This window comes from Zootoca vivipara, chromosome 7 (assembly GCF_965207765.1).
Source record: "Zootoca vivipara chromosome 7, rZooViv2.hap1.1, whole genome shotgun sequence".
NCBI lineage: Eukaryota > Metazoa > Chordata > Lepidosauria > Squamata > Lacertidae > Zootoca > Zootoca vivipara.
This window is the reverse complement of record NC_142590.1, coordinates 81,749,404-81,892,918: the sequence shown is the minus strand read 5'-3', so window position 1 is coordinate 81,892,918 and position 143,515 is coordinate 81,749,404. Positions and strand designations below refer to the sequence as shown.

The 143,515-nt window shown below is 46.0% G+C and overlaps 3 protein-coding genes and 2 long non-coding RNA genes across 5 annotated transcripts; 1 reads left to right on the top strand and 4 right to left on the bottom strand.

The window, feature by feature from the left end:
* Positions 1–6,133: 6,133 nt before the first annotated feature.
* Positions 6,134–29,026, top strand: CTCFL (CCCTC-binding factor like). Its single transcript, XM_035122082.3, has 11 exons — positions 6,134–6,246; positions 9,080–9,638; positions 10,516–10,750; positions 12,258–12,425; positions 12,689–12,822; positions 13,802–13,922; positions 14,907–15,056; positions 20,020–20,180; positions 23,627–23,809; positions 26,214–26,331; positions 27,203–29,026. Exons 2-11 carry the CDS (start codon positions 9,102–9,104, stop codon positions 27,334–27,336), a joined length of 1,941 nt encoding a protein of 646 aa, XP_034977973.3. The 5' UTR covers positions 6,134–6,246; positions 9,080–9,101; the 3' UTR covers positions 27,337–29,026.
* A 382-nt stretch (positions 29,027–29,408) lies between these two features.
* Positions 29,409–63,920, bottom strand: LOC148685164 (uncharacterized). Its single transcript, XR_015951184.1, has 3 exons — positions 63,831–63,920; positions 62,667–62,934; positions 29,409–39,535 (listed from the first exon to the last, which is right to left on the bottom strand). It is a non-coding gene; the product is annotated as an uncharacterized LOC148685164 (long non-coding RNA).
* Positions 63,921–70,913: 6,993 nt separating this feature from the next.
* LOC148685163 (uncharacterized) lies at positions 70,914–84,929 on the bottom strand. The gene is made up of 2 exons (XR_015951183.1): positions 82,564–84,929; positions 70,914–71,173 (listed from the first exon to the last, which is right to left on the bottom strand). It is a non-coding gene; the product is annotated as an uncharacterized LOC148685163 (long non-coding RNA).
* Positions 84,930–98,496: 13,567 nt separating this feature from the next.
* On the bottom strand, positions 98,497–129,154 carry RBM38 (RNA binding motif protein 38). Its single transcript, XM_035123258.3, has 4 exons — positions 128,532–129,154; positions 123,933–124,056; positions 120,155–120,209; positions 98,497–100,014 (listed from the first exon to the last, which is right to left on the bottom strand). The coding sequence occupies exons 1-4, from the start codon at positions 128,697–128,699 to the stop codon at positions 99,708–99,710; spliced, it is 654 nt and encodes a 217-aa protein (XP_034979149.1). The 5' UTR covers positions 128,700–129,154; the 3' UTR covers positions 98,497–99,707.
* An 8,511-nt stretch (positions 129,155–137,665) lies between these two features.
* Positions 137,666–141,984, bottom strand: LOC118088185 (uncharacterized). The gene is made up of 3 exons (XM_088674679.1): positions 141,690–141,984; positions 141,477–141,534; positions 137,666–138,947 (listed from the first exon to the last, which is right to left on the bottom strand). The coding sequence occupies exons 1-3, from the start codon at positions 141,846–141,848 to the stop codon at positions 137,776–137,778; spliced, it is 1,389 nt and encodes a 462-aa protein (XP_088530805.1). The 5' UTR covers positions 141,849–141,984; the 3' UTR covers positions 137,666–137,775.
* Positions 141,985–143,515: the final 1,531 nt, after the last annotated feature.

Below are 143,515 nucleotides of genomic sequence, written 5' to 3'. Positions count from 1 at the left end.
CAGATTGCACAGTAATCCCCAAAATTAACTACGGAGCCAGCAGGGCGAATGCCATGCTGCAAGCCTTGTAAGAAACTGCCATGACCTCCTGGATGGCATTGTTTGCTACTTTCCAGCTAATAAACTAGCTGGGAAGTAGTACACACAGATCAAAAGGAAGTCCTGATCTCTTTGGCCAAGAGAGAGAGAGAGAAAAAGGAAGTCCTGATCTCTTTGGCCAAGAGAGAGAGAGAGAAAACAGAGAGTTTGCTGAGTGCAAAGAAACAGAATCTCAAAGTGCTTGTGCAATAGCACCTCATTTGCTTGTGGTGAAAAGAGCATTTGACGTTTTTTACCAAAGTAAGTCTCCCCTCCTTGGGCTCTTCCCAAGAAATAACACTAGGAATTACTGACAACAGGCTTGATGAGAGTTGTTTGGTGCTGAATTTCAACAATGCTGAACATACACGTGAATTTGTTCTACACATTATGCATGCATGTGAATACATATATGAAGCTGTCTTATATTGAGACCACTGGTCCACCCAGCTCTATACTGTCTGCTCTGCAACATCTCAGATGAGACTACAGATAAAAAATTGGTCTGGTAGGACACAGTTGCTGAACTACAACTCCCATCATCCCTGGCCATTGGTCATGCTTGCTGGGGCTGATGGGAATTGTAGTTCAGCAATGTCTGGAGGGTCAAAGGTTCCTCATGGCCGGCTCACTGTTACATGGAAATGTGGTCACTGCAGCTCACCAAAGCGGCAATAAACTGGGTGGGGTGTAGGGCAAATGTAACTATAGGGAACACCTATACAGCTTCTCAGATCAGTACTCTGATTATGTGAGAAAATGTAGATCATCCCTTTATGTGAGCCCCAAGTTCCATCCCTCCCAATCTTTGTAGAAGTGTTTAAAATTTGGGTTCTTTGGTATTGCAAACATTGAGTGACAGTTAACCACATCTTATTCATGAACGGATGCACTGAAATCAATGAAGATCAATCACTAAGTTAAGCAAATCCATTTCAATAGGTCGAATCTGAGTAAAATTTAGCTGAAAACAACCCGTAATTTCCACTTTTGGTTCCCTTCCTGTGTGCGTTGTTTCAATGGTACTGTATATTGAATTTCTGGCAGATGACTTAAACCTGGCAGATGACATCCTTCTTAGCATCAGCAGAAGATGGGGCAATATTAAGCAAGATGGATCATTGGTTTGACTCAATATAAGGCAGCTTCCTATGTTCTCCACATTTCTAGAGGGGAGGAGACGCTCAAGAGAGTTTTCAATTCAAAAGCATTTTCACTGCAAATTTATTCCTGGTTCTAAACTTCTGGGGCGCTAATGGGATTATAATGCATTACATTTAACAGCTAAATGCAAATCCTGATTTTTAATATTTTTTTAGTATTTAGTGCTCATCTACTCTATCTTTCTTTTTTGACACTTGAATGCGATGCTCATCAATGTCTTCTTGGAAGCTGTCAAATTATTTAAATGAGCGTGAATCTGACATTTCTCTCTCCCCTCCCAATCTCTCTCTGCACCAGATAAGAGCGTTCCAAAAGCACCTTAAAAGGAAGGTTTTCAGGGTTCCCACTTGTGATGGACACCATTCAAGCTTTTCAAAATAAAGGTTTTGAGCTCTTCAATTTAGGAGCTGATTTGCCGCAGCTCAATCCTGGGGAGAGGAGAGTGCAGATGTGCTCTGTTGCTGGGGAGGGGGGAGGAAAGGAGCTGTCAAAGAAGATGGAGAAAAAACTTTTAGACTTCATTACTGCAGGAATGAGTAGAACAAAGCATCTCACGGCATTTGAAAGTCACTGATGGTGGATAATGACTTCTTTCTAACAGACTGTTCTCCATTGTTCTTTGCAGATCTAAATGTTCCAGGCGTCGTCTTCTGAAACAAAACAGTGAATTTTGTGACACTGCTTGTTTTGTTTCCAGGAAAAAAGACTTTTTTAAAAATTAAAAGAATCGAGCTGTAACTACGCAATTCTTTCCATGATGTTATTTTGTTGTTATTTGTCATTAGGGCACTTGATGGCCCACTAACTTGCCATCCTAACAAACAGGGTGGCCACTTTGAGAAAAGAAGACAAAGATTTGAGGAAGGAAGGAAGGAAGGAAGGAAGGAAGGAAGGAAGGAAGGAAGGAAGGAAGGAAGGAAGGAAGGAAGGAAGGAAGGAAGGAAGGAAGGAAGAACATGCTAATGTATATATGCATAGATGTTAAAAATATTGGAATTATTAGTATAACTTAAATAGAAACCATGGCGATAAGATTGCAACCAGGTAGCCTCTGTTCCTTTAACGCAGAGGTGGAGCCCGAGGGCCACATTCCATTCTTTGCAACCTTTTGAGGGCCGCATGGGCAGAGCTAGAGGCAAAAAGTAGATGGGAAAACGAATGCAATTTTAATCTTTGTACTGTACAGTGGACTAGTTTTGACACACACATGAACATCTTTCTCTATCCACCATCCAGACAACCAAGGGGCATTATCAAAGTTCATGTACAGCCAGGCTAAAACACTCGTGGTGTAAAACAAAGCCAGCAAAGGGCCAAATTCGTCTCCCTGTTTCAAGGTTCTACCACACCTGCAGTAGAATGTGACCAAGGAATCTGGAAACTGACTTCGCACATGCCAGCTTTAGTTGTCGTTTAGTGCAAATTTTAAAATCTTTTTTAAAAAATTATTGCCTGGTGTTTGCAGTTGTTCCCAGTAAGTATGTAAAGCACATCTGGAGCGTCCAAAACAAACAGCAGCAACAAACACTTGAGTTCCTTTTGGCAGGTAGGGAGGAGAAGCTGGCCAAACGAAAATAGAAGCAAAGCAAATCTATAAAAGGGAAGGCAAATACTTTTGCGGAGAAGCCTCTCTGCCTCTGAGTGTTTGCACCTGACTGAGCAAGGCCAGAATTAGCTTGGCAACCCAATGTCTATTTGTTGAAACACTGACCCTGTGCGTGCGCCAGCCGCTTCAAACGCACCCGCAACAAGGAGTGCTGTTGTGATACAGGACGGCACCAGCGGCTTTCGTGAGATAATGTGAACCCCCAGGTCAAGGATGTATAGGATTAAAGGCTTATAAAGCAATCCTACACAAGTCTATTCAGAAGTCAGACCCTTACTGAGTTCATTGGGACTGACACTCAGGTAAGTAATGTACAGGAGTGCAACCTGATTTTCCTGTTTACTATTGCAGGAACAAAGGAGGATGCTTTATGGCAGGGGTCCCCAGACTTACCGGGCTTTGGGCCGGTTCCCACCGCGCCGATCGCGCGGCGGGCCGGCGGGCGTGGGATTCCGCGCCCGTGCGCATGAGCACGGACGCTTACTGGCGCGGTGGCGCGCTTCCAGGTCGGAAAAAGCGCCGAAAATCATTTGTGCGCATGCGTATGGGCCTCCCCGACCCGGAAGTGCACCAGAAATGACCTCTTCTGGGTCGGGAGAGGCCCATACGCATGCGCACAAAGGATTTTCAGCGCTTTTTTCCGACCTGGAAGAGCGCCGCCGCGCTGCGCGCCGTAAGAGCGGGCGGCGGGGGTCGTCGCGGGCCGAATTGGGAGGCCAATTGGGCCGCATCCGGCCCCCGGGCCGTAGTTTGGGAACCCCTGCTTTATGGTTAGCCAGGCCTTTGTCCCATTTAGCGCAGTACTTTTCCGCTTTGGCAGTGGCTCTCCAAGAATTAAAAAAAGGGATCTCTTCCCAGCCATACCTGGAGATGCTTGGTCCTTTTGCTTACAAAGTAGATGCTCAAGCGCTGAACTATGTGTCCCTTCCTCTTTCCTCGTTTTCTTACTAATCGCACTTGTATGCAACACCTTTAACCTGGCTCCCAGTGGCTCCGTCACATTTGAACCAATGTTTGGGGAAAGTATTTGCCTGCTCTTCACTGACTTCCAAGGAATAGGCATGCTAATGGGAGCTGTGCTCTAGTCCACGGAACAGGTCTCCCAAGGCTTTATTGTACGCTTGCATCCAACCTGAAGTTTCCTTGCCACCAAATAAATTGTTTCATCAGCTGAGATCTGAGTGCAGGGTGGGGACCACCCACCCCATACACCATACAGAAGAGTGGGGAGGACTGTTGAACTTGAGTCCTGTTTCTCGGCTTCATCTGGTTTGCCACTGCAAGTACAGGATACTCGGTTAGGAAAGATAAAGGACCCCTGGACAGTTAAGTCCAGTCACAGGTGACTATGGGGTTGCGGCACTCATCTCGCTTTCAGGCCGATGGAGCCGCTGTTTGTCCACAGACAGCTTTCCGGGTCATGTGGCCAGCATGACTAAACCGCTTCTGGAGCAACGGGACACCGTGACAGAAACCAGAGTGCACGGAAACGCCGTTTACCTTCCCACCGCAGTGGTGCCTATTTATCTGCTCGCACTGGTGTGCTATTGAACTGCTAGGTTGGCAGAGCAACAGGAGCTCACCATGTTGTGGGGATTCGAACCAGAGCTGTAGCTAGGTGATCTTGTGCCCCTGGCAGAACCATCCAGATTGCGCCCCCTAACCACAGACAAATTAGCTCTTCTTTCCGCCTCTCTTCCAACCCCCTCCCCCCATTCAATTCACCCTCTATTTAAAACCTTTTCTTATGAGGCAATAATCTATTTTTTTTATTTATAGATGTATTTTAGCTGATTTTGCGCCCCCCCCCTTGCCTGCGCCCCTGACGGGGGCCCACCTCACCACCCCCAGCTACAGCCCTGATTCAAACCGCCGACCTTCTGATTGGCAAGCCCAAGAGGCTCAGTGGTTTAGACCACAGCGTCACCTGCATCCCTCAAGGATGCTGGACTAGATGGTCCTTTGGTCTGATCTTACACACCTCTTCTTCTGTTCTTTTCACATGTGCTCTGAGGCTCCTTGCTTCTCCTATCTGCATGCAGGGTATCATAAACAGATACGGCAACTAGGACTGGTGAGGCCACCAACCACTGAGAACAGGACCAATTACGTGCTGGATTGATCCATCCACCATTTTGAGTTGCATTAGGCAACCTCCTAGAATACAGAGCAATGCAACTATAAAAACCAGCAGCTAGTGAGTGATAAGGCTTGGAGAGGATTGGCCAGTTAAATTTTGTCTTTTAAAACTCTCTCTCTCTCTCTCTCTCTCTGGGGATATCTTCCAAGAGGCCATTTCAACACAAACCGGCAGAAGTGATTTCAAATGAAAACACTTAGAAAAGGCGAAGGTCAAGAAAATTGTGACATGTTAGTTATTGCTGCCTCCAAAACACGGACTAATGGGGACTAATTTCACAAATAACAGGAAAGAGGCTAGGCAGCTCTTTGCTTGGGAATGCCGCTGAAAGAGAACAAGTGGGTCTTGCAATAATGTTGCTGTGCAGAAGGCTCATTGCTCAGGGTTCTAGCCAAGGATAAACTCCCTGATCACACTGGCAGGGGCTGGTGGAAGCAACATTTGGGCTCCCTGCACTTAAAATGAGAAATGGTTTGCTTCTGCAACTCCTATCAGGCAGTCCGAAACATATGGAGAATGCCAGACTGGTGGAGGCTGTTCCAATTCCTCCCCGCCTCTCACCCGGCATGCAAACAGAGTTTTCTCAGTTGTCTCTCAGGGTTCTGTGCGCCCCTTGCAAAAACTTTGGAGAGTGGTAGGCCCTTGATACACTTGCAGAAGCCTTTGCAGCGGCTGACGGGAGGCTGTGGCTTGCAGCTGTTGTACTCCTCCTCCTCCTCAGCACGGCCCATTCTGGGATGGTGGCAGTTTAGTAACATCTGGGTTCCCCCATCCCAGGCTTCCTTGGAGGGCGCAATCCCATTGATGCGGGATTTAAAGCACGCACAGGGGTCCTCCCCCCAGCAAACCCGTTTACACCGCATACCACTTTACTCCTAGTTAACTGCGGGTGCAACCTTGCACTCCAACCCTGCGCAAGCCCCACTGAGTTTAAACGGCGTCCCCGTGCGCAAGTGAGGCTGCAGGCGGGTAACCGCGATCCTAGGCATAGGATAGTGCTTCTTTCGCATCAACGACGAGCCGTGTGCCTGGATCTGCAGCGGTGCAGCTGGACCTGTGCAAACTGCCCTCGGATGTCTGAAGATCATGCCTTGCAGAGTTTACTTGGCGCGCGCCTTGGCATTGCATCCCCGGGCTCGCTGGCTGTTGCAACGTTTGCTTGCGCCAGGCAGCCGGGAGAGACCAGCCAGATCCCCGCGGATTGCGCGCACGGCCGCCCTGCTGGATGAACGCGGGGGTGTCTGGCGCTTCTTGGGGGGTGAGGACGGAGGGGGAGGCCCCCTGCAGGCCAGGGGGGGGATCCAGGGAGGGAATGAGGGATGAGATGCCGGGTATGGGTGATAATTGCAAAGTGAGGCTGCGGTGAACTAGAGACAAATGGAGAGAGTTGGAAGGAATGGCGATATTTGGGGGGGGGATTTTTCGAGGGAATCGGGGTGATCTCGTCATCCCAGATGAAGAATGGGACGGGAGCAGGCTAGAAAGATGCAGGGTGGGGCCCCGATCATATGCATGCTTACTTGGAAGTAAGTCCAGCTGCTTTCACCCTAAGTAAGTGGAAGGAAAGGATTTCGGTGGAATTTACTTCCGAGTAAATCTGCATGGGGCTCAAGCACTCAGGTTTCAATCCTGTGGGCACTTACCGTGATGCCGGTGAATCGGACCGAAAAATATTGTAATCTCAAATGCGTGTTTGCTCAAGAGTAAGTCCCACCGAATTCAATTGGGCTTGCTCCTGTTGTGTAAAGCGTGCATGGGTTTGCAGCCTGTACAGCCTTTGGAGCATGTTCTACTGATTTCAAGAGGAATGGTTTTGAGCAGAGCAACCTCACATTTTTAAAGATCCGGTGTGATGCATTGATCCAAGGCTGCTTTTGTACAAAGAGCAAGGCAATCGCGTGCACGGATTGATGTGAAGTCAGGTGCAGATCGTGATTTGAAGTCGCAATGTGCTAGCTTATGTGCACAGTCTGAGCAAAAAAGCATGCATGTATGTACAGTTGGCACACATTATTATTTATTAAATTTGTATCTACTCTTTGTCAGTAGATTGCAGGGCTGTTCATAACAAAAAAGCACCAGATAAAAACAAAAAATACACAATCAAAACAAAAACCACATAAGCCACACTGTTGTGGTTTTCTTATCATTTCTGCAGTAGACCCAGAGAACATGTTGATGGGAGAACTAAACCAGTTGAGTAAAGGAATAAATAAGTGAGTTAGGGTTAGGGCCGAGTGCGGTTGTTGTGATCATGTCCTCCTTTGCGGGCTTCCCACAAACCATTTTGTTTACTGCTCTGAGCTCTGGATTCTGGACTAGGTGGGCCACTGGCCCGATTCTTTAGGCTTGTCTTATGTTCTTAAAAGGTGTCCTGGGGGCTGGGAAGCAATATTTCAGGATGGGATTGGGATTAGAAAGGTTTAGGGTTTGAGATAATATGGGAACAGCAAGTAAAGTAGAGGAATTACCGTGGGGGAGTGCTGTATTTGAGTTTAGGGGGGGAAAGGGAGCAAAATATGGGATGGAGCATATGCAAAATGTGGTACTACTGTATTGAGCATTGAAGGGGTTGCTATCAGTATTAAACTCTTGGTCATAGCTGTCAAGTTCTCCTTTTTTTTTTAAGGGAAATTCCCTTATGCTGAATAGGCTTCCTTGTGAGAAAAGGGAAAACTTGACAGCTATGCTCTTGGTAGGCAGTGTCGTTAGAAGGATAGTCTGGGCTGGGGCTCCTCCAGCCGAGGAGATAAATTATTAAAGTGAGATGTTTAGGTTTGGATTACGAGACTAGAGCTACCTTCCAAAAATGCACACAAGCCTCCGTAGATTTTTGGTAGTGTTTTTAACAATTCCTGTCTGTTCATTTGCGGGATTTTTTTTTAACTTAGTTCAGGCAACTGAACAAACTCAGAAAGTGGAGCCTGAATTAGAAATTACCTTGTAGTTGAGGAAAAAGGGGTTGTGTGAGTTGGCAGAAGAGCTTCAGGGTCGTAGCACAGTACAGATGGTTTAGGGATAGCTTGGAGCTGAATAAAAGGGTGCGTGATCCCTGGCATTTGATCAGGATTACTAGTTGGAATTTTCAGCTCTCATTTGGTATTAAAAGCATTTTGGGTGAATCCAACAGAGAAGGGAAATGGGTAGAGGACAGAAGGCAGAGGAAATTAGGCTGTGGGGCATTTGAAAAAACAGTACCAGCTTTTCTGTCTTACTTTCAGACTGTATGTGCATGTACTAAATGATGCTATGGATTATGGGTCCAATGCGAGTACAGGATGGTTGGACAAACCTTTTCACATTTCTGTGTTTATTTGGGAAGGGGTCTGTCACATACCTGCATGTTGTTTACAGTTGATTGGATGGTGCCATGCCTGTGTTTTCGCACTGGATGCTAACAAAACAAAACAAAGCAAAAGCTCCACCAAAAAACCCTTGCATGCATTAGAAGCAACAATTCCACAACAAACACCAGTCTGGAGTTTAGGCTGTGTACACACTCCCATTGACTCTGCACCCTGTGTGTTCCCATGGCTGGTTTAGGAAGCGGTGTGGACCCATTAGCCACAATTTATACCCTGCATCTGTCCCATCATTTCTTATGAAACACTGCACTTTGATGCGTTTCCCCCCAAACTAGCTTCAATCCAGATTTAATGAGAAAAAGAATGATTTAGCCGCGTTTCAAGCCAGTCCTGTGCACATAAAGTCTTAAAATGTGGTACAGAAAGCAGGAAAACATCCTTTTGGAATGAGATCGGCATTCAAGTTTTTAGGTTTTATTTTTGAAAGTAAAAGATGCAGAAAACACAGGGAAATGGCCTAAACATGGGGGAGGGGGATATGGCCTAAATCCCAACTCAGCACCCTCCCCTTTTTTGAGCAAAGTTCTGTTTTGGGGGAGGGGGGGAAATAGAGGGCTGGAGAGCCCCTTCCCCCATTTGCAAGCAGCCTGCCAGCCGGTCCTGTTAAGCATTCCCTCCAAACACCCCTCTTACCTCTGGGGTCGGTCGCGGCGGAGGACGGACTGCTTTGGCCCCGTGACCTTCCTTGGCCCTTCTCTAACCTGGAGAAACTTTGTTCCCTGGTAGCTTTCGCCTGCTGAGCCCAGCAATGGGGGACGCAGAACTCGGTCAGCAGTTCACTAAAATCAAAGATTCCGAAAGGGTCCGGAAGACTGGCAGAGAAGAAGGCAGCCTGTCTTGGGAGAAAATGGGTAGTTGCAGTGATGGCAAAGGTGAGGTTGATGCCCTGCCTCCCATCCCATTTGATAGACAGCTGGAAGAGGGGTCAGATACGCAGCTTCCCCCGTCTTCAGGACTGGGAGGGAAAAGCCTCATTCTGCTGAAGACGGTACATTTGAAGGAAGGTGAGGATGATTTCGAGGGGGCTCCTCCTGCCCATCAGCAGGACAGCCTGCACACCTTGACGCAGCGAGAGGCAAGCATCCTGCATCCTTTGGAGGTGGTCCCACAGAGCGAAGCTGCAGGAGAGGAAAGCCTGGTGATAAGTTTGCCGGAGGTTTTCTATGCAATCCCTGAAATGGAAGGGGTGCACACCCACAGCCTGAAAGAAGTGCAGGTGTTAAATCATGGGAGTGAAAGGTCGGCGGAGAAGACCCCGGACGCCCTTCGGTTTCATGTGCAGTTGGTAAGAACTTGGCTATAAATATGCTTCAGACCTTTTGGAAGCAAATGGGATTGCACTGGCTTTCTTTTCAGGGCGGGTTGATTTAAATCAAGCAAAACTGAAACCAATAGTAGGTGTGAGAAGTGAGGTTACAGGGAACCAGGCAGAGGGCCTTCTCGGCAGTGGCACCCACCCTGTGGAACGCCCTCCCATCAGATATCAAGGAAATAAACATCTATCTGACTTTTAGAAGACATCTGAAGGCAGCCCTGTTTAGGGAAGCTTTTAATGTTTGATGTTTTATCGCTTTTCATTATTATTAATAATATTTTGTTGGAAGCCACCCAGAGTCGCTGGAGAAACCCAGCCAGATGGGCTGGGTATTATTATTATTATTATTATTACTTGGGAGGGAGGTGGTTTAAATAAAGTTCCTCTAGAATATTTCCTAAAATTATTTCCTTTTAAAAATGGGGCAACGCTGAGCTATGTTGATTGGCAACCTTTAGGTACACTTAGTCTTGCTACTGTGCTTTGCATCCAGCCTAAAACCCATTGGATCTCAAGTTGTCCCCACTGCTGTCATGTGCTGGTGCAGCAATCTGCCTGCCTGCCTGCTGCCCTGGTCGGCATGCCCAGCAGCAGCTGCAAGTGTAACAGAAGCTCCACTGCTGTATTAAGCCTTGCCAGGCAGTGCTCAGAGTTAGGAGTTGTGACTTAAGAAGAGTTCCAACGCTATCCGCAAATTTTTGCCTGGGCTGGAATCATCAGTCTGCACACTATGCTTGATCTTGGCCAAAAGGCCGAGAAGCGAATCATCCGTCTGGAGCTGTGTGCTGTGTGCCTACGATTCGTCACATTTTGGAATTAATGCTCTTTCTCCATTCTGTCTTAAAAGCAGATGGATAGAAGTAAATATACAATTGCAGCTGGTGGTAAGGACCAGCAGGTCTTTGTAGCCGAGGAAGACAGAATCGGCCGTTCCCTTGCGATGGAGGAGGCGAAACCTCTGAGCGGCAGAAGGAAAGCAGGTGCCTCCCTGTGCCACAGCTCTGAAAACAAGGACCGGAACAAGGAACAGCGTCCTGTTGTGACCATGAAAGCCCACGACAACCGAGTCCACGGGGAAGAAGGTAAGGAGTCGCGGAGTCGCCTGCGCTGCAGTGTATATTGTACTTCCTGTGTAAATACAGATTGTTGTAAGGACTTCTGGTTCTTTGATGGTGCCTGCTGTTTGGACGACTTGTTAGGAACTTGGGGTAGGTGGACATTTGTTCAGATCCAGTTGGACAGGTACTTGGGCACCTTTGGGGGGATGTCGTTAGTTTGGTGTTCATTCTTTACTTATGCATAGTTATTCATTCATGCCTAGTACCTCAGCCCCTCCAAGTGTCCCTGTTTTCCAAGGACAGTCCCAGATTTACAGAAGCCGTCCGGTTCCTGATTTGATCCCAGGGTGTCCTGCTTTCCCTTAGGACATCCCTATTTTCATAGAAGAGATGTTGGAGGGCATGGGCTTATGCAAACCCCGAGCCAAGGAGATAAGTAACTAGACAGCCTTTAGCTGACTTCTGAAGGCAGCCCTGTACAGGGAAGCTTTTTTCATGTTTGGTTTTCCATTTATATACGTCGGAAGCCGCCCAGAGTGGCTGGTGTTAGTCAAGACAACAGGTCAGTGGGACTCCAGCTGGGGGGAGGGGGGTTTCATATTAGCTGCAGAACCAGAGGGAGCACCTGTTTGAATGCCAGTCCCTGGTGAGTAACAGTGCCCTGACTGTGGGCTTCTCAGAGACATCTGGTTCTCCAAATAATAATAATAATAATAATAATAATAATAATAATAATAATAATAAATTATTATTTATACCCCGCCCATCTGGCTGGGTTTCCCCAGCCACTCTGGGCAGCTTCCAACAGAAAAATGAAATAAACTAATCAATTAAACATTAAAAGCCTCCCTAAAGAGGGCTGCCTTCAGATGTCCATAGCTGCCAAGTTATCCCTTATTTTAAGGGTTTTTCTCTTATGCTGAATAGGCTTCCTCGCGAGAAAAGGGAAAACTTGGCAGCTATGGATGTCTTCTAAAAATCTGGTAGCTGTTTTTCTCTTTGACATCTGATGGGATGTCCAAAGAGGAGGCTGGAACTGAATAGACCTTTAGGCTGATCTACCAGGGCTGTTCTCATGGTAAGGGGAATGCAGGATTCACACGGAGGGGAGGGTGGCCGTATTAAAAGTGCCTGCCAACCTGCTTTCTCAGTTCATAACATGTGCCCTCAGCGGTTTGTTGTTTCCATAGTGCTTGTTATTAAGGCAAAAAGAAGTTAACGGTGGAGGAAGGGGAAAGTTCACTACTTTTATCCTGTTTGGGCTTACCTTTTGTGCATGCAAGCAGAGGGAACGTCCTTGGTAAACTCGGAGCTAGTGAAAGATTGTTTGTGTGGGGCATGAATCACGGGTGAAGAGGACAAATTTGCTCAGCTCATCCAGGCCACCAGGAAATATTTGCAGGCTGACTCACGGAAAGGCCGCCCCAGAAAGAGGCAACGGCCTTTGCGGATTGAGTCGTGATGGGGGGGAAAGATGGTTTTAACTTCTGCCTGTGGCTTCTTTGACCTGAAACCAGCTGCGTTCTCCTAGGGGATGCGCTGCACCGTTGCAGTTTCTGCACGTTTGCCTGTTTCAGCACGTCAGGCCTCCATCGCCACGTGAAAAAGCACTCCGAGGAAAAGCCCCACCTCTGCCACTTGTGCCTTAAGGCTTTCCGGACCGTCTCCCTCTTGCGCAACCACGTGAACACGCACACAGGTACGGATTGGCACGCGTGGCTTCTGACAAATTGGGAGCCAAACTGGGAGCCAACATAGATCTTTCAGGACTGGTGCGATACGGTTCTGGGCAGCTGCTCCTGGTCACCAGTCTAGCTGCCACATTCGGGATTAGTAGTTGCGGTTTCCGAGCCGCCTTCAAATGTTAGCCCCGCGTAGAGAGTGCATTGCAGTAGGCCAGTAGCCACCTCGGCTAGCAGCCACCCATAGCGCCCCCTCCTCACGTCTGGTTTCTCCCAACAGGGACTAAGCCATACAAGTGCAGCGAATGCGACATGGCCTTCGTGACCAGTGGCGAGCTTTCGCGGCACAGGCGGTACAAGCACACCCTCGAGAAGCCCTTCAAGTGCTCGTTCTGCAACTATTGTAGTGTGGAGGTAAGTGCGGCGCTTGCAGTAGAATCGCTTCGAGTGCCGTACTTGGCGCATGGCTGGGTAAAGAGGACGGGTTTCTGTTTTGCTTTTCAGAGGGAAGGACGCTCTCTGAGAGAAGCACCTGCCACTTGCAATGTGCGCGCTCACTTTTATTCCTTCGTCTGCGACGTTTGCTATTCGTTTGCAGCATTTACTTGGCTACGCTTCCGCTGAAGCTTTGTGGGCCGGTGGGAACAGCCAACAAGGCAACGCAAAATAAGAATGCAATAGGAACAGAGGGTGCTGATTCATAGGGAGTCGGTCGTTGGTTCATCTATGCGTATACAGTCGTACCTCGGCTCCCAAACGCCTTGGCAGTCAAACGTTCCAGCTCCCAAACAGTCGAAAACCGGAAGTGAGTGTTCGGGTTTTCGAATGTTCTTTTGGAAGCTGAACGTCCGACGGGGCTTCCACGGCTTCCGATGGGCTGCAGGAGCTTCCTGCAGCCAATCAGAAGCCGCGCTTTGGAACTCGGACGTTCCAGAACGGATTCTGTTCGACTTCCGAGGTACGACTGTACCAAAAAACGTATGGATTTTACTTCCCCTTGGCCCCAGCCAGCATAGGCAGCGATCAGGGACGATGGGAGGTCCAGCAAGATTTGAAAGGCCACAGATTCCCCAGAACTATCTGGAGAAATAACTTAATTCAATTCATTTGGCAATAACATGCAGTCATAAAAACAGATACAAAACCAGCCGGGTTATCATTCTGTAGTGTGAAGTGGTGAGTTCCACCAGTTTACTCTCAGCTCGGGAAAATGAAACCTAATGGGTTTTTTTAAAAAAGTTTGGAATTTCCAACCATTTGTCATGATGGCGTTCACTGACATTTATAACACTTGTAGTAGCAAACTTAATTTTTTTTTTTGAAGTGATGAGTTATTTTGGCAGGGTGCCAGGCACTATCGTGCTTTTTAATTTCTTTCCATCCGTAACCACAGGCCAGCAAGTTGAAGCGTCACATTCGCTCGCATACAGGAGAGCGCCCGTACAACTGCACCCTCTGCACCTATGCAAGCAGGGACACTTACAAGCTGAAGAGGCATATGGTCACTCACTCCGGTAAGAATTAGGAATGCGACAGTTGTCATGGAAATATTTCACTGAAGGAGGGGAGCGATGCCTATGAGCTTAGAGTCTTAGACAGTGTTGGGCCGTAGAAGGAGGGCAGGGCAAGAAACTCCCTGGGGAACAGTTGGAGGGGAAGTATACAGAACTGTCTTCGTTCCCGCTGATAGCAAACTCAGGTGCTCGGTGCCAACAGGATAGACGTCAACTCAGGGCCAATGAAAAACAAGACGGAGTTATCAGCGTAGCTGGTGGAACACTAAGGCTTAACTTCAGACCCTACCAACATGTCCTGTTTATTTCCTAGATATGTGTTGGCTCCAAATCACACTCAACTGCAGGTGAAGTCTGCAGGTATGAGTTAGCTGGGTGACATCCACAATCTGCACAGAAACCGTTGTTTTCTCTTCAACATTAAGTTGAGGAAGGGTTCTGCGTGACCTAGAAGCTTGCATCCTGAATTTAAAACTCTCGTTGGGTAAATTCATTCCAATGGGTGGCATTTAGCTAAGTTTTACTTACTTACTTAATTAATTAATTAATTGATGAAACTTATATACCACTTATTATGTTGGATAGCTTGGTTGCTGGAGCATGAGACTCTTAATCACAGAGTCATGGGTTCGAGCCCCTTGTTGGGCAAAAGACTCCTGCATTGCAGGGTGTTGGATTAAATGACCCTTGTGGCCCCTTCCAACTCTGATTCTGTGACGTGTTGCGAGTATTATGTGGCACATGTTCCCCTTCTGTGCGATTAGCGTGGGATGAATCAAGCAGAGAAACCAGAAACCTTGAAATCCCAATGGAATTAATACATGTTAAAGATGCTATAGAGGAGAAATACACACCTGACATTTACAACAGCAGTAAAATTAGGAGTAAAACAAAAAAGAAGAATTGTTTGTGTAAAACATCACCGCAGTTTTCAGCTGTGACATTCTGCTTGCTAATTCACATCTTCCATCTTTTTCCTCCCAGGTGAAAAACCCTTTGAGTGTCAGATTTGCAAGGCCAGGTTCACTCAGGCTGGAACTCTGAAGTTCCACATGTTGCACAAACACGAGGAAAATGTGCCAAAATACCAGTGTCCGCACTGTAACACGTCTGTGGCCAGAAAGGGTGATTTAAGTAAGTCCCATTACCTCTTAAAAAAAAAAGTTCTTTGAAATCAACGGAGAATTAGGCTTGGCATCGTTTTCACTTAAGAAACTGCTGCCCCAAATATATTGTTAATCTGGCTCATTGGTTCCAAATGAATACCTAGCTTGAAATCTTTGCAGCGGGCAAACCATGATTTCTCAAACGAGAGCAGCAAGAAGGCTTTTTGAAGAGGCCAGCAAGCATTATTCCTATGCATGTACAAATCAGTTGAGTCCAAGATGCTTATGAAATTCTCCCATCAAAATTTCTCTTTTTTTTTTGTTTTTGTTTCCAGCTCTAGGGTTGAAAATGCTCACTGAAGAGCAGGATTTAAACAAATAAATTGCTTTGCAGAAATGTGTGTGCTAGGCACAGCTGCATACACAAATTGTATATGGGGGGGGGGGGAATTGCACTGAAAAGCTGGTGAACTTCCAGGAGAACTTCTTACTTTCTTTCCCAAATGCAAATAGATGTAGTAGTCCAGTCTATTCATCGGTAGATCAGCTGCTTTGCATGCAGAAGTCCCAGGTTCGATCTCGGGCAGCTGCAGGTATCACTAGTAGAGAAGTCTGTCTGAAATCCCAGAGAGCCATTGATGGCAAATGTAGACTAAACTAGTCTGACCCAGCCTTGTTACGGAAGTGGCGTCCCTCCCCCAATCTTCGCCAAGTGGGAGCAAGATTCCAGGGCATCCCCTGGGTTGTGTTTCCATTGGGAAATCAAGGCACAGCGGAGACTAGTGTCTTTTAAGAAGTAGGGTTTATTGCACACATATTTGCACCTGGGTCACCTTTGGAGAGAGTTCAGGGCGTGGCATCTCAAGAGGGGCTTGTTTGCCACAGCGGTGCAACGCTGGGAGTCGAAGGCATCCTACATGCTCTCTCTGTGTCCCAGCCTGCCAAGGTGGTTCCACCTGGGGGCTCCTGGCTCCACCTTCCTCCTTCCCAAGGATGCTTGCTGCAAGCCACTCCTTCCCACCTGTCTCCTCTCCCCTCTGTTTTTCAAAGAGGGCACATTTTCCCTGTGTGACCTCTCTCCCCCAGCTGCCGTTTCTTCTGTTGACTAACAGGCAGCAGCACCTGCCTGGTAAATTGTTCTTTAACGGCCCCGGTACTTAGTTCTCCTCCTGTTCTTAATGGCATTGCTATCACTGATCTCCCAAACAGCAGAATTGGCTCAGCCTCTGTTTTAAATCTGAGGTCTGCCGTCTTCCTTTCAATACTCTGAATATTATCTCAATTCTACCATTTATTAATTCCTGGCATACTCCACCAGTTATTGGGTGCCCTTGCATCCCCAAGCTCTGCTACCCCAGATCTTTAGCTGTATAATAAGGCAGCTTCCTATGTCCCACTGGAATAGATGCTCTAGTTTTACCGCATGAGACAAATTCTTAAAAGGCATCGTGAGCAGCTCCCCATGAAGCACTGAGGTGGGGTAGCTTTTCCGATTATTCCAAGGGAGGTTTTTTATGCAGGAGCAATACAAGGCCCGAGAATAGGCAACTTTTCCCAATTTCTGTTTGTAGCAAAGAGAGCGGGCACCACCTTGTGGCGGTTCTGAATTTCATGAACATTTGTGGCTGCGTGCTAATGCCCAGAGTCAATGAAAGCGTGTCTTTACCGTGGGTCCTGGGCAATGTTGCTAGTCTGAAATGCGAAAGAAAGAAAAAACCCGTAAAGCTAAGTTGAGGTTTCCTTGAAATTCATTAAAAGTGGAGGAGCATCTTAAGACAGCTTTTTCTTAATGCTAGCCAAACTAGCATTATGGGGGCGGAAAACGTGTGTGTGTGTGTGTGTGTATTTGTTTACAGTATTTATCTTCTGGGAATAGTTTCTAATCTGACGGGTTGGTGAGTGTTCCATGAAACCACTTAAACCTTGGTTTTGAGTGTACGTCCCGTCCTGTCCCCCCGGAATTATAAAACGCTATGAATAGAAATGGCAGAAAATAACATATGGCTATTGTGGGCCCACTGGATCACAATATGAGTAGTCCTAGATATCAACTCTTGGCTTGCACCCAGTTTCGGAAAAGCATAACAGACATGTGCGCAGGAAGGAGGGAAGACTCACCCCCTGGATAACTGGGGGTTGATTTGAGTCCCCCAACTGTCATTGCAAGAAATGGAAGGTGGCACTATAAGGGCATTGGGCAGAACTAACATAATATAGAAGAGGTGAGCCCTGAAGCAAAGATCCCACCTGCACAGCACATTCAAAGCAGTATCATACTGCTTAAAACAATTCTGGGAGCTATAGTTTGTTAAGGATGCTTGGAGAGCAGAGTATACGTGATTATTCTATTGAAAAACAGAATTAAGGCATGCCTTTTCAATTTGCGGAAAAGTCTGAATAGCTCAGCTGCAGATCATAGAAACATTGGCTTCCCAACTTCTGTATTTTCCTGGAATCTTTTTTTTGGGGGGGGGGGTGGAGGTAATTTTATTAATTCCTATTTTTGCTTCACTTAGCACAAGTCCAGGGAGAGTTGAAGGAGGACGTGGAATGGCAATGAAAATCAATTCAGGGAATGCTTCCTTTGAAGTTGCTTGGGAGTCTCTTCTGTGGGCTTTTATTGTCTCATGGGTCTGGCCCAGAGCGCCCATTAACATCTGAACTCTTATATCTGCATAGCAAACACTAATTGATTATATGAGTCTTGGAAGCCCTGGCTCCTTTTAAATTTTATTAAGCCAGTGTAGCAGAATTATTAATTTTGAATCCAAGAGAATCATAGCGCACGTTACAGCAAAGGGATCTTATTGCAATGACCGAGTTTGCTCTGGGGCTGGGGTGGAAGTCAAAGCACAGTATATCAGACCCTTTTCCATTTGAAGGTGAAAAAAGCCCCTCACGTTGCAGGGATTTATCCCCCCCCCCCCCCCGGTAATCTGGTAACTAGGAGCTTTTCAAGTACAGTCATAATAATAATAATAATAATAATAATAATAATAATAATAATAATTTATTATTTATACCCCGCCCATCTGGCTGGGTTTCCCCAGCCACTCTGGGCGGCCTCCAACAGAAAAATGAAATAAAATAATCCATTAAACATTAAAAGCCTCCCTAAACAGGGCTGCCTTCAGGTGTCTTCTAAGAATCTGGTAGCTGTTTTCCTTTTTGACATCTGATGGGAGGGCGTTCCACAGGGCGGGCGCCACCACCGAGAAGGCCCTCTGCCTGGTTCCCTGCAACTTGGTTTCTCGCAATGAGGGAACCGCCAGAAGGCCCTCAGTACTGGACCTCAGTGTCCGTGCAGAACGATGGGGGGGTGGAGACGCTCCTTCAGGTATACTGGAGGTTTAAGTACGCCTTGGTTTGAGTACTTTCAGTTTAAGTACTCCGCGGACCCGTCTGGAACGGATTAATCCACTTTCCATTACTTTCAGTGGGAAAGTTCACTTCAGGTTAAGTACGCTTCAGGTTAAGTACGGACTTCCAGAACCAATTACACTCATACTTCGGGTTAAGTACGCTTCAGGTTGAGTACTCCGCGGACCCATCTGGAACGGATTAGTCCACTTTCCATTACTTTCAATGGGAACGTTCACTTCAGGTTGAGTACGCTTCAGGTTAAGTACAGACTTTCGGAACCAGTTGTATACTTAAACCGAAGTACCACTGTACTGTACATTTGGAATTGCCGCTATAGAATTTAAATGTTATAAGACTGTACAATCGGGTACCGTTAAGGATGCACTCAACCCAAAATGGCTGGAGCTTTTGCGATTGCTTGGTTTGAGCGCTTGCAAAAGACATTTCAGAGGTTTCCACTGCCTCTGCTGTTGGTGCCTACCCTCCACAGGCCCAGGGCAAGGAGAGACAATGGTGGAATGGCAGAAGGATGCTGTACTAGCGACGTGGAGTACCTGCCCCAGGTAGCTATTCTGGGCTCTTGGGACTCGGCAGCAGGGTAAGGAAGAAGCAGTTCTCAGCATCATGGAGAGCCCAGCCCGGCTTAGTATGAAGCTGAGCAAAGCTTGGTCCTCCTAGTTCCTGCTTGCAAGCATCTGATCACAGGCTCTCCCTTTTTAAAAAAGCTCTGTGAATATTTGCAACACCCCTGGTAGTTATTTGTCATAGCTGCGGCTTTATACCCTGAGATGCGAGCTAAAAGAGTATTGCATGGCATATAGACCACTGTTCCTAGAGGGCCGTTGTGCCAGCATAGGTAAAGGGACCCCTGACCATTAGGTCCAGTCGTGACCGACTCTGGGGTTGCGCGCTCATCTCGCATTATTGGCCAAGGGAGCCGGCGTATAGCTTCCAGGTCATGTGGCCAGCATGACAAAGCCGCTTCTGGCAAACCAGAGCAGCACATGGAAACACCGTTTACCTTCCCGCTGTAGCGGTTCCTATTTATCTACTTGCACTTTGAGGTGCTTTCGAACTGCTAGGTTGGCAGGAGCTGGGACCAAGCAACGGGAGCTCACCCCGTCACAGGGATTCGAACCGCCGACCTTCTGATCAGCAAGCCCTAGGCTCAGTGGTTTAACCACAGCGCCACCTGGGGTAAAAATAGCTCTATGGGGGAACTTTTAGGGGCAGAGAATGAGTGACAACCTACTAAAGAGGTAAGGCTTCTTTCACATGCTGCATTTTTATGTGCAAACCTTTAGAAAGCTAGAGTGGAACTAACAGGTATGCCATGCAGGTGCGCTCACCGTGGAGGTATGATTTGCTACACGTCTCTGTTGAGTTGTACACCCAGTGGTAAATCTGGATTTGCCACTGAGAATTGTGATCTCGTAGCTTCTGCATCTGTCTCTATCTGAGGCTGGGTTTTTGAAGCCCATAGTTCTTCAACTCTGCTGGATCAATGTTCAAGGAGACTCTGTATGTAACCTCCCTGGGGAAATAATCCGCAGAAATACTTTTCAAAAAACGAAGAAGTTCCCCACCATCTTTCGAAAGGATCATTGAGATGGTGCTGTTTTCCTTAGGAATCCACTTGCGAAACCTTCATTCCTATATCGAAGTGCCGCTGAAGTGCAGTTACTGCGAAAACGTCTTCCACGAGCGCTATGCTTTCAGACAGCACAAGAAGACCCACACAAATGAGAAGAGATTCAGATGTGATGTGTGCAGTTACGCATGCAAGCAGGTATTTAAGATAGTCGGGGTCTGAATGTGGGTTTGATGGGATTAGTTTGCTGTGGGTAGGAGGAGATGCATTTTCTTTGATCACCATGCAAATATTTGTCGCCGCAGTCTGACGCTAAAATCCTATACTTTTGCAAACATTTTTTTAAAAAAAATGTCAAGATTTTCTGGTACAAGAAGCAGGGGATATTTATACTAAGTGTTCTAGTTTTTGATGTGCTTCTAAGAGCAGCGATACTCGCCGTCGCCATGATCAGAGGAGAAATTCTGTATCTGAAGCCGCTTCTCTCTGCCATGTGCCAGAAACAATATTTGAATTGCGAGAATGAAAATGGACAAAATTATATTGGCATGTGATCAAGTGGTAATTAATTGATTCCTGCTTTTAAAGGAGCTGGAAATACATTAAAAGCTGGTTTGCTTCAGAAGGAGCTGTAACTTAGTGGTAGGACAAAAGATTTGCCATATGCAAATTTTTATAATTGCTTTGGGGTAAGGCTGTGAAAGCGCTAGAGCACCCAGTCACTGAGAGCCAGCTTTGAGGGCCTTCTGGAGGTTCCCTGACTGCGAGAATTGAGGTTCCAGGGAACCAGGCAGAGGGCCTTCTCAGTGGTGGCACCCGCCCTGTGGAACGCCTTCCCATCAGCATTGGATACAACCCTTATACTGAAGGGAAAGCAGTGAGTAGCCTCACAAACACATTCTGGATTGGATTTCTGTGGTTGCTTTGTTTTCAGAATAAAAACTTCCCATTTAAGCAAGTCCCCCCCCCCCCAATATGCGAAAAACTTTGTATGTTATTTGGCTCACATACATTTGCCCCGACTACGTTCTCTGATGGTATCTCGCATCAACCTCATTCCCATCCCTTTTTTAAAAAGCAGGGTACATACTTTCCTCATTTCTTAGCTTACGCATATGTAGAAATGAACGAATTACGCATGCTGCATCCTCTTTGCCTGACTTTGGGAGAGAGTTTGGAATTAAAATGCATAAATTCAGTAGAGCCAGTTCTCCATGGTGCATTTATTTGTTTGTTTTGTTGCATTACCAATTTTAACACAACTCGGGTTTTTTTTTTTACTTCTGTTTGAACTGGTCCTGGCATTCTGAATACAATGAGATTAGTGTACATGTGTGTGTTTTCAAGGGATTAATTTATTTTTTGAAACAAACTTGGGACTAAAGCAAGATTTTTCCAGTCGTGCTCTTTCTACTCTTGAGTAGTCGAAAACGGGCATTAAAATAGGGCCACGTTACATATGCCAGCCGTTTTTCATCCCTCCTACTTCCCCAACTTTGTATCCTTGCTCCTAAAGACGCTTCCTTGGGTCAGGGCCACAGCTCGGTGACCAGAACATCTGCTTTGCATGCAGAAGGTCCCAGGTTCTAGCATCTCCAGGCAGGGCTGGGAAAAACTCCCTGCCTGGAATCCTGGAGTGCTGCTGCCAGTCAGTGTAGACAATACTGAACTAGGTGGGCCAATGGCCTGAATCTGCATCCTTTGGATTTAACATTGCACCTCAGCCACTTTCTGTGTTTTGGCATAGGCAAAGGCTCTTCAGCTTTCTTCTCCCCACAGAAAACAGCGACGGAGGCTAAATTCGCTTCTGGTCCTCACCTTATGCACTTCAGCTGCTCCCTCTTACATATACATGAAGCAGGACACGGGCAAATGGCAGCGAGGACCAAAGGATGCAACGGGAGAATTTGCCCATGCCTGCCTGCAATGCTGTTTGTGTAGGAGTTGGAAGGGGTAAAGTCCCCTTTGCCTTCATCCGGGTCCATGCAGGGAGAAATCCAGGGTTGCTAGTCCTTCAAAATGTGGTCCTTGTTGGCAGCTAGTTGCTCATCTGGGCTTTTCAGATTATTTTTCAACAAATGCCCTATCAGTTTTCCAAGTTTCTCAGAAGGGCCCATCACAAACTTGACCTCCCTGCTGGGCCCCCAGACTCCTCTTTTAGGCAGGCAGCTCCCATCCGCCATCTGTACCTGCCCAGAATGCATTGCCCCAGCCTATAGATCTATAACATCTGTAAAGCCCAGCCTAGAGATCTATAGGCTGGGGGGATTGCATGCTGGTTAAATTTAAGATGGTGGCTGGCCACACCAGATGGGAGCTGAGCTCGGCTCCCATTCAAAAGCGAAACCACTGCCTACCCACCACTAAAATGCCATCCAAGGGAGGCTGGTGGGTGCTGCTGCTGTTGCCCCTGAAGCAGAGGGGTGGGGCAGCGTGCACAGTTCTGTCCACATGGCGGGGGAATGTGCCATCAGATGCACCATGGCAAGTGTGGGATGGAGCACTGGGGCAGACAAGTCACAACAGTTCCTAGAGTGTCCACTAAGAGGAACTCGCCTGGAGGGACACCTGACTAAGTTCAGCTTCCTGTTCCTCCAGATATGCAGATGAGATGGATTAGCTGGCAGACAAAAGCCCCTAGCCAGCAGCCATTCTCTCTCTTAGCCATTTCTTCTTCAATGGGAACACATCTCCAGAGAATCTACAGTTAGGATGGTTCTCCCTCTCGGCCTGCTGCCAAGAGAGAGACCAGATGGAGCCCCACTTTACTAAGTGGACTCCAGATGTACATATTTGTAACTTTCCTACGTAAGCCTGCCTTTCTGAGATTATGCTGTTAACTCAGGATGTCATGTGAGTAAACTCTATCTTATTTTAATAACTATTGTGTCGTGTATTTCTTTTAAGAGGGAAAAAGGGGGTTTGCCAGGAAGTATAATATTGTTGTAGAGGTTCTAGCAAACCTAACGCTCACGTTTTGCTGCGCACAAAAGGGGAATGTCACTGCTGATATTGGAAGCTTGCTAACACGAGCTTGGATAGGATCTATCTAATAATATATCCTAATCCACATCCCTAACATTCCCACAGCAAGGACCTCCTGAAGTGTGGCTCCAGTTCTGTTCCCCATTCAGTCCTCTTGCCGAAAACGAGTGACCTTCATGGGGTGGGGTCAGCAGACACACATGGGTTGGAGCAGGTAGGGCCAGTGGCGTTCAAGGAATGCATGCAGGAAGCCCTCATGAGACTGGGGAGTTTGCTCAACTCTGTAACACAAGGGGCATGTAACTCTGTAGGTGTCAGGAATGAGCTGGCAGGAAATCACAGCGTGCAAGTTGGAGTTAACTCTTGATTAGCAAGAACACGATCTGCACAGACTTGGCGGCCTAATGAGCGTAGCATCCCTGGTAGGTCTTGTCCCGTGGATCAGTTGCCGTGACTGAAAGTCCCCACCTCCCCACAGCGGTCCTAAGTACCGTCCTCTCCTGGGTTCTTCCCAAGCAGTCGGAGATTGCGCCTGCGTGACACCAACCTCCCCTCTGCTCTTTTCATCACTCTTCTGGTTCTGTATATTTCCCAGGCTTGGCTGTTGAAACGCTTGGCTTTCCTTCTAGTCAGTTCTCCTCCTTTTCCTTCCCCACCAGCAACGCCATATGGTTATTCACAAACGGACACATACAGGCGAGAAGCCCTTCGTTTGCATCTCTTGCAGCAAACGCTTTCGACAGAAACAGCTCATGATGGTCCATTTCAAGAAGTACCACGACTCCAGTTTTCAGCCAAGAGTGTACAAATGCCCGAAATGTGACAAAGGCTATTCTCGCTGGGTGAGTTGACTTTGTTTGTAAAGGAGATGTCTCTCTTGTCAAACAGTTCCAGAACTGTGTGTGCTCTGTGGGTTACAAACAAGCACAATAGCAATAAAATAAAATAAAAAAATCTGGTCTTGGTTGCAAAATTCAGCCATGTGGAAGTTTCAGCTGCTGTTGTGCTTTTTGTTTGGCATGGGGGGGGGCATCAAGACCCCGATAGAAGCACTGCCAGTCGAAGCAGACAGTGTTATCATTAATCAGGAGTTGTCAACCTTTGTAGTCCCCTGGACACATTTGGATCAGAGAGAGAAAGAGAGTGTGTGTATACGTGCACACTTTGCTTTTCCAAGGAATCCAGTAAAAGTCAGATCCAGCAGAATTAAATAGAGAAAAACACAGAAAAACCATAAGAAATCTGTATCATTGCATTATAACCAAAAATGCAAAAGAAATGCATCTGTTAAGAACCAAGGAATCAGTCAGTAAAAGAGAGCAGTTTGGTGAATCCTATGTTTATGTTGGGACCCAGGTGGCGCTGTGGTTAAACCACTGAGCCTAGGGCTTGCTGATCAGAAGGTCAGCGGTTCGAATCCTTGTGACGGGGTGAGCTCCCGTTGCTTGGTCCCAGCTCCTGCCAACCTAGCAGTTCGAAAGCACGTCAAAATGCAAGTAGATAAATAGGAACCGCTACAGCGGGAAGGTAAACGGCATTTCCGTGTGCTGCTCTGGTTCTCCAGAAGCGGCTTCGTCATGCTGGCCACATGACCTGGAAGCTATACGCCGGCTCCCTCGGCCAATAACGCGAGATGAGCGCGCAACCCCAGAGTCGGTCACGACTGGACCTAATGGTCAGGGGTCCTTTACCTTTACCTATGTTTATGTTATCAGGAATGAATATGTATTACTACATGTGTATATGTATATATACTTGTGAAAAGGATCTAGGAGTCTTGGTAGACCACAAACTTGACATGAGTCAACAGTGTGGTGCAGCAGCTAAAAAAGCCAGTGCAATTCTGGGCTGCATCAATAGGAGTACAGCATCTAGATCAAGGGAAGTAATAGTACCACTGTATTCTGCTCTGGTCAGACCTCACCTGGAGTACTGTGTCCAGTTCTGGGCACCACAGTTCAAGAAGGATACTGAGAAGCTGGAACGTGTCCAGAAGAGGGCAACCAAAATGTTCAAAGGCTTGGAAACAATGCCTTATGAGGAACGGCTTAGGGAGCTGGGTATGTTTAGCCTGGAGAAGAGAAGGTTAAGGGTTGATATGATAGCCATGTTCAAATATATAAAAGGATGTCATATAGAGGAGGGAGAAAGGTTGTTCTGCTGCTCCAGAGAAGCGGACATGGAGCAATGGATTCAAACTGCAAGAAAGAAGATTCCTCCTAAATATTAGGAAGAACTTCCTGACAGTAAGAGCTGTTCGACAGTGGAATTTGCTGCCAAGGAGTGTGGTGGAGTCTCCTTCTTTGGAGGTCTTTATGCAGAGGCTTGACAGCCATATGTCAGGAATGCTTTGATGGTGTTTCCTGCCTGGCAGGGGGTTGGACTGGATGGCCCTTGTGGTCTCTTCCAACTCTATGATTCTATGATTCTATTATTTATATTTCAAAAATATAGCACACTAGTATAAAAGAACAAGGACCCAGGTGGTGCTGTGGGTTAAACCACTGAGCCTAGGGCTTGCTGATCAGAAGGTCAGCGGTTCGAATCCCTGTGACGGGGTGAGCTCCCGTTGCTCGGTCCCAGCTCCTGCCAACCTAGCAGTTCGAAAGCACGTCAAAATGCAAGTAGATAAATAGGAACCGCTACAGCGGGAAGGTAAACAGCGTTTCTGTGTGCTGCTCTGGTTCGCCAGAAGTGGCTTTGTCATGCTGGCCACATGACCTGGAAGCTATACGCCGGCTCCCTCGGCCGATAACGCGAGATGAGTGCGCAACCCCAGAGTCGGTCACGACTGGACCTAATGGCCAGGGGTCCCTTTACCTATAAAAGAACAGGGGGGGTGGAACAAATCTATGTCAAATCCCACAAAGTCAGTTGAAGGGGCACTTGATACCTAGTTACACATGACCTTTCAGAAACAAATTTAATATTCCCATTTGTATATTCCCACCGTGAGCCTAAATCATAGATCTGCAGAGTTGGAAGGGGAGCCAAGGATCATCTAGTCCAGCCCCTACAATGCAGAAATCAGGGTCAAATGTTGATCCTAAGTTATATAATTCATTGAATTATATAATGCATTGAATTATATTGATCCTAATTGACGTTGATCCCAATACAATTCATTGAATCAGTGACTATAAGCCCTAACTCTCAACAGGCAGGCAGGCAGGCAGATGGATATTGTGCATAATATACTAGATAGGTGAATCTTGTTTGTTTGTTTTTCTCCCTTATTCCGAGCAGAATAATATGCGCAAGCATGCTGAAAAGTGTGGCGAGTTAAGGACTGTTCAACCTAGCAAAGGGAACAAGAATAAAAAGAAAGAAAACAAGGGCTCCAGCCGTGACACTAAAGAAGGAGGTAATCTTTGAGGTGACTTCAGGTGAAAGGGGAGATTGTTCACATGCTGCGATCGCGCTGAGTTGCTGCTTGCGAGCATGCAGCTTTTTGCTCACACAGCCGCACACAACATGTGTTTATTATTTTGGCAAGGGAGACAGGAGAGTTGGCATTGGCCTAGGGCTAAAAGGTCTCATCGTATACCAGCATGTATATTAGCATAACTATATACAATATATTGCATATATTACTATTTGACAGGGCTATGTGCGTGCAGCTCCAGTTGAAGTTGTGCATGCACAGATCAGGGCCCTCTGTCAGGGATCCTATAACTGTGATTCCTGCATTGCATTGGGGTTGGACTAGGTGACGCCAGGGGTCCTTTCCAACTCTACTGTCAGGGAGGAAGAGGAAGACAGTAAATATTTACAACAGGGCTTTGAGGGAGGTCGCAGCTCAGAGGCAGATGAGGGGGAAAGCTGGGAAATTGTGGGAAAGCTGGAACAACACCCAGCTGACACGTTGTCATTCGAAAGCGTTCCAGACCTTCCATCTCCCAGAACCCGGCGAGCCTTAAAAGTAGGAGAGCAAAGAGCTCAAAGACAGAGGGCAACATAGCAGCACCCGTAGAAGTGATGAATGAGGAAGTGGGAGAGATGGGGGGGGGTGATTCACTTGGGCCACGCCATTATCCAAGAGGCAGGGTCCTATAGCTTCTCTCTGCAAAGATTGAAATAAAAAAGGTCGGTAAGAAACTTTCCCTTGTCTTTAGACTTCCCTGGGCAACCAGCCGGGAGCCGCTAACAGCATCCTGACATTTACAGTTCTCTGTTTCTGTGTTCTCCACAAATGTTCTTCTTTCTCCCCCCACCCCACCCCCACCCTCCGCCAGGGGCTCCTTGTGTTAACTCTCAATTCTACGCCCCTCGTATCCCTGTCGGAACGTGGGAGAAAGAGGAACTTGTTTTGGATGACAAGAAAACAGGGGTGACTTGTGAGATGATCTTCAACTCGATGGACAAATGATGCGGTTAAACACCTGTTCTGTCTGCTTGCAAATACAACCGCCTCCGAGGCATTAAGCTTGATTGGCAGATCTGTAGAGCATTATTACCTGAAGGTTGCTGAAACTGCCCATGTTTTCCATTGTTCTATTAATGGCATGCAAAAAGTCAAGAGTAGGTTCGTGGAGGTAAAATGCCTCAGTGAAATCGTTCCAAATAACTATGGCTGTCTCGCCAAGGGAGTATGAATAAATTGTTGGATTTCAAATAGCTTCCATTCAGCGTTACAAGTTTAGTTATAAAGAGCTGGAGTTATAGTACAATTTGAATGGATTCCTTTATGGCATGGATCCCAGATCTCTAGCAAATGTGGCAGGAGTTAATGATGATTTTTTTAAAAAGAGAGTTTATAGTGGTACCGTAACAGATGCACTCATCCCGTTATCCCCTCTAAACTAAACAGTGTTTCAGAAACTTGCTTGACCCACAAGAAGGAGTGCCTCTATCATAACACCTCCAGCGCTCTTTAGAACAAGCAAACTGTCAGTAGCTGCGCCGCTTAAATTCTGTAAGTCTATAAACAGACTGAAAAGAGGAAGAAAGTTTATTTAATGTTGCAGTGCGTTCTGAGCAATTAATCTCCAGCCATTTTAGACCCTGTTGCTAATCACCCATTTTACCTTTAAAGTGTATTGAAAAAGAAAAGAAAACACACAGAACGATTGTGATTGTAAACAAGTCTGAATATCGTGTATTTCCGTTTAACTTGTTCGCACAAATAATTACGGAGAGAGGCGTTTTCTTCTCTTGTGGAAAACATATTCACAGCCATTTTGACAGTGGCAGCTGTCTTCAAGTTTGCATTGTGACCAGGTCCAATAACCCTCTGTCTCTTATTGACTTGATTGAATAGTAAGCTGCTATTTCAATTGCCCTCAGGTTGTAGAAAGAAATAAGTAAGTTTTCTACATATTTTACCCTAGGTTTTTGGCTATGTTGACGCTTGTTGTATTATGTCTATTGACATAGGAATCAGAAATAAAACTTATTTTGCCCACCCTGCCCATCCCTCCCCTTGTCACACACAATTCACACACAAACAGTTAGAAATGCTTTCATCCTTCAGTATCACAGAGGTTTGCTGGCATGAGTTTCACTTTAAATGAATTAATTTTGCTATGTCACCATTTCCCAGGAATTCTTTCCCAGTTGCCTTCTTCTCAGTAGTTCTCATGCAATGGATTTTGCCATCCAGTTTTATAGAGCCGCTTAATTGAATACGGGAGGCGGGAGAGACTAATTCTCAGCACCCATCCCACCTCCGTAAATACCGACCAGATCAGACAACCTTAATGGTTAGCTAAGCAGCAGAGATCCTTGGGTGCAAGCGCTGCGCAAGGAAAACAGTGCTCAAGTCTGTTAATGTTTTTACCTTGGAAATTGCTGTCCTCTGCAGCATCACTGAGATGTTACCAGAATGAATCTGAATTGTTCATACTGCCTATTTTATTTCATTGCAATAAGGTGTGGTAACAGTATGCTTTGCGGTTCCTCTCCTTTTAACGTTTACTCGTTTTTAAAGACAAGATGCAGATGCAATGAATGCTGATGTCTTGGTTTTAAAATAGTGCAACTATTTTAAGGCAAACATTAGTGTTTGCTCTGGGAGGAAATGGGCTTTTCATGTTCAATAAAGATTTTTCTGAACATCATCTTTCAGCTGGCCTCTTTAATCATGCCTTACCTTCAGAAACTAGATTCTCTGATGTGAAATCCAAAGCAAAGGATCCAGAGTCATGGCAAATCTGTGTAAACCTTGGGCTGGACATGCCAAGGCCCAAGATCAGCAGAGGGGACTTGGCTGGTGGCCCTACGAATAAGTGGTGCTCTCTGTGTGGGGACCTGGAGATGGGTCTTCTCTGTAGCAGTGCCTAACCTATGGAACTCCTTCCCCTTGGACGTATGAATGGCCCCAACATTAATGGGTGCTTGCCATTTGGGGGGGGCATTGGTTTTCTGAAGCTTTCAGGTGATACGGAGTTTCTAATATATCTTCACCTGGGTGTCCTATATTTGGCATTAAATGGAATAAAATTGCATCAAATCAAAAATTTTATTAAACGGTCACAGACCAAAACAACTCATACAACTGATCAAAGAAGGATCAAAGAGGACAATTTCAATACAAATTAGGCCATGACAACACTGTAAAGGACATAAATAAAACTAAATATTCGCATTCGCCTGCGAATTGACATTGGAAAGCTCTTGTTTCCTGCGTCTAATAGCAGCTACGCACAATTTGGCAACATTGATTGTAATTTCAAGGACCTTATCTTCTACCAAGGCTCTCAAACGTTGGGATTCTGGTTCATTTTTGAGCTTTTGTAAGGCTGGGGCGATAAAGGTCCAGCGTAGATCCTCGTAGAGACTGCAGTGCAGCAATACATGCAAATTTGTTTCCACTTCCGATGAGCCACATGGGCAAACACGTGACTCATACGGTTTACCCTCGTATCTACCTAGCAACAGTGCAGAGGGCAACACATTAAATCTGGCCAAGGTAAAAGAATGTCTATACTTGGGTATTTGCAATTTTGCCAGGTAATTTGCGAATGAGAACCCTCTCCCAAAATCTCTTATTGTGGCGTATTTTTCCATCTTGCCCATATGGCACTGCAGCTCCACGTCCCTTATACGTTGGAGCACTTGACTTCTGGCTCTCTCGTATCCTGCCGCTATCAAAATCTGCGGAGAAAATCCCAAGCTTCTTATCTTTTCGAACAGGGAGGCTTTCCAGTTAGAATGATAGGTGTCCAACAGTGTTAAATGGTTAAATAGTAAAATTGTATATTACTATGGATGCTTTTAATACTTCATGATGCTTTGTTTTAGGATTCTTACAGATTTTATATTCAAACCCCCTTTTTCCATTTCAGTTGCATTTCTATGCCGCTTTTCACTCACATGAGTCGCAAAGCGGCTAACTTAAAATACATGTGGAACTCTAAAAATCAGAATACCGTCGAAAAGTGCATTTATTTCAGTAACCCAACTTAAAAGGTGAAACCAATATATGGGATAGATGCATGAAATGCAAAGCAAGATATGTCAAGCCTTTATTTGTTGTAATTATTTGTCATGAGGTGGGTCAATTATAAATGGAATGTAATTAATGACATGTAATAGCGATGTTTATTTTTGTTTATTTTTGTTTTATTGTAACTATTTGCTTTATTACTGTGGAATTTCCAAAAGAATGCATTTGTAAAAATAAAAATAAAAATTTGCATTACTGAAATAAATGCACTTTTCGACGATATTCTAATTTTCCGAGTTTCACCTGTAAATAATAACATCGGAGGACATCACTACTGCAACATAAGCCATATGAAATAATAACAAATCATCAGGAAAACAACCACCTTCTATGAAACACTTAACATAGAAACTTCAAAAATAGGCTCAAACACAAGAAAAGTTATAAAGTTCACAAAGCGTTGCAGCGCTCATAATTCACAAGACAATATTAGCAACGTTAACAAGCTTAACAACTGAAAACAAACGAAGGTTGTGGGTTTGAGCCCCACGTTGGGCAAATGATCCCTGCATTGCAGGGGGTTGGACTAGATCAGGCTTCCTCAAACTCGGCCCTCCAGATGTTTTGAGACTATAATTCCCATCATCCCTGACCACTTGTCCTGCTAGCTAGGGATCATGGGTGTTGTAGGCCAAAAACATCTGGAGAGCCAAGTTTGAGGAAGCCTGGACTAGATGAACCTTGGAGTCCCTTCCAACTCTACAAGTCTTTGAGAAGTGAATAGAGCAGAAATGCTGAAGCTTCAAACACAGCAGGGTCTTATGGAGCAGGGAAAGTCTGGGCAGTTATGATTTATATACTACCCTTCATCATAAGATCTCGAGGGGATTCACAGAATAAAATACAGGATAAAAACAGGTAATATGCTGCTCCTTGGCACTTATGACAGCTCCACGCATTTGGGGACATCTCTATACGCTAAGCCCGGGTAAAAATAGTACTTAGTTTGTGGACAAGCGTATGCAGAAAATTCAGAAATAAGGACACCGCACAAACCAGGCCTTCTGGATCAACCTGACCAATGAATAACCTTTTTTTATCAATTCAGTAATGATGTTAGGGTGCAATGCTGAAAGCTTGCCTCAAGGTGGTGATCTAATTTCACTTGTGTGTTCAGCGAGGAGGTTTGGGAGCAGGGAATATTGCCTTGTTGATCCTAGGAAACAGGAGGCGAAGCCATCCAGCAAATGGCCAATGTGGATTCTCTTCTGCAACATATAGCTGTGGGTTATAGCTGTGAGTCTTGAAAGTGTTCCAGCTCATTCTCCCCGTTCGTGCAGGAGAATGGCCAACTAGCATGCTTGTCCATTGCCCTATGACTGTGAACCGAGTGTGCAGGTAGGACCTGCAAGTTTCGGTGGCAGACAAGCAGACAAAGAACCGGTTCCCTTAAAGCAGGCATGGAGGGGCCTTGTTCGACCCGAGGGCCACATTCTCTTCTGGGCAACGTTTTGAGGGTCACAACCAAGGGAAAACGCAAAACTCAGCACAGCAACTAATATAAAGTTTGCTTTTGTACAATATAAGTTCCCTTTCTAAATGCATGCCTTTCTCTGTCCTCCATTCAGGCAAGCAAGGGGGAATGTCAGAGTTCAAGGGCAGATTCCAGTCAGGCCAAAACACTTGGTGGGTGGCCGAGAGAGTGTGCTGAGGGCCAGATGAAGGAGGGCCACATTCCACTGCTGGGCCTGAAGTTCCCCGTGCCCGCCTTGGAGATAGAAAACTCAAAAACCCACCATTCTAAACATTACATTCACATGGATGGTGATACCCATCCTAAATTCCATGCTTGCAGAGCTACAGCCAAGAATCTTTTTTATTATTTCCTTCCCTCCTCCTCCTCCTCCTCCTCCTCCTCCTCCTCCTCCTCCTCCTCCATTTTTCAAATTTTACATGTCAAATCAAGCATCTTTTATTATACCATACATTCACTGACTTCCCTCCCTCCCCTTCCAAGGTTCATTTAACTTACCCACCATCCCTGCATATTTTAATACATCCATCTAATTTAATTTTCCTTTCGTACATCAGTTCAAAATACGTTATACTGTTGAATTGCTTTAATACTGCCATAGTTTTTAACTGCACATTTTCAATATACTTGACAAAAAAGCCACTATTTAAATACCTGTTCTTGTTCTCTTATTCTACTTATTGGCCTGCTAATTCTGCATATTCTATCATCTTAAGTTGCCAGTCTTCCTTACCAGGGATTTCTCTCACTTTCCATTTTTGGGCTAACAGGACCCAAGCCGCTGTTGTTCCATACATGAATGACTTCTGACTCCTGGGAACCTCTTTTTGAACAATTCCTAACAGTAATGTCTCTGGATTTTTTTGAGAAAGTTGTTTTAAACATCTTTTTCATCTCGTTGTATATCATTTCCCAATATACCGTACTTTAACTTTTTTGCATGTCCTTCTACGTACTTCTTTGCATTTCCAACATTAGTCCGATTCCACCTTATACATCTTAGCCAATCTACTTTGAGTTAAATACAATCTATGGATCATTTTCATATAATTCTCCTTCAGTGCATAGCATTGCAGTAAATTTCAGATCGTGCTTCCAAAGTTTCTCCCAGAGGTTTAAGTCTATTTTATATCCTATAGCCATCACCCAGTTACACCCAGGAATCTTGGCACAGAAGGTAAGTTCATGGCAAGCTCTGTGATAGATTACGCTTTTAAACGGCTGCCATGGTCAGGGCAATACAACCCCCTCACAGCGTTCTTTGTTTGAATTGTGTAACATCTTGTGGGAGGCATTGCTGTTTTGTACAGGGCAAGCACACCAACCCTAGAAAACTCTTAAACAAGGCAGCAACTCCCAGCAAATAGCACCAGTCCCCTCTGTTTTCTTTTGGGGAGCTTTTAAATAGTTGCATTATTGTTTGCGGTCAGCCGCTGGAACGAGTGGACTATGTCTAGCTGTGGGTTGCATATCTATCATTAAACAGTATAGAACACTAACCATTTCTGGTCCAATATTTTCAACAGGGCATTTTAACAGGTTGCATGGCATTTTGAGCCGGCCTTTAATTGTGAAACAGTTTTTCCTCCTTTCAAACTTCTAGCGTTCTCCAAGGGTCATGCTCTGCCTTTCTCTTTTTTGTGCCATTTGGGTTGCAAGCACAGCACAGCCTTCCTTGATATTTTGAAGGGCTGGCTCTGATACACTGCTGGACCTGTCTTCCACAACCTGGTGCTCTCCAGATATTTTAGACTTCAACTCCCATCTTCGGCTGTGCTGACTGGGACACGAAGTCCAAAACATCTTTGAGGCCCTGAATTGGAGAAGCCTGTATGAAGCCATAGTTTTTCAGTGGTTTGGTTTAATATGGTGTTCAATGATATCCAAACATAGACCAAAACCCATTCCTTGATCCTTGTATGAATGAGATTTGATAGTAAACCACAAGCCACTTTTTGTCTCTGAGGAGAGACAGGTAAACTAATTTCCCTTCAAAGAACATGCCTTGGAGGCCCCAAAAGCACTCTGAGCTGGGATTAGAAACAGCATAAGAGATGTGGTAGTCCTGGAAAGAAGGGAATAAAAGCTTCTTTACCCCCCTTCCCATTCTCTCCAACAGGGGCGTCACAATGGGGGGTAATGGGGGCGGTTTGCCCTGGGTTCCACTCTGGGGGTACCACTTGGTGCCCCCACCCCCGCGACTCCCAAGCTGAGCCTCCAGCCTCCCGGTAAGGTTCGGCTTGGGAATCGTGGGGGTGGGGCGCCAAGTGTCACCCCCCACCACCACGCTGAGCGGGCTTTCTACCTGGAGTTTGTAGCTGGAGGCGCACGGCTTTGGAGTCGCCGGGGGGCAGCGATACCAAGCCACATAGCGACGCATGCATCATTACGTAGCGACACCACGCCTCCCCCCCAGGTGCATGGCAATTTGCCGTCCCGGGTGTCGTGGCGGCTCGCTACGCCCCTGCCCTCCAACATGATGCGACCCAAATCCGAAACACCATCTTCTGGGTCCGAAATCCCTTGTGAGGCACCCGACACACACAAGATTGTGGGCCCAGAAAAAGCGCTTTTTTCTGACACAGAGCCCAAACATGCACATTTTGGGGGACAGTGTGAGACCATGGACCCGAAGAAACACTTTTTGGGGGGGGGATGAGATCTCGCCCCAAAATCACGCAAGAGCAAGGCACCCAAAATGGCAGCTGTGCTCTTGCAGGAAAAACCAGTTGACAGATATTCCTTCTGTTAAAGAAACCAGCCAGGAAGCTTTGTGACAGAATCGATACTTGAACCTAGTCCCGCTGCCCCAGTCCTTGTATGGCACTAAACACTACTCCTCAGTGGAAACTTGGACTTAAAAAATTGGCCTGTTCATCAAACTATCTGGCTAAAATGGGCATTTGTGTATGAGAAGAGGCTTGTTGTTTTTTCAGTTTGGGCCACACGAGTTGCATATTCATCTGTAAGCAGCACGGCCTTCGGAGTTTGCAGCGTTCAAAGTTCTTTGGAGAGGAGCTGCAGCTGTGTTTGCCTCGCTTCCTTGTCAGGAAGAGGAGAGCCCGGGCGGCGAGGAGCTGCTCTGCATTTGGTGCCTTGCCATCCCATCTGGCAGATGGCTGCTCGCTCCAGGAGGTCATGCGTAGAGTTCGGCGGACGGTCTTGCCGCTGACAGCTTCTCCCTCTCAACAGCAGCAGGCGAACGAGTTGGAACAATACGTTGCTCTTGCGGCCTGTTGATGAGGGATGACAGGTTGCAAGGGACGAGGCAAAGGTTATTGATGAGAAGATCCCATCCGGATAATTGCTATAATTATATCCCGAGGATTCCGAGACCCATCAGATGCATTTATGCTGTAGCCCTCTGACGATAAACACAGGCCTGACAGAGAACTTCCATACTTGGCCTTCAAAACTTGCAGTGTTCCCCTTTTGTACAAACAAAAGGAAGGACTTTCAGTATTTGCTTTTTGCAATAGCCAACCTTCGTTCATTTTCTCTCATCTTTCTTTTAGCAAGTGCAAAGAACCCATTATGCTCTCCTGGAAAAGCAAGCACATGAGATTGGATGCAGGCCAACCATTAGTCATATGAAAAAGGGAGGCAGGGAGGATACTTATGAGTTCTCGAGGTTATAGCACATGAGCAACGGATTGTAAAAACGATCACCTGCAGCAAGAACTTAATAAGAAGGGATGATGAATAATAATAATAATAATTTATTATAAAAAATTATTATTATTACCCTGCCCATCTGGCTGGGTTTCCCCAGCCACTCTGGGCGGCTTCCAACAGAACAGAACATTAAAATGCAATAATCTATTAAACATTAAAAGCTTCCCTAAACAGGGCTGCCTTCAGATGTCTTCTAAAAGTCTGGTAGTTGTTTTTCTCTTTGACATCTGGTGGGAGGGCATTCCACAGGGCGAGTGCCACTACCGAGAAGGCCCTCTGCCTGGTTCCCTGTAACTTGGATTCTCGCAGTGAGGGAACCGCCAGAAGGCCCTCGGCACTGGACCTCAGTGTCTGGGCAGAACGATGGGGGTGGAGTCGCTCCTTCAGGTATACTGGACATGCTCTTCCCTTGGCCCCAGTCTTAGAAGTTCCCTACATTGCTCAGGTGGGTTAAAAATGACATCTGGGTCACAAGCTAGGTAAAAGGTAAAGGACCCCTGGACTGTTAAGTTCAGTCAAAGGCGACTATGGGATGTCATGCTCATCTCTGCTTTCAGGCCAGAGGAGCCGGTGTGTGTTTGCAGACAGCTTTCTGGGTCTTGGCCAGCATGACTAACCTGCTTCTGGCGCAATGAAACACCATGATGGAAGCCAGAGCGCACAGAAACACTGTTTACCTTCCCGCCACGGTGGTGCCTATTTATCTACTTGAGCTGGTATGCTTTCAAACTGCTAGGTTGGCAGAAGCTGGGACAGAGCAATGGGAGCTCACCCCATCGTGCGGATTCGAACCGCCAACCTTCCAATTGGCAAGCCCAAGAGGCTCGATGGTTTGCAGCCTGACCTATGGTGGACAGCACCAGTAGCACGGCCACCATGTGCATATAAGGTTTTTGAAAATTAAGGATTTGGGCCTTTTCCAGATGTCTTTTCCAGCTTGTCAATAGCCTTCTTAAATTGTGGTGCCAAACCATCAAGGCTGTCCGAACCCTTGATATCCTGAATGTGAAGACTGTTTGCAGCAGATGTGTTTCAGAAAACATGTCAGATGCATTTCAGGTTATAAAGTCGTCTTCAGTAGTTGGAAAAGGCATCTCCTTGGGCAGATTCATGTGGTACATTGACTTCTCTAGTTTAAGAAAGACAGTTTACTGTAAGGAGTACTGCAGTGTCCAAGGCCTAATGGCACTCAGCCTTCATTTTGTCATAAAGATACACTCGATGCTGCACTCAATGCTGGAAAAAAATTGGGGCCCATTCCTACTTTCGCTTGATCCGTGTTTCGATCAGCATGTGCACCTATTAATCCCCCCTCCATGTCCAAGAAATTTTCACGCTGTTCCACGAGTGTGCAATAGGTTTCTTGGTAGAAGCTATGATGACTAGCAAGTAAAACTCAGTATGAACAGACTTCTCCCCCCTGCCCCCGCCCCGTGCTGAGATAGTTCTGTAAAAATGGTTTGCTTTGGTTACTGGAGGGCGGCACTTTGCTTGTGTAGCCTGGCTCTGCATTAAACAAGAACATGTTCCGCTCTAATACGTGCTGGAATCGTTTGCCTGTCTAGGCATGTTCCTCCTCTAGGAAGACAATGAAGAAGGTCTTAAGAGAGAACTGTGTATCTCATAACACCATGGGCTGCAACTGGAACATTCAGTAAGATAATATATCAAAAAGGCTATGATTGTAGACCTGGAAAATGATGAAGGAGCTGGAGCAACTCCCCTTTGAAGAAAGGGTATGATGTTTAGGATTTTTCAGTTTAGGGGTGGGAAAGTGAGTAAGAGGGGACATGATAGAAGTAAATGAAATTATGCATAGAACAGTGGGGATAAATTGTTCTCCCTCTTTAATAATACTGGAAGCTGCCTCCTTCCGCTAACTCCTGCAGCCAAGCTGGTGCCAAACATATTGCTCTTTCCTTTGGACCACATCAGCGAAGCCGAGAGCAGGGTCCTGTTGTCTAGGCAGCCCAGGACCTCCATACACACTGCCCAGGGGTGCACCCTAGAGAGGTCATTTGGTGCTGCAAATGCAGCAGAAGCAATGCAGGAGGCAGCAGTTATGACTTACTGAAGATGGACATAGGGTGTTCAGTCAGGTGCTGAGGCACAGCCTGTAAGGTTCGTGGCCAAAACACAGTGCTGTTCTTGTGGGAAGCAGCATACAGGTGCCTGGGTGTCCTCTTTCCCCCTCGAGGTGCCTCACATACAGGGTGTGAGATGTGAGCCACAAAGCCTGTGGCTTGCAAACACACACACACCATACATTTGCCCCAACCCAATATTCCTGAAAACTGCAGTTTGCTTAGGGTGCCTGGAATTGCAGCTCTGTGAGGAGTGAAGTAAAGTTCCCAGGATTCTCTGGGAGAGAATATGTGCTTTAAGTACATTCCTACTTCCACTGAAATAACAGATCCAGGAGGCAGCCTTCAGAGACAGCATCTTTTCCCCCTAAACACACGCTGACACCCCAACCTACAATTGGACAGAAGGCAAATAATGTGAACTATTAAAACACCATATACCGTAAGTACAAAGTACCCTTCTAGTGCCCAAATAAGAAACATATGCAAAACGGGAATGTTTTTGCTAGAATATATTGCATTTCCCCCCCCAAACACACACCTTCAGGCAACAAAGGGTTAGCATGGCGATCAGCAAAGTGCCCTGCTTTAAGTAGCATTAATTATAGAGAGCACCCTGAGGATGTGTTGAAGCTCTCACCATCGCTGAGCGGTATTTAACACCAAGACATTTTAATCACCGGTTGAGTTGGATGATCCCAAATAAATTGCTACGTTTGGATGGTGAAATTCAGCGCGAGAGTCAGATGGGGTTTGGCAGCCAGTGTTTTAAAAATAAATACTTTTAAATTGCAGGAAATTACTGTAAGCCACTCTTTGGAGTGTGCCCTTTGAGGAACATGGTGTGACTTGAGAAGTTTGGTTGCCCGTTTTTTTTCTCTTGCAGTTGACGACTTCCCTTCTCTGGTGCAAAATTTGCAGGTGCACAGATGTGAAGGATCCTATCAGAGAAAGGGAAGATAGCAAGACTTCAGCGTGTGTTGCATTCAGTGAGTGGATGATATACAGTGGCATATTTTCAGCTTCCAATCGTTTTGCCACCAGTATTAGGAACATAGGAAACTGCCTTATACAGAGTCAGACCATTGAGTCCATGTAGCTCAGCTGTGTCTACACTGCCTGGCAATGGCTCATTAAAGTGAGTTTGAAATAAAAATAATAAAATAGAACAACATAAAATCCAGTCACTTGCCTTTTACCGTCTCAAGATGCTACCTGTTGAAAATTAGATTTACAGGAGCTGGGTCAAGGCCTTGTGGGGCTGGGCTTTGTTTCTGCCCTGAAAGACTTGCAGAAAGGAAGCAACACCTAGAATATTACTATCATTATTAATTGTTATTAGTCTTCTTACCAGTACTTTGCCCCGAGGTCCATGGCAGATTAGGACAATTTAAAGATACAACATGGAAATCAGTCAAACAAGTAGCTGTCAGTCCTGCATTGCAGGGGGTTGGACTAGATGGTCGTTGGTGGTCCCTCCCAACCCTACAATTCTGTGATTCTATGAAAAATAGGCATAGCATCAGATTCCCCGGACACTTTCAGGTACCGCCTGATGAGGGCACCATTGCACCAGTGGAACCAAACCATAGTGCCAGAGAGAGAGAGAGAGAGAGAGAGAGAGAGAGAGAGAGAGAGAGAGAGAGAGAGAGAGAGAGAGAATGAGAGGCGACATTATCTCTAGAAGGAATGGTTTCCCCACTGGCAACATGGAAACTTATCTTAGTAGTTTGACCTCAGTGGAACTGCAGAGCTTACTGCCTGTTCTTCATTACTGCAGAGCGTCTCAAGTCAGATGTTTGCCACTGATCTCTCATTTAGGCAAGGCTGAAGGAAGGCAGAGCCTTCGCGTCCCCACCAGGGCTCAGCTCTTGACAACGGGCAAGATCTTGAAAAGAGAAAGAAAACACTTCAGGGCACATGGAGATAATCCCTGAAATAGTTACGGTAACCTTTCACTCTGAATGGCTCTAAATTGCACAAGTCAGACAGACAGTGTCCATTTCCTACTCCCAATCTTCAAGCAAAGGGCCATTCCACACATTACACAGAGGGGCAACCTGGTTGTTTCAATCAGCAGGGGAGCTGCAACCAATATTATTATTTTAATTAATAGGCTGCCCCCTCATGTAAAATATCGAGGAAGTGTCCAACAAAATAAGCAATGCAACGCCCAACACCAGAATAAAAACAGTACAAGGTATTCTCATACAAATGACAGTCTCATCTTGGAAAAGTTTAAAGAACTGAATAGTCCTATTGGCATTAAAAGGCCAAACCTTTAAAAATATATTTCAAGTACTATGATGCCGTTTTAAACAGCCATGACTTCAACCAAAGAATTCTGGGAGCAGCAGTTTGCTAAGGGTGCTGAGAGTTGTTAAGAGACCCCAGTTCATCTCACAGAGCTAACATTCCTAGAGTGGTTTAACGATCACTCTCTCTTCCCAGGGAATGATGGGAACTGTAGTTCTGTGAGGCAGCCCAAATTTCATAATGCTGCACCAGCTCAGGGCCGGCACACCCATGAGGCAAGGTGAGGTAACTGCCTCGGGCGACGAGATCCACAAGGGCAGCATGTATACATACATGCAGAATTTTATTCATATGCTGCCTTTCCACAGTTCAAGCCAAGGCGGCTTGCAAAATGGGGGGAAATATATAACTACAAAAGTAGTCATAAACAACATAAAATATGCACAACCCAAATGAAGAATGGTTGGAAATGTATACTTTTTGTGAGCTCTGCCAAAAAAAAAATTCCCTGTGTTGTTCCTGATTCAGATTTTCACTCACCCCTTCTTCCCCGGTGGGGAGGTGGGGTGCCATTTTGTGGTTTGCCTCAAGTGCCAAAATGTCTTGATCCAGCCCTGCGCCAGCTCTTTTGATCATACCAGTGGCATCTAACCCAAGAAGTTAGCAATGGGCTCAAATGTCATGAAACTCACAAAATGCCATGAAGTACAGTCTATGACAATGCAACTGAAGTTTATGCAAAGTAAGTAAAACCAACTGAATGTGGTAACAGCAGAGCCTGCTTAGCATTGCTGAGTTAGTTCGCACCTATATTGGGACAGGAAACCATAGTTCATCCCCATATAAACAGAATCAAATATCCTGGTACGTTCTGATTCTACACTTTCACATGACTTCTCCTTTTGAAAACCCCACCTTTGGCCTGCTAGGTTTTAATTGCACTGCTATGCTATTTGGCAAAGGGTGGCGGAGAAATTTGATTCAGCTGACATTTAAACCTAAATAATTTGCACTCTCTGAAACAATTCATGATCCAGACCACAACCATCCTTCCAAATCTCTAAATTTTGCAGTGCAAGTAATGTATAGAAGAATGCATATGCTTAGGTCAAGTGTGCATGTAAATGCATGGATTTGAGAAAATAGCATACTGTACAGTACAGGGGAAATTGCTTGCAAAAATGCTAGTGACAACTACAGCTGAATTTGGTAATAACAGAGCCACCTTGGCATTGCTAAGTTAGCACCTATACAGTGGTACCTTGGTTTTCAAACTTAATCCATTCTGGAAGTCTGATCCAAAACCAAAGCATTCCCAAAAACCAAAGCGTGCTTTCCCATAGAAAGTAATGCAAAATGGATTGATCCGTTCTAGACTTTTAAAAACAAACCCTCAAACAGCAATTGAACATGAATTTTACTTTCTATCGAGACCACTGATTCATAAAATGAAAGCAATAAACAATGTACTGCAGTCACACAATCAATCAGTAGCTGAACTGGGTTCCACACAGTCACAAAAACAAAACAAAAAGAGCAAAATAAATAGCAAAAACAGACAGACCTCAGTGTGACACTCAAAACAGAAGTGTGGCACTCAAAATGGAGCATGTTCGGCTTCTGAAAAAAGTTCACAAACCGGAACACTTACTTCCGGGTTTGCAGTGTTTGAGTTCCAAATTGTTTGAGTACCAAGGGGTTTGGGAACCAAGGTACCACTGTATAGGGATAGGGGATATTACTTTCAAAAACGTGTCTATTGGGAACTGGAATCTCCCTAATGCACGCTCCTTTGAAATTGAAGGTGATTGACAGGTGAATGGCAACACTCACCTGTCAAAGTTGGCCCGGGGAGTGGAGAAGGTACTGATCCACCAGACAGGCCAGATCCAGTTGTCACCCCTGCCCTAAACCCTTGCCGTACTTCCCTCCGCTTGATGCCACCAAAATGGGGATCATTTCACCCTCTTGCCCCAAATTAGCCCCCCATGTATTCTCACCCCACAACCAAATATATTGCCATTCAATGTATTGCATTTATCGAACATGCTAGAGCAGGCATCCCCAAACTGCGGCCCTCCAGATGTTTTGGCCTACAACTCCCATGATCCCTAGCTAACAGGACCAGCAGTCAGGGATGATGGGAATTGTGGTCCAAAACATATGGAGGGCCGAATTTGGGGGATGCCTGTGCTAGAGGCATTCCTTTGCCCAAAACAGCCCCTTTCTTTCCCAACATTTTTAAAGTCCCTCTCTTTTTCTCTTCCTCCTTGTGATGATTTTTAGCTCACAGCTAAGGAGGAGCCACTCATGCACAAGGTTTGCCACGGAGGGCAATTCCTAAAAATACTCTGGCAGGTCAGCAAAGGTCAGGTGGAACAGGCAGGGCTTGTTTCAGGCGCTGCGTGTGAGAAGAGCCAGTCTTTGTTTAATATTCCCCCTGCACACTCGCAGCCTAAACAGCCCACGTGTGTGTGTGTGTGTGTGTGTGTGTGTGTGTGTGTGTGTGTGTTTCAAATACATTGCAGAAACTGGAATGTAGAGATGCTTCAAATGAATTCAGATACATCTGGGGCTCTGCTCCTCTTCTTCGCTGGCTGTGGGTGCAAATGGCTCTGGGTAAGGGAGAAAAAGATAGATTCACATTCTTTACTGGAAACCATTTGCACATTGCAGTTGCTCTTTTGCATCCTGGTTTCCCTGGGCTGCTTAAAGGACTCTTGGAATATGTTTGCAGTAGCATCTGTGGCGTCTGCAAAGGTGCCCCAGAGGTCACAAGAAGGCATTGCAGACTTCCTTTTCCACAGGCAGAAAAGGGAGATCTGCCCTCGGAGCCCCTTCCCAGCTAGCACAAAAAGAAAGATTCCCAAATGGAAGGAATGGTTTGTTACTGGTTTCCTGCCAACACGAGTTAACTTTTAGATTTTTAAGCTCCCTGGGGGAAGGACCTGTCTTCTCGTACTTTGTAAAATACATACAAATCTATAGTATTGCGCTGCTGCCGCAAAACTTGGCTTGTTGTTTTCTTGTGTTGTTTAGTCGTTTAGTCATGTCCGACTCCTCATGACCCCATGGACCAGAGCATGCCAGGCACTCCTGTCTTCCACTGCCTCCCGCAGTTTGGTCAAACTCATGTTGGTGGCTTCGAGAACACTGTCCAACCATCTCGTCCTCTGTCGTCCCCTTCTCCTTGTGCCCTCAATCTTTCCCAACATCAGGGTCTTTCCCAGTGAGTCTTCTCTTCTCACGAGGTGGCCAAAGTATTGGAGCCTCAGCTTCAGGATCTGTCCTTCCTGTGAGCACTCAGGGCTGATTTTCTTCAGGATGGATAGGTTTGATCTTCTTGCAGTCCATGGGACTCTCAAGAGTCTCCTCCAGCACCATAATTCAAAAGCATCAATTCTTTGGTGATCACTGCCTTCATGTATCACTGCCTTGTTGTGGCGAAGGGGCTTGAATAACTCAGAGAAGCTATGAGCTATGCCGTGCAGGGCCACCCAAGAAGGACAGGTCATAGCTGAGAGTTTAGACTAAATGTGATCCACCTGGAGAAGGATCTGGCAAACCACTCCAGTATTTTGCCAAGAAACTCCATGGACAAAGACAACAGGCATATAAAACTTGGCTTAGAACACATTTAATAAAATTGAATAACAATACAATTGGTATTACAGGTGCAACAGACAGGTGTTTTGAAAATCCAGTTGCGTTGGACACATCGACAGTATATATAAAGCACTCATAGACTATGTTAAGAATACAAGAGAATCTTGGGAACTGTAGTTGTTCCTGGGAATTGTGGGGGCCGTGAGGTCAGCACCCTTATCAAACTACTATTCCCCAGGATTCTTTGCGGGAGGCCGTGACTGTTAAAAGTGGCATAAGAGTTCTAATCCCAAGAGTTCTGTGGCTCAGGACGGACTTTCCAAACCTCTCCTGGCCAGACAGTTAACAAAAACACAGGACTCTTTCTAAGCACACTGGCCACAGTCAGCTTGCACAAAAGGAACTACGACAAAATAAAACTAAAAGCAAAGGGGAAAAAAGACTTGCAAACAGTAACTTATTAATGAAGGCACAGGTGCTTTTCAGATACTATCAGTGCTTATTGCAAAAAGAAGAAGTTAAAAAAGAAAAGACAGTAACAACCCCCGGCTGAGCCATTTGCTAATCCCTCTCTATTGTTACTTAAAAGGAACTTTGGTATAAAGTAGCAATTTCCCTATCATTGAATGGCAGTTGCAACAACCCACCGATGTGAGCATTATGATGTACAATTGCTAAAGCCAAGCTAGCAAGCCTATTCAAATTCCTCTCCTCTCTACCCATACTTAGAATGTGATTCGTTGCTGAGCTTTTGCTAGCTGCAGGTTCAGTTATTTGGCTGTACTGTATCTCCACTATCACAAATCCACAGGTCCGCTGGCTATCTGCAGGGCTACCCTGATGCCTGCTGGAATTGGGGGGGGGGGTCTGCAGTGTGCATCATCTCCATCTCAACATTGTAAAACATGGCTGAGGGCAGGGTAAGAACCCGAGGCAAGACATTGACATGTGCACATATCCTGTTTCTAAACAGTGGTTCTCAAACTTCTTTCCCTGGGTCATTACTTTCAGAATAAAAAATTGTGACACTCTGATTATTTTTTTATTGATAAGAAATACATTGGAAAGTAAAAAGAAACAGCTCCGAACAGTGCTTGATTTATCACATAGAACACAACTACTTAATAATATAATCACCGGGCATTCAGAAAATATAGAACAATGCAGCTGCATAAGAACACAAATCATTCCCAAAATATAATTAGAAACGAACCACATACGGTACATATTCAGATTCAATGAGAGGAGTGTGCTTGCTTTTGCCAGGTAAGTTTATTTATATTAGGTCTAATCTGAGACAAACTAACTCTCATGAAAGGGGGCGCAGGTGGCGCTGTGGGTTAAACCACAGAGCCTAGGGCTTGCCGATCAGAAGGTCGGCAGTTCGAATCCCCGCGACGGAGTGAGCTCCCGTTGCTCGGTCCCAGCTCCTGCCAACCTAGCAGTTCGAAAGCACATCAAAATGCAAGTAGATAAATAGGGACCGCTACAGCGGGAAGGTAAATGGCGTTTCCGTGCACTGCTCTGGTTCGCCAGAAGCGGCTTTGTCATGTTGGCCACATGACCTGGAAGCTGTACGCCGGCTCCCTCGGCCAATAATGCAAGATGAGCGCGCAACCCCAGAGTCGGTCATGACTGGACTAATGGTCAGGGGTCCCCTTTACCTTTAACTCTCATGAACACAAGAAGCCTTTCTCTTTTTCTGATCTTTCATATTGATGAGAGTTGAAAATCCCTATTTACAACAATAGGACATGGACAATTGTAGAAGAATAACCAATGCTCTTGAAGAGAGGTACATTGCACCCCCTGAGAATCAGTATTCTAAAGTCTTCGCTTTTGCTACTGCTGACTCCTAGAACAGGATGCTAGACTAAATGGGCCATTGGCCTGATACAGTGGGACCTTTTGTGGGAACGGATGGGACTGAAAACAATTCCTGAGATTAGCATGTTCTCAGAGTCACCCCATTCCAAAATTCTGCCCTGCTCTTTCGCTTGAGCAACTGTTGTGCGTTTGGCTCTGGCACAAATTCAACACACATTTAAAGCACACAGATTCCACCAAAGAATTCTGGGAACTGTAGATCATTAAGGGGATTATAGTTCTGTGAGAGGGAACTCCAGTCCCCAGGATTCTTGGAGGGAAGTCATGTGATCTAAATGTGCTTTAAATGTGCAATATGCACCTGTCCTTACTTATCCTTTAAGTAGATCTCACCATAGCGGGGAAGATTGTGACTAAGTGATCTATGTGCCCCTGAGTCTGCTATCCAGTTCTAAACTGTTGGTGGGCCTCTCCTGCTCTCCCTTATTGGTATTCAACTGGATTTGGAGCGGAGAGACCTTCAGATTGAGAGCTCCTTGAAACAGAGCACTGTCCTCTCTCAATGAGAGACATTGTGTCCTCCAGAAACCATGCCATATCCCGACCACCCAAAATTCAAAACTGCAGCTGAACGCTCTCACGTGTTAGTGAAGAAATAATTTCTACATTCTTCCATTTCACCACCGGAAGAAAGTGTTGAGATTAAATTAGTAAAAGTGAGAGAAGGAAGTAAGCTTACGGTACAGGAAATAGCTGGCTTCCTCTAGTGTATTCATGCATGATAAAGAGTCTGAACCATAATCACCTGGGACATAAAAGGGAATCAAAATAATAATAATATTTATATATATTTAAAGATCTGGGCAAAGGAGGAAATTTGTCAAACCTGTTAGCTTTTGTTTTCTCCACAGAGGTTCAGGGGAGAATCACACATAGTATAATTCACCTTGTACTGAGGTACTCTTGCTACTTCTGCTGTGTATATACTACTTCCACTGATGGAGGGAGGCAATGTGCTCTGAATGCCAGTTACTGGGAATCGCTAGGGGGGAGAGTGATGTTGGGCTCAAGGCCTGCTCAAGGCCTGCTTTCAGTACCGTTTTGGGTGCTGTGAAAGGTGTAGACATGGGCTGCATCTGCACAGCTTTTTTTTAAAAAAAAAACGCTCTGAAAATGCTCTGAAAACCATTGTATTAAAGCTCACAATGGAAAATTTCATAGAGTTCCAAGTTTAGCTCTTCAGTGTCATCTAGTGTCACAATGTTGTAACACATTTATAACTTCTTTTAAAATTTTTTTTACTAATGTAGCTGACTCCATGTACTCTTAAGATTGCTGAGTAAACAAAGAACCCTTGTTTTTATTTGGTACATCATCTGTAGCTCCAATATCACCAGTGCTCACTAGAAACACTGCTTGGAACTGCCCTGACTTTATGACTACCAAATCCCACATATTACACGCCTTGCGGGCTTCTCGGGCATTTGGTTGAGCACAGGATGTTGGACCAGGGAGGCATTTGATCTGATCCTTTCAGGGACCTTCTTATGTCCTTACAGATCACGTAGGGTGGACTTTCCTCTCTGCAGGTGGAGACGTTCTGCCCCCAGAGACCTCCTTGTGGTGGAAAGGTTCATTGCTGCCATTCTTCTGCCATCAGTGTTCTGAATGCAGTAAAGGCAAAAAGCTGTATGTCATGGGTGGCTTGGAGGAGGATCAGAAGAAGTTTTGGATAGACAAGGTCCAAAGCTGTCCAGTTCCCAGACAAGCACCATACAAGGAAGACAAATGAACTATGCCAGCATAGGAGTTGGCATAGCTGTTTCCCAGCTGCAATCCTTTTTGTCCTGATAGATGCAAACCTAGCAGGGCTTCAGAAGTGGTGGCTCCTTCACTAGGAAATCTCTCCTTTCCCAACCTCCACAGGATTGCCCACTGCTTTCCACAAAGGCAGGACAAGAACTTCTGTTTAGATAGACACCTGGATGCTATGGAATGGAATAAACACATTATCCTTTGAACCCTTTGCTTCTCCATGATTCTATGACACTAATAAATAGGCTAGAAAATGTCTGGATGTTTACACATGGCTGTGAATTCTGCAACAGGCTCACAGCCCCCAGCAATAATAAAAATAATATCCAAAAAATAATGGTTCATTACGGGTTTATTAGTTCACAGCCTCGAGCAAATGAGAAATCATTTATCACCAGCTCACGGTGCTAATTAATCTTTGATTTCCTAGATGTATAATTTAACATATGGTTCCTGTTTGATCATGATCTTCAAAGCTTTATTTTCTGAAGGCATTTATGTTTCCATATTGAATCTTTTTTAAAACCATCTTCTCTAAGGATGATTTTGCTTGCTGTGCTCTATGTCTCACCTGGACAATCGGCTGCAGAAGGTTCTTGCACAAAGATGTTTCTTTTCCAAGCCGCAGTTCTCTTATGAGGAGTGTTGGGAGCAAATGGTATGTACAAAGGTTCAACAGGAAATATCCGTGTCTTCTTTTAGACATCTTCTTAACTGTGTTGTTCAGCTTTGCAATATGAACTTCCCCGTGAATATTTATTGAAGTTTTCATGGGTGCCTTTGCTGATGTTATTATAACTCTGTGTTGCTGCGACCCACCTTGATATGCTTTAATGAAAGTACAGATTATAAATAAATAAAAGAATAAATAAATAAATACTATAATCAGTAATTAAAATAAATAAGGCGGGATATGTCTGCCAACTGCCCATCATAGAAAGTGGTTGTCCTGATCATTTGACTGAGAAACACTCAGCATGTAGGAAGAGCTGTTCTGACATCCCTTGGAACAGTTGCCATTTCTGATGCCACCAGGAGATGGTTGGTTTCCACAAACACCCTCAGATCTTTTAAACCGAGACAGCTGGTCACTGAGACCACTAATAAAAATAATAATTTGCTTAGAGCCTGGAAGCTACGTTAAGTGTCCTGTTTCACGAAGATGAATACCCTTGTTTTGTTCTCATCTGCAACAGCCAAGTAAAGGATAATCCTTCTAGCTGGAATACAGTGATGCTCTTTCTATAATCTCCTAATAGGATCGGCAAAGAATTTGGGGTTTAGCAAGAAGAAAACGGGAGATAACAATCTTGTTTGTTCAACCAACCATGGGCATGGATCATTTGAGATCATCAGGACTGCCTGGGAGATTTTCTAAACGGGGTGAGTGGGTGGGTTGCCTCAGGCACTGTGATCCAGAAGGCTTCAGGTATCTTAGGAAGAAGAAAAAAACGGGTTTGTGAAGCATAGCTGCCAAGTTATCCCTTTTTAAAGGGATTTTCCCTTATGCTGAATAGGCTTCCTCACGAGAAAAGGGAAAACTTGGCAGCTATGTTGTGAAGTTCAATTCCAAATAGCCAATAGTAGAACACATCCCTGGGGAAGGCCTATGGCTCAGTATTTTCACAGATGCTTGGTATGTAGAAGGTCCTCGTATCTCTAGTTTAAGACAGTAGGTAATAGAGAAGACATCTGAGGCTGTATGTACGTTGGCGTATAAACAACCAATCTAGAAGGAAAAACAGTAAGACCTCAGAAGAAGTGCTCTACGACTGAGCAATGGTCTTTTCCCAAACTTTAACAACGCCAGTTAAAGAAAGGGAACGTTAAAGGAAAGAATGTGGAATTTAAGTTGGTGGAGAGGTACAGGAAGAGAGTGAAGGGATTTGGGGCGGTATATCACATGATCTGATCCGGTGGGTGAGTTTCGTTTTCCTTCAGCGGTTAGAACATCAGCAGCCACACACTATTTAATTTACGAGATAAAGTTACAGGGAGAAGCAGCGTATTTACCCTGATTCCATCCTGGCAGGAGTATAATTTAACACTTGTCATCTTTCCATTTCGGAGAGGCTTTTTATGGCTAACGCCGAGCCGCGCAGCTGACATGCACACTCAACGGATTAGCATCTAATAACCATGTCAGCCCCGGAGTTTTACCTTGTGATCTCCAGTGCTGTCATACTTCAGAACGACAGGTTTATGGGGTTTGGCCAGCCAGCAATGCCAGCTGTGTGGTAAGACCCCCACCCCACCCCACCCCCACCCCTTTCATTTTAATTCTTCACAACTACGGCATACTAGAGCCGTTCTTCACTGTGGTGACCCTGACAAATAGGAGGAGGAGGAGGAGGAGGAGGAGGAGAAGAAGAAGAAGAAGAAGAAGAAGAAGAAGAAGAAGAAGAAGAAGAAGAAGAAGAAGAAGAAGAAGAAGAAGAAGAAGAAGAAGAAGAAGAAGAAGAAGAAGAAGAAGAAGAAGAGGAGGAGGAGGAGGAGGAGGAGGAGGAGGAGATGAAGGAGAAGAAGAAGAAGAAGAAGAAGAAGAAGAAGAAGAAGAAGAAGAAGAAGAAGAAGAAGAAGAAGAAGAAGAAGAAGAAGAAGAAGAAGAAGAAGAAGAAGAGGAGGAGGAGGAGATGAAGGAGAAGGAGAAGGAGAAGGAGAAGGAGAAGAAGAAGAAGAAGAAGAAGAAGAAGAAGAAGAAGAAGAAGAAGAAGAAGAAGAAGAAGAAGAAGAAGAGGAGGAGGAGGAGGAGGAGGAGGAGGAGGAGGAGATGAAGGAGAAGAAGGAGAAGGAGAAGGAGAAGGAGAAGGAGAAGAAGAAGAAGAAGAAGAAGAAGAAGAAGAAGAAGAAGAAGAAGAAGAAGAGGAGGAGGAGGAGGAGGAGGAGGAGGAGGAGGAGGAGATGAAGGAGAAGGAGAAGGAGAAGAAGAAGAAGAAGAAGAAGAGGAGGAGGAGGAGGAGGAGGGAGGAGGAGGAGAAGAAGAAGAAATGTAGATATGCTTTAAAAGCAAATGAAAGAAGTACAAGTCAGTGACAGAGTTAGCTGCAAGCACCCCACAGTGTGCCTTTTTGTCATTCCCCCCCTCAGGGATGACACCCGGGGCGGGACCCCCCCCCCACACACACCCCTTCCTATGCCCCTGGTACAAGTTTTCAGCTACTCTTGGAACTGGCAGTAGGTTGTGCCTTAAGGTAGTGCAAGGAACCTGATCTTTGCAAATTCCTGTGCAAAATGCCATGTGCAAACTTGAATTTAGATTTTGCACTTCTCCATATACTGCAGTTTTCAGCAATTTGGTTATGCCCAGTTATGCATTTGAATGCATATTTTGAGAGTTAGCATACACTGAAATGGTATTAAAAGAGAGAGGAGTATCTCTTCAGCTGCTGTTCCCATATCCCACACTTTTTTTAAAAAAAGCAATTGATCTCTATTTTCTCTTGGGTCTTTCATGCACTCATACATATATAGCTTTTTAACACTTTAATTATTCTGTTTGAAACTGTTAGGCACCCATATTAAGCGTTCCACATGAAGCAATTCCGCCCATATCGAGAGCTGGGTCTGCCACAGGCATTTCGAGACCTGAGGCAAACCATGGTGCTCCCCGGGTCTTGGCAGCAGCTCATCTTTTTAAAATGACACGACATAGTGTACCTAAACAAAGGACTCGGCCCTGTTTTTCCTCCTGCAGGGAAAGCCTGCCTTCCCCAGCCCCCTGCCTCTGCGCTGCAGCTGAGAGATGTATTTGCCATTTAGACCTCCCTGTTTGGTCCCCATGCTCCAGGAGGGTTGCCTTTTGCATTGTTAGAAAGCACTACTTGCATAATTATGCATTTTGAATGGTGTCTTTTTTCCCTTTCTTCTTTTTAAAAAATGCAATCACTTTTTTTTAAAAGGGAAGAAGAACCAAGGTGGATTGATAATGTCACAAGTGCCAGCCAATCAGCAATGTACAGGCAGCAGGGCTCGCTTTGCTCCCTACCAACTCAATTTGCTCATAGTCTTCCAACTCATCCTTGCCTGTCCACTCTACTTCTTCTTTTGCTCCCCCTCTACCCCAACCACACTTTCCTTGGGTCCTGCCTACTTTGTCCCGCTTAATTTGGCCAAACTGGGCTCTGTTGGCCAGATTCTCTAAATTCCTGCATCCATCTGTCTTGAGAGACAACGGAGTATGCCTCCAGAGGGGTGACATCAAAGTGCTGTGTTAGAGACCTCCTCAGGGTGCAAGCCTGAGAAGTTTGTATGGAGGTCCTGGGCTGCCCAGATAGCACAACTACTCTCTTGTCCTCACTGATGTGGTCCAAAGGGAAGCAGAGCAATACGTTTGGCACCAGCTTGGCTGCAGGAGCAGCTGGAAGGAGGCGCCATCCAACCTTCTTAGCATAGCTGCCAAGTTCTCCCTTTTTTTAAGGGAAATTCCCTTATGCTGAATAGGCTTCCTCGCGAGAAAAGGGAAAACTTGGCAGCTATGCTTCTTAGGGACTCCACTCCAGATTTGTGTAGGGTGTACTCCTTAGCCTTTTCTTCTTCCAAAGATATCCAGTAAGGTAGTTGAGGTTTAGGATCAGGTTGATGAGCCCCATCTGCCCCTCACTTCCCCCTACAGTACACACAGAAACCACCTAGGGTTGCCAGACTCAATAGAGGACAAGACTTCTGTGCCTTTAATTGCCCTGCTCTCTTTTGAGTGTGGAAACCTTAAAGAGAAACCAGCAGACCCTTTGTTTAATTTTCAAGCAAAGGGTCTGCTGGTTTCTCTTTAAGGTTTCCAGACTTAAAGGCACAGAAGTCCTGTCCTCTATTGAGTCTGGCAACCCTAAAACCACCTTCTTGACTGTTGGACCCCCTCAATCCAGCGGAACCTGTCTCTACATGCAGAGGAAGTCCCTAACTCACTGTGGGTTTAAGACCCACTGACTACTTGCCACAAGAGCATGATAATTATTAATAAAGAGGTCGCACATAAGATAGTAACCCGCTCTTTGCTATTGGTTGTCTGAAGCATTATACTCAAGTTCTTGCTAGCCCCGTCAAGATCCACAAGATGTTTGAAATGTCTCAGTGCATGACACCAAAACATTACATCCCCAGGACTTTTCTGGCCTTGAGTATAATAATAAATAGCTTTCAGCATTTCTCTGGTAGTAATTAGCAAATCAAAGTTCTATTCTCAGGGAGAACATATTCCTGGCACCAATGCTGGCTTATGATGAATATGTGCAATATAGCCTGATGTTAGTTTGTGGAACTGAGCTCTGGGTTAAAAATAGGGATGGGTGAACATACCCCATCAGTTATCATAAATAGCTTGCTAAGTTAGGAATCCAATGTTAGCTGCTCAGGTGAAAGTTCTTCATTGTTTCAAGATTTTGGGAGTGCCTGATCACCTCATCTGTCTCCTGAGAAATCTCTATGTAGGACAAGAAGCTACAGTTAGAACTGGATATGGAACAACTGATTGGTTCAAAATTGGGAAAGGAGTACGACAAGGTTGTATATTGTCTCCCTGCTTATTTAACTTATATGCAGAATTCATCATGCGAAAGGCCGGACTAGATGAATCCCAAGCCGGAATTAAGATTGCCGGAAGAAATATCAACAACCTCAGATATGCAGATGACACAACCTTGATGGCAGAAAGTGAGGAGGAATTAAAGAACCTTTTAATGAGGGTGAAAGAGGAGAGCGCAAAATATGGTCTGAAGCTCAACATCAAAAAAACCAAGATCATGGCCACTGGTCCCATCACCTCCTGGCAAATAGAAGGGGAAGGAATGGAGGCAGTGAGAGATTTTACTTTCTTGGGCTCCTTGATCACTGCAGATGGTGACAGCAGTCCCGAAATTAGATGGGATTCTTTTCTAGAGTATGATCTGCTTCTGCAAAGAAGGGCTTTATGGGGTGAAAATCCCTTCTGTTTCCAAAACTCAAGTCACCCATATCTCTTTGCCAGTGCTGTGCACTGAACCCCCTTTGAGGTCATCTCAGAGTAATGCCATTTGCCCTATGTAAGGAGGAAAGAAAGGCTGGATCCAAGCCCCTTCTCCTCCACCCAGCCAGTGATGGCAGCTATTGGGGGAGATGCATGCAACCCCCTTCTAATTATGACGAGCCTCTGTTTGGTGATCACATTCACAAAGATCCTCATGCACTGCGAGGATCTATGGACCAGAATGGCCGTGCATTGTCTTTCCAAGGGACTTTTGCCAATGGAAAAGACTGAAATGGGTTCTTAAGAAACAAGCAACAGACTGCTGCTGGGTAAATCAGCTTATGCCACTTCAGAGGCAATAAATACAGTTTACCTGCCTCCCCCCCTTATAGTCACCAGCAGGCAGATAGCGGCTGGCTAATGAAGTTTAGGCCATACCATATGCAGGGTGAGTGACAGGTTGATCTAGGTTCGCTCGACGCCACTGGAGCAGCAGGAGGTATTGACTGATTAAAGTGTTGTGGCTGCAGCATGAGAAATCTGTAGCATGAAATGATGTTTAAATACACGGTACTACATATACCGTGTTTTGAATATTTAATAAAATATCAAAGTTGTTCTCTTTGGTGTTTAAAATATTTATTTCTTAATTTTGGGCTCCCAAAAATAGGGGTCGTCTTATTTCTGTATTTTAATGTTTTGTTGGAAGCTGCCCAGAGTGGCTGGGGGCACCCAGCCAGATGGGTGGGGTATAAATAATAAATTATTGTTATTGTTATTGTTATTGTTATATGGGGGCATCTTATACATGGAAAAATACGGAGATAATAAATAGGACCAACTTGGACTAAAAAATGTCCATCAGAACAGTCCACTCATGAGAGCTGTGTGTAATGTGGGAGTTGTGAACAAACGCACAGCATGCTGTATTTCCACCCCTGCCCCCACAGGAAGAATTTGCAAGCATTTGCAGCTCCCACACCACACAAAACACAGATGAGTTGTTGTTGGCATCTGTCTGTCTTGGGAGATAATGGAGGAGTGCGCCTTCGGGGGTAAAGTCAAACTGTTGGAAGGTTGTGGCTGAAGAGACATGTTTCATTGCAGCTGGGGCAGATGAAGGCGTCCGGTTGTGCTACTGCAGATGCACCCCATGGCGTTTCTTTTCTCTGTGCTCCTCCCAGCGCTCATTCCTCCTCTGGTCACTGCTTTGGATGAACAACCTGACTGCCTGTCTCCAGACACTGCAGTCGTCTGCAAGGGGTTTCCACATGGCGGGGCTGATGTCGCTGGCTTCATGCCACATTTGCAGACATCTTTGTAATGCAGAGTTGGTGCCGGAAGCCAGTGTCCCATAGATCATGTCCTTAGGGATCCTGTCATATTCTGTTGACCAAGCCAGCGTAGATGTCGCTGGGACAGGAGTGTGAACGTGCTGGAAATGTGGGCTTGGGAGAGCACATCTCTGTTCGAAACTCTGTCCTGCCATGTGATACCTCTGGAAGGAGGAAGAGGAGCGGGCGACAGGCATGCACAAGGTAAGAGCATGTCTTTTGGTCCTGTCTTTTGGTTCTGCACTCTAGTGGGAGCTAACTGACTTGTGCCAGAGCAAAAAAAAACCCAAGGCCAGAGAGCAGAAGGTAAAACGGGACATCCGGGAATTGGAATTGGAAGCCGGAGTGGTAAATCCATTCCAGGTTGCCCCACTTAAAACGAGACAGTTTTGCGGTATGTCTTTTTATTTATTTATTTATTTATTTATTTATTTATTTATTTATTTATTTGCAACCTTCTCACGGTTCTGAACACACCCCTGAGTCCTTTTCCTCAAGAGAGCTGAGCCTTGTTCTTTTGCCTCCTGCTTTTCTTCCATTAGCCTTGGAATCTCTCCCCTCTGTTGTCATATCTCTTCTCTCCTGCTTTATCAGCCACTGTGTTCCATCTCCTGTTTAAAATAAGTTTGAGAGGGCGAGAGATGGAGGGGAGAGATCCCACAGGCAGGCTGTGCTCCAGAGAGAAGACAGACATAAGCTTTTAAAAATATAATTTTCAGGGGGGCTGAAGGTGCAGAGTGAATGGGGAATAGGTGCCACAAGCGCAGTAGCTCTAAAAACACTTTCACACCCACCTGCTTTTTCCTTTCTCTTTGCTACAACAGTCAAACCTGGATATCCCCGTTTGTATGGTTGCCGAGGGACAGCTATGGTTCTCTTTTCGTTAAATTTGTAAAAAACATTAAGCCACATAAACAAAAGTGAAGTTGCATCTTTTTCTTTAAATTGGTTTGTTATTTACAGCAGCACATATGCTGGCCCCCTGTCACGGATGCTGTAGTTGAGATTCCTGCATTGCAGGGGGTTGGACTAGATGACCCTCGGGGGTCCCTTCCAACTCTACAACTCTATGATTCTATGTCAAGTTCCACTCCAGAGAGTGGGGAAACAACTGAAGACATGTTTGTTCTGACTTGCTTCCCCAGCTGGATCAATGGGTCTTTACCATTAGTGTCCAATTGTTAGGGTTTTACTCTCGTTCGAAATGCATCTGTTGTCTTTGTGTTTTTAACTGTTTTCAACTATCTTATGTGCAAAATGCCTGGTTAATGAATCAACGGGAAGAAGAAGAGGGAAAGCAAGAGGAAGAAGAGAAATTCATTCGCTGTGATTCCTGCATAGCAGAAACTCTGCAATGCTATGGTTCTATGACCCGACCTGATTTTTTTCTTCCTCTTCATCTACCAGCTATTGGAATCATAGAATCATAGAGTTGGAAGAGACCACAAGGGACATCCAGTCCAACCCCCTGGCAAGCAGGAAATACCATCAAAGCATTCTTGGAGACTGTCTGTGCTCCCATGAGCTCTGATGCTCATCTGCACCAGATCTGAAATTTTGGTTGGTATCCTAGGAATAAACGGCTCAGGACCGCAGTACCTCAAGGACCGCCTCTTTCCATATGAACCCACCCAGATCCTGAGATCATCTTCTGAGGCCCTTCTTTGTGTGCCTCCTTCTCGAGAGGTTTGGAGGGTGGCAATATGAGAACAGGGCCTTCTCTGCAGTGGCTCCCCATGTGTGGAATGCTCTCCCCAGGGAGGTTCGCCTGGCACCTTCATTATACACCTTCGGGTGACGGGCAAAAACGTTCCTTTTTAACCAGGCCTTTGGTTGATCTGATTGACATCCTATGACCTTTTAAAATGTGTTTTGTTGGGGGGGGGGCTATTGGGTTGTTGTTTTCATTTTCATTTTGTATTTTGTGGTTTTATATCTTGATTTTATTCTGTGAACTGCTCTGAGACCCCCGATTATAGGACGGAATATAAATTCTAATAATAATAATAATACCTAGGGCCCAGACCAGTCCCAGCCCACCAGCATCCTGGTCCCTCCTAGATATGACCTGCCAGCCAACCTCCCTGCAGGCTGCCACTCTTGTGCAAGCAAAGCGAAGTCATAGAGGAAATTGCAGGTCACGGGGAGGCGATGAGACTTTCACAAACACCCGTAACTGCAGCCCTCAGCACTTGTGCTTTTATGAAGAGGATGCCCTTTCGCAGTGAGGGATTTATGCTGCCTTATTATCCTGAGCTGCCTGATGGAGGAGAAACACCCTATAAATCTGCAGTCCCTGGCGGACGCTCTCCTGACTGGTCTGCTCTCGCTGCCGAGCCACGAGGCGAGTGCCCTTTCCAGCGTTGGCTGCCAGAGCTAACCGGCAATTTAGATTTCGGAGCGGACAGTGCAGCAGCAGCACGTAATCCCCCCACCCCCCCGGAATCGGGATTTACGAGTGGCAACAGAAGCACGATGCCAAAGAAATCAATTACCCTAAAAGTTTGCATATATGTTCTCCTTCCTGTTCCCTATTAACTTAATGAAGCTCTGTGTACCTGAGGGCCTAGATGGAGCGTGGGGTGCAGGAGGAACAGGAATTGGAGGGTGATTTATTATGCTGCAACAAAATGTTGCAGCATGGTGTGCTCCTCTTCAAGATGCCAGCCAACCACTTCCCCCCCTCCCTTGGTTTTATAACCTGCCCCAGCCAGACGCTCCATTTCTCCATCATAGCCACTGTTGTTTGGGTTTCCCCCTCTTAGCATTTTTTTTTAATCCCTGAAGTTTTTCATTTACCGTATTCACTCAAATGTAATGCACACCTCTTTTGCCAGATCACATCATGGAAATTAGGATGTGCATTAGATTAGATGGCGTGTTACATTTGAGTAAATACGGTATCCTTCTCTCAGGTTCCCTGACAGCTTCTTCTGGTGCCTGGATGGTGCTACTTTGGCTACAGCACGTGACCGAATCAGAAAGCGAGATCACAGGCTTACTGTGTGCCCGGCAAACTAGCACAATAAATGCCTCTTTGGATAGAAGTTGTTGTGTGCAGGAAAACAACTCTGGGGTTGGGGCAACTGGCGAAAGTGTTTTACAATGTTTAAACAGTTCAAATTTTGGTTCCTCTGTTTTGTTTTTGTCGGGTTGAGGTTGGTTAGATGTTTAGTTGGGGTTGGCGGTTATTTTAAGTTGGGTATAACTGCAAACTGTTTATTATTTTTGTTGTTATTGTTATTATTGGTTCTGTTGATTTGCTGCTGTGTTTGTTGCCTGTATAGGATATTCTGGTTTTTTTTAATGTTTGAGGTTTTGTTGTATTTTTATATATTTGTTGTATTTTTATATATGCTGTAAGCTGCCCAGAGTGGCTGGGGAAACCCAGCCAGGTGGGCAGAATATTATATTATTATTATTATTATTATTATTATTATTATTATTATTATTATTAAACAACACAGGAGTCAGACCACTGCTCCATTTAGATAGTATTGTCTACACTGACTGGCAGCAGCTCTCTGGGTATTCAGGCAGGAGCATCTCTCAACCCAACCCAGAGAGGCCAGTGATTGGACCTGGGACCTTCTGAGCTACAGCCCTTTGCCCAATAGATATGCTATCCTGCCTTTTCTAAAAAGCCCTGAAGGCACGTCACTAGAAATGGTGCAGGCTACCTGGCAGCATTCCAGCCTCACTGAATCAGTTTCAGCAGTTCAGATGTGAGGACTCGGGTTCGAATCCTGAGCCTGCAACAACGCTCACGGGTGACTCTCAAAACATTTTAAACTTGGCTCATACTGCTTCATGGGCAACTTTGCAACCATGCCTCAAACTTTCCACATGGGCTGCATCAGTAAGATTTTTGGGGTGGGTGGGGGGGTGGGTCTCACATGGCAGGGCAGAATTTGAAACAAAGATGTGTTCCCACAACTTCCAAGCCCACATTCCCAGCATGTTTACGTTCCTGTCTCAGCAACATCCATGCTGACTTGGTCATGACCACAGAATGGAAGATCGTCAAGCCGTGTGTTCAAAACAGATGTCTAAGGACAGTAAGATTCATGCTAAGGATCAGTGCTCACTAGATAGTGTAGCATGAATCTTACTTACATATTTTGTTGAAAAATATCGGCTGATGAAGACTATTACGAAACAGTAGCATCATTCCAGAGACACTGTCCTTTCGAGGCTTTTGAGACGTCTTCTGTTGAAACTTTTGAAAGACTATTGAGAGGCTTTACTTTTGAAACTTTTGAGACGTCTTCTGTTGATACTTTTGAAAGACTATTGTGAGACTGTCCTTAGACATCTGTTTTGAATACACGGCTTGACGGTCCTCGCTACCACTCTGTTATATTGTACATAAGAACTTTGATTGGCTTACTGCTATAATTTGAATGATATCATTATTCTGTTATATCTTTTCTGCTAACTATTAGCCTACGTGTTGTGTTTGTATTGTTGTGATTAGTTCTTATTGCAACACAGGGGTTTGTTTTTGGTTCACAGAATGGAAGATGGCAGGACCCCCCAAGGACGTGCTCTACGGCAAGCTGGCTTCTGGCACCAGGCCAATTGGCAGACTAACCCTGCATTACAACGATGTCTACAAACGTGGCACGAGGGTTGGCAACATCAACCCTGCCATGAGGCAATCCCTCGCAGACGACAGCAGTGTCTGGAGACAGGGAGGCAAGTTGTGCATCCGTAGCAGTGACCCAAAGAGAAATGAGCATTTTGGGGAGCGCAGAGAGAAGAAATGCCATGATGCCTCTCCAGCAGGACAACTGGACACCTACATCTGTCTCAGCTGTAACCAAATACATCTCTCCTGCATCAGTATCTACAGTCACAGTGGGCGTTGCAATAGAGCGGTTCATAAAAAACATTTTTGAAAATTCCTGCTCCAAAGGTCTTATCTCACTACACTTGGTTTGAACAGAGACATAGGATTCTTATCTCATTATACATGATAAAGTGATCTTCAGCCATTTCAACCCTTGCTTTTTCATGCAAAACCATTTGCAGTCATTTTCAGTCATCAGCAGCAATCAGTCAGTCAATCACCCACTTCCACCACCCTTCTTTGTGATACCCCCTCCCCACCCCACCCCTCCCCACCCCTTCTCCACATAAGCGCCTGGGGACTCCTATTTCAGTGTATCTGAAGAAGTGTGCATGCACACAAAAGCTCATACCAAAATAAAAACTTAGTTGGTCTTTAAGGTGCTACTGAAGGATTTTTTTCTATTTTGCTTCGACTCAGACCAACACGGCTACCTACCTGTAACTACATTTGGGATTATATAGCCATATCTGAAATTTTATGCATGCCAGTTAATAAATTGACCCTTCTCCACGAAAATAGCTGTTTACTTGGCCGTTTTCCTATGTCATGAAGGCTGAAATTTCAATTCAGTGGAACAGGGTCAAGATACTAACTAAATAAAAAAATTCCTTCCAGTAGCACCTTAGAGACCAACTAAGTTTGTCATAGGTATGAGCTTTCGTGTGCATGCACACTTCTTCAGATACACTGAAACAGAAGTCACCAGACCCTTATATATAGTGAGAGAGTGGGGTAGGGTATTACTCAGAAGGGTGGTGGGAATGGGTGATTGGCTGATAGGTGTGGTAAACCTGTGGACGACTGTTAACGACTGCAATTGGTCTTACAGGGAAAAGCAAGGGGTGAGGTGGCTAAAAATAGCATTATCATGTATAATGAGATAAGAATTCAATGTCTCTATTCAGACCAGGTCTCTCCATGGTTTTAATTTTTTTAATAAGTTGCAATTTAGCAACTTCTCTTTCCAGTCTATTTCTGAAATTCTTTTGTAATAAGACACACACTTTGAGATCTTGCATAAAATTTCAGATATAGCTATATAATCCTTAGTGTAGTAGGATAAGACCTTTGGAGCAGGCTTTTTTTTAAAAAAAGTTTTTTATGAGCCGCCCTAGCGCTGCAACCTTCCAACAGCTTGACCTCACCCCCAAAGGTGCCCTCCATTGTCTCTCCAGACAGACGGATTCCAGCAACTGCTTCATGCTGAACTAAAAGGACAAGGGGGGGAGCAAAGTGGGTGCAGAGCTTGTTTGGATGATCCTTGCAAGACCTAGATTAACTTGCCACGCGGTGCAAGCCAGGCCATTGCCAACTGCAATGCTTGAGGGACATCCTGATAACACCTAGTGGTAACAAAAGCAAGCATTGGTTGAAAAATCCTCGCTCATGGTTTTGGCAGGCTTGAGTTTCTTTCTCAAGGGCAGAAACGCCTCTCCATCTCTCTGCTTGGCCTCGGGAATGTGGGAGGCCTCGGTCTGGCTAACACAATGTTCCAACGTGAAGAAGATACAAGATTTGTTGCTCCGTGCAGCTAGCGGCAGCAGGCCATCTCCAGGAGTCTCCCTGCACCCCAATCAAACACATCAATCCCCTAACACAACGGAAAACCGTTTCCCCAGGCAACCTGCCCCCTGATCTGCCAGGACTGAATTTTAGTGAGGGGAACTGAGGTTGAGTGAATGAATCAGGAGACAGAAATTTTCGATGCAAATGTGGAATAAAATTAAGAAAGAGATCGCATCTCTGGGCTGGAGCTCATTTCTTCAGCAATTGGCTTAAAATCCTTTTTATTTTCTGTTTATTCCCCTATAAGGCTAAGATTTCCCTATTTTGGTTTTAAATATTTCCCTTCTACTTTTACCCAAGCTAGTTTTCAGTTTGGATCATTCTGGATCCCACGCACTGGATCCTGGATTCCTCTTTCCCAACATCTCCCCCTGAGCGCACGGGGGCCCTTTCCACAGATCTCTGCTTGGACAGGTAGCTATAATTGACCCTCCTCCTTAATCTTCAAGTTAAACTGATATGAGGCTGGAAATTTAGTCAGCTTTCAACAAGTTTGAGCCGGTGAAAGTAAAAAGAGGAAGGACTCTACATGCTCATACTGATATTTTCCATTTATATAATGTTCTTACATTCCATTTCTATGTTACGGTACTTTAATTCATATATTTCAGCTATTGCTGGATTCGTATGCTGGGTTTGTATTGTTTTTATCATTTCTCTGCTTTGATTTAATTATAACCTTTCCAAATTATTTTTCCTGTGACACCTTTTTTCTGAGCAAGCTCAGTAAAACCAGATTTAATAAACTGTTTCCCCTCAGCTAAGCAGAAATTACTGTTATCCTCCAAGTATAGTCTTGTCACTTTTATGCAGGTTATTTGGTCAAATGTCATGTTGATGTGCCTGAAATCATGTTTACTTGAACAAATCTTCTCTATCTTTACCTTGGGTTGTTCTATGTATAAACTTGCTCAGACATCGTCATGCTAGAACAGGCTTCCTCAACCTTGGCCCTCCAGATGTTTTGAGACTACAATTCCCATCATCCCTGTCCACTGGTCCTGCTAGCTAAGGATCATGGGAGTTGTAGGCCAAAAACATCTGGAGGGCCGAGGTTGAGAAAGCCCTCCCCTTTGCATTCCTTGCAGTTAGTTGCTGCAGCAGACATAAAGATGCATAGCAAATAACCCCCAAAATTGTTGACCCGATTTTTCAATTGACTTGCCTAAGATCCAGGACAAAGCTTCACCTTTCAGAAATCCCCCCCCCCCCCGAACATCAATTCCACCTTTGAAATCCTGCTAATGTCCTGGAAAATCCGGACATATGGCAGCCCTAGCATAGCATGATGTAGGGCAGGCATGTCAAACCTGCGGCCCTCCAGATGTTTTGGACTGCAATTCCCATCTTCCCCAACCACTGGTCCTGCTAGCTAGGGATCATGGGAGTTGTAGGCCAAAACATCTGGAGGGCCGCAGGTTTGACATGCCTGATGTAGGGTATCATCACATGGGGAGGACTTGCTAACAGTGGGCGATTCCAGGCTGCCGCTGTTTGCAGGGGGGTGGGTCCCGACCACATCCTGGCAAATTCAGATTGTGCAATTAAAGTTGATTTGATCTTTTGGGGGTAAGGAAAGTGATGGGGAAATGCCCTGGAAAGTGTGGGGTGACAGTTGCATCCTCCCTGCAAAAAAGATCAGGATAAATGCTTAATAATACAGGTGGAGGAGAAATTCGATTCAGTTCAGATCCTACAGTAAACGAGCCTATGTTGCCCTTTCCAAAAACAGGTTGAGAACTGAAAAACAGCCATCCTTTGAAATTCACACTTCTCTAAATTTTGCCATGTGTACAAGTATTGTGTACAAAAATGCACTTACCACTGGGCAAAAGATTCCTGTATTGCAGGGGGCTGGGCTAGATGACACTTGTGGTCCCTTCCAACTCTATGATTCCATGATTCTGTTTGTGTGAGACCAGTGATTGTAGTGGTGAATTTTGAAGTGCAGGCGTTCACCCTGTCAGCTCCCAAGGACAGTTTAAAAAAGAAGGCAGCTCTGTTGATCCAGTACATGCACACACTGTCTACAATGACTTGCTCATCAGGTACAGGTAGGTAGCCTTGTTCGTCTGACGCCTTGCTTTTTCCTGCAAGACCAATTGCAGTTGTTAACAGTCGTTAACAGTCATCAACAGGTTTACCACTCCTATCAGCCAATCACCCATTCCCATCACCCCTCCCCACCCTCTGACTATACATAAGGGTGTGGTGACTTCTGTTTCAGTGTATCTGAAGAAGTGTGCATGCACACAAAAGCTCATACCTACGGTATGACAAACTTAGTTGGTCTCTAAGGTGCTACTGGAAGGATTTTTTTATTTTTGCTCATCAGGGTTGTACAATGGGGTGTCTTTCCCCCAATCCTATCTGGAAAAACACCAGGGATCAAAACTTCGCAACTTCTATATGCAAAATTGATCCTCTACCACTGAGCTACAGCCCTTCGCCATAACGTCCACATTGCATAAAGCTGTCCAAACTTATTCTGCCCAAACTTAATGGGAAAGTGAACATTTGGTGTTAAAAACACAAAACACACACGCACGCTGCCCCCTTTCTCCTCGCCATCCCACCCGCATGCTCCTCGTAAAGCCTTTGGAATGCCGAAATCTGTCAAACAATGCCTGGTGCCAGGTTTTTTTAACAAGACACTCTCTTGATGCCCGGTGCCAAACACCCTCTTTAAACAATGCTGAATGAAGGATAGCAACTTCTCCTGTTGTGGTCGCACTGTTGTTCGCAGGCCATATATAGGCAAAAGGTAGGGAATCCCCTGGGCTGGGAGGAGAGAGCTTGCAGGACAGCAAGCGTGCGTGGCAGGCTCCCCCCCCACACACACACAGAGCATGCATGGATATGTGAGCACTCACGCGCTTGCCTCCTAATTGCTTCCATCCCCTCCTGTACACACACACACACACACACACACACACACACACACACACACACACACACATGGCAAAGGGACTTGTGAGAAGCTGACCCCAGCTGATCCTCTGCTGAGAGAGACCAGGGGGCCTGGGCCAAAGGAACCCAAATCCCCTTGGTAGCAGGAGCTGCAAACACACCAACATCCTCTTTTTCCAGGGACGGGGCATCCAACTGCAGGAGCTAACAATAGTCCCGGGAACAGCCAAATAAGGGCCTTTAATGCCTTGGCTTAATGTCAGGAGAAAAAGAAAGCATCATCACAGCCTGAATTGTGCAAAGCTTTCGTGGAGCAGTTGCTGTTTGACAAGAGACACACACACAGAGAGAATCCATTTGTGAGCCAGACTCACAGTTCCAGCGCAGAACTTTCAAGGAGTAGCAAAAAAAAAAAAAAAAGGCTCCTTCTATTTCAGTGGCCCCTTGTGCCTGGGCTTCCCCAGTTCTTCTGTGGCTTCTCCTTCCTTTTAGAGATCCTTGAAAAGCTCCCTTCTTCCAGAGTCTGCTGCCTCTTCGGTTGTCTTATGCCAGGACTTCTCCAAGTAAAAAAACCAAAAACTCCTGTGATTTCTCCTTCCCCTTAAAAACCCCTGCTAACCTTGCTTTTTCCAGAGTCCCTTTCTTTAACTCTTTGCTTTCCTGACCACGCAGTTACCCTGCCCCTGATGTTTTGGTGGCAAGGCTGGCATAGGTAATCATTTGCACCCGAGATTTGTAGTAGGAGCACAAAACACAACAGAATCAGCTTCTCTCTGTCTGCCTACAAGGAAATGTCTATTTTTCTAGAAAAGGAGGTCCCAGAACGTACCATTCACACCTCCCTTGTTCTCTTATAATGGCAATGGCGCCCACCCGAGAGGTGCCGGAATTGAGTTCCAGTGAGTTGTGGCTGAAAAAACGTCCTGACTATATGGATGCTTCACTCCCCCTCCCTTTTTTGGGGGGGGTTTACATACACATCATTTGGGTGCCGGGTTCCCCTACTTACTCCAGGGCTGGTGAACCTCTGCCCCTCCAGATGTTGCTGAACTACAATTCCTACCTATACTCTTTGGCCATTGGCCATGCTGGTTGGGGTCGATGGGAGTTGTAGTTCAGCAACATCTGGAGAGCCAAAGGTTCCCCACCCCTGAATTAAAACCAGTCTATGGGTAGTAATCAAGTAAGTTTTACTTAGAGTAGGCCTATTGACACTAATGGAATTGTAGAGTTGGAAGGGACCCCGAGGGTCATCTAGCCCAACCCCCTGCAATGCAGGATTAGTTTGCTCAATGTGGGGCTCAACTCAATGACCCTGAGATTACGAGTCTCATGGTTTTCCAAGTGAACACATTTCCTGCAAGCAGGAGCTGCAATGACTTAGTCACAGGACAGGTCACCAGGAGGTCAGTTCCAAGTTTGATCCCATCTCTTGCTCACTGAAAACCAGAACAAATTGGTACATTTGCTAAGGCCATGCTTCAGCTGATTCCTTTTTTCTTTCTTTGAATCTTGGGAAGAGGCCACTTCTTTTCAAAAAGCGTTGCTTCTCCATGAATGCCTAAAATAGGTTTTTAGCCTAACATTTGTTAGCAGAGATGTTTGGGCTTTGCTCTGTAACTTGAGCGGTGATGTATTAGTTCATGACACTGGATTAGTCACGATACGGGGAAGGAGCCACCAGTTAATATTCTGGGGTGCGGGTGCGGATCCAGTAAAAGTCTAGGCAATTCTTTTACTGCCATTTCAATTGGTTCATTGGGAGCTAGATGTTGAAGCCATGATCCAGCACCATTTCCACAATGCTGCAATAGTCCTGCAGAGCATATTCAAGGGCATGGGCAGGTGTGAGGAACATTTGGCCCTCCAGGTACATGGGAATCTGGGATGGAAATGATGTGCATGCAGGGCTCATAAAGTGGGGAGGAGGCAGTGAAGCATTAATAATTTGGTATCTCCATATATGTGGACAGAGATAAGCTGGTTCTCTTGTGTTTTCTGCATCGAGTACGATCTGGTTGAGAAATGTTGGGTGCAGATTACCTAAATCAGCCTTTGGGCCCCTTCAGATATCCTTTTTATTATGCCCTGATGAAGAGTTGTGTTGCTGGTCAGGGCCGGCCCACTCATGAGGCAAGGTGGGCGACTGCCTCAGGTGGCAAAATCCACAGGGGCAGAAGATCCAACCTCCAAGGAATACATCGCTCATGGCTGCTGCCGGAGAAGTGGCAACAGAACACTCCTTAGAGGCTGGATCTGCCACCGTTGTATAAATAAGAGATGCTGCTGGTCTCCTCCACAAGGGTGTTGTTCCCAATATAGATCTTCACTCACCTTTTCTTCCCTGGCAAGGGAAGAGGCACAATTTTGTGGTTCGCCTCAAGGGGCAAGGGGAGAGCCACCATTTTGTGGTTTGACTCAGGTGCCAAAATGTCTTAGGCTGGCCGTGTTCATGATTATATCAGGCCAGTTCTATATATTTAACAACAACAACAACAACAACAACTTATAATTTCAACAACAACAACAACAACAACAACAACAACAACAACTTATAATTGATACACCGCCCATCTGTCTGGGTTTCCCCAGCTGCTCTGGGCAGCTTCCAACTAAATACTGTATTAAAAATACAATAAAGCATCAAACATTAAAAACTTCCCTATACAGGGCTGAAATCCTGATTTCAATACTGTTGGTGCTTGCAAAGGTTTCATGGAAGATACGCTGCTTCATTGCCAATCAGTGCATGCCCTCTACCGGTATCCTGTAACCTGCTGTATCACAAAAGCTCTGTTTATTTTGTCGTCTCATTTTGGTTGCCCCTACAGAGAGCAATAATGCAATTACATTGAGGAATGAACATAGAATCACTAAGAAAGTGAATGCAGTGTGGACAGTCCAGTCCAGTATAAATCCACCACTAACACACTATTGTTCCAGATTCAAGTAGGTAGCTGTGTTGGTCTGACACAGTCAAAATAAATAAATAAATTGTCCAGTAGCATCTTAGAGACCAACTAAGTATGTTCTGGGTTTAAGCTTTCGTGTGCATGCACACTTCTTCAGATACGCTGAAACAGAAGTCACCAGACCCTTATAGGGGAGGGTGGGGTGAGGTTTTTCTCAGTAGGGTAGTAGGAGATGGGTGATTGACTCAATGGGTATGGTAAATCAATCACCCATCTCCTACTACCCTACTGAGAAAAACCCCACCCCACCCTCCCACAATATATAAGGGTCTGGTGACTTCTGTTTCAGCGTATCTAAAGAAGTGTGCATGCACACAAAAGCTTATACCCAGAACATACTTAGTTGGTCTCTAAGGTGCTACTGGACAATTTCTTTTATTTATTTACACTATTGCTCCATCAGTGACATATTGCAGGATACAACTGCATCTCCCCAATAAAAAAAACAACCCAGTCTGGAGGGGTGCTCCCCAACCCAGTTCTGATGATTAGGGTTTTGGGGCGTTATAGCCCCAAAACATGTGGAAGGCACCAGATTGAGGAAAGCTGACCCAGAGCCTTCGAAATTCTTGGCTTGCATTTTCCTCAACAGCTCTGTTTCGCTTGTGATTGATTGCGCAACAGCAGCCTCCCGAAACCTAGTACATGCAAATAGCTCTCTTAACGTCTCCTCTGGCCCTGTTAACAAATGGCCGGGAGAAGCAAGCAACCGCCTGCCCACCTGGTCACAGGGAACAAAGCAGGCGGGAGCAGGAAAATAAATAGCAACCAACCCTGTAGGCTTTGTGGTGGATTTGCCAAGGAACAAGCGGGCTGGGGAAGACAATGAAAATAGCACCTGCCGTGAACGCTGGGTGAACAAAGACAGCCAGGGATTGTTTGCACAGCTACCAACATCCAGGCAGGGCGGCCAGAAAAGGCGGGATAGCTGTAGACAGAGAGCGCCAGGCCCTGCAGCTCTGCTGTCTGGTGTCATTTATGAAACAAGGGCAAGATTGGGGTCTAGGGGCACATTCATGCTCACATTTGCCCCCGGTCTACCATAGTATCATCACCTGCAGCTCACGCATTAAAATGTGCCACATCCTGTATCTCCTGTTTTCCTCTCTGCTGTCTTTATTCTGAGGAGGAAATGCATGGTTATGCCTTGCTTAAGCAATGGGGAACCTCAGGCTCTAGGGCAAAAAGCAGCTTTCCTATCTAGTGATTTTCACCAGGCCAAACACATTCTTGAACCACAACTCTCACCTGATTTGCAGTCCCTGTCAAGTTCCGCTAGGGCAGGCACGTCCAGCAGGTAGATCGTGATCTACCTGCAGATCACTGGACGTCTGTGGTAGATCACCGGTAGATCACCGCCTCCCCCCAAAGAAGCTCAACAAGTTTGGTTCCCCTAGAAAAAGCTCAACATTTTTGTCCTGCCCCCCCCCCAAAAAAACCGGGGCTTCCCTCCTCCCTAAAAAGAGCTCAACAAAACGGGCCTTCCCCTTTCCTTAAAAAAGTTCAACAACTTTGACCTGAACCCCCCAAAAGGAGGTAGATCACTGGCAGCCTTTAACTCTGCGGGTAGATCGCCGTCTCTTGGGAGTTGGCCACCCCTGCGCTAGGGAAACTCCTTGGGTAGAGCAGGTTTTGCTGCAATTTCCCCTTTCAAGTGGCCCCAATCCACCTCTCCAGGATCTATTACCAAGAGGTCCGGAAGGTGGCAACATAAGAACAGGCCTTTTCTACAGTGGCTCCGCTGTCTGTGGAATGCTCTCCCCAGGGAGGTTCACCTGGTGCCTTCATTATACACCTGTAGGCACCAGACAAAAACCTTCTTCTTTAACCAGGCCTCTGGCTGATTGACATCCAATGCCCTTTTAAAATGTGTTTGTGGGGATTATTGGGCTGTTCTTGCTTTTATGGTGTGTTTTGTGTTTTTATATCGTGATTTTATGTTGTTTTATGTGCTTAATACAGGATTAGAACTCAAGCTTCTTGGGCTCCTTGATCACTGCAGATGGTGACAGCAGTCACGAAATTAAAAGACGCCTGCTTCTTGGGAGAAAAGCAATGACAAACCTAGACAGCATCTTAAAAAGCAGAGACATCACCTTGCCGACAAAGGTCCGTATAGTTAAAGCTATGGTTTTCCCAGTAGTGATGTATGGAAGTGAGAGCTGGACCATAAAGAAGGCTGATCGCCGAAGAATTGATGCTTTTGAATTATGGTGCTGGAGGAGACTCTTGAGAGTTCCATGGACTGCAAGAAGATCAAACCTATCAATTCTTAAGGAAATCAGCCCTGAGTGCACCCTGGAAGGACAGATTGTGAAGCTGAGGCTCCAATACTTTGGCCACCTCATGAGAAGAGAAGAATCCTCGGAAAAGACCCTGATGTTGGGAAAGATAGAGGGCACTAGGAGAAGGGGACGACAGAGGACGAGATGGTTGGACAGTGTTCTCGAAGCTACGAACATGAGTTTGACCAAACTGCGGGAGGCAGTGCAAGACAGGAGTGCCTGGCGTGCTATGGTCCATGGGGTCACGAAGAGTCGGACACGACTAAACGACTAAACAACAACAGAACTCAAGCACACTTCTTCCTAATAAGCAAGACTGGAAGCAAAATGGAGCACTCATGAGTTTGCATTGTAACATTTTTTTCTACAAGAAGATTATACAATACAGTACATATTTCTGCTGTTATTTTGTAGAAAAATTAATATGTCAAAAGGTGTGAAAGGCTGAGCACACATCATTCTTTTAAAAGTGCATGAAAAAAATCCTGCAAATTGCATTTTGTTAACGGTGCTGGGAATTATAGTTCTGTTGCGGGGGGTTAAACTACAGTTCCCAAGAGTCTTTACACTGAATGAATGTGCCTTAAATGCACACTACGTATACAACCCCCGTCCCACTCCCAGAAGCCTCTGTGTCAGGCATCCCCAAACTGTGGCCCTCCAGATGTTTTGGCCTACAACTCCCATCATCCCTAGCTAACTGGACCAGTGGTCGGGGAAGATGGGAATTGTAGTCCAAAACATCTGGAGGGCCGAAGTTTGGGGATGCGTGCTCTATGTGGTGGTGACAACCAAAATATTTGAACTGGCCTTAAAACTGGGCATTTGGAAATATGCAACACTTTGCAAAAACTGGCCTCATCCAAGTGCAGTTAAAACTGCTGCAGCTACTCGCCGTACACTAGAGGCAACCGTTTCCAGCTGGCCGCTGATAAATTGCTCAATTCCCATTAAAGAAATGTTGACTCTGCTTCTGGGTAAATATGCTGATTGTTTCTTGACTATAAATGTCAAACGAATAGCAAACATGAAAGGGGAGGAGGGGGGAAACCACTCGACTGAGGCGGGTTATTGTAGGGGAGGCAAGCTGAGGCATGCCCACAATAGAGAGGGCTGGTGCCCCATTTGTCTCCACAAACAGTGGAGAAATAAACATGCCAGTTTCGCTGGGAAATGAACCAGCAGCGTAGATAACAAACACTTAAAAAAACGCCCCCCCCCAAACCCATGGTGACATGCAGGGTGATGGATGTCTGGCATGAGATCGGGAAACTGCCGACTGATTTAACATTGGTCAGAATCGGTTCTTGTGCAGAAGGAGTTGTTTGTTGTACATTCCAACATCTGGAAATGCAGAAGGCGTAAGATACCATTGTAGGACAGGGATGAGGAGAACCTGTGGCCCTCCAGATGTTGTTGGCCAAAGGTCAGGGCAAACGGGAGTTGGAGAGCTTCAAGATGTCCATTTCCTGTTGCTGGCCCTGGTTGTGGTCCAAAACATCTGGAAAGCACCCGGTTGGGGAAGGCTGCCTTAGAAAGCACAGACTACTCTGTCTTGGGGCAGAGGCAACGTTAAAACCATAACTAAATCATTAACAAAATTGGTATGTCTATAGATATATGGTATTCCCACTCCCCCATGTTTACTCCATTTGCCTCTGCCTTTTCTCTTTCTGTTTTGCTGCTCCCCTCCACCTCTTGATCAGTTGGTTTTAGAAAACAGCAGGGGGGGGGAGACGTCCTTCACCAAAGACATCCATCCAGCTGTTTGGCTCTGCATGCAAAACAGGGAGCTGCTCTTGTTGCTAAGGAGCTGACAATAGTCCAAAAACTCACAAGGCACTGGCCATTGTGGCTACACAAACTCCCTAGGGCCAGGCCATCAAAGCAAGGATCTAAATATAGAGAGGGAAATATTTATTTCTTCCGTCAGTTGAAAAGAAGCAATGCCTGTTATGAAAAGTGGATGGATCTTCCTTTCTGTTCGGTGGGGCAACGTCGTAAAATTGTCAGGAGACTTTGGTTCCTTTGGGAGTTGTCTCGGCCTCTGCTTGAGCTGCGGAGGCTGTTACGTGAGGCTGGTTTCTCTTCAGGGCTGCCTCCAAGTTTTGTGAGTCCCAGGAAGTCTTTTGGTCCTCTTCCTGCCATTGTAGGAGCCTGTACTTTTTTTAAAAAAAAATTAAAATAAGGTTCTTTGTACAATATTATAAATGCCCCAAACCCCAATGGCCAGTTTTGGAGGCTGGCATAAAATTAAAACCATCAAAGCCAAGTTATTGGAGTGAACAGATGTTTACTGAAATCTTTCAGTTTTTGGATTAAACTCTTGCTGATGCTGGAAGAGAAGACACCCACCTTGCCTGAAGGAGCAAGTGTGTCCCCCCCCCCCATTGGACAGCCAGCTGCTGTCCCAAACCTTTCATCTCCCCTCCCCATACTCCCACAAGCAGCATTTAATAGCTGAATGCACTCTGCTGTGTTAGGCCACATGCACAAGCCACAAAAGCATTGTGCAATCCCAACATACCTGCCAAGTTCCTTCTTGAAAAATAAGGGACCGGACCGGAAGTAGCAGACCGGACGTAGCACTGCCGCCATTTTTGAACTGGGCGGAGCATGCTCAGAAGTGACTTTTGATGCTGCTTTGCCCAGTTCCAAAATGGCCGCCGCACAAGAAGTCGCACTGCAGCCATTTTGGAACTGGACAGAGCAGCATCAAAAGTCGCTTCTGAGCATGCTCCGCCCAGTTCCAAAATGGCCGCCGCGCCAGAATATACCGGGGGAAAACAAAAAAATCTGTTTTTTCGGCTGGGAGCAGCTGGAAAAATGGGGGTTTCCCGGGGAATACGGGAGACTTGGCAGCTATGAATGAGCCTTTGCACCGACCCTTGAGGCCTGCAGAGAGTGGGAATTTGAGCAAGGAGTTTTCGGAGGGAACGACTGTAGTGGAGTTTTGTGGGTTTTTGGTTTTTGAAATGGTTTTTTGAGGGTTTGCAAGAGTTTAAAAGGTGTTTGCAGGCTTTTCCAATCGTGTTCCCAATATACTCAATTTCACTTAAACATGCAGTGCCGTGGAACATAACCCTCACGTAAATGGGGAGTTGCCTGTATTTGAAAGCGAAAATACTCTTCCTACAAGCTTGGCCCAATCCTTGAGGCTGCTGGTGGTGGCAAGTAACATGCAGTTTCAAAACTTCCTCTTCCCCTTTATGTAGCTTCAGAATCTGTACCAAAAATATATATTTAAAAAGAGCAGGGCTGGGAGGAAGGGAGAGACCCCAATATAAATTGTTTAAACTTTCTGAAAATGATCGTCTTTCTCCCTCTCTGGCAGGCATCCACGTAACTAGGGACAGGCGGCGTTTCAAAATAGAACAATTAAACCAAGAATGCTTTGGATTGCTGAAGCGCTCTATTATTTTCCACAGCAAGAGCTCCAGAGAATGAGCCCAGGGCTGTGACTGTACCACCCATCCTGTGGGAGAATGTACAACACTGAGTATTCTTCACAAGCCAGTCTGGCACATAGGGCATGTAAGGGATGTGCTCACCAGCGCCTCCTCCTTGCTCATGGGCAGTGACCGGTGGCCAGTGTGACTGTCGATGCTACTATGATGGCCTTGAAGTCGCCGTTGCTTTGCTAAAGCTCAGAGGCTTGTTGGTAGGACAAATCTGAAGCCATTTGCAAATACTACAGAAATGGCAAGGAGAAGATGCTCCTCGGATGTCAGGGACGCTGGCTGGAGTCTGATGAGAGGGCACTAGGAGAAAGGTGGTTGGTGGACTGGCTTGGAAGAAGGGATCAGGTATCTGAGGGAGCCTGTCAGTCAGCCAGGAGACGAGAACCAGAGGCTGGAGAAGCTGAGAGATTAGAGAGTGAAGAACAGGTGCAGGGAGGAGAAAGAGATAGCTTAGGTTGGCGTAGAGCAGTGTTTCTCAACCAGTGTGCCTCCAGATGTTTTGGGACTACAACTCCCATCATTCCTGACCACTGGTCTTGCTAGCTAGGGATGATGGGAGTTGTAGTCCCAAAACATCTGGAGGCACACTGGTTGAGAAACACTGGTGTAGAGCAGGCATAGGCAACCTTGGCTCTCCAGATGTTTTGGAACTGCAACTCCCATGGTCCCTAGCTAACAGGGCCAGTGGTCAGGGATCATGGGAGTTGTAGTTCCAAAACATCTGGAGAGCCAAGGTTGCCTATGCCTGGTGTAGAGTCAAGGACTTCCACATATCCTCCTCCTGCCCCGCTGTCTCTCTAGATGAGAAGAGGATTGAAGCAGGAGGAGCAGAAGCAGGTTACATGCAGGTGGAGTCTCCATCTGCTTATATGTAGCTCAGATTGGCAGTGGCATAGCAAGGTCAGGTGGTACCTGGTGCAGGAAATTTCTTGCACACACACACACACACACACACACACACACACACACACCACACACATTGAAATCTAGTTGGACTCCCAAGAGACTGCAATCTACTCACAGTATAAAAAGACTGCCTGTGATCTACCATTAGGGGAGGGTTGGCCCAAGTTGTTGAGCTTTTTTGGGATTCCAGGGTTTGGGTCCAGAGTTCCCTCCACCCTTCGCTTGTTTTCTCGCCTGCCTCCTTCATGTCCTCTCCCTGCATGCCTCCTCCAGCAACCCGGGAACGTGGGGGTGTCAAAACAAAGGGGGAAGGAAGGGGGTAATCTGTACCCCAGACGTATCACGGTAGGTGGGAGTGGCAGGCGGCGGGCCGAATGTCACCTGCCTCGGAGATGACACCCGGGGTGCACCACCCCCACCTTGCTCCGCCCCTGCAGATAGGGGAGGTACATAAGCCGGGGTGGGGAGTGGGGCTTCTCAGTTGTGGCAACCGCCTCATTGGCTGTACACCTAGGAGCAGCTGAGAGACATGGGAGTGGTGAACCTACCTTTTCCTAACTTGTAAGTGCACTTTGTACAATAAAGAGTTTATTCCTCACTCTGGACATCCCTTGCCCGGCAGCTCTGTGACCCCACATTCCACAAAGACCTGGGCTGTATCTCAGGCGTACAGTGCCTGCAAAAAGGTCCCACGGTTCAATCCCTGATATCTCCAGGAATATTCCCTCCCTGAAAACTCCGTAGAGCTGCTGTCAGCCAGTGTAGAAAATACTGAGCTAGATGGATCAAAGGCCTGACTCTGTATAAGCGTCCTATGTTCCTAAACTAACCTGGTCAGCAAGTGGAATCTCACTTTGACATTGACAGTGGGCCCAGACCCTCCACTTTGGCAGAGGACTGCAAGCAGACTAGTTTACAGCTCTCAGGGGAAATGGGAGCTTCCCAGTCCCTCAGTTCTGAGCCACCTAAGGCAGCTACTTCACTCTGCCCTACAGGAGGGCCAGCCCTGCAATTCGGCATCAGGCGTGATGTTGAAGCAGAAACAGCTGCCGCATGGAGTGGCTTGAAGTGCTCCCCAATCCACTTAGGGTTTATCTATGCAGTGCATATGCATATTGGCAATCTCCCAAATCTCTGAAGGCCAGAAGTTCTGTCTGGTGAGACATGGCTCAAGGTCAAAACACTAGGGCGCAATGAAAACATAGTTGCTCATCTGTCGCGCTTACTGGGGACAAGTTCTCTTGTAACAATTACAAAAAGAGACAGCCATGAATATGCATAAACAGATAATGAAAACCGGGAGATGGGCACATAAGACAAAGCAGGGCTAGAACAGCACAGCTCTTCACAATGCAAAAAGTTGCCATCTACACAGAATGATGGAGGAATAGGCAAGAAATTGCACACGGTTTGCAGAAATGTATATTCAGCCAACAAGCAAAGTAGCTACCATCCAGGAGGAGCACAGAGAAGGGTTGGTGGCTTTTGCTCCTTTGTTTTGGGGTGCTTTGGGTGCCCCCAAACACCTATGAAACCCTTCCCCACCCAATTCAGCCAGAAGTTCTCTTTGGGGAAATTTGGACCAGCGCTAAATTTGTGCACACCAACTGCTGTAAAGGGGAGGAACTAAAAACATGTCAGATATTAAAAAGGAAACTGATCATCCTTGATCGTTTCATTGGCTATTACAATGCTGCTCAGCATGTAAGAAGACATAAGGAGGAAGATAAAAATAAATAAATGTGCCCTTGGGTTCTTCAGTGGCCCCTCCCTGGCTGGCTGATCCCTGGCTGTGTTGTGAACTGGTTGGCCACTGTCAGAACAGGATGCTGGACTAGATGGGCCGCTGGCCTGATCCTGCACGGTTCTTCTTACAATCTTTCGTTGTGAGACAACTAAGCAGCCTTGGCGATTTTTGAAAGAGGTCCGTCCATGTGCAGAGCGCATGCCGAGATGGAAAATGCGAAGCGTCACCCTTTGGCTTGCTGTGTGGTAGGGAGCGCTTTCAGAGGAAAGGAGAGCAAGAGGAGAAAGAGGAAGAGATTCCCGATGCCATGAATCTAAACTCGGAAGCAAAGCCAAAGGAATGAATAAAAGCTGTTTTCCTCCCTTTATCCACATATGGCCGTTTGACTCTAAAAACAAGATGCTTATCTGTCAAAGGGGAAGTAGAGGTTAGTGCATTAAAATCGGCTTAAATGGGAAGTAGCAAACCCTTGTGCGTCACGAGTTTTTCTGTAACCTGAAAATAACGACAGGTTTGTTATCCTCCCGTATTCATACAGGCAAACTTCAGCTTCCAAACCAGTTTCAGGTATAAGTGACTCCATGTAAATCAACCATAGCATCACAGAATCGTAGAGCTGGGAGAGACCCGAGGCTCATCTAGTCCAACCCCCTGCAATGCAGGAATCTCAACACATGGTCTCCCATCCGATTTGAAACCATACTGGACCCTGCTTAGCTTTGCAAATGCACGTAGCAGTTTTATTGCTGAACCACTAAGAATTGCAGCAACCAGAGGAGGAATGACTGCTGGGAGGAGCGCAGAGAGAAAGAATGCCATGGTACAACTGGACTGTTTCATCTGCTGCACATGCAATAAAACCTCTCTCTCTCTCTCTCTCTCTCTCTCTCTCTCTCTCTCTCTCTCTCTCTCTCTCTCTCTCTCTCTCTCTCTCTTGTATCAGACTCTACAGCCACCAACAGTTTCACTTCACCCCTAAAGGTGCACTGCTTCCCGAGCAGACGAATGCCAGCCCAACTAAGAATGGCACTCAGAAAGTTGGCCTAGAAATATTTTAGCATAAAGAAACAAGCATGGCTACCAAGGCACCAATGATGGTAGTGAAATCCCAGGAAAGTGCATGGCTGGCAGAGTTGATATAATTGTTCCAACTGCATTGGGTTGGTCTAGATCAGTGTTTCCCAACCTTGTGCCTCCAGATGTTTTGGGACTACAACTCCCATCATCCCTAGCTAGCAAGACCAGTGGTCAGGAATGATGGGAATTGTAGTCTGAAAACATCTGGAGGCACAAGGTTGGGAAACACTGGTCTAGATGACCCATTGGGCCCCTTTAAACTCCACAAGTCTGTGATTCTGTGGTGCAGTTCCAGGAGCCAACCAAAGCCACTGAGATGTCCAACGCAACCAAGTTCACCCTCCTCCTATTCTCTGCCTTTGGTGAAAGATAGCCTGCCAGGGCACCTGAGGTTGGCTGCTTCTGAGGCCCAGAGCTGAGGCCTAGCTGAAATGGTTCCAGAAAACTCATCAGCCTCCAGAAATAGCAGGGCTTGCTCAAGCACCTCGTGCTCCATCCATCTTGCTCAGAGATGAAGAACCTGCTGCGCTCATCTGCCATCAGATCAAAGCCAACAGCTCCATGCTGAGGAAAGCCCTGCCACGTACAGCAGGTGCAGACAATGGAGAGGCGCCATTTGCCAGGACTTTGAGTTCCCCAGCACCATTTCCAGATGCCTTTCAGCTTCTCATTCCCCTTGCAGATAACAAATTTGTAACCTTGCCCAAGTCCATCTTTATCCTTTTTTCCCCAGGCTCTTGCAACCCGGTCCCGGCTTACTATCAGCACAGGAAAGAGAAAACCAGGAGTTTGTTGCTGTTTCTTTAAATTTCTCATTTTAGCCCCCTCACAAGTATGCACAATGACAGAAAGCATAAAAGTTAGACTGACTTTTCTCTCCTTTTTTAATCATCGAAAAGAAACGAGGAAAGAAAAGAGATGTCTTTTCTGAAGAACTGGGTGCAGTGGGTTTGCAATGGGTGACAGAAACAGAAAGCTTTTCTGCAATGTCACCTGCCTCCCAGTACCGATACTGATTGATGCCCACTCCAACCTGGAGCCATTCCTGGTCTGGACAAAACAAGGGAAGTGGTGTGGTTTGCACAGCATGGTAAGCCAGAAAATGGCTTACCATGAGCACATAAATATTTTGGCTTCTGCAGAGGAGATTGCAATCGCTTTACTTCTCTCTGGTTTTTCACGCGAGTCTCTCCTCCCTTTACCACAACTTGTAATCACGGGACAAAACTTGTCATAAGATAAAACTTAGTTGTTATGCTGACGAAAGAACCCAGTGCCCACGATCTCCTCCTTGGGAGCCAGCATATCCATTTGGTTTAGTGCATCATTCTGTTGAGGTCAGGGATTTGCAAAAGACGTCAGAAAAAATGGCTGTGCTTGGTAAATGGGAACCTGTTAGAGAATATTGGAGTTTTAGTGGATTGCTATAAAATACCGGTAGTGCTTCCTTCTTCAGTGGTCTTTTTATAAAGCACCATTTGGAAGTTTGCTACGGTAGTATGCGAACTTGCTTAATATGGGCTGCTGTCCACATATCTGTGTACCTAGGAATAAAGCCCATTGATTACAAATGATTAAAAAAAAAGGAGTCACACTTCTGAGTAAGCATGCAGAAACTTGCACTGTTGATTATTCAGCTCAAAATTATTTAATAGGTGGGCAGCCCTGGAAACAAATACTTTTTTAAAAAGGAAAGAAAGTTGCCCGACTGCTCTCGAGGCAGAATAGTGTATATGGGCGTTAACGTCCGGCAGGCTCCTGAGTTATATCAAAATGTGCACACCTCTAGTGCTGGGTTGTTTTTTGTATCCTGGGGATTTTATCTGCTTCCCCAAAATACATCTCAAAGCAACATGCATACCTGCAGAACAGGTTAGACCATTGATCATGGGTTGAAACGCCACCATAAGGTATGTACAGCCAACATGGAGTGCCTCTCTGGACAACAAGAGCTCATCACATCACAGAGTCAAGCCATTCTGTGGTTTAAGAATGCAGGTGCGGCATTGCATGGGCGACGGCTCCCATCAGAAATTGATTGTGACAGGCAAGGACTGGGGTCACTGGACTATAACTATCTATGTCCCCAGGGAAGCTCCCCTAGCCCCATCACTTTTTTAAAAAAAGAAATGGGCACTTTGTAAGAAGAACTTCACTGGCTTTGATCTCTGTCGTTGGATTATATTGGAGGTTCTTGCCTTTCGACTGATTGCTTCTATATTTTTTGCTGCTGCTTTTTTTTAAATAAAAAAACTTCGTTTATTTGTTTTACAGTGATGTTCTGACAGTTGCAATTTTGTTGTTTTGATTATTATGGACTGGATGCAGAGGAAGTTAGTTAATTCCAGCAGGACTAAAAAGCACAAGTAAATTCCTCTGTGTCCACCCCCCCGGCAAAATTATTATTCTTAGTCACTGTGGTTCCCTTTGAACAAAAGCAGGATAGGAGAATGTCAAAATAAAGAAATAAAACACATGTGCAGAAGCGTTTGTTTAGAATCATAGAATTGTTGAGTTGGGAGGGACCACGCAGGTCATCTAGTCCAACCCCTTGCAATGCAGGACTCTTTTGCCCAACGTGGGGCTTGAACCCAAGACCCTGGGATTAGGAGCCTCATGTGTTACTGACTGCACAGCAGGGAAGGGAGTCATGTGACTATCTGTACTCCAGTCTGAAGTGGTACCAGTGGTCCAATGGTACAATGTATGATGGGCACTTTGTCCCTAGAGCCTCACCAGCCGTTTTGCAATTCATTTATTTATAAAAGCATTTATGTACCAAATCAGTGGCGAACAGCAACTCAATACACATTCAAGAGGAATACAGAGCAATCATGCAAATGACTGGCCGCTCAAGGGACGCTTTAGACAACTGCAGAGGCCTCTCGGGATTAAGAGAGTCTTCAAGAAAAGATTGACATTCAGAAGCATGCATGCCTGCTGAATCTCAGCTGGAAGAGTGCTCCACAGAACAGGACTGGAAACAGTAGGTAGACGCCTGACTCCCAGTGGAGGCAGATTGTGCTTCTGTAACATGGGGGACGCCACCTCCTAGGTCACTTCTGGGGAATCTGTTTATTGAGCATTCATTCTATTGCAGGGAGCCTAGACAATGTGGCTTCAAGCATATGCATTTCTCAGTCACTTTCCTTATCACAAAGTGTCCCATCTTTTGTGGAAGATTTAACTGTGGAACCTGAACCCACAGGTATGTGACTGAACCCCACCCAAAAGCAGTGACAGTCTGGAAGCACCCCTAGCTTCTAAAAGCACCTGGCTGTGCACAGCTTAAGGAAAACCTAACAGGACAGCCTTAAGCACGTCTACACAAAAGTAAATCTATTAGTCTTCAGTTACAGGTAGGTAGCCGTGTTGGTCTGAGTTGAAGCAAAATAAAAAAATTCCTTCAGTAGTTATTATTTTGGTGTGAGCTTTCATGTGCATGCACACTTCTTCAGATACACTTGAAACAGAAGAGTCAGACCCTTATGTATATACAGAGGGTGGTGTGGGGGTGGGAATGGGTGATGGGCTGATGGGAGTAGATGGCTGTTAACGACTGCTGATGACTGCAATTGGTCCTGCAGGGGGAAAGCAAGGGCTGAGGCGCTAAAGAAAGCTTGATCATGCATAATGAGATAAGAATCCAATGTCTTTGTTCATCCCAGGTGGCTCCATGGTTTTAAGCTTTTAAGCTTTTTCTGCAACATCATCTGGCTGGATGCCACTGTCATCCTAGTGTTGATGGCCACATAAGGGCTGCATGTGAGAGAGTGGGCAGGGGGCAGTGGGGGAAAGTGTGTTTTGGCTGAAGCTGGAGACACAGAGGCTTTCCTTGCTCTGTGCTGGACCTGAAACTGTGGCTTTGGTGCTTCCACGGAATCCCAATAGGGAGGCAAGATCTACTGTAGTGTTGATGCCCTGAGTCCCTCCATCCTGTGCTCAGATTGTATAAAACCACATATCCTAAAAACACCACAGTCTCCATTGACCTTCATTCCAAGGAAACAAACCCTGGGTAAGGGCTGGAACCCCTGTGGTCTCTCACTGCTCCAGGATTGGGTGCTCACAACAGGAAGTGTCCTGTAAACAGTATGCCATAGAATGAAGGTAAACTTCATTCATTACCAAAGGTAAACGAACTGTGAAAAAGCCTCTATGAATTGAAAATGGAGGTGCTATATGTACTTCCCCTTGTTTATTTGCTTTGTGTAACAAGGATTTTTTAAAAAAATAAAAACTACTTTTTTAAAAAAAACAACAGTTAGTGTATTGTACATAATTGCAGCCTGTATAACTTTGGGTTGTGATCTTTGCGCTATTTACAGCTGAGTGCAAATGGAAATGTTCAAGTGCAGCTTTCAATACAGAAAGATAGGGGCTTTGGAAAATTCCATATCCCCTTGCATTGAATATTCTTTTAAACACCCCCCACCCCCACCCCACTTTGCTTGGAGTCATGCCACCCTGGGCCACCATTGTCTATCATGGATGTCAAATGATCAATACTTCCAAGGCTGGTGTACAGTTATTGCAGTGGAGCATGGTGTCCTTTTTATTACATCGGCCTTGCAGCTTAGTCACCTGAGACAAGAAACACCGTTAGAAGCGAAAGGAATAAAAATAGCAGGGCTCAGGAAAGGGCTGCCTGTGACAAAACGCAATCTCCAAATGAAGGGGGGAGGGGGACATTGTAGGAAGTGACAGGACTTAAGTTGCTACTCTTGACCCCAGGACCATTTTAAAATACCATGTATATTACAACTTTTCTCTTGGTTGTCCTTGCAACACCACCACCAACAACAACAACACAGTTAATGGAGAGTAAGCGAATGACTGCAAGAGCTTGGGGCAAATGAAACAACCAGGGTATAACTCACGGGAAAGCGAAGACTACACAACCCCCTTTGAGCAGAATGAATGGCTCCCATTCTCAAAGTTGCCAGTGGCAAATTGTTGCGATGTTCCTGTGAGTTGGGATACTGTTCCCTGTTTTACAGAATGGATGTGAAGACTGAGAGACAGGCAGAACCTGAGGGGTGGGTGGGTGTTTTTTTTAAAAAAGGAATGAGAGATTTTGGCCAGTTCTCTGACTTAGGTCAATGACTAACAGGCCCCAATATTGTGGAGGAGGACATCCAGGCAAAGCTCCCTGGTTAAGTATTCTCTCAAATAACAGCATTTGGCATTGACCAAAGCTCAACAAATCCATCCCAGATCTTTTGAGATGTGGGAAGATAGGGCCATTTCATACATTGTGTGGGAGTGAAGAACCTTTGGCCTTTGATCATGTGCAGAGAACCTGTGACCTTCCAGATGTTGTAGGACTACAACTCCCATCATCCCTCACTGTTGGCCATGCTAGCTGGGGCTGATGTAAGCTGGAGTCCAGCAATCTATGGCATGCCACAGGCTCCCTACTCCTGAAATAGAGGATAATCTGGCTTTGCTACTTAATTGCGCCCTCAACAAAGAGCTAAAGCCACTCCTGGGAAGTTCATGTATGTGTCTGCAGATACAAAGGTCACATTAATAATAGTAATAATAATAATAATGATGATGTTTTTATTCATACCCCACCCATCTGTCTGGGATTCCAGCACATATAAAAGCATAACAAGACGTGAAACATAAAAAACTTCCCAATACAGGGCTGCCTTCAGATGTCTTCTAAAAGCTGTGTGTGTAGTTCTTTATCTCCTTGACATCTGACGGGAGGGTGTTCCACAGGGAGGGCGCCACTGCTGAGAAGGCCCTCTGCCTGGTTCCCCGTAACTTCACTTCTCACAGTTAGGGAACCACCAGAAGACCCTCGGAGCTGGACCTCAATGTCCAGGGCTGAACATTCGGAGAGTTGGTGCAGTATAGCATCTAGGAGACTGAACTGCAAATCAAAAAGTCCCCAGTTCATTTCTCTCTCTGTGCCATGAATGCACTGGGAGGTAGACCTAAGCAAGGCACTGTCACTCAGTTCCATCTGCAGTATAGCAGGTAAGCAGGCGCGCAACAAGGGAGGGACATAGGGGGCGGGCCGCCCCTAGCTCCATACTAGCTCCACTCACATGGGGGCAGCACGCAGGGGCAGCGCCCCCGCCCCCTGGCCCGCCCCTCGCCTCCTCCGCCCGAGCAGGGGGGGAAAGAGCGTGCTATGGAGCAGGTTGCTGGGTGGCGGCACCAGCAAACCGCTTCGTGGTGTGCTCTGCTTCAGAGCGCGCCGCCCGCCCGTACGGACTGCGCATGTGCGGACATGCACAGTCTGCCCTGGTACGCATGCTGCGAAGCGACGCCCCGCCCCCAGGGGGTGCCACCCCGGGCAGCCAAGCGGCACCGTTCGCCACTGCAGGTAAGTATACTGACTTACCTCCAGATGTTGTTGGACTCCATCAGATCCAGGTGGCCTGGCCAGTGATCCGTGATTCCTCCCCACACCCGCCTTATGGGATTACAACTAGATAATATGTGTGAAGCACTTTGAACACTTGAAAGTGCTACACATTTATAATTATTATCCATTATTATTATTATTATTCATGCTTTACATTTTTAGGTGCACACCTAAAACAACGCAAGTGTACTCCACAGTTAAATGGGCACAACAAAACAAGGCCCTAGTTATTAACTGCAGCTGCCTGAAAGCAAAATTGACTGTGAGACAAATTGACTGCTTCAACTTCACTGGCAACAGAAAGGTTAAATATTGTGTTGCCTGCCTACAAGCAAGCTGGCTGTGGCCTTTCAGAGAAGAGAGGCTGGATTCTTTCCTTCTGCATTCTTCTCAGTTGGCATCCAGCATCTTCTGCTTAACTGATGTGACGGGACAAATCTTGCACAATTCACCCTAGCAAACAGAAAACACGGTTGCTAAGAGAGTGTCAATATGGGCATACATAAAACAGAGGAAAGCAGGAGCGGTTTTTGCCTTTTGGAAAAACTTTTTTCTTTTATTTTCTTCAAATGCCTCTTCTTTCAGTCTTTGTTTTTGCTTCCCTCGCTGCACCCTCTGGGACCGGCTCGCTCTCTTTTCCAAATGCTTTTGTCCTGCTCCTGTGAAAGTAGCCAAATGGCATTAGGCAGTAGCCCAGAGTTCCTAGTTTCCTTTTTGCAGGTGCCAGTTTTGGTAGACCTTGGACTGCTGGGACCAAAACATTCCTCTGCATTCTGCAACATTAGTCTGGCGGTCTGGCGAGTTCAGGACGCAAAATCCTAAGCACACTTCATTGGGTGCAAGTCCACCAGGAGCTGTAGCTCAGGAGTAGAGCATCTGCTTTGCATGCAGAAGGTCCCGGGTTCAAATCCCCCCCCATCCTCAGGTATGGCTAGGGAATGTCCTTTACCTGAAACCTTGGAAAGCCACAGCTAGTCAGTGTAGACCAGCAGTTCCCAAACTTTTTGAGTCACGGAGCACTTTTCAGGAGAGAAATTGGTCATGTAGCACTATCATTGCCCTTATGCCAAAGGCATATTTTTATTTATTTTTATTTCCAATCTCTTCACAAAGCAGTTTGGGAACCACTGGTATAGGCTAGAGGGACCAATGATCTCACTTGGATATTTAGGAGCTTGTTACGTTGCATAAACTCCAATATTTTGGGAGAATAAAAGAGATACAAAGATACATTGCCACCAGGAGTGGAGACCCAATGGCCTTCTCGCCACTGCCACTGCCCCTTTCTCAGGACCAACACCTTACCAGGTCCCCTCCAAATTTGAGGGGTGCCTTTGCGAGCCCTTTCCTCTATCACGGGCTCGTGGGTGGGCTTACCTGGAGACAATGGCAGGTGGAAGTGGGTGCAGGAGCAGAAGCAACAGTGGTACCTCGGTTTATGGTGGTACCTCGGTTTATGAACAAAATTGGTTCCAGAAGTCTGTTCATAAACTGAAGCGTTCATAAACTGAAGCGAACTTTCCCATTGAAAGTAATGGAAAGTGAATTTAATCCGTTCCAGATGGGTCCGCAGTGTTCGTAAACCAAAAATTCGTAAACAGAGGTGTTTGTAAACCAAGGTTCCACTGTACTCCAAGCAGCACTGGGTGGCTGGATGTAGCTGCCATTTTTATTTCCCACAATGCCCTAGAATCATGCTACCTCTCAGCAAAAAAATAAAATGGCAGTGAGCGGCAGCCTGGTGAAAATATGGTGTGAGCTAGGAAGGCGTTAAGCTGTACGCCCTGCTGTACTTTCCCTCCAAGGCTCTCCACTTTTAAAAGCTTTCCCATCAGACATAGCATGTATTCAGCCCTCATAAACAGCGTCCGGGTGGAAATCACAGGAAGATCCGGATGTATGTCAGCCCAGGTCAGAAGTGTAGATTTTGGTGGATTTCATTAAAAATAGCGTTCTCTCTCGCGCTCGCGCTCTCTCTGATTTTGCAGGAAAAGCTCAACATTTGTGTCTGGATTTTCACTTTTTGAAATATGGTAACCCTACCTTACCAACGTGGGATGCGGGTGGCGCTGTGGGTTAAACCACAGAGCCTAGGGCTTGCCGATCAGAAGGTCGGCGGTTCGAATCCCCATGATGGAGTGAGCTCCCGTTGCTCGGTCCCAGCTCCTGCCAACCTAGTAGTTTGAAAGCACGTCAAAGTGCAAGTAGATAAATAGGTACTGCTACAGCGGGAAGGTAAACGGCGTTTCCGTGTGCTGCTCTGGTTCGCCAGAAGCGGCTTTGTCATGCTGGCCACATGACCTGGAAGCTATACGCCAGCTCTCTCGGCCAATAACACGAGATGAACGCCACAACCCCACAGGAAGAAGGAAGATTCCGCAAGCACCATGATGGCCTACATTTGTTGCACTATTTGATTCAGCAGTGGCTGGAGATGGGCTGAAATGTGTCCCATTAAAACATGCCAAACTTTTATCCATTGGTAGTTTGAGCTGCCAGGAAAGGTCAGCGTAAACGAAGGCAACATTCTTCTCAGAGTCAAGACACTCTTGCTTGACAGCTAAGGTCTGCTCTATATGTGCCTTGCCAGGGAATTGTTGCCATCTTTAGTAGCCCGGAAAATTTTTAAGGACCAAGGTGCTATTCTTAGCCTTATCTCACTAGGGTTGCAAACAAGCGCTGCTACACATCCATTTCATCAACCCCCCTTGAGAAGTAATGGGGGAAAGTGCTATTAAGATTGCACCATGGCTATTGCCTTTTTATCTCTAACAGATAGCAAGTTGCTATTCACAAATGCCGAACCACTAGAAGTTGCCAGGCCTTTTTTGGAAGTGAACACGCCAAGCTATCATACTAAATTGGTCCATGGATGCACCTAGCTCAGGGTTGTCTACGCTAGCAGAAGCTCTCCAGGGGTTTAGATTAGTGCAGCCTTGTGTCCTACTTTGGAGAGGACAGTTCTCTATTTGAAGGGGTTTCAGAGAGTGGCCCTTTCTTTGAAGGAAAGTTCTTGATGCGAATTTCAGTCCAAGTCCAGTTCAAGAACCCTAAGAGGGGGGGGGAGTGCTTTAAAGGTGCACAATGGTTAGCACCTGCACACAGGGGTGCCAACTTGAATAAAATATGGGGGGGGAAGCAGGTAAACCCCACCCTCCAAAATTGATTACACAGCCACGTTCAGCCAGTGGGCAGGGAGAGAGGCAAAGGCTCTTGCAGGGTGTTTTTTTTCCTGAGCCAAGGACTTGTTGGTGAGGTGAACAGGGAATCTTAAACCAGAGAGTTTTTAAAAAACCCAAAAGCTTCACATTAGAAAACAGAAAACAGCAGTGGATAGATTTGAAGACAATACCAAGCAGGCTCCCTTGTCATTTATCCACCTGGAAAAGGTTTTTGGAAAAATATGTCTTCAAAGTGCAGATAGTCATCATATGCTGTATCTCAATGGGCCCTCCAAGTGTCCCTATTTCCCAGGGACATCCCTGATTTAGAGAAGCCATCCCGGTTTCTAATTTGATCCCTGTGTTTTCTTTGGGGGCGGGGCGGGGGTTATTGGGTTGTTGTTTTTTATTTTGATTATGTATTTTGGCATTTTACATTTTGATTTCATTCTGTGATATAAATTCAAATAATAATAATAGATTCAAATGCACCCCTCAAATCTTTTATTGGTGGCGGACAAAGGGACATTGGCAACCTAGGAGTTTGTTCCTATGTCTGGACTGAGCAAGCACACAACTCGCCTGCTCACAGTCTTCCCAGCTAGGGTGAGATATATTTCTATTTAAATCACAGCAATTGTTTCTGAATTTGCACCTTCAACATTTAAAATAGCACCATGTAAATTTTATGCAAACGTGTCCACTTTCGCCCTCTTTAAAGTATGCATATCCCCTTTTGGGAGTGGGGGAAGGGGAGGGGATGGATGTGTGTGGCCACAGTTGTCCAGACAGGGTTCTGTCTCATCCTTACCTGGAGATAGAACCTGTGACCTTCCACATGCAAAGCAGACGTCATACTACTGAGCGGTCAACGCGCCGTCTGCCTTTTCCTCCATTGGTGGAGACAGGCGGAAGAAACCATCAGCTGCTACTCTTGCACCTACCTGTTGAGGGTCATGCAAGAGAGCAGTGCTTTCTCAGCTGCATTCAGATAATAGATTTGGGACATACAGATTCCTGAGAGGTGGCAAAAGGAGAGGAACCATTCATTTCAGCTAGAATCAGAGAAATCAAAGCTCTTTCTACGCAGACTATAAGTAGGTGTTCCAGGAATTTCCTGGTTATGCTACAAGCCTGGAGGATGGCATAAGCCTGTTGTATTGTATTTTACACAATACACAATGGCACATTTTTGACTTGGGCGAAAACAGCCGGAGGGTGATCCTAGCAGATAAAAATAAGTACAGGGCAGAGGACTGGGCAGACGTACACACAAATGCACAGTTGCTTTTAATGAGTTAAAGAAGAAGATGTAGAGAGATCCTATAATAGACCACCTGTAGCACCTGGAGCTTGGGCCTCGGATTTCCTGATACTACAGCTGACATGTACCCCCAAAACATCCCCAGCCCCATAGAACTGTGGATGTAGCCTATCTTGATTTCAGGAGGCCTTTGACAAGTTGGCCCATGATATTCTTGTAAAGAAGCTGGTAAAATGCGGGCTAGACAATGCTACCATTCAGTGGATTTGTAACTGGCTTACTGACCGAACCCAAAGAGTGCTCATCAATGGCTCCTCCTCATCCTGGAGAGTAGTGACTAGTGGGGTGCCACAGGGTTCTGTCTTGGGCCCAGTCTTATTCAACATCTTTATCAATGACTTGGATGATGGGCTTGAGGGCATCCTGAGCAAGTTTGCAGATGACACCAAATTGTGAGGGGTGGCTAATACCCCAGAGGACAGGATCACACTTCAAAATGACCTTAACAGATTAGACAACTGGGGCCAAAGCAAACAAGATGAATTTTAACAAGGAGAAATGTAAGGTACTACACTTGGGCAAAAAAAAAAAATGAAAGGCACAAATACAGGATGGGTGACACCTGGCTTGAGAGCAGTAAATGTGAAAAGGATCTAGGAGACTTGGTAGACCACAAACTTGACATGAGTCAGCAGTGTGATGCCGCAGCTAAAAAAGCCAATGCAATTCTGGGCTGCATCAATAGGAGTATAGCATCTAGATCTAGGGAAGTAATAGTACCACTGTATTCTGCTCTGGTCAGACCTCACCTGGAGTACTGTGTCCAGCTCTGGGCACCACAGTTCAAGAAGGATACCGACAAGCAGGAACGTGTCCAGAAGAGGGCAACCAAAATGGTCAAAGGCCTGGAAACAATGCCTTATGAGGAGCTTAGGGAGCTAGGTATGTTTAGCCTGGAGAAGAGAAGGTTAAGGGGTGATATGATAGCCATGTTCAAATATATGAAAGGATGTCATATGGAGGAGGTAGAAAGATTGTTTTCTGCTGCTCCAGAGAAGCGGACACGGAGCAATGGATTCAAACTTCAAGAAAGAAGATTCCACCTAAACATTAGGAAGAACTTCCTGACAGTAAGAGCTGTTTGGCAGTGGAATTTGCTACCAAGGAGTGTGGTGGAGTCTCCTTCTTTGGAGGTCTTTAAGCAGAGGCTTGACGGGCATATGTCAAGAATGCTTTGATGGTGTTTCCTTCTTGGCAGGGGGTTGGACTGGATGGCCCTTGTGGTCTCTTCCAACTCTATGATTCTATGAACCCTGGCTTGACTGAGCAAAGGGCAGGGCAACAAAGGGCAGGGCAATTCTTTGGGGGGGGACAAAACACAAATCACTTTTAGAAAAAAAGAAAAAATACAAAGGCAAAAATTGCAGTGCGCCTCCAGTTTTAATTCAGAAAAGGCACCATATCAAAAGTTTGGGAAATATTACCCTGTGTGCTAGCCCTATGTAGCAACAGAGCCCATGCTTATTATCACTGCCACCCTGTCAGCTCCTGGCTTCTGAGATTAGGAAGCTGCTTCTTATCATTCTGGCAACTTGAGAGCTGCAGCCTGGCATCCTCCGTTCACTAAAAGCGACAGAGGAGCATGGAAGAAAAGCAGCTGTGATCTTTTTAAGGCCGATGTAGATTTTCTTTCCACTGCCCCTCTTTGGCTCTCTGCAGAAACGGCCTCTTTCTCATTTTCTATTGCTGGATGCACTAAGCCAGTTTAGATGATTTATTTCTTATTTTGTCTATTGAAATAATTCTTATCCCACTACTGTATTCAGTCAACCAAAAGGCAGGGGGTGGGGGTGGGGGGTCAGTGCCAAGACACTTCTTGTTCTCAGGTTTACAATCTAAAAGACAGAGAACAAAAGGAAAAGGGATCTGGAGGAAGGAGGGGGGAAAGCAAACTCAGGAACAGAGGTCTTGTAATGACCAGCTGGAATGCGAATATTTCAAGGAGAGGAGGCAAACGTTGAGTTGCGGCTCCTTCTGCTGAGTGGGTGGAGAGGCCCTAGGGTCCCACTTCTATCCCTCTCCTATAGGCTGATGGAATGGCTGATGCAGATTAATGCAGAAGTTGGCTCCCTAGCTAACCAGGAAGGAGGAGGACTGGGTGCCAGGGAGGTGGGCATGGTGCAAACGCACCAGCAACAGTACCCGATTGGTGCCGCCGGCATGTCTCTGCTATGCTGACTTCCCAGCTACCTTGCCCCTCTCAATAAACAAAAATGAACCACCTTACTAGGAAGCCAGTGCAAGCAGCTCTGCCGCAACAGAGGTGCCACATCTGGATTAATGGGGAAAGTGCAAATCTTTATCATCATATTAAAGCCCCAATAGCAACAAGTGGTGAATCCGAACACTCAGAAGAGCACACTGCCAGCTCACTGTGACGTTGCTGCATTTTTGGCATCCCAACTTTTTGATTGAGGTCTCTTTCTTATATATACTCTGACAGACCTGATTTCTGCAAAGACAGTCAGAAATATATATATATATATATATATATATATATATATGTACGCCAATTTCCAACAGCAGAAAAAAATGCTATCAGAAATGCTAAATGTGCCATAGAAGATGAATAATATCATGGGTTGTGGACTATAGGAAACTGAAATATGAATCTTCTAAGTGATATAGGATTGGTTAATTGCTTGTAAATGTTATACTGAATTTTTTAAAGTTATCGATAGGAGACTACCTTGAAAATGGCATTTATTCTAGCGGAAACGTGGTACAGAAATGTTGCTTTCTAATAATCATTACTGTTTTTTTAAAAAAGGACCTCTGTAATTGAATGATAATTTTATACATACATACTTTATAAAAAGGATCCTTTAAAAATTATTTCATTGCAACCAATGCTCACATTTGTGGGTTTCCCCCCTTCATTTATTAAACAAAGGGAGCCATCTACTCTTGTTGCAGCATTTGATCAGGAGCAGCTCAATACAACCAGCTGGGCACTGAGGGGGTGAGATAACAGCAGAAAGCATTCTATCGCAGGGAACAGAAACTTTTCCAGGAAAACGATCTGCTTGGGCACACGTGATCCCTCCCCCTTCCTTCACAACGAGACAGTCACTTAGGCATCAGTTGATTTTGTTATTCAAACTATTTCAGTAGCTAGGGTTGTGTTGTGTGTGTTTTTTTTATGCAGTAGTGGAAGCTTTGCAGCAAGCTATTCACTTGGCTGGCAGAATTGTGCAGGGCACAAAGAGAGAGAGAGAGATATGACTTTGTTAGCATTTTCTGTTTACCAATGCAATGAATGTTAGCATAAGTTTTTCAAACCAAAGAAAAAGTATGTACGAGAATCTGCCTATTGGATTTGTATCTCACCCTGCCTCAGGAATTGCCCAGAGAGAAATACACTGGCTGATTCCCTCCGCCCGCCCCCCCGCCCCCAATTTATCCTCACAACATTCCTAAGATTTGTCTGAGAGAGAGTGGCTGGCTCAAGGTCATCCAGTAAGTGGGGATTTGAACCCTGGTCTCCCTTGTTTAAGCACTCTAACCCAGTGACAGCTAAAATGGCGGCCTAAGATGTTGCTACAACTCTCATCAGCCACAGCAATCGTAGTCAGGGATTATGGGAGCTGTGTCAGGAAGGTTTTGGGCACCACATGGCAGGGCAGAGTCTCAAACAAAGATGCGCTCTCCCAAGCCCACATTCGCCGCATGTTCACACTCCTGTCTCAGCAACTTCTATGCTGGCTTGGTCATCTCCACAGAATGGGAAATGGCAGGATCCCCAAGGACATGCGCTTTGAGGATCTGGCTTCAGGCCCCATGCCAATTGGCAGACCCACTGTGTTACAAAGATGTCTGCAAATGAGACATGAAGGCTGGCAACATCAAACCTGCCATGAGAGAATCCCTCGCAGATGACCGCAGAGCCTGGAGACGGTCAGGTTGTGTATGACCAGAGGAGGAATGACTGCTGGGAGGAGCGCAGACAGAAGAAACGTCATGGTGCACCTGAAGCAGCGAAACTGTACACCTTCATCTGCTCAGGGCAGTCTTGAGCAGGTCGGGCGCCCTGGCGCTGAGGGGTGGGGATCGCTCCGGCACCCCCGCCCTCGCAGGGCGCAGCATGGCTTCGCCACGCAGCGCCCTGCCTACCGGCCCGGCGCCCTAACACCCCGCACCACCAGGACTCTACCTAGAGCCGGCCCTGCATCTGCTCCAGCTGCAATGAAACAGGTCTCTCCCATATTGCTATCTACAGCCACAGCAGGCGCTGTAACTCTCCAACGGTTTGACTTCAACCTCGAAGGTGCACTCTTCCATTGTCTCCCAAGACAGACGGATGCCACCCATGGGAGCTGTAGTCAAATAATATCTGCAGAGTACATTGGCTAACCCTGTTCCAGGGTGGATCTACACACACGGGGGAAACCACTATAAATAAATCAGAAATTAAATCATTATAACAAAAGGGAAAAAAACGCTATGGAAAATTGCAAAGAATTTTTTTTTGCTCTCCAGCACCATCTGGTGTTGCATATTTCTAATGCATTCAAAACGCTGTTCTTTGACTAATGTTGCCGAGTCCCCAAACTAGCTCATGCACCACAACAAACCGTGCATCAGCACATGACTGGTGATTACTGGCTTGTGGTAACTTGGAGGTGGGCTTTTCCACTGGTGGCCTCAGGGTTGTAAGTGACCTCCCGGCTGCAATACAGGTGGCCATCAGTATTATCGTGTTTCTCCGAAAATGAGACACCGTCTTATATTTATTTTTCCTCAAAAAACACACACTATGTCTTATTTTCAGGGTATGGCTTATATTCCTTGAATGCTTTAAAATCCTGCTACGGCTTATTTTATGGCTACGTCTTATTTTCAGAGAAACAGGTGATAAACTACAACTGTTGTCTATTTTTCATTTTCCTCTTTCAGTTGTGGGAAGTTATAAGGGATGAGCATGGAATCAACACCACAGGAAACTATCAAGGCAACTTACCTCTGCAGCAGAAAAGAATTAAGGTCTATTTCAATCAAGCCTGTTGGAAGTACATGGGGTTGTTGGTAATTGGGTGGGGAAATTAGATTACAAGAGCCATAGCAGAGGATGCAAATAGAAAAGGCCTTGTCATCTTCCATTGCCATGAAGTCTCTGAATCGTTTATATGGATTTTTGGCTGCACTTCAGGGTTAGTTCTCAGATATGAGAAACAATCATATTAGAAATAAGTTGCAAAAGCGTTTAGGACTATAACCCTACCCTCACTCCCCCCCCCTTTTAAACAAACTTTATTAAATCTGATATAGGCTTAGATACATAAATATGATAATTACATAAAACAGCAGAATGCATAATACAATAAATGAATTGTTTTTCTTGCCACATGTGGCTATTAAAGGCGTAGAGAGCCAGGGAGGCCAACAGGATTTACTGGGTCTGTTACACTGTGTGTGGATTGGGTGTGCTGCCTCACCTTCCCCCTTGCAATCTATTGAGAAGAACTGCTGCTTATCTACATATATTAACTTAACCTAGCCAACTTCATAGGCCTGTTGCAAATATAAAGGGGTGGTGGTGGAGGAGTAAAAATATACTCAAATCCCAGATGGGAGTATCAACATTTGCTTATCAGCGGTGATCAAGTGATTTAATGTCCTTAACAAAGGAGCTGCCTGCTGAGGGCTGAAACATTAGCACTGCCTCCCACTTTTATGGTCTAACTTTCTTCAGAAATGCCCGATTGGCTTTTTTTTTTTTAATGAAGCATACAAAACACTCTGTCCAGCAGGAAATACTGCAGCCACTTCAAGTGTTTGAGCTAGATAAACTCTGTTGAGGGCACCACATCCCTTCCCCTCACCATCCCTTCCTTCGCCTTGCAGCTTATCAGCCATAGCAAACGTTTTAATGACTCGCTCGGTGGCAGCAAACTGTGTCACTGGATAACCTCTCTGACCTCAGACACAGAATACATTAGAAAACATTTGTTGAACAGAAGAGGCAATCTTCCCTAGACTGATTCTTTGGATCCAAATGCTGTTGGTGGAAAAGAGAGGAAATATTGATAATCCATGTTTGATCCTTGATTGGAAACCTTCCCTATCAAGAAAGGTTAAAGAACTCGGCTTTTCTTTAGTCTTTTTGGTTTTTTAAAAAGTGGGCTGCATAACTGAGTTTCCAAGAATTGGCAGGTTGGACAGAAAAGCATTTTTCTCCCTTGTAATATCCGACATGGGTACAGGGTGGCAGTGGGATTCACATAATTGATTGACGGTAGGTTGAGGACAGACAAAAGGAAATGCTTCTTTAGACAATTAGGAATATGGGACTTTGAAATAAGACACGTCTCCCGAGACAGACGGATACGAACAAAAGCCTGTTTTGGTGTGTTTTATGAAATAGCATTTTTATGGGTGAATGTTTATATATGTCAAAGAGATCGTTCATTATTACTTTTTCAGTATTATGTTACTGTGATATTATATGGCATCGTGGTGCTATTTTCGTAGTTGGGTTTAGATATTTAAGCACAGGTTTGTTTGTGGACAATGTGGCTTATAAATAAAATGGCAATGGCAATGATATGAGCTGGAATCCAACAGCATCTGGAAGGAATGGGTTGTCCGGAAAGATGGCAGGACCCAGCAGTCCACAGGCAAACCTTTTCCTGCCAGCTTCACTCATTTTGTTGTGCTCCAGACTGGGACATCTTGATGAAGGGAGAGAGATTGACTGATCCAAGCACCTACTTTAAAAGGCTCCATCGTGGGAAGCCTACCAAGAGTTTGCCATCTTAAGGCAGTGTTGGAGATGCAGTCTCCATGCAGCTGTTGGAAAGAAGTGACTTGGAGACTGACAAACTGCTTCTGAGTAGCTGCTCTCTCTTGCCAAGGCGAGGCAGGCTTCAGATGTTGGGCCTGCTTCTACTCAGGGTGCCCTTTTATTGCCCAATAAGCATTAGCACTGCCTCATTCCTTTCATTCTAACGCCAGCTTACCTGTTTGCCGTGAATGAGCTCTCGACAATTCCATCCGTCAAGAGGTCCCGGGCAAAGCACACTGAGAAACGTACCCCTTGACTGCTCTAGGGTGGTGAAACTCCCTTTCCTCAAGTACTCACCAAAGCCCAACAAAGCAATATATATATATATATATATATATATATATATATATATATATATATATATATATATATATATAATGGGGTTATGCATACAGACACTTTTCTATTAATACTGTTATAGATTGAGAGGGGAGAACCCCCTATGCCCTAGAAAGTAATAAATGTTAGGATTTTGATTACCATATTTTTCTGTGTATAAGACTAGTTGTTTTTACCCCCCCCCCCCAAAAGGCTTAAAATTGGGACTTGTCTAATACACGGGTAGTGCTGAGGTTTTTTTTCTTAATTTGGAGTCCCCCAAAATAGGGGACGTCTTATACATGGGGGCATCTTATACACGGAAAAATGCGGTATGTGGGATGTGAAGGGATAAATACAAGTTGCAGAGAAATTCCTGGGCTAGCCCATGCAAAACGACCTGGCCAAGCTAGGGCCATTAAGAAATGATACAAGGCCATTGAGAGCCATTGGAAATACAATAGAACTGTCCTCCCCCCTTGGCCTGGGATGTGAACAGAGGCTGTGGGTGGGGGTTGGAAGGTTGCCAGGGTAACTGGGTGTGAGGTGACATGGAAAGAGAGTTATGAGCAAGGGTTTCTAGGTAGAAGAAAGGAAAAAAAGACTGGGATCCATCTTGGGCAGGCTGGCTGCAGGCTGGCTGGAAGAGATGCCTCGGGCTGCACTGCTGTGGGGGACAAGCCCCCCTTGAGATGACCATGCTGTAAGATCTGGACTCCTTCCAGATGTTGCTGAACTACAACTTCCATCTGTCCCAGCTACCGTGACTGATGACCAAGGACGATGGGAGCTGTAGTTTAGCAACATCTGCAGGGCCAAAGGTTCTCCAAGCCTGATGTAAAGAGATTTAACACCCACCCACCATACCAAGTCCAGAATCTGAAACTACTGAAGTGAAACCACTGGCGCCTCTCACAAATTAGGAAATGGACCCAGGACTTCAAACGCCCCACAAGAGACACAATCATGCATCCTTCGAGGCAGAGCAATTTTGCCATTATCTCAGCATTTGGGCACTGTGACTCAGGGCACAGCCCATGCCCAGTTTTAGGTCAGATGAAACAGTGTGACTTGGCTTGGGAAGGCAAGGATTTAACCAGACAAAAAGAAACCAGTCATGTCATTAAAAGCCTATTGAGAATGATGGATTAGTGGAAATCCTGTGTGACGAGCCGTTGCTTGAAATAAATAGCTCTGGTTCGGTTGCTTGCCTGTCGTGGATAAAATGAAAAGAGGCGAAATGATTAAGATTGCAAAATGGAGGTGGTTAAGATGCCATCCTCCAGCAGAACTACATGCTTTGTGGAAGGTGAGGGCCCCTTCAACCTTTGATACCCCTGCCATGTGCACTTGAAGAAAAAGATGGCAGTGCAACATGGTGATGTTGGGTTGGTGTTTCCCCACGTCTACAAGAAACACCCAACGAATCAGAACAGGGGACAGGAAAATGCTAACATAATGCCTTCACGAGGGAGATGTGGGGAAAGTTGCAACCAGATGTCTGCCTGTCACTTGCAGCAGCATAGACCTCAGAAGAACACTATCCTCTGTCCATAATTTTTATATCCAAGTATAATCCTCAAATATTACACAACTGTGAGGGTTGAAAGGCAGAAGGGGACTCCGCCAACCTGGAAAGAGCATAGCCAGCTGGCCCAGCTCTAACTCATAGATGTAAGAGCCCTGCTGGAGGAAAGGTCCACGTAAACCAGGACCCTGTTTCTGAATGGCTTCAGAAAGCCCACTAAACAGGCCATGAAAGACAGCAGCTCACCCACATCCCTTGGCCTCTACGGTAGCCAGCTGGACACTGGGAAATTCCATCAGCTCTCACGTTCTTTATAGCCAACTAGTGTCGTTCAGCCTGTTAAATAAACGGGCGCTAGAACATATGTGAGCGCTGCACGGAGCACCGAATCGAGGAGCTGGTCTGCAGAGTCAGCGCCCAGCAACGCCGTGCTGGATTGAGGAGGCGATGCTCCGTGCGGCGTTGCTGGGCGCTGACTCTGCAGACCGGCTCCTCGATCCAGTGCTCTGCGCAGCGCTGATCAGCGCCAACCCGGCAGGCCGCCGGATCAAGGAAGCAGCCTGCCAGGTCGGCGCTGATCAGTGCTGCGTGGAGCACCGGATCGAGGAGCCGGTCTGTACTCAGCGCCCAGCATCGCCACATGGAGCATCGCTTCCTCAATCCAGCACCGCTGACTCTGCAGACCGGCTCCTCGATCTGGTGCTCCCGGGACCTCTCCTTCCTGTCGGCGGCAGGGGGACAGGAACGAAGGAGGAGAAAGCAGCCCTTTCTCCTCCTTCCTTCCTCTCCCCCCGCCGCCGACAGGAAGGAGACATCCCGGGGTTTGGAGAAGTGCTTGCGCAGCGCTTCTCCAAGCCCTGGGACCTGTCCTTGCTGGACGCACACACACACGCTCTCCCCCCCACCAACGCTCAGTCCGGCCGGGAGCGGCAGTTGGCGGCCGCAGGGAAACGGTAGGTGGGGGGGAGCGTGTGTGTGTGTGTGCGTTCAGTCTCTGCGTCCAATCCCTGTGTACGTAGGGCACATGCGCAGTAGCGCGGACACAGGGACTGGACGCAGAGACACAGGGACTTTTATTATATAGGATGGTAGACCACTCTTTTAAAAAATAGATAATGGCTATCCAAAAGCATTATGCTTTAAATACATACACAGTGGTCCCTCGACTTACGAACTTAATCCATTCCGAATGCACATTTGTAGGTCGAAAAGTGCGGAAGTCGAAACGCGGCTTCCCATAGGAAAAAAAATTCGGAAAAATTCATGAGTTGAAAAAACCGCATGTAAAAATTTGTAAGTCGAAAAAACCACATTTAAAGCCGCCAACGGTTTCAGTTTATAGAAAAATTTGTAAGCGTGCGGCCATTTTTCCCGTTCGTAAGTCAAAACCTACGGATGTTGAGTCATTCATAAGTCGAGGGACCACTGTACTTGTTTTAGCAAATGGTTATGAACTTTAACTACCGCAGCTTTTTTTATAATGTTCCCAGGAGGAGGGTATCGTAAGTGCTGCGTTTTGTACTTTTATTATTCCAGCACAGGATAAATAATCTCCATTTCGCAATGAATCGATTACCTCGTAACCTTCCTCCTCTCACTCTGACAATATTATTGGTTATTTATTTATATATTTCATTAAAAAGTTACAGTTCACTAGATTGCTTTAAAAAAAAACCAACAACCTCAAAGCTGTTGACAAAAAGGTAAGTTTACAGACCGTATCCCATACTTTCAGGAACCAGTAATCCAGAGGAGGAAGAGGGTTGACCTTTTTCCCATTTAAAACGTAAGGCTAAACGCCCAGCTGTCGATACATGAACCCTTGTCTCAGTATTCTGATTCTATATGATAGCCCGGCACAGCGGTAACTATAATACAGCAACATTACTTCAGGGTCCAATGGTAGTGTATGAAGTCTTACATTTTCAGTTTCATTTACGACAGAAATCTAACGGATTACGGTATTTTAAATTCGCACATCTGACAAAGTGGGCTTCAGTTCATGAAAGCTTATGCCATAATACATTTGTTCGTCTTTTTAAAAAGTGCCACAAGACTCTCCGTTGTTTTTATTTTAGGGCATGACCAAACGTTGTGCAACACATCTGCCCTAGGAAAGGATTACAGCTCCAACAAGCCCTGAATACATTTTAAGCAGCCGAAGTGGGGCTAGATACCATCGGAACAAGATTTTGCAAAAAAAAAAAACCAAACCCAAAAAACCTTTCCTGAAGTTCATACCAAGAACCTGATGTAGTTACATGCTTCCAAACCCAACACCACGTAGCAAATGACAACTACTTAATTAAACTGCATTCCCGCTTCTGTTGGTTTCTAGATGTAACCCACTCGCCAGCTAAGTTGTATAATTTATTTAAAACCCTCTTAGCTTTCAAGTTAGGTATCACTAATTCAAAGTTTGTACTGAATCTGAGTGCACAGTATTCTGTCAGTAACCTGCTAACCGTGTAGAATCACAGCACTGTAGAGTTGGAAGGGACGTCAAGGGTCATCTAGTCCAACCCCCTGCAATGCAGGAATCTCAGCTAAAGCATCCATGACAGATGGCCCTCTGACCTCTGCTTAACAACCTCCAAGGAAGGAGAGCCTCTCACTGCGGCGATGGGAAAGCTGGGTCTGCCTTTCCTCAGAGCAGATGGCCTGGACCTCACTGATTGGCATGCCCTAGGAGGCTTTCCTTCTGCACAGCAGCCCATTTTGTCTGCCAACCTTGGCCAACCTTGCCACAGCCCACATCCCCCTCTGCTGCAGGGCTTCAAGAGACAATGCGACATTGTTTTAAAAATCAAAATAGTTTATTGCTCTTTTTTTTGTAAAAATGCACTTAACTTACACTGTGTCCTTTGCTTAAATCAGCAGTTTGTACCACTGGGTATAAAAATGTCACGTTTTAAACCCTTTCTTTGTTCAAGTGTGAAACACCTTTTAAAAACTCTGATCCATTCCTGACATTCTCCTAAGCACGGGTGGGCCCACGACCCCATGCTTAGCTTTTTATATAAATACTGTAAAATTTCTCTAGGCTTTGCAGCATTATAAACAAAAGATCTATCAAAGTAGACAATATGTTCAGCATTCTTTTTTTCCCCTTCCTTTTTTTTTGCTTTAAAAAATATACCTAAAACTTTTGAGATAATCTTAAAAGAGTAACAATTACAAGAAGAAGAAGAGAGAAAATTACAGTGCGTTGACTAAAGGAATATCCCATCGTCCTTCGAGCCAATATTCCCTTTTTTTTGCATGTTGAAAGTGATTTAGCGTTACTTAGGAACGTTTTTTCTTCACCTACATACAATAATTTAGTTGAGAATTAAACAAGGCAGATATTACTATTCTTCCACCTGCACTTCACAGCTCCCGTGAATAATAATAATAAAAAAGATCACAATAAATATTAAAATAGGTTCTTCTTTCTTTCTTTCCTCCGTAAGGCATCTTGAATATTACAATGTTTTTAAGAGGAGCCAAAAAGAAAAAGGTTGCATTTTTTCCCCATTATTGTATTCTCCGGGTACCTTCTGTGGCAAGAGCAAATGACCAGCCTGCAGAGTTCAATAGAGTTAAGTAGTGCATAAAAGCAGGGAGTGAGAAAATGATGGGCGGTGGAAGCAGACTGATTTAAGTGTGCCCAAACCTGTAGTTTTCCTCTTTAAGTCGCTTACAGTCCACCTCTGCAACAATTATTTGTCTTCATTTTAAAAAAATGAGAGAGCTTACGAAAGTTCCTTTGTTATGAATGTCTTTTTTTTCTTTTCCTTTCCTTTTGCAAAGCTTGCCTGTAACACTATAAATAGCTTAGGTATTGATATGCATTCTTCCTAAAAAAGTCTTTTAAGAAACTCCGGTTTATTTATTTTGAACTGCTTTCCTCTTTCATCTCACGGATTCGAACCCCGATCCCCACCCCCTCTAAAGAAAAAAAAAATATTTCCACTCCATCATGGGAAGAAAGAAATAGTCCTTCTCCAAAAGGGTGGAGGTGATCTACTGCATACGGTCGGGTTGCAGCTGTGTGGTTGGATACTGCATGAAGGCGGTGGAAGCGGCCACTGCAGGATTGGAGGCGGTGAGAGGTGGCTGGACAGCCCCTGTGTAGCCATATCCCATGAATCCAGCAGCGGGAGAGGCAGCGTACGGATACTGGTCGTAGGCAGCGGTGGCGGTGAATTGCGAGTAGGCCTGGGTCGCCGTTGCGTAGTCTATGTAGGGAGATGTCATCGACTGTACGGGGGTCGGGATGACCACGCTGGGCTGGACGATGGCTTGAGGGTAGATGAAGTGGTGTGCGAGCCTGTGAGGTTAAAGACAGACAGAATACACAGTCAAGATTCTTCACGCAGGAGAGCAGCGAATAGTTGGGAGCGGGAGAGCCAAGCCATCACTGGGCTACAAGAACCAGAAAACGGATAGAGAGAAGGACCAGTGAAATAAAAAGCAAAGCAAAAAACAACAACCCCAGAAGGTTTAAACCAGCAGACAGACAACAGAGGCCCATGGGATGGTTTAGGCTTCCAACCAGCTTCTTCCAAGACAACGCCATACCATTCCGTCTCGTCTCCAAAACAGCCAGTCAACATTCAGTGCCCACTGAGCATGCTCAATCCTCAACAGGCTGTTTTGGGAGTAGAGTTTTGTTTTTCTAAAAGTGCATTTTGTGGGTTTGTATTTGAGTTTCCTGAAGCCTGCTGATCACCTCCTATCTTGATCTATTTTGACCACATCAGGATCCACACTCAGAAAGTTAATGATTAGTCTGTACACACAATAGCATGCAACAATTCATCTAGCCCAGCACTGCATTTTAACCACCAGCCAGCTACCGGTAGATGGCTCCTGGATGTTCACAAAATGGTGATGAATAGCGACAGCCACCTCCACCTAGCACTTTCGATCAAGGGGCTTTTCTTCTTTAAGTTCTCAAAGTTCTTCACCGAGCTCAAGGTAGTCATCTGAACTAGCCAGACGTTTAACTGAGAATCAATCACAGTCAGTCTATCATTTGAAATACTTTAGAGCTGTCTTGCCCCAAAATGGCAACTAGACATTCTGTTTTGGCAACTGCAACCTTGATTTTGGTAGCCGTTTGGCACCTGGGTTTGATATCTAAGTTTCTAACACTTGAAGTATCAACGTAAGATTTAGCAGTGGGATTCCAGCACTTTTCAGGTTGGCGCCACTGCCATTATTGAGGGAGAAAAATAGCACTGATATCATTTATGGTGTGTGTGTGTGTGTGTGTGTGTGTGTGTGTGTGTGTGTGTGTGTGTCAGATTTTAGTTGATTGTACTGCACATCACCTTCAGACTTAGTCAATAATCAATCAATCAATAATCCTTCCAGCACTCCCACTCAGACTGCAGAGCATGTCTAGTTTTTGCTTAGTCAAGGCTTTTCACAAGAAGCCAGTGACTTGCTGAAGTTGGGCTTAATGATATACAATATCTTTATTGAATAAAAATTCTTTAAAGAACTCGAAGCTGTAGCTTCTGGTCAAGATTTCCACGAAACAAGTGTTATTGTCAAAACAGAGTCCTCTGTCCACCTCAGCCATGCCTGTGAGGCAATTTCATTACGGCTCTCCTCATCACTGCATCTCCTAGGTACTGGCCAGTTGCTTCCAGCTATAATTAGAGTAAAGGCCTTTTCAGGTTTTGTTTAACATTCCAGCCTGTTGTCACTGACTCCATGTTTAAACCTGTATTGCCACAACACTGAGGGCTCCTCTCTTTTTCTGGCAGCGATTATGAGGCATTTGTTGTAAAAACACAAGGCGCTTGCACTCTTTACTCTTCCCCCTTCCTCTCCCACACCCTATTCAGATTTCCTTGAAGTTGCCATGCAAACAAACTCCCCCATTTCCTTAACAGGCTGAGACTTGTGCTGGTTTCGGCAGAAAATTAACTTATCTGGGACCCTGAATGAATGAATGAAAGAAAGAAAGAAAGTATCTGCTGACACGAGTTAACTGCTTTGCGTTCCCATCAGTACTCCTCATTCAGGGGAGGAATTTTTTTCTAAAAATTTCTTTAGCAAAAAAAGAAGAAGATTGCCACTAAAACGTTTTGCTGGAGTTGGAAACGTGCTCTGTTTGATGCAAGTAGTCCCGGGAGGGCAGCTCCCCCCCCCTCAAATCAAGTAAATCAATAAAAATACTTAAATGAGGTTCTAACCCCCCCACACACATAAATCCTGGCTACGCCCATGGCTTATGGTCTTATTTTTGATGGCCTAAGCCAGGCATCCCCAAACTTTGGCCCTCTAGATGTTTTGGACTACAATTCCCATCTTCCCTGACCACTGGTCCTGTTAGCTAGGGATCATGGGAGTTGTAGGCCAAAACATCTGGAGGGCCGCAGTTTGGGGGTGCCTGGACTAAGCCTTCCACAATGACTTAGTCAGGGTTGAACATTTGGTTCAAATTCATTGGTTAGTCTAATCTACTAAAAGAGTTTCCAATCCATTAAAAAAAGGGTGTCCCTGATTAAACTGGACGGCATGCTAAACATCATCAATACACAATCTGAACCATAAGGAGGTATTATGTACGCTACAAAATGCACCACAATGTACATTAATCAATAAAATTAAAACCTTCAGAAAGCCAAAGCTTCAAAATATGTTAAAGTCTATCTAAATTAGCAGCAGGTGAGCTTCGAAATTAGCCAGGCACCAGGCGCATTTTGCAACTGACTATCGGCCACTTGCGACCAAGTGAAGATGTGCAGGCGCCAGGATAGCACCCGATGTCTCCCCACCATTGGGAGGTGCATGCCTGGGGATCCCTGGATATGGACCGTTTTCGCACACTAGCAACACATCCCATAGGCACCCACAGGATCTGACTTGGCAATGACACTCGGACAAGGGCTTCCAATATGAGTGATTTTTAAAAATGGTTCTTAGAAAAGCCATGGGTAGCTGCTGGCCCCACAATGGAATAAACATTTCCCCCTTTCTCTCAGACAGGGAAATGCCTCTTCTTAGATGGGACCTGTTCCAACAGATGCAATATCTAAAAGCATAAAAAAAACAAAGAAAGCAGGCTTATTTCTTTGAAAAGTAGTGTTGCTACTGTATACAGTGGTACTTCTACTTACGAATTTAATGAGTTCCGAACGCACATTCGTAAGTCGAAAAAAATTGTAAGTCGAGTCCCATAGGAATGCATTGGGAGAAAAAATTCGTAAGTCGAAGCAACCCTATCTAAAAATTCCTAAGTAGAAAAAATCCTATCTAAACCGCATCCAAGATGGCGGACGGAGCTCCATTGATAAGTAGAAACATTCGTAAGTAGAGTTATTCGTAAGTAGAGGTACCACTGTACATATTAAAAACACATATGGATTAACCAGCAAATACTTTTTTAAGCTGGGTAACTGTTCTTCCACCAAGACATACTGGGCTCCACAAACTGTATCTTTCCCGATACTTACAATTACGTTATTTATATTTGGAACCTCAGGCCAGTTTAACCCATGTCCTGAGGTGGAATTTAATGTCATCACCTGACAGGCATTTAAATAATTTCCAGCACCAAAACAACCACATCCATTTTCTTGGTAGGTATGCCAATATATATTGTTCCCCATAATTACATTTTTCACAGGGGAAAAAAAAAACTAGGAGCGTTGCAAATTCAATTGAGGAAATCCTGTGCTGATGACATGAGCTTTTTAGTCTTTTGGGGGGGGGACTAGGTTTGGGGCTTCAGTTTTCCTACAGCCAGAATTCACCAAGAAACTGAGGCAATTGCAATTAAAGGGTCAACTTTCATGGCCAAACTTGGCCCTCCAGATGTTTTGGGACTACAATTCCCATCATCCCTGACCATTGGTCCTGTTAGCTAGGGGTGATGGGAGTTGTAGTCCCAAAACATCTGGCGGGCCAAGTTTGGCCATGCCTGCTGTATAGAGTTTATACCCACCCAGACATACACACACACCCTTGGCAGACCATAATGCTTTGCATTCCCAAACACAGCTTGTGCGTGCAAGCAACAGCACCTCACGCTGGGATGGCGAAAGACAACTTCTTAAGCAACCAACCTCCCCACTCAAATTGAAGGGAGTTGAAAAGAAAAGTGAGGGCTGGCTTGGAAGCCATGCAGTGCGTGCGGCATGCCTTACTGCTGCTGTTGTTACTTACTTAATTACTTATACCCCAGCTTTTTCCCTGACAGGACTCAAGGCGGCATTTACATACAGGCAAGCACCCTGTTTACATGCATTCAACATCTGCATCGAGCAGAACCTGGAAGTGACCCAGAAACATCATAAAGACAGGGTGTTTGCTGGGGGGTTTTCCAATGGGTTTCAATTATATGCAATTTCACAGACACGCACGGTGCCTCGGATTGCAACCCCCGTGTGAACGGGGTGGGGGTTGCCTGTACAATAATGAGAACCACTAAAAACATAGAAAAAGAAAACCCCAATACTTACTCAGATAGCCCATTTATAGAAAGATCTTACAACTCTCTTAAGAACGCCCCAATCTTAAAATGCAAAAATTATTTTTAGGTGCTGTAACTGCAGATGGAGGGGATTGGGGGGGGGATATCCATCAGACAATTTATTCCCCCCCTCTCTTTTTGTATATAATTCTTATTAAATTTTCTGTTTTACAATTTAAAATACTCATTTTTACATCCTTAAGATGGTTCTATGGTTCATTTTACTTATCATAAATTACTGCATATTTTACATAAAATATTTCATTACTGCATCCATCAAAACTTATTTACACTGTTGAATTTATCTGAATGCTGCCAGCTTTTTCAGCTGTACACAATTATTTCCCATATATTCAATAAATGTTTTCCAGTCTTCTCTAAGACCATTTATCCTGTCTCTTTGCAGGAGGCTACTGGTGAAATAAGACTGGGGAAACTACTCAGTCATTACTGGGGTTTTTTTTTCAGTTCTTGTTTTGCCCAATATAGCGTACATTGAGCTACTTGGGATCAGCCCCATGGACTCAGATGCAGAGGGAACCCTCTAGATCATGGGTCGGCAAACTAAGGCCCGCGGGTAGGATCAGGCCCAATTGCCCTCTGGATCCGGCCAGCGGACGGTCCTGGAATCACCGCTTGGATCGGCGTGATCGTTCGGGCTGTGCCATTTTTTTCGAAATTTTTTTGGGGAGGCACCATTCCCTCCCCCCCACACGCACACACCGCGGAGGCGGCACCTCCTCCCTCCCTCCTCCTGGCTTCTCCCCGCCCTGCGGAGGAAGGAAGCTGGGCTTTGATTGGTGCCAGCCAATCTGAAGCCTCACCGCCCGTGCGCCAGCCTCTCCGTGCATGGCCGAGCTGTGGGCATCATGACGGGCACGTTGTGGGGCTTCGGCTGGAGCTTGATGTGCCTGCTGGCCCCACACCTGGCGCCTGGGAAAGCTGGCCCAGAAAGGAGAGGCGCTGCCACTGGCTCCCAACCGCAGGCAGAGCGGCGGAGGTGGTAGGAAAGCAGGAGGAGGGGCTGGGGGGAGAGAGAAGCCCCACCGCCGCAGGCGTGTGTGCGCGCGCAGTCTGGCCCACCACAAGGTCTGAGGGGCGGTGAACCGCCCCCTCCTAAAAAAGTTTGCTGACCCCTGCTCTAGATCAGCTTTCAAGAACACAGTGCACTCCAGATGTTATGGACTGGATAAGAAGTTGGTAGCTTTGGGAGGGCACCAGGTGATAGCTGATCTAGATCTCTTAACCATCCAACAGCGCTCTCCCCACTTGCAATTCCCGGCAACTCGTATTTGGAAGAATACTGCCTCTGTCAGTGGCAACTGCCGATCCTTTAGAAATCTGTATTTAGAACACCAAACCTAGAGGGATAGGAGAGAAATTATGTTTTGCTACAACTGGGAAGCCAAACACAGATTGGTGCTGCTTAAGACTGACCCTGAAATAGATTTCTGAAATGAGCTGGGCTCAAAATTTCTGTTCATGTTTGGTTCAAACTGAGTCCAAAGATATAATAATAATAATAATAATAATAATAATAATAATCCAAATTATTTTAATAAAACCATGCCATAAAGTACCCCTTCCTTCTTCTGGCAAGACTTCTTAGATATTCACAATGTAAATAAGAAATAAAATATGATTTGGTCCTAAGATTCATTTACTGAAAACCTTGAAAGGGCAAAAGATAAAATAAAGATTTATGAAAAACAGAAGTAACAGCAATGGATATATTATTAAACACATTAATAGTAATAAAACATCAGGTAGGTTAAGTTTTGATTATCAACCAAAGGAAGCACACACCAAGTACAAAGGGATGAAGTTATCTCCTGGCCTCGTTTTTGCATATCAAAGTTTTTCTTTTTCTAAAACTGAAAGAAGATTTTTTAAACTGTTGTATTTATTTAAAAGGGGGAAGAGAAAGAGGGATAAATGCACCACTGTGCTATTTTTACATGTGCCGGGAATTGTGATAAGATTTAACAACTCAAGTCAAAAACATTTGCTGTTCCGTTTAAACTGTAAGGGAATCCAAAACAAGGCCCAAATAATTTTATCTTAATGCCAGAAGGAAACTTCATCGGAAACGTGATTATAAAAATATCAATCAAGTGATCCTCAAGCTGTCATCACACATCAAATTCACCCTGTGAATGGCAGTTCATGAGCTGCTTTATGGCATTACTGATTAATCACTGGCTGAAACCACAAACACTTGGGAAACACAGCAAAGAGAACTTGGTCAAACCTAAAATGAGACCCACGGACGTTTCTTGCAGAGAGTTGTGTCGGGTGTCGCTTGGGCCCAAGACAGGCGGAGAAGGGATCGCGGCCAGGATCAAGGTGCTATCCTAGCTACGTGGCACGACGCCACAACCAACATTAACGACACACAAGGCAAAACACAGAAAAGGTTATATGCAGATCTACGGGAGGCAAAAGGACAGATATATAAAAGAAAGCAGACTGCATCTGGTCTCAACTCGTGAGCAGTTAATGTTACAGCCACTTCAACCCACGCCTAAAAATGACCCCACTGCGTGAAGCCAAATGCAACTGTGTGCTCTCTTTTTAAGACCCTAGGCTCTGCCAACTAAAGATGGCTACAGTGGACGCTCGGGTTGCGAATGTGATCCATGCGGGAGGCACGTTTGCAACCCGCAGTGTTCGCAACCCACATCTGCACACGCGCGGGTCGCGACTCGGCACTTCTGCCCATGCGCAAAGCACGATTTAGCCGAAACCCAGAAGGAACCTGTTCCGGTGCAACCTGAAAAGACGCAACCAGAAGCGGCTGTAACCTGAGGTATGACTGTATTTTAAAAGTCCTTTGGCTGGCAATTTCCTAGATTTTCAATGCATTTTGTTTAATTATTGCTAACCCTAGATATTGCTTACTGTTGTGACTTATTATGCTAGCATACGGTAGTATTTTTATTACCCTTTTTTTTACTTTCCCCTAATTGGTCAGCTGTCATGGATTGCTTTTTTGGGGGGGCAGGACATAAACTTTTAAAAATAAATAAATAAGCATGAACAGATAGAGGCTGGCTCCAGCGCGCCTCCTGAATGGAGCAGAAGGTGCTTGTTTAAATTCCTAACACCTTCAAGTAGGCCTGAGAGAGAGACTCCCTGCCTGAAATGTTGGACAGCCTATTTAGGTGAACACCACATGACAGTTAACGTGGTAAGAATTTACTTCCACAACACCTGTTTGTTGCCCAGGTGACGGTGCAGCTTTTAAATAAAACACGGAACCAAGTGCATTACAGCAAACTTCAGCAGATCTGGATTTTATTGCAGACTATCGCAATAGGACAGAGCTCAACTTAACGAAGTTGTTCTAGCCGAACTGCCGCTTAAGAAGGTCTGCTGCCACAAGGCTAGTTACAGGTAGGTAGCCGTGTTGGTCTGAGTCGAAGCAAAATAAAAAAATTCCTTCAGTAGCACCTTAAAGACCAACTAAGTTTTTATTTTGGTATGAGCTTTCGTGTGCATGCACACTTCTTCAGATACCTGAAGAAGTGTGCATGCACACGAAAGCTCATACCAAAATATAAACTTAGTTGGTCTTTAAGGTGCTCATACCAAAATATAAACTTAGTTGGTCTTTAAGGTGCTACTGAAGGAATTTTTTTATTTTGCTGCCACAAGGGTTTTATAGGCACAGCACACATAAAACACCTGAACATTCTTAAAGTATAAACATCCTTCTACGTACATTAAGAAAGGTTACAGGTTATGAGAAGTAAAACATTCATTGGCTCCATACCGGCAACTTCACCCCCACAATTTCACCTTGGGGCGCCCCTAACTGCTCAGGCCATTTGGGTCTCAAATGTCCTACCTACTTTGTCACTGTTTCCTTAGTGATCAGCCCATTGACAGGGTTGTTGACATTTCTGTCCCTATCTGTTCCTTGGAACCTCAAGAAGATGCTGGAGTTCGTCCTGTTGCTAACTCAAATCAAACAATGCAAAATATCCCGGGCGACAATTTGTGCCACTTTCAGGGTCAGATAGGGAAGGAATACACACACACACACACCCTGGGTGTCTAATTCTCACACCAGTTATGACATCTACATCCGCTTATAGTCAATCCCACCTCAAGCAATGAGACATTCAAAGTATGTCCACAAACAACAGGATTATCTAGGTGTACTTTACACAGGTGAACATGGACCTTCCAAGTACACAGGAATGCCTCCCAAAGACAGAAGGAAAACTGAACATAAACACGACACAAATATTTATATATGCTTCTCCCTGCTATGAACCACAAAGAATCAATACAGTACTACCTGCACTTAACCTCAGTGGGCATGCATGGACAAGGCAAGATGGCCGTTCTGTATCGCTGCAGGTTGCGTATTTTCGGGTTAAGTGCTCGGCGGACCCGGAAGTGTGCTTCATGCATGCGCTAAAGCGCTGCTCGGGTTGAGTACTTTTCGGGGTGTGAACAGCACCCCAGAACGGATTGTGTACTCAACCCGAGGTACCACTGTACAGGATAACAGAACCAAAGGTGGCCTGTTTGGTACAAACACTCTTTATTCTGTTCACCCAATCCTGTATGCTCCAGTGACCTAAAATGGCTAGTATGGACCATCAAACCAGCAAGCCCGAATGGACACTTCCCACCGCGCAAGGAAACTCAAAACTAGTTCCTCCATCAGGATCTTCCTAGGCTCCAAGGTCTCATTCCTCACTCGCCCCACTTTGCACCCTCTCTAGAAATGTATATACCACTTACTCAAATTAAACACCTGCAAGCAGTTTACAGCAAAGGCAGTAGAATAGGTTGTGGTGTGTGCTTGGTTGTGGAATTTGTGTATGGTGCCCACAACAGTTTACCCGGTTTGCAAATGTACCCACAGGTCCAATTTTTTTTGGGGGGGGGAGGCTGCCCTAAGCACTAGAACTCCCCCAACAGCTCCAACAGCAACACAGATTGTTAGGGTACACGTAATACACGCAACTTTTATTTCTTCATTTTTTTAAACCATAGCTTCCTAACAACAGCAGGAAAGTGTAAAAGAGGTGATAATGCAAAGCAGGAAGACAACAACCCCCTATCTTAGCTGGAAGAAGAAGAACAAAGAGAGACCTTTTGCAACTCAAGCTAAGCAGATACAGAGCCTTGTTGCTAGATCTGATCTGGCCACTGCCACAACCAGCAACCCCACAAAGCTGGGAAAAACAAAAATATTTATGGGCAAGTGCACAAAAACAAGTTGTCAGGCAAAAGAGCTCAAGATACGATCTCCCTGTGTGGTTGGTGGGTGGGTGGGGGAGGGAGGGAATTTACATGAGGACAACAGAGAAATCTTTTCAGCCTCTGCATCTGCCAAGCTGTAGAAAGAAAGAAAGAAAATTACAGTCTCTTTCACACAAAACAAGTATAAGGCATTAGAAGGAAAACCTGCTTTTGCTTCTACAGATTGGAAGAACAGGGCGTGCTTAGCTATGAATCTGTTGACTAAGCCAATCCGTAAAGTTCCAATGCCCCAGGTCCGGGATTCCAATGACGGAAAACTTTTTGTGTCCGGATTTTTACTTCTTGAAACATGGCAACCCTAATATAGCAGAGGGACGCGGGTGGCGCCGTGGTCTAAACCACTGAGCCTAGGGCTTGGCGATCGGAAGGTCGGCGGTTCGAATCCCCGCGACGGGGTGAGCTCCCGTTGCTCAGTCCCAGCTCCTGCCAACCTAGCAGTTCGAAAGCACAAAGTGCAAGTAGATAAATAGGTGTCGCTCCGGTGGGAAGGTAAACGACGTTTCCGTGCGCTGCTCTGGTTCGCCAGAAGCGGCTTAGTCATGCTGGCCACATGACCCGGAAGCTGTCTGTGGAAAAATGCCGGCTCCCTCGGCCTATAGAGCGAGATGAGCGCTGCAACCTCAGAGTCGTTCGCAATTGGACTTAACTGTCAGGGGTCCTTTACCTTTTTTAATATAGCAGAATTGAGGAAGAAGAAGAGTTTGGATTTGATATCCCGCTTTATCACTACCCTAAGGAGTCTCAAAGTGGCTAACATTCTCCTTTCCCTTCCTCCCCCACAACAAACACTCTGTGAGGTGAGTGGGGCTGAGAGACTTCAGAGAAGTGTGACTAGCCCAAGGTCACCCAGCAGCTGCATGTGGAGGAGCGGAGACGTGAACCCGGTTCCCCAGATTACGAGTCTACCGCTCTTAACCACTACACCACACTGGCTTTAAGTGGTCTTTAAACAAAGAAAGGGGTTTCAAACATAGTCCTGGGGTTTTCTACGAGATCATCAGGGTTCCTTTGGTGAAAAAAATCAAATTGCGGCAAAAGAAATCAATAATGGAACCTGCCCTGAAAGATAGCTTGCCCACAACTGCTCTTCCACTGCAATCCAGAATTGCAAAAGAGTGTAAAGTGAGCTCTAGGAGACGCTCGGAAGGTCCATATGGGTCTTGCGTGTTTCTGTCCAAGATCATAATGTTCCTTTTATGCTGCATTACCTGTTGCATTATGGAACTCTGGCTTTTTGATCAACACGCATCCATGTCATGCTAAATTCTAAACAGCAGGAAAGAACCATATGCCAAGACACTGCCCCCCCCCAAATGCATCACATTTAATTACACTGCAAAACTCCTGTGGTTTTCTGAGTTAACGAAGTTGCAAATGGTTCCCCACCCCTTGGAAACACAGAAATTAGTGCTGAATTTCCACTAGGGTCCCCTGGTTTTTCAGAAGCTACTCTTAATACTGTGTGAAAGATCACAAGGGGGGGGGCATAAAAAGAAAATATTAGGTGGAAAAAATGGAATAAGGTGCTGCAGCCATTTTCACATACTTTTGTGGGTTGTGTTTCACAAAAGGCAAGCGGGGGCGCGGGTGTGGGGCAGATTGGAGTCACGGTGCCAGGGGGCAGGGAGGTGGGGCTGTTTCAATTCTTTGCCATTGCAGCAGCTAAATCTGTTCACTATTGTTTTCCACAAAAACACTTCAAGGAGGGAGGAAAGAGAAATGAAGATTTAGGTTTTCTTTCACTTTTCATGTCAGCAGGGCTGAACTAAATAACTGATCACAAGGGTTACCACCAGCACAATGCAACTTTCCCTCTCTCCTACCATCCCCAAATCTGCCCCAGAGGGTTGAGGAACAAATTTGGGGGGGCACATGGGAGAAAGGTTTCATTGCCCAAGGAGAAATCCTTACAACATACAGCATCTCTAAGTTTCAAAAGCTACTCTATTTGTCATTTTAAGGCAAGGAGGAAACTAACATCAGCTTGAAACCCAGACGAACCCTCTAAGCAGGGGATGGTGGGAGAAAACTCCCCATTGCTAGAGAGGGACTATTGCTCATCCGTATGGTAATGCTTTACTTGTGTTAACTTCCCAGGTTAGACTACCAGCTAAATGGGCCTTTGGAAACAGGACTGGGGAAGGCCTCTGCCCAAGACCCTAAGGAACGCCTTCCTAGAGAGAACTGGTCTAAACAGAAGCAGCTCACCGGGTGGTATGGAGCTGCTACACTAATTTCCCAGGAGCCAAGTCACTTTTGCTTTCCAGGAGGAAGAGGCAGCTGAGAGGTCAGCCCAGTGCAAACTCACCAGCAGAGCCAATGCAGGACTCCTGCCAGTGCATTAGCACTGTGTCAACCTCCCCTGTTCTTCTTCCTCCTAATAAGCAACAGCAACCCACCTGCCGCAAAGTTTGCGTAGTGGCTCTTTCCTGCCCAGTCAGCGGCTTGTGGGTCTAAATGAGCCACCAGTTCCAATTCAATAGGACACAGCTTCATGTGTTTCTTTCCAAACTACTGTAACACTTAAGTACAAACCAGGAACCCCTGCACATCTGCAAAGCAGGGCAGAGGATAGTCACCCCACATGAAACAAGTGTCCACCCTATGTACAACACACACGACATTCTTCTGCAGCCACGCGCTGGAGGGGATGACCAGAAGTGCTGGGCAAGGTAATCCATCGGAACTTTGCAATTCCCCAGGACACAGATTGCTCTAGTCCTTAAATCCAATTGCTAGCTGCTAAATACATATAAAATTGAGCACAGACAAACATCCTGCCCTACCAAGTCTTGACCTCCTCTTAAAAGTCATGTGAAACAGCTTGAAGCTCACGCTGTTCAGATTGTCAATGAAAGAGTTTCTTTCTAGCTAGGAACCTGGCTGCTGCTTTCCACTTCTTTTCTATCAAAGGAACAGGAGCTACATTCCACCTTGCAAATTACTGCAAATGCATCCATGGAAACAGGAACGCTGTACAGGAACATTTACACTGCAATATAGGTTCCAATTTGAGTCCTTACTTTACATAGTGCTCAGGATAATGAAGCGGCCGGCCTTAAATCGCCTGAAACTCATTTTCATAGGATTCTGTCGCTATTAATGGCCCATGGTTCCTCCTCACCACTGCAAGCATCCTTCAGAAGGATATTCCGCAGTGAAGAAAAACTGCTAGTAAGGAACAAACAATATCCCTTTTAAGTATCCTGGCCTTCTTCCTCTGACCTCTAAGTATGCATCAGGTTCCTTCCATCTTATGCTGAGCTAAGTCAACAGACCTAATGACCTTTTTCTTCTTCTTCTTCACAGAGAAGCAGCTTAAATTACCAGTTTCACCTTACTTGCAGTTCTTTCCTGCAATGTCCTGAATATTGCAGCTGAACTCTGAATCTGGCCCAGAAACTAAATGCCTGCATGACTGAAAGAAAGAAAAAACCCCTGAATGCAGCAACAAGTCTTAATTCAGGTTTGTTTTCTTCAACTAGCTCCCTGCCCTCTCCACCATGTGAGCATTGTCATACAATGAGGATTCCCCACCAAGCCTGAATTGTATCAGCTCCAATGACCAAGGCTGATGCTGATGAAGCAAAATGCTAAAACCCCAAGCGTTAACACGTTGGGGAGCCACAAAAGGTAGAAACAGAGTTCTGTTTGTTTGATTTAAGCTAGGAATCGAAGGAAGATTGCTTAGATTTCCTCCCACGACACTGGGAGCCTGGTTAAGGCACAGAAATATCAAGGACGAGGTATACCATCTTGGCTGTGAGTCCAGGAAGACCTGTTCCCTGCCTTACAGGCATTTTTCGTAGAATCATAGAGTTGGAAGGGACCCAAGGGTCATCTAGTCCGACGCCCTGCAATGCAGGAATCTCAGCCAAAGCATCCATGACAGATGGCCATCCAACCTCTGCTTAAAAACCTCCAGGGAAGGAGCTACTACGGGAGAACAGGGCCCTGGCTGACTCCAGCTACAAAACCTGAGGCTGCTGAAAAGATTCTTGGGCTGGGATATTGTTTTTGGGAGGTTTTGCTGGGGTGTTGCCATTATTGATATTAATTTTTGCATCTTTTTAAAAGATCTTAATATGATTTATGGTTCACTTATTGTTCATGACAACTTTCGCTACGTTTGCCATTGTTCACTGTATTTCTTTATACCTGTATCAGTGTCCTAAAGGAGCCCTGCAGCATCCTTTTAATCCTCTCAACAGCCCTACGGCTAAGGCTGCAAGAGAGTGAAACGCTCTTGGTGAGGTTGCCTGGTAGCCTTCTGCAACCTGGTGCCCTCCAGATGTTTTGGATTATCAGCCCACCAACCCCAGCCAACACAGTTTGGAATGGCTCCCTGGAAACACTGGGAGGGCACCAGACTGGAGAAGGATTTTTTTGTAGCCAGGCTCTCTCTATAGAACATGTTGCCTCCAGTTGGGAATTTAAACCCTGGTTTCTCAATCTCAGCTCAAAAGTCCTACCTACAACACCACTCTATGACTCCCAGCCAAACGTCTCCATATGCAGGGATTTTGAGGGGAGATGTATCCGTGTTACATTTGGTACTAATATAAAGAGACTCAGAAAGTACAAGCTGAACCATTACCATGCTGGTTGCGAAGAGCCAATACGTGCCTAAATTTGCACTTTCCACCACAAAAAGCTATATGTAAGGGGAAGAGAATATAGGAATCCTCCTCCCCTCATCCGGAGCAGCTCCTCCACTAGCAGCAAGGCCAGCGAGGATGGGGAGGAGTCCAGTGAGGAAGGGGGAAGAGAGGTCCAGGGCTCTGGCAACACAAAAGAGCCCCTGCTACACATGAGGAAGAGAGAGAGGGGGAAAGGGGGGAGAAGGAAAACATGGAGCGTAGACCCTTTTTTTCCCCGGTTCCGGAATTACGCAGGAGAAGGAGGGGAAGGAGATTTGCCGTCCCGAGACTCTTATGCTGGAAGAAGTCTAGGGGCGGTCCATTGCCGGATTCTGCATCGGACTAAGCAGACATGTTCTACATACCAGTTTCACTGTAAATAGACTGCACTAAATAAAACTGTTTAAAGACAAGAATGCGGAGCATCATTACTCTAGAGAAGTCGCAACAACCCCCTGACACTATAGAAAGGAATCTGTTCCCGCTCCATGAAGTTCCTCCTTCCAGGAGAAGCTTTGCTCAGAGAACGGGGGAAGAGAAATAAGGACACTGTTACAGGCCTTATGGTGAATGGGTAGCCAAGTGATCCTCTACAGAGAGGTGGTGGCTCAACTGACTGGTCCAGATGTTTACTACAGAATCTGATGTGGTAAGGGAAGGGAATACCCAAGCACCCTAAATCACACTTGACTTGCAGCATGGACATGTGGAAAGCTGTATAATATGTGTATCATAGGATTCTTCCCCCTCAAATGGGTGGGGCAGGAAAAGACACATGGTTCAGTTCCCCACATACATGGGCACCTACCTACAGTGTTAGAAATTAGCCAGGCGCCAGGCGCATTTAGCTACTGGCATTTAGCTATAGTTGCAACAACAACAACAACAATTTATTATTTATACCCCACCCATCTGGCTGGGCTTCCCCAGCCACTCTGGGCGGCTTCCAACAGAAATATTAAAATACACTAATTTCTCAAAGATTAAAAGCTTCCCTAAACAGGGCTGCCTTCAGATGTCCTCTAAAAGTCTGGGAGTTGTTTTTTCTTTTTGACATCTGATGGGAGGGCGTTCCACAGGGCAGGTGCCACTACCGAGAATGTGGAGATTTCCCGGTGCCAGGTTGGCGACTAACCATTTAAAAACTTCTGCCTTAGTCCATAGTTAATACTATTTCCATTTCCACTGTGTATGTTTGTCTTTGCATACTGGGACAAGCAAATTGTTGTAAGGGCAAGCTACAGTCAAGCTATGTAGCTGAGATCGTAGAATCATAGAATCGTAGCACTGTAAGGGATCTCGATGGTCATACAGTTCAACCCCCTGGTGAATAGACATTCCGTTGTGGCTACCGTAACCTAGGTTTAAGGTGCCATCTGGTGCCTAGCTTATATACCTAAGTTCCTAACACTGTCTACATAAGACCCACCCGCTCAAAGAATATCTGGCAAGAATCTGAAACAGACCAGCATCTACCACATGTCCAGGAAGTACCCTGCAGGTAACAGCACCCATTTAGGAACTCTCCCTGTTAGCATTAAACCACACCAACAACCAGACCTCTCAACAGCTTGAAATTGCGGCATGAAAAACCCTTTTAAAGATTCGGCAGCTTTACGTGTCTCATTGCAAGACACCCCTGCCCACTCTAGGAGAAAAGTCACTCTGTTGTTCCAGAGTCAGGCTACGTTGGATTCCTTTTAACCAGAGCGGTCAGAATTTGAACCTGGGACCTTTCCTGCTTGCGTAGCAGGTGCCTTGCCACAGAGCTAGGCCCTTTCCCCAACTTTTTTTTTTTTTTTTGCAATCTCTTTTCCCGACTATAGGCAGAGAGCGAGAGAAATTTCACATCTGCTGCACTTCAAAGAGAGAACCTCTAGTTCTCGTGAGACCTGCAATAAAAATTTCAACACTGCTAACTGCAGGGTCTGTTGTCTGTGGTTACCGCAACAACATTTCCCTCACCACCCCCAGGAACGCCTTCTGAAGTAATAAATGAATTGCCAGGAGCCTTTCTGCCAGGGAAGGAGAGGAATCCAGAGAGTTGCTCTGGTCAAAACCTTTCCCGTGAAGCCCTAAAACCAGTCTGCGTACACATCATGCATTTAAAGCACACTCACCCACTCAGAATCATTGGGACTCCAATCTACCCCTCAGATCTATGATTCCAAGAACTTTCAACAAGTACAGCTCTCCGGATATTAATTATTTTTTAATGTACGAGGTGGAATTTAGTGTCACACTATTACAAACATTCCGTCTGCACAAGCAATGCAGTTCAACAGAAAGAGCAATCGCCAGCTCTCCTCCCCCTGCTGTATGCTGTTCTGGATCCGTCTCCCCCCCCCCCGAATTCCTCCTTGAGCTACGATGGGGGTAAAAAGGGGAGAAGGGGGAAAGCCCCATACCGCAGGTGGAAGTCCTTGCACAGGGCTTCTGCACTCCTGCTTATGGTGTGTACACGGCCCAAGAACTTGACATGTTGGATACTGATCCACAAAAGAGATTTTAAGCCCTATTGTTTCATTTGCAATGGATCCTGCCCCCCCCGGCCCTCTTTGCCTCCACACACAATGAAGTCGGAGGATGTAGGGCACAGCTTGTAACAGATCAACAGATCAAGTTTCAATCACTCCTAGCAAATATCAGGGGCCAGAAACACTACCCTTTTAGTTCTTCATTCCAAAGGCGACTGAAGCCTTGGGTGCTCAAGGAATGCTGGATCCAGCCCTGAAACTTTATTTGCCTATTGTTCCAGCAGGACAATAATAGAGGCAGCTGCCAAACATGTGTTGCCCAGGAGAACTCCCAACGCTCTGCTTGGGAGCAAGGCTACAGTGCTAGCCAAGATCACTCGGGCAAACATCTCTCCGTCTTGCCAGCCTGCATCTCCCACGATTGAATCACTGCTGGAGCAGAATGCAGCGAAATTCTTGTTTAGTGATGCTTACAAACAAGATATATGCATGCATATCTCTCTCCCTGCTTCCCTGCCTCTCTTGGCCTCCCAGTTCTCGTCTCTTGGCAACCAACAAATAATTTCTAACATTCATTGCCATATATACACCGCATGCAACCCCAATGGTTTCTCGGCTGACAAAACCCAATGCCCAAGAACTAGAACAGTGACTGCTTAGATTGCAAGGCACACATGAAGAGTTCCATATTCCATAGTGCATGAAGACAAGGCACACAAGAGTTGGAAAAAGCTTCCACCCACCCACTAGCTTTTCCACATGCATAGCTGAAGCTAAATGTGCACAGATGTCCCCACATTTGGCACAGATACGAGGAAATCTGGTCCATCTAGTCTAGCCTTCTGTTTCCAAGTGAAGGCATCCAGAAGCTCACATGGTAGGCATAAAGACAACAACCATCCCATGTCTGTGCCTAGCATAAGGCATTCCAAGGTATACTGCTCCTGTATATGGAGGTCTGATTGAACTGTCAGGATGAATGTAGACTGTAGACCTCTTCACTTATAGGCACTGAGTACAGAGAACCCAACTACAAGCACCGCACATGTTGTACACAGACATGTGCAATGGTGGCAAGGGTCAGTTTCTAGCCTCCTGGTTTGATAGTCAACTAGGAGGTATTAAGACTACTTTGACGTACGTTTCCTCCTCTTATTATGCTAGCTGTCACAGGGGTGTTGATGGGCTACTTCAGAGTAACGACGCCACACCGCTCTGCATTTTATCTTTTATTTTGTGCTGCGTATTTACAGTGCTAAAGGCAGTGCTATTTACAGAGACACATCTTAACCGCTTGAGTCAGAACCTCTGAATGGCGTTTGGCGCGTCTTTCTCCAACATAACAACTTGGGGAGACCCAGCCTCTTCCCCCGACGCTTCCTGCGCAATTCCGGAGTTGGGGGGATCGGTCTACCCCCCTTGCTTTCCCCTTCCTGTCCCACCTGGGACGCTGGCTCCGCTACCTTGCCTGAGCCTCGGACACCACTTCCTGCTTCCCCACTTGAGTCGGAACTCTTGCTGCTTTCCCCCGTGCTCGGGGATGGGCTGGACCTCAAGATGGGAGGGACTTCGCGATATCCCTTGTCCCTCACACTAGCCTTTCTATAATTCATTCTGGCTATACCCATCCATTGCTGCCCCGTGTTTTTGGACCACAACCTACGTCATCCCCAGCTAACACGGCCATTGGTCAGAGAAAAGAAATGCAGCCCACTGACTTCCGAGGAGCTATGGTTGGGTCCGAGCTCTCCGAACTGGCACAGAGCCATTTCTCTTTTCCACGGAGCACCTCGCAGACGGTGGGAAGCTCCTCCTTATTTTAGTGCAGATTTACACAACTGCAAAATTCAGTATTTGGATAGTGTGGTGGGGAAGCTGCGCAGAGTCTACTTCTCAGATCAGTTCTGCAAATGCACATCTAGGCCATCTGTACTTAACTGCAGTCAGGAAATGCTTCAGCAGCAGAGCTGCAGAAAACGCCACGCTGAATTCAACAGGGTTCATGCTATCACCATCCTCAATGGGGACAACAACCCCCTCCCCGAACCGAGCCTTAAAGGAAAAGAAGAAACCCACACGCTACCCAGTGCTCTTTTTCCCCTGAGCTATTAAGAACAGGAAAAAAATATTCCGTATTTGAAGGCAGCGCCCTACACTTGTGCACCCAAAAGGGGCATTTGAATGTGAAAAAAGCAATTTGTTTCAACAACACACACAGAGGTGGTGAAGTCGCTATTGTGACAACACGACCTCTCACACCAATAAATCTTTAACATCAATGCAGTTGGCATAACCTAGAGCAGGAAGGCTTCCCGGTGGGGGTGGGGAGGTTTGGAAAAAAGCATAAAAAATTGCAGAGGACAGGAAAAAAAGATTAAATATTAATTATTCTTGGCAAAGGAAAAAAAGATAATGCGTTGCCTCATAAATCCAGAAGCCTTCCCAAGGTTGCGCGCGCACACACACACACACACACACACACACAGAGCACCCAACATGCACTTTCTAAAAAACACAGTGCAGAAAAAAGAAAAAAGGAATAAGGGATGGCATCAATCATTAAACAGTTAAATGAAGGTAGTATGACAGTTGCTATTGTTCTCTAGCAGCACACTTGTCTTTTCCAGAGCAGCTGCCAGATCCTATTAGATGCATAAAAAGAGGATGTTCAGGACCGGGGAGGAATGGGATATGCTATTGAAAACAGCAGACAATGGCTTACTTCTGTAGGCTCCTCAAGCCCCGTATAACATCTGTCCAGAATCAATTTCTGACCTAATGTTCCTTTCATTGACTATTAAGACTTTGCAGCTTGTCTTCTGGGCCAGGATTGTCACACAGAGCACAAAGCAACGAGGCAACGACATGCAGCAAATTCAAATTAATGCTATGCAAAAATAAAAACCCACCAAAAAAGAGAGCCTTTACTTAGGTCGTACGAAGTTTATCCAGCATGAGAGCAGTCACAAACCCAGAAATGCCACGCTCCTGCACAGCCCCCATTCATTTCAGCAGAGCCTGTGCAGGAGAACTTCCCAGTGCAATGTATCCCATGGGGGAATTAAAGATTGGAGAAACGGACTATGGAACGGCTTCCGACCATAGCTGCCAAGTTTTCCCTTTTCTCGCGAGGAAGCCTATTCAGCATAAGGGAAAATCCCTTTAAAAAAGGGATAACTTGGCAGCTATGCTTCCGACTCTTTGGATAGGACAAAGGGACTGAAGAAATGGGATACAGTGGTATCTTGGTACTCGAACGGCTTGGCTCCTGAACAAATCGGCTCCTGAACACCACAAACCCAGAAGTAAGTGTTCCTGTTTGTGGATGTTTTTCGGAAGCCGAACACCCAACGTGGCTTCCGCTTGAGTGCAGAAAGCTCCTGCAGCCAATCGGAAGCTGCGCCTTGATTTTCAAACGGTTTCGGGGTGATCCAAACACAAAGATTAAAAAGCTTTGCTGTAGATTTCCAGCAGGTTTTGCTGCAACATAGGAGTTTATTTCCCTTCTTCAAGACCAGTTGCTGTTTTACCTTTAAACTGCTAATGAATTTTTTAAAAAAGCAACAGAATTCCACTTACCCATAAGGTCTCTGGATGAGAGCTGGATGTAGCTGCTGCACCCCTAAGGTGAAACCTAGAAAAATGTTTGCAAAATGCAATATTAGATCTGGGTGTGCAACGTTATCACGTATTCAGAAGTGCAGCTTGTGCCTAGGCCTGCTTACTCAGAGCTAAGTGCAACTGTCTGCGGCGAGATTTACAGTTTAGCTTCGTGCATCGCAGCTATCTTAATCCTTACTCTTTAGTACAAACAATTTTTGTGTTTACTTTCTCTATGACAACATATCTGACAAATTCTGGAGAGTAGTCTTGTGAAGTCTGTTGCAGCGAGCAGTTTTGTGGCACCTTTAAGGCTAACAAAAACAGCATAAGCTTTTGTGCAGTTCTAGAAACATTATCCTGTCCTCAGGCCTCTCTCTAACTCTGCTCTGAATTGCTACCAACAGTTGGTGACTTAACTTGAACTGGGCAAGGCTTCTCTTGTATTGTATATTACCATATTTCAGAGTGTGTGTTTTAGCCCAGTGTTTCCCAACCTTTTCCCGACCGTGGCCATCTTCCGACACTGTTTCCTTCCTGTGGCCCCCTTGGAATATCCTGGGGGGGGGGCAGGGGGGCCATATGGCCCCTGGTTGGAAAACACTGTTTTAGCCAACACTAGGTGAATAGAGAAGGAATTGGGCAGGATGTTGTTGTTGTTGTTATGTTTAGCCTTGACATTAAAACTAGTTGTGCTTCCAGACCTCAACACTTCAGCCACTCCCATGTGCAGCTACTTCATATAGCACAAGTAATAGTTTGCAGTTACATGTAAACTAGCAAACTATGGTTTGCATGTCTCTCAAAACCATGATTACAAACTACAGTTTGGGCATGTTTTGCAAGGCAAGTACAAACCGGTTTGCTGGTTTGGATTCTAACTGCAGGCTATGTTTGTACTACACAGGAAGCAACTTACTGAATTGGAGTGGACGAAAGGAGAGAAGGAGAACAAGGTTCATTCACTGCCTCAAGTTATGTCAAACTATGGTTTGGTATTATTCTTGAACCAGATGACTGCAATATATTCTATTAGCTATTTTAATAAACTTCTAAAAAATGTGTCATGTCAACTTCCCACTCCCCACCACCACCATCACAGGATGTTTGTGTAACTACACAAGCAAGTTTCCCACTATTTAATTTTCCCAGTTTACAATATGCTATTAATATATCACCCACACTCTGCTACATTCTATTAATTCCAAGTCTCAAACCTGTCTCTTTTCTAGACAGCTAGTCCCCAACTTGACTCATGTTTGTGCTCAAAGCTCCAGTTTTTCATTCATGAAAGCATCTACAATTTATTTTGACATTCATTAACGGGTGCCCTCCTTACTTCGACCCACTGTCATCTTCCCTTTTTTGATTCCTTGGAGGTAAAATGCTTCCACCTCCCTTTCACGGCATCCTTTTCTGAGTTGGTCTAATTCTGCCTTCCCCCTAGACTGCTGTCAACCTTTTCCCTTGGTCTCAGACGTTTGCCTCTGCTTCAATCTGTAACCATTCTCTAACACACGCAAAGTTTACTGCAGTTGTGAACAGTCGGCTGCAGTTTATATACAATCTCAAGCCAACTATACTAATCCTTGGGCAAAGTTCCCCAGTTTTCTTTTCTTTGCACAAATCCCCATCTTCCCCTTCTTTGCTTCCAGCACATCTATTCTCCAGTGAATGCTCAGAAACTCAAGACATATATACATTATCATGTTTCAGATAATTTGTCTGTTTTTTCTTTCTTTGAATCTGCAAGGCTCTTGGGTCACAACATCAAATGGCTATATTGCACGGCCTATAGTTTCTGGAGCTGACAAAAAGAACACAAATGAAGCCTGTCCTTAAAAGCATGCAGAACTTTCCAAAGGAGAGCAATAAGAAGAGCAGAAGCAACTATGATGGCTCAAGTGAGCCAGCAAGCTACAGAAAGACACCTATGATTTTTCTTGAATTACATTTTTTCAACAAAAAAACCCCCACACCCCCAACCTCTGTTTACTGTAAGCTTCGAGCTAAACACAGATTTTCTAAAGATTTGCCATTGTTGTTGTTTAGTCGTTTTGTCATGTCCAACTCTTCATGACCCCATGGACCAGAGCATGCCAGGCACTCCTGTCTTCCACTGCCTCCTGCAGTTTGGTCAGACTCATGTTGGTAGCTTTCAGAACACTGTCCAACCATCTCGTCCTCTGCCGTCCCCTTCTCTTTGTGCCCTCCATCTTTCCCAACATCAGGGTCTTTTCCAGGGAGTCTTCTCTTCTCATGAGGTGGCCAAAGTATTGGAGCCTCAGCTTCAGGATCTGTCCTTCCAGTGAGCACTCAGGGCTGGTTTCCTTCAGAATGGATAGGTTTGATCTTCTTGCAGTCCATGGGACTCTCAAGAGTCTCCTCCAGCACCATAATTCAAAAGCATCAATTCTTCGGCGATCAGCCTTCTTTATGGTCCAGCTCTCACTTCCATACATCACTACTGGGAAAACCATGGCTTTAACTATACGGACCTTTGTCGGCAAGGTGATGTCTCTGCTTTTTAAGATGCTGTCTAGGTTTCTCATTGCTTTTCTCCCAAGAAGCAGGCGTCTTTTAATTTCATGACTGCTGTCACCATCTGCAGTGATCATGGAGCCCAAGAAAGTAAAATCTCTCACTGCCTCCATTTCTTCCCCTTCTATTTGCCAGGAGGTGATGGGACCAGTGGCCGTAGTCTTCGTTTTTTTGATGTTGAGCTTCAGACCATATTTTGTGCTCTCCTCTTTCACCCTCATTAAAAGGTTCTTTAATTCCTCCTCACTTTGCCATATAATGATTTGTATATAATGGCTCAATTTGGATGTCACAGAGGCCAATCACCTGGTCTGACAACCAGAGTACAGGGGCAACTTGGTTTACCTACGTTTTGGATTACAACCTGTTTTGGATAAGAAATGGACCTCCAGAACGGATTATGGTTGTAAACCAAGGTACCACTGTACTCTGCATGTTTAAGCATACCATATGCTCCTTATATACCAATTTCATCCCCCACTTTCTTTTTTAGAAAGTGTATCTCCACCCCCATCGTTCTACTGGACTGAGGTCCAGCGCTGAAGGCCTTCTGGTGGTTCCATTACAGGGAACCAGGTAGAGGGCCTTCTTAGTAGTGGCACCTGCCCTGTGGAACGCCCTCCCAGCAGATGTCAAAGAGAACAACAACTACCAGACTTTTAGAAGACATCTGAAGGCAGCCCTGTTTAGGGAAGCTTTTAATGTTTGATGGACTACTGTATTTTAATATTTTGTTGGAAGCTGCCCAGAGTGGCTGGGGAAACCAAGCCAGATGGGCGGGGGTATAAATAATAAATTATTATTTCGCCTCAGCCACAGTTTGCCAGATGTGGACATCATGGTAAACTAGGGTTAGAACAAACCAGAAAAGGGAAATGCATACACAAGAAAGGGGGGGGGCTGCACATGTCACTTGACCACGACTGTACAAAAAACACAGGGTCCCTGTTCCTTGGGAACTGGAGCCTGCATAGTTGCAGGGTCTCTCTGCTCCAGCTCCTACAGCACTTGCCAAGAGATTGTCAGTGACATTGAAAACTCCATTCTTGGCAGCAGAAGCAAATCACACTCAGCATGCAGAGTTTATTTGGATGGTGGAATGAGCTTCCTGGGTGCAGAAAACACACAGCTTTATTTTTATTGTCCCGTTCAAACCCAGAAATATATTGAGCCATTTTAGGGGGAGAGTGGGAGAGAGGGGGGCAGTTAGTCTCACCAGTTTGAATACTCCTTGGTTTTGCTCCCAGGTAGGCAAGGTTCACGTTTGCTTTCCGGCCGTCAATGATGGGGTTGGGATCCTTGCAAGCCCTTTCGGCTGCAGATCTGTCAGCCATGGTCACCTGGAACGAAGAAGCAGACAAACTGCGTTTGTAAGAGACCTGGAACACCACCAAGTGGGTGTTTTATCTCTCCTCCTTTCTAGCGAGCACTTCCACACAACAAAGTTAAGAACTCTCCTTGAATCTCACTTGAAAAGCTGTTAAGAGGGGATAATCCATTATGTGGCTCTGGAGGGAGGAAGCCTAATCATCTCCACCTATATCCCCCTTTTGTTTCCTGTTTTGACATCACAAGTAAAAAAGAGCAGGCAGGCTGAATATCAAGCAGCCAAGCAGACAAGCAGAGGCGGAGGCAGGCGAAGAAGATGCTGTTTTAAGATTCAAGATCCCTTGAACTCTGGTACACTCACGGAGGCAGCTTTATGGCCGAAGTACCTTCAGAACGTGATTTACAGTGGAAAAGCCAGCAGTAGATGGAAGTATCCCAAAGGAAAAAAGCACTCAAGGGACAGTACCATAAACTGCAAGCAGATAAGTTCAGAGTAGCTACTATTTTTGTTTCCTTTTTTAAAAAAACAACAACACATCGTCGCCGCCGCCTCCCCCCCCCCCAATCCTTTTGGCACTGGAAGGGAACACCAGGTGGTAGCTTTTCCTTTTCTTCTCACAAACAAAGCAAACAGAAACCCAAGCAGCGCAGCCCCACCTAACCAGCAGCAAGAACAGCACAGAAATGAACAGCTTCCCCTTTTTGAAAGTGTGGAATTGCATTACTGAAGCTTGAGAAGGCAGGAGACACTCCTGTCTGTACACTGTTATCAAGTCTGCAGGGTTTATTTCGATACACGACAAAACTGCTAAACGCAAAGTTGTCTCCAGGGGGAAATTAACATGCTTCGTCTATGTAGACCATGCAAGTTCTATTTTAAAGACTCCAGCTAAATGTGACATTCCTACATAACTGGAAATCATTGTCATGGTTGGGATGCAACAATAAACTCTGGCTTAGTGTTGCATGAAAGAGTTTGTCTTGGGTTTGTTAGCTCCCCACACCAAACTCTCGACTGCAGGTACCGAGATCAGAAGCTTTTTGCTTCCATTTTCAACTGCGATTTAACATTAGGCACAACCTCGTAAACTGTGGTTAGTCCTAACTGTGGCTTATTGCAACAAGTCAACTTCATAAACCATATCTGAATCTGGCTTGTTACAATAAACCATAGCTAAGACTGGCCACAGTTGTCTCGGCTTTGGCATAATGCTATGAATACACCGCATAAAATCATTCCTGGGGTGCAGAAGTTCAACTGACTTTTTATTCTAATGATAAAAATGCAAAGCGGCTGGGAGGTGGTGGTGAAAATGTCCTGCTGAGAGCTTCGCAGAGGCATCTTCAAGATGCCCAACAATGAAGTGCAAGGTCAATTATTGGTTAGAGAAAGTTTCCTGTTGCTTCCAACAAGAACTGAGTCTTTCTGAAGAATTCCCTTTTAAGTAGAAATTTAAGAACCTGGGAAAGGAAACGGTAGAGATCCTAGGCACAATCCTTGGCTTCTCTAGGTAAGACTACGAAAGCATTTGCTGAAGAACATGCGAGAACAGGTACCAGCCTGTGTAGAATGGGCAAGAGGGATCAACTAGGCAGCTTCCCATGTCTCTAATGCAAGATGAGCTCTCAAAGCAGCCCATCAGATTCCTCTAGGAAGCTCACAGGCAGGACTGCAGGGCAACTGCACTTTCCACCGCAACTAGTATTCAGAGCCATCCCACCTCTGATCCTGGAGATAGCAGAGGTAAAAGGTGAAGGACCCCTGGGAAGTTAAATCCAGTCAAAGGCAACTATGGGGTGCAGCGCTCATCTTGCTTTCAGGCCAAGGGAGAAGGCATTTGTCCACAGACAGCTTTCTGGGTCATGTGGCCAGCATGACGAAACCGCTTCAACAGGACACAGTGACGGAAGCCAGAGCGCACAGAAACGCCGTTGACCTTCCCGTCACAGTGGTACCTATTTATCTACTTGCACTGGCGGGCTTTAGAACTGCTAGGTGGGCAGAAGCTGGGACAGAGCAACAGGAGCTCACCCCATCAAGCAGATTCGAACCACTGACCTTCCGATCGGCAAAAGAGGCTCAATGGTTTAGGAACATGGGTGGTGCTGTGGAGATAGCGTACAGCCACCATGACTGGTACTTCTTCATACCTCCATGAATTTGTCTAATTTTAAAGCTATCCCTGCATTTTGTGGCAGCAGCAAGTTAAGGAACTTAAGCGGTGCCTGCAACAAAATACTGCAGCACAAAGTGCTCCTCATCAGTACTAGTCAGCCATGTCTTTTTCCACACCCACCCACCCAATAAATGCTCAGTCCTTGTTGAGCTGTTCTAGAGAGGCTACTCCTCCTCCACCCACCCTGAAAAATGTGTGTATGCACATTTAAATTATCTTTTTTGCACTTCTGCAAACCTCTGGATTCTCTGCAACTTGCCAACACCTTGTCTGTGCATGTTGCTGTTTTGGCTGTGTGAATTCGGAGAACTGAGTTCGCTATTCACCTCTCCCAGCTCCTGCACTCAGCATGCAATCCCTTCAAAAGTCTGAAAGGCAGAGAGAAGATGCAATTTCCTCCATCTCCTCACCCAGCAACTGACTTTGAAAAACTGTGGGAAGACATCCATATGAAATGCAAAAAGGAGCCCATGTGATACTCCCACAGCATGAACAGTGTGGGAGTATTTGGAAGAGGGGGAGGGGAACGTGATAGGGTAATATTCCCACCCCGATTTTTGTGAACTGGGAACAAAACAACAAGGATCGAAGGCAGTGGGGCAGCAGTACTTGTTGTTTAGTCGTTTAGTCGTGTCCGACTCTTCGTGACCCCATGGACCATAGCAGTACACTGGGATACAAAACCATTTCCCCCACGCACAGAGCTGAGTACCCTTCAGTGTTGCAGTTCTATACCGATTAGAGGTCACAAAGTCAGAAAGCAGCAGGAAGTAACGCAACCTGCAGAAACCTCTGCTCACGCAATACCCCCTGCAACTGTTAAGCCCGATTCCTTTTCCAAGAGACACCCTCCCCTTTCGGACCCGCAAAGCATTTCTGCCACTCTGCTGCAAATTCCCTACAGATCAGGACCACCGTAGAACCACTGGAACGGATTCCTTGATGGGATAAAATTTCGGAGGTCACCCCACTCCCCGCTCAGTATGAAAGGATGAGGGAGACAACACAAGACACACACACACACACACACACTGCTTCAAGGAAGAGATGCTGTAATGTTCATGCGACCCACAACCCCATTTCCCCAGAAACACACTGAGCAGATAATCTAATCCCAAGCAGAGTCTCCACTTCCCAGCTACAGGCCTCTCCAAGGAGTCTCCTTTCCTTTACCAAATGTTGTTTTTACTATTATTGTTAACGGTGACATATCCCACAAGAACACGCAAATTCCAATTAAGCAGAACACTTCACTTCAATACAATACAATGAGCTCTCCAGACCCTTTGGAACCTAGATTTCAGCTCGTGTCCATCTCTTCCCCTAGGAGTAACTACCCACTTTCTGCTCCCTCTACCTACATAGCACCCCAACTCTAAGCTACAAGACTCCCAAACCAACTTTGGAACAAAGTCCCTCTAGATGTGGCTCCTCCAGTTTCATAAGCCAGAAGAGGCAGTTGCAGGCCTGTGGGCTCCCTGCCTAAGCCATCAAATTGCACCCCACCTCCTTAACCCCCACCACCACCTCATATTTCCTTGCAAGTTTATATAACAGAGGGGCATCAAACTCAAGAGTCTGGAAACGAAGCCTGATGTGGAATGGTTGAAGGAGCTGGGTATTTTTAGCCTGAGACTAAGCGGAGATGCAATAGCCATCTTCAAACATTGAAAGGGCTGTCACATAGGGAATAGGGAACAAGCTTGTTTCCTCCTTCTCTGGAGGGTAGGACCCAAACCGATGGATTCGAGTTACAAGAAAGGAGATTGTAACTAAACATCGGGAAGAACTTTCTGACAAAGAGCTGTTTGATAGTGGAATGGACCCCCTCAGAGGTTGTGGACTCTCCTTCCTTGGAAGATTTTAAGCAGAGGGTGGGTGGACATCTGTCATGCTTTAGTTGAGATTCCTACATTGCAGGGGCTGAACTAGATGACCCTCAGGGCCCCTTTAGCTCTACAATTCGATTAGTATCTCATTCAATATAGACTGGTTATGGCTCAAAGGGATCACCAAGTTCGAGAAAGAGGGAGTTAAAAATACTGTACGGTTTCCCCAAGGCCTGTCTCCCCTTTCAGCCGTTGAAATTTTAACCTTTCAACGCAGGCTTAAGGCAGAAAAGGGAAGACTCCTATTGCAGGTGAGCGCCCCGACGTGTCGCCTACTCAGAATTCATTGGCAAGGCCTGCAAGAGGCGAGCTAGCGAGGAGGTCCTTTGGCCAGGTGCCCCGACGCCAGGTGACCAGAACAGACCCCCCCTCCCAGCCCTTCCCGAAAAGCGACACCCCGCCCCCCAAATCCGCACTTACGAAGCCATATCCCCGGGATTTTCCCGTCTGCCGGTCCGTGATGACGACGGCTTCCTCGATGTCGCCGAACACCTCGAAGTACTTCCTCAGCGAGGAGTCCGTGGTGTGGTAGGGCAGCCCCCCGACGAAGATCTTCGTGAAGGTAGTGTCCTTCTGCACCGTGTGCATGGCGCCGGAGCAGCCCCGACGGCGATGGCCGCAGCTGCTACTTGGAGAGCAGGAGAAGGGCGACGAGGACGAGGAGGGCGGCGGAGAGTGGGAGAGGCTGGAATAAGCATCCAAGAGGAGGAAAGGGCGAGACGAGGCGCGAGGAAAGACGTCCAGGGTGGAAGGAAGGAGATGTCCTACTCTGCCTGGGTCACCGCGCGACCCAGCGAGCGGTCCACGGGCGAGGAGGAGCAGGAGGAGGAAGGAGGAGAAGACCGGGGGAGCCCGCTCCCCCGAGCAACAGCGACTCAGCGATCACAGTAGCGGCAGCAGCTCCGCGCCCCATGCAGCAGCTCCAGCGGCAAAAGCAACCGCAGCATCGACGGCAGGGGGCAATGAGAGCGCTCCGCCTTTCCAAAGCGCTTCCAGCCCCCCGCCCCGTCGAGCAGCAGCAGCACGACCTCTCGCCTGGAGCCGCGGAGCGTTGAAAGTGTTCCCCAGCGCTCGCGCGCCTTTGTACCCATCCTTCCCTCTCCGCCCCTTCCAAGGCCGGGCTCCAGCCACGCCTCCCCGCCGCCGGGTCGGGAAAAACATCGAGCCTGGCCGGCCGCAGAGGCCCCTGGGCTTCGTAGTTCTTCGCCGCCGACGCCTCGTCCGTTGGGGCGGCGCAAAACGAGGACGGCGACGCGGACTTTCGAGGCGCTTCGAAGCCTGATCGTGCAATTCAGTGGGGTCTGGGAATAAGTCGCGCGGAGCTCGTTGGCGAGGCTTACTTCTGAGTAGACGTGTACTGTGCAGGATTGCATTGCGCGTGGTAGCAAGACCTGTCTCTCGGCAGAAGCGTCCGTGGACTACCGGCGCCTGAGCCTATTTCTTCTTAGATGAATGAAGTCCTATGGAGAATATTCCTTTTTGATTTTAAAAACTTAAATTCCACCTTCACATTCGCGCGCACACTCACAAAATTCTTAAGCCGTCTTTTAATACATACATTTTTTTTAAAAAAAAAAGTACTAAAGGTCTTTAGCGCCAAAGTAGCCCCCAAATTCCTGTACAGTATGGCATTCCATTATGGATTGGTGCAGTTAACCAATCGTTGGAACACATCCAATTCAGGGGCTTCCAGTTGACCACGCCATCTTGCTCAGACGGGGGTCCGCTCAGCGGAGCGGACCTCGGCGCTTCAGAGGTGGAGGGAATCGTTCCAGCGAAGCGAAACCTCCTTAAAAGCCCCAAATCGAGCTTTTTGGGGACGGATTTTGCCTGGCGGCGCCAAAAGCAGGCTCTCTCCTCCCCGGATCGGCTTTGTTTAAGCCCCCGAGAGCGAGGAGGTGAACCGCGGCGGACAGGCTGACACTGCTGCTCTGAGAGCGCGAAGCTGCGAGTCTGGGAAGTGGAGGTGGCCAATTCTTCCAAGAACATTCAGCAAATGAATAGACTGTGAGTAATTTGGATTCTTTGGAATGTAAATTAAGGCAACAATTTGGACCTGGGAGAGAGGGGAAAAGAGGAAGCCACCCCCCCCCCTACGGTAACATAAGAGGCAGTAAACAGAAACCCGAAGCCGTAAACAGAAGATTTTAACTTAAAAGGATTCCTCAAAGGCATCAAAGAGAATCTCCCCTAAATGCAGGGTAAAAGGGGAGAGAGACTGTGGTTGTGAATGCCCTGCAGAAAGAGGTTAAGACTAAGAAAGACCTTTCTTTTCCTCGGGAGCCGGCAGCCCAGACAACCCAGTGAGCTGATCAGGATTTATAGTTAAATTTTATTTCTATCTTTATCTCTGGACTTTTTGGAAATTCTTTTTTGGTCTATATGCTTTTGAAATGTGAGTTCGAACTTTATTTTTAAGAATGCAGCCAGCTTGTTAAAATGGAGTCGAGAAAATAGACTGCGATCATATTCCACCCCATGTGACAAGTTTTGACCTTGACAGGACTGAACTATGTCAACAAAAAGGTACCCGCCTGAGTTTCAGCGGACTGTTTTGACCTTAATGTGGGAAGCAAGAATAGAACTATGTCAAGAGGAGACACAACGGCAAGAGTTACAGCAACAATTCCAGATGGTGATGGCAGAATATGATTTCTTAGAAGATGAAGCTTTTGAAACTGAAGAAGACGAATGTGAGAATGACAATGATGGTGATTGTGATTTGGAAGGAAAAGATGAAGATGAGGACTGTGATGATTTAACACAAAATGAAGCCCACCATGAAAAAAATGATGATTTTACTCTACAAAAAGTTGGATGGAGTGCCTCCCCTTCGAGGGGGGCACGATTGGATTTACTGGAACTCCAGAATGACCACAGGGAAGAAGGAAAAATTAAGCAGAGAAGAGAAGAAGCTCAGGGGTCTGATATGGAGGCCTGGATGGCAAAAGACTGTAAACAGGGGGTGGGGTGAAGGGAAAGTGAAGTTGTGATTGTAAGGATGGGTTAATAGGATTATAACTGGACTGCTGACTATGGAACTTGCTGGATTGGTGGGGTGGAGCCGGTACTCGGGGGGTGTAAGGTTAGTTTGGGAATAGTTATAGGTTTAAAAAGTGAATTGATTCTGGAAAAAGGTGAAAATATGGAGGCCTATAGAGGGGGTAAAAATTAGGCACGGGAAGAAAAAATGGGAGTTTGATTTTTCAGTGATTGGACATTAGGCGAAAATGATAATAGTTAGTTTAAAAGTGGTATAAGATATAAAGGTGTATGTTATAAAATATGAACTATGAAACTGTTGAAGATGATAAATAAGGGAGGAAAACCGGGGAAGGGGGGAGGGTCGGGAAGCCCACAAAATATGGTTTAACAATTATGAATTTAACAATTATGATGAATTTTTTTTTGTTTTTGTCTTTTTTCCTTTTTGTCTTTTTTTTCTTCTCTTTTTTCTCTTTTTCTCTTTTTGTATTTTCTTTTTTTTTTGGTATGACAGTAGATGGTTGGATGGATGAACTCCTGCGTACTGCCCTGGTTTACTGGAGCTCCCTGGTGGCAGGGGGGGGCTTCGGGGGCAGGGGAGGGGGAGGAGGACAGAAACCCAATCACAAAATGGACCACTTCTGACTGTTCACCTGCGTGGGATACTTCTGTGGCAGGGGAGGACCCATGGAGGGGGGTGGGAAGAAGGTGGAAAAGGTGTTTATGTATGTACCATCTTTTGTAATTTGTAAAATCAATAAAAATTATGTTTTTTTTAAAAAAGGAACACATCCAATTCAAATTTCTGTGCAAAATCCTGTGGCTGCCAAATTGTGTGCCATTTGCAGCCATGTGTCTGGAAACTGGACAAAGGCTGCTGGAAACCAAAATGTGGCTCACCACTATAAAATTCTGGCTCTGCCTACATTTCATGTCTGATCTGTCATCATCATGGCTAGCTTGCACTGAGAGCGAAATCAACCTGTGGCCTATCACTCGAGTCGCTGTTTATGCTCCCACAATTAGCATTCCAGAAAATCAAGTGCAGAATCCTAGAGACTGAATTCCAAAACCCTTTGCAGAATACAGGAGATGCAAACAAAAAGCAGTAATTCAAAGATTATACAGTGGTAACTCAGAAGTTGAACAGAATTCGTTCTGGAAGTCCATTCGACTTCCAAAACGTTTGGAAACCAGAACACTCGCTTCCGGGTTTGCGGCGTTTGGGAGGCAAATGTTCGACTCGCAAGGCGTTCAGGATCTAAGGTACGACTGTATTGCCAGAAGGTGAACATAAGCCTGTCAAAATTAAGCCCAACGTAATAAACGCACCTGAATTAAATTCTCAAAGGCCATTGAAACGGAACACGTTTTGCCTAGAGGCTAAATTGAGTGTGAGATACCTGTGGCCCTTCAGTTGTTGCTAGGCTACAACCATCCCTGGCTGGGGTTGATGGGAGTTGGAGTCCAACATCTGAAAAGCATCACTACTATATTTGGCTAAGCCTGGTCTAAGATACATCAAAGAAGGGGCCAGGTAAGTCAACTTGTGGAAGAGCATCCCAGCTGATGTGCAACCACAGAAAAGGCTGTTTTCTTTTGTAGCCACTTGCCCACTAGCTGTCAAGAGAACGGAGAACTGATCTGGCCAGGTAACCAACTACCGTATGTGTATGTTACACCAAACACACCAAACGTGTAGTTTCTCATGACAAGCGCATCAGCGCACCTCTCCCCTCCCATGCTTCTGCTGGATTTGTAGAATACAAGTTTCATCTACTTGTTACTTAACCACTAAATTCAACACTTAGGTTATGCGATAGCTGAATGATATCTCCATGTTGAGAAGCAGTGTACCAGCGCAACACCACTTTCTGGGAAACCAACAGCAGAAGAGGGTTGTTGTCTTCATGCTCTGTTTGTAAGATTCCCAAGAAGCATTTGGTTAGCCGCTGGTAATTTGTGGGAGCAAATTCCATAGTTTAACAATGTGCTGTGTGAATAAGTTCTTCTTCTTCTTCTTCTTCTTCTTCTTCTTCTTCTTCTTCTTCTTCTTCTTCTTCTTCTTCTTCTTCTTCTGTCTTTCTTGAATTTTCCAACATTCAGCACATAGCTGTCAAGTTTTCCCTTTTCTCGCGAGGAAGCCTATTCAGCATAAGGAAATTTCCCTTAAAAAAAGGGAGAACTTGACAGCTATGAATCACCATCATCGGATGGTCCTGGGTATTGGGTGCCTTGGCAGAAAGTTGGGATATATAGTAAATATTATGAGAGAGGGAGGAAAACACTTTATTCACTTTCTCAACTCCATACACCATCTTCTACACCTCTGTAATGCCCCCTTGCAGCTATCCCTCCCCCCAGAATATAAGACTAATGTTGTTAGTTTTCCAGCTCCTTGTTCATTTTGGTTGCCTATTTCTGAACTTTTTCCAGATCTAAAATATTCTTTCCCTAACGATCCGTAACATGGAGTTCATCCCTTTTCACAGCTTCCGCACAAGTGGATCCCTATCTTCATTGAGCTATCCAAAATGATCCCAAGGTTTTGTTCCTGGCCCATCATCTCCAGTTCAGATGCCTTGATAGTAGCCTTTATGTGAAACTAAGTGTATTTTTGTTTTGTTAGCTTGCTTGTTTTTGCGCCAACATGCATCACTTCTACAGCTGAACCGAATTGGCTAGCTAATATTTAGGAGCCTGTGGTGAGGGACTTTTGTCAAAGGCTTCTTGAAACTCAGTCCTGATAACTGGGCATGGGCATGAGACACAGCCTGCATTTGCTGGTAGATTTACCCATCCCAAACAGTGGCTTTTGCAGGGAGCTAGCACTACCCGCTTCAAGCCTGCCGGTTCTGCTTCCCACTGAAACTACATCCCCCAGCAGGCACTGCGGGAGCCTCTTCCTCCTCCCCTCCCCACCCCGGAGAATATTGCCGCTCGTTGCAAATGGACGGTCGATTTGCATAGAGGCGGCAGAAAGGAGCGCTGGATTTGACTAAGAAATGCAAGTTTGCAAAGCAAATCTTTGTGCCGAGAAGCCCGCCAGAGAAAGCCGCCTAACAGCGCGCGCGCCTGTTTTTTTAAATGTTGAACTTTGCAGGAATCCCAATTGCAAATAATTGCAATTTGCAGCTGCTGGCGAGCGCTGGCATTTGGAGAAGGTCGTCGGGAGGGGAGCCTCCGTCCCTCCTTGGTTATGATGCGTTTGGTGACCGCAGATGTTTACGAAGCTGCGCCTTTGGAAAGAGGAAGAAAAGAGCGAACCCTTAAAAAATCATGCACATAGGAACCGGCTCCTAGGAAGCCCCCACAAAAAAATTAGTTGCTCTCTGTGGGCGATACTATTTTATTACTATTGAATCTGTATGCCACCCTTGATCCGAAGATCATGGTGATTCACAACATAAAAATAAAAAATGGAAACAGAAAATATGTAACAAAACAAACAAAAACAAATCAATAAGCCCCTTCCACAAACACATTTACAAGGTAATAATAGATAATCAGCCAAAGGCCTGATTATAGAGGAATGTTGTTGCCTGGTGCCTAAAGATGCGCATGAAGGCGCCAGCCCGGGGGAAGGGTCTCAGATGATGATCTCAGGGTCGGGGGTCAGCTTATATGGGAAGAGGCTGTCCTTGAGGTATTGCGGTCTTGAGCTTTTTGAGGCTTTCTAGGTCAAAAGGGACCCAGGTGGTGCTGTGGTTAAACCACTGAGCCTAGGGCTTGCTGATCAGAAGGTCGGCGGTTCGAATCCCTGTGACGGGGTGAGCGCCCGTTGCTTGGTCCCAGCTCCTGCCAACCTAGCAGTTCGAAAGCACGTCAAAATGCAAGTAGAGAAATAGGAACCGCTACAGCGGGAAGGTAAACGGCGTTTCCATGTGCTGCTCTGGTTTGCCAGAAGCGGCTTTGTCATGCTGGCCACATGACCTGGAAGCTATACGCCGGCTCCCTCGGCCAATAATGCGAGATGAGCGTGCAACCCCAGAGTCGGTCACGACTGGACATAATGGTCAGGGGTCCCTTTACCTAGGTCAAAAGCAGCACTTTGAATTGGGCCCAGAAACGAATCAGTGGCTAGTGCAGTTGTGCCAGGATCAGTCTTGCCCCGATGAGCAACCTGGCCACTGAATTCTGTGCCAGCTAAAGTTTCCAACTCGTCTTCAGAGGCAACCCTATGTACAATGCATTGCAGTAACCTAACCTAGAGGTTACCAGAGCATAGACAACAGTAGTTAGGGGTGCAGCTAGGCCACCAGCCAAAGCTGGTGGAAGGCCCTCCGTGTTACTGAGGCCACCTGAGCCTCAAGTGACAGGCAAAGCATCCAAAATTACCCACAAGCTGTATACCTGCTCCTTCAGAGGGAGGCAACCTAAGCTAGATGGACCAAAATAAGGCCCCGTCTGGCGAGAAAACAACAACCCATGAATCCTGGGAGCTGTAGTTTAAGGGTTCTGAAAGCTGTTGGGAAACTCTTTCCCCTTCAAAGAGCTACAATTCCAAGAATTGCCTGGAAAGAAGGATTGATTGTGAGGTTATTCTGTGAGGGGAATTGGGGCCTCCTACTCTCAGTGCCCCTCTCATCCACTAGTTACAGGTACTGTAGGTAGCCGTGTTGGTCTGAGTCAAAGCAAAATAAAAAAATTCCTTCAGTAGCACCTTAAAGACCAACTAAGTTTTTATTTTGGTATGAGCTTTCGTGTGCATGTGTGCATGCACACGAAAGCTCATACCAAAATAAAAACTTAGTTGGTCTTTAAGGTGCTACTGAAGGAATTTTTTTATTTTCCCTCATCCACTGTTAGTGTAGATCAGGCATCCCCAAACTTCGGCCCTCCAGATGTTTTGGACTACAATTCCCATCATCCCCCTGACCACTGGTCCTCTTAGCTAGGGATGATGGGAGTTGTAGGCCAAAACATCTGGAGGGCCGCAGTTTGGGGATGCCTGATGTAGATCATGCCAAAAAATAGGGTAGCCAGACATATCCCCCTCTGCTTGGACTGTTTTGCTGCCTGAGGCAAAGACAATATGGTCTCCCCACCACCATGACTGCCTGCGTATCCAAAACCCTGCCAGTTTGGCAACTGAATTTTACACCACCTTCCACCTTGCAGTCGGCTGCCTTAAGCCTTGCAGGGAAGACCACATGGCATAGAGTTGTGTTCGGCAAAGCCTCATTACTGCTCTGCACCTCTCAGCATCCACCGCCAGAGGTGGCTGCCACAATCTGCTTAATGGTAGGACCAGCCCAAAACATTTTTATTTTATTTTTTTTGCTTGCTACCTGAACCTATAGTGGGGTGCCTGCATTCCATGGACTAAAACCCCAATTCCAGGGCAGGTATTAAGCTCTCAAGTTGACGGGCTGGGGATAGAAAAGGCATCTCTTTTGGACTGTGGCTTGTAGACTGTAGCCTCCATCCGCTCTCCGAAAGCTTGTACAGTACTGTGGGAATAGTTAGGCTTGTTGGCTTTGCTAATGCCAGATCTGGATGCTTGCCACCCTTCTAGGCTGTGAAGCATCCTGGGAGGAGATGCCCTAAATCCTTTTTCGTTTGTAGCAGTGATCATGCTGTATCCAAAGGTCTCTTCCTTTGTCTCTGCATTTTCCGATTACCCTGAACGCACTGTGGCCTTTTAGATCTCAGCGCTGCAGCTATAAATAATGAGCCTCTTTTTTAAACACAAACACGCACACACATTGTGTTTAGTGAATTATGAGAGCAGAAAAAGTTCAAAATCTTGTCTTTGCTCAGCCATGCTTCTTCTGAATAACCTTTTATGAATATCTGGGGACGGACACACACACACATTGTGTGTGTGTGTGTGTGTGTGTGTGTGTGTGTGTGTGTGTGTGTGTGTGTGTATGGAAATGTAACTGATTATACTCATTGTGTTATACTATATCTCTCCTTTTTGTACTTTGATTCTATGACTTAGAACAAAATATTTAACAGGTCTAACCCTATATGTAACCTTTAGAAGACATCTGAAGGCATCCCTGTATAGGGAAGCTTTTTAATGTTTAATGCTTTAGAATGTTTTTATATACAAGGTACCTTTGTTCTCAAGCTTAATTCGTTCTGGGAGTCCTTTCGACTCCCAAAACTGTTCGAAAACCAAGGCACGGCCTCCGATTGGCTGCAGGAGCTTCCTGCACTCAAGCAGAAGCCAGGTCGGATGTTCGGTTTCCGAAAAACATTTGCGAACTGGAACACTTACTTCTGGGCTTGCGGCATTCAGGAGCGGATTTGTTCAGAAGCCAAGCCGTTCGAGTACCAAGGTACCACTGTAAGTTGGAAGCCACCTAGAGTGCCTGGGGCAACCTAGTCAGATGGGTGGGGTACAAATAAAAATTGTTGTTGTTGTTGGTGGTGTTATTGTTATATTCCCATGCTTCACTTTGCTGCATGCTGTGTGTTTTGACACCTCTTCTGGGACTCTCTCTACCAGATAGTATTCTGCCCAATTGTTTAGATCTAGGGACACGGAGATTTCTTTTACTTAATAACCAGTCGCAAACTCTGAGACACTTCCAATAATCTCCATACAGAAATGTGTATGCCTTGCCTTCAAGTTTTATTGACCCGAGGACGCTCAAAGGGTATTCAACGAAACGGGAGAGGTTGCCATTTGCTCCTTTCAGGAGCCCGTCCCCTCTGAAAGGCACCTTTAGCTGGCAATGGTGGGTGGTGTTGCATCGAGACCTCCCCTCCCCCTGTCTGCCAGGAGAGGGGGATTGTGGGAGAAGGGTTCGTGGTGGCCCAGGCTGGCGCCACCGTTGCCTCCTGCCAGCTTCTCATAGTCCGGATTCGGCTGCATGGACCTCTGCTGGTGCTTCCTCTCCCAGATGCTCTTGCGCTGCTTGTGGGTGTTGCTGCCCCCCTGCCCTGCCGGTCCCTGGCTGGAACTGCCCCTGCTGTGGCTGAGAGACACCCTGCTGGCGAGAACGTCCTTTCTGGAGATGCCTTGGGATGTGGAAAATGGGTGGTTGGGCTGGTCGGGGTTGTGCTCCGGGCTGGGCAGCGGAGGGCTGACCAGGTAAACATACACTTCGGCCTGCTGCGCCGCGGGCAAGCGCTGCTGCCACTCTGGCCCGAGGCGGTGCCGCGGCCCTCTTGGGGAATGCGGGTAGGGGTACTCCTCGCCGTTGAGGTGGGTCCTGGACGCCGCATCCGAAGCCAGGGCAGAGTACACCACCCGCCTAGGGCCCGGCAAGATGGGGCTGGGGATGAAATTTGTCTCGCTGGACTGGGGGTTGAAGTGCTCGTGAGGGGGTTCTGGGGAGCGGGGAGCAGGCTCCTCGGTGTTCATGCCCACCGAGTGCTGCAGGAACCTCTGCCCATGGGCACCCTCCCTGGTGACGTCCGAGCTGTGGTGCTTGTCGCCGGTGGCTCTTTGGTGGTTCCGCGTGTGGGCCCCGCAGCGGGCCAAGCTGCTCGCGGCCTCGGTGGCGCGCTGCGGGGGGCTGAAGTTGAAACGCACCCAGGAGGCAACAGAGCCGGCGGGGCACGCCGGCTGGGGGGTTTCGGTGTCTGAGGGGTGGGAGCTGCACGGGCTGCTCTGTCGGCGTTGCGGTCTCCTGTACCAACTGGCCTTCTTGTCATCTGTGTCGTGGTGGCTGGACCACTCGCCAGAGTAGTAGGCCTTGCTCTTGCGGCCGCCCTGCGAGCAGCACGCTTTGGGCTCCTGCAGGCTGCTCATCTTCACTGTGACTTTGACGGGCTCCACGATGCAGCGGAAGCGCATGCTGGAGAGCTTCTTGCGGCTTCTGAGCAGCAGTGACTCCTTCCACAGTCTCTTGCTGCTGGAGAGGACCTTCATGGTCTTCAGAAGTTGGCTGCCTGAGGTAAAGAGAGGCGGGGAAGTGTGAGGGTGGTTAGAACACTTGGGAGCATCAATGGGAGGAAAAGGAGGCTGCTTCCCTGGTCATTGCTTTAAAGTGCCTGTGTTTCTCAAAGTTGCGTCCTCGGTTGTTATTGGACTACGGTACAACTCCCATCATCCCTAACTAGCAGGTCTGGGATGATGGGAGTTGTAGTCCAACAACAGCTGGGGACCCAAGGTTGAGAAACACTGCATGGGTGAGGGGCATCTGGCTGAGGGACCTAACCTAGCCCTCCAAACGGCTCTGTCTGGCCCTTGGGACTCTAACCAGCCATGCCTCCCCTCCCTAGGTCACAACCTGCACCAGCCCTGCTTTGCACTCTCCTAAGTATGTGTCCTTGAACTCTGATAATGCTTCTTTTTTTCTGCCTGGATGGAGTATGTGTGAGATTGTGTGTAAATACTAGTCTAAAGAGTAATATTCACATTTCCGCTTTTGCTATGCGGCTCCCAGAAAGTTTACCAGAATGGAAAGTGGACTTCAGGCTGTAAAAGTGGGCCTCACCCCCAATTTAAACTTTGTAAGTTAATTTACGGAATCCCAGATCAAGCAAAGCCTGGTTCGCTTTCCTGAGCAGGCTGTTTGGTGAAACTAGCAGAGAAATGATAATGGAATAGGGGGAAGGGTCCCAAGGAGAGGGATGGGGAAGTCTCAGAAGTGAAGAGAATTTAAGAGCCCAGTTCCCAGGACTCTTTGAGTGAAGCCATGGTAGTATACAACCATGATAACTTTGTGTCAGGGACTAGCTGGCTGACAAGGAGTGGTGGGAGGCAACAGTTGGGGAACCCCCTAGGGAAGCCTCATAGGAGGAAGCCTCAGAGGCCAGGGAGTGGTGGTGAGAGACTGAGCACAGGTCAAAGGAAGAAGGAGGGAGGAGAGGTTGGATGCTGAGGAAGCAACAGGCTTTAGTGAGCAAGAGGAGCCAGGTGCAGAAAGCAGTTCAGGCTCAGAAGATGAAGCAGAGGAGGAGGGAAAGGAGGCTGCAGAAGCATCCCAGGAGTTTGCTGGTCATACTGTATTAAGATCCTCTCCCCCCTTGTCTCCAAGGGCAGGGAGGGCTATGCATGTTGCAGAACAAATGTCATAGATTCCCTCACCATCCCCGCCCCATATAATTTGAAGCTGCTTGGAAAACATCCAGCAGGGCAGGAGACTGAGAGGGAAACAGCAGGCAAAGACCTTCAGTCCTGGCAGCTGTTTCATAGGGGCCAGCCCTGTTTGTAGGGATTGCTGCCTTGTATATTGTTTCCTTGAATAAAGAGTTAACTTCTCTGCTCGTCTCTTGAGTGTTGACCTGCATCTGAACCAGACCTAACACTTTGTAGGGGAGGAAAGGGCAGGCTCCGGATTGAAGAGCACCCATGGCAATACGTCCTCTGGTGGGCCACCCCCTTGACTGTCCCCACCCTGCTGCCAAAGTCATGGGCTAACCTGATGATATTGGAAGGTAAGCTGTAAGCAGGCACCTGAGCTTTCCCAAAAAGCTTTCATTGGGATAACTGCAGGGAATTTCAAGTGGCTGCTTGCTGACCCAGCCACCCTGCTAGGGGTTCAGTGTCAGCAGGGCTTGCCAGAGTGTTGCTGAAGAAGGGCCTGAGTGCAGATCTACACAAGGGTAGTCAACACAGATGATAGGGACTACGATGCCCATCAGCCAGGATGCCCAATAGGAATGATGGGAGTTGTAGTCCGTAATGTTTTGGGGTGGGGAGAACCACACTAGCTATCCCTGTGTGATGAGACATTTCTTTATTTAGTCTCTTTCAGTCGTGCTAGCTAACAAATTATTAGCAAATTTATTTAGCCCTCTTTCAGTCGTGCTAGCTAACAAATTATTAGCAATTGAGTCTTAGCTAACAGACTCCAACTTTTTAAGCATCTCAGAGTAATAAAAGTTTGGGGATGTGCCTTTGCTTGTTGATGTATGTTGTTCTCATTTGAATGAAAAAATCTTTTGAACCTAGTTTTGTTTAAGTTCTTGAATATTCCATTATAGCCAGTTACGTATGTGTATATCTTAACTGTGTTCGTAACGAAGGTTTGTGCTGTAATCTTGTATCAGAGTAATAAAACTGCACATTTACAGGTATCTCCTTTCTCTTTCCAGTTCTCTCTCTCTCTCTCTCTCTCTCTCTCTCTCTCTCTCTCTCTCTCACACACACACACACACACACACACACACATTTATTTGCCCAAAACACTGGGTTGTTTGGTATTGTGGGGAGGTTTGAGCAGCCAAAGATACTCAAGATTTTCCCACTTTCGACTTGCTTCCTTGACTATTAGTTCCCCACCCCCTTGACATTTCTAGCTGTGGGGGTACCAGCAGATACTTTTCCAGTTTCAACACCGTGATTTCCGTGGCCTGAGAGAAACAAAAGAGCTGGAAAACAGGACAGGAGCATAATCCTAAGAACTTGAGGGACCAAAAGGAAACGGGATATCATCCTCATCATCACACACCTCTTTCTCATCTAAAACGTACCTTTCTTGAAGCAAGAGTCATGTATTTTCCTCATTAACGGAGAGATGCTAATCCAGCCCTGCAGGGAAGTAAAAGGCAAATGTCAATGTACTTGCTCAGCAGCCACTGAGGGCACAGGGTGGGAAACCCAAGTGGTCCCTCTTTGCAAACCTTTCGTTGAAGTTAAACCTTGGTGCTTCCAACAGCACGCTCAATTACAAGGACACCCGTAACACCCTCCATCTTTGGCCCAGAGCTTACCAAAGAAATCAGTCTGACGGCATATTCCAGTAAAGCGAGAAGTCCCAGCACAATCAGGATGGTGGCTAGCAGCTTCTGGTGTGTCTCTCCAAAAGGGAGGCAGCTGTAGACTTTGTCCCCTGGCACAGCCATAGCTGGAAGGCGGGGGGAAACCGGTAGCTGGAAGTCAGTGCAGCATCTTTCCACTCATCTCCCCCTTGCCCTGTTCCCTCTGCCGCAGCCAGAGCAAGCAGCAGCAGCAGCAGCCGTGGTGGGTGGTGGAGGGTGCTCAGAGGGTTGCTAGAGCCAGTGTGTTAGCAGCACAGGCCTTTGTGACAAGAGTCCTGTGTCATGCATTGCTCAAATGTGTGACTCAGGTGAGGATTGTCTTGGATGGACCAATCAGGAGAGTTGCTTTTGAGGGTCACTGCAGGCAGGCAGGCCGGCCCTGGTCTGTGAAATGGCCCCTCTGTGGAGCCGCCTGCCACTGCAGCTCATGCAAATTCTTTACCTAAATGTCCAAAGGGTCTCACAGTACAAACAGCAATTACATGTGGATATTGTACAATTTTCAGTCCATTATATATAAAAGCCAACTATCAATCTAGCTCAGTCGATAGAATGTGCGACTCTTCATCACAGAATTGTGGGTTCGAGCTCTACACTGGGCAAAAGATTTCCTGCACTGCAGGGCATTGTATTAGATGGTCCTTGGGGTCCCAATTCTACGAAACACAGCGATGGATACCCGTTGGTTAAAATATAATGTGTGTCGTCACCCTGAGTGTGGCCAATTGCAGTCAGAACTAGTAAGCTCAACTCTTAAGAGGTCAAGACCATAGAGTTTTCTCAGACTTAACTACTGGCAAGTCACGTCCCCCCATCTTGGAAGGAAGCAAAACTTCCTTTTTTCATTCTCTCCCATCATGTGAAGTTGACCAGGCAACATGCCTGGGCTTGACCCCTTCAAGCCCAGGCCTCATGCTCTGAAGTATTTTTCTGTATTTGGTATCCCAGGAAGTTTCTGCATCTGTTCCTCTTGCTGAATCTGACCAATAAAGAATCTGACCGTTGTAGTTTGTAAGTAAAGCATTTAAACTTACTAATGGTGTGGTCTGTTCATTGCGAGAGGGGTAGAGGCGGGCGGGGGGCAGTGTGGTGGTGGCTGTAAGTGGACCAAACAGGATACTGTATTAAACGGGGTCTAACAGCCTATATTCCTAACACTTCACTGTTGCACATTTTATTATTTTTAAACTCAGCTGGGGCTCCGTTACTGGAGAGTGTGTTTAATTCAGGGCTTTGGATCTAGGTATACAGCCAAGTCTTCTATTAATTACTCCACATGGGTGATCTATATTTTCCCACCACACTGTGCTCATTGGAGGAAGACGGGGAATTGCAAGGGTTGGGGATCAAACCTGTGATTTTCTACATGAGGCAGACGTGCATCAGTCCCCATAAATATGGTGTTTTGTACATTACACAAAGGCCAACTGATGTTTGCCCGTGAAGTGTCTTTATCATGTATTTCGTGCTTTTATATTGCATTTTTACTTTGTGAACTACCTTGAGGTTTGCGAATGAAGGGCGCTCTACAAATTTAATAAACAAATGCATGCTCAAGAGTCAGTGCAAACCAACAATCACTCCTGATGTGCCCTTGCACGATACATTTGTTGGCAAACATGTCTCTCTTGCATTCCATTTTCCATTTTTTAGTTACACTTTAAAGATCTCAGGTGCCTGATGAAAGAAAAGGGAATTTGCAAAGTGGCTTTTCCGTGCACAGAATGTCATAAGGGCAAGTGTGTTCAATG

Coding starts and splice junctions, on each gene's coding strand:
- CTCFL (XM_035122082.3), top strand. CDS start 9,102: ATGGGGGACGCAGAACTCGGTCAGCAGTTCACTAAAATCAAAGATTCC. Junction 12,426..12,688: donor CCACGTGAACACGCACACAG/GTACGGATTGGC, acceptor TTCTCCCAACAG/GGACTAAGCCATACAAGTGC. Junction 13,923..14,906: donor GCATATGGTCACTCACTCCG/GTAAGAATTAGG, acceptor TTTTCCTCCCAG/GTGAAAAACCCTTTGAGTGT.
- RBM38 (XM_035123258.3), bottom strand. CDS start 128,699: ATGCACACGGTGCAGAAGGACACTACCTTCACGAAGATCTTCGTCGGG. Junction 124,057..128,531: donor AATCCCGGGGATATGGCTTC/GTAAGTGCGGAT, acceptor TCTTCGTTCCAG/GTGACCATGGCTGACAGATC. Junction 100,015..120,154: donor CTCATCCAGAGACCTTATGG/GTAAGTGGAATT, acceptor TTAACCTCACAG/GCTCGCACACCACTTCATCT.
- LOC118088185 (XM_088674679.1), bottom strand. CDS start 141,848: ATGGCTGTGCCAGGGGACAAAGTCTACAGCTGCCTCCCTTTTGGAGAG. Junction 141,535..141,689: donor CTGGGCCAAAGATGGAGGGT/GTTACGGGTGTC, acceptor ACTTCCCTGCAG/GGCTGGATTAGCATCTCTCC. Junction 138,948..141,476: donor TGACTCTTGCTTCAAGAAAG/GTACGTTTTAGA, acceptor TCTTTACCTCAG/GCAGCCAACTTCTGAAGACC.